This window comes from Coffea arabica, chromosome 3e (assembly GCF_036785885.1).
Source record: "Coffea arabica cultivar ET-39 chromosome 3e, Coffea Arabica ET-39 HiFi, whole genome shotgun sequence".
Classification (NCBI taxonomy): Eukaryota; Viridiplantae; Streptophyta; class Magnoliopsida; order Gentianales; family Rubiaceae; genus Coffea; species Coffea arabica.
In genome coordinates this window covers 24,134,649-24,278,827 of record NC_092315.1, presented here as the reverse complement: position 1 = coordinate 24,278,827, position 144,179 = coordinate 24,134,649, and the positions used below count along the sequence as shown (strand labels likewise).

General features: G+C 39.2%; 1 protein-coding gene across 1 annotated transcript in view; it reads right to left on the bottom strand.

Annotated features, from left to right (window-relative positions):
- Nucleotides 1–135,460: 135,460 nt before the first annotated feature.
- Nucleotides 135,461–144,179, bottom strand: part of LOC140038452 (uncharacterized) — a 15,523-nt gene continuing 6,804 nt past the window's right edge. Inside the window, exons 2-5 of the mRNA XM_072083812.1 lie at nt 140,015–140,461; nt 139,193–139,533; nt 137,594–139,039; nt 135,461–137,455 (exon numbers count right to left, since the gene is read on the bottom strand). Coding sequence (XP_071939913.1) covers nt 135,461–137,455; nt 137,594–139,039; nt 139,193–139,533; nt 140,015–140,461 — 4,229 coding nt within the window. The remainder of the gene's footprint in view (nt 137,456–137,593; nt 139,040–139,192; nt 139,534–140,014; nt 140,462–144,179) is intronic.

The window sequence follows — 144,179 nt, the reverse complement described above, 5'->3', positions numbered from 1 at the left end:
CCGGCAAGGGCCTGGACGATTAGATAACGAACCACGGTAGTCTGTTCGGGGATTTTGGGTATTGAGACCCTTGATTCCGGGTATACTCGAGTATTACCATTTATGTTCGAATACGGTGAGCGGGCCCGGTAAAGGGGTGTTTGGTGGACGGAATTCGGTGCGAAGTGAGGTCTACGGACGCGTTGGTTCTATATACGTTGACGGAGAGTCAACCGGTTTGGATCAAGTATTGCGCTGGAAATTTGGCTCCTGAGAGCCACCTGTATCCTTCTGATTTGAATCATTAGTTACTTTACTTTACATCTGGCATGTGTATCTGATTTGTTAAATGTGAAATGCCATGATTTTCTGATATATGTTTGGTACCTCATTGAGCGCAAGCTCACCCCTTTCTGTTCCTTTTTGTTTTCCTTACAGGAAAATAAATACTTTTGGACTGGATTTGACAAATGGTTGTCGAATTGAGCTAGTTAGACATATCTTTTGTATAGCTCATTGAGTTAAACCCTAAATATACTTTTGGGTCCGTTTCTCTTTTGGATTTGGCAAACCGTACATGTATCCACTTTTGAATCACTTTGGTATGCCCTTTGGGTTGTATATGCTAACTTTTGAGATGTAAATATTTGCTTGACGTTTGGTTGGATTTTGCCATGTCGGTTCCTATTCATGGCCGACTCCGATTTCGTTTTGTTTTATTCTGGGATTTTGACTTGTCTATGCGCGTTGTACGGTCCGGAACGTATTCGATCGCTCTAATCTGAACCGTTAGTCTTGGCGAGAGCTGGGCAGGCGGTCCACCGAACCCTTTGGTTCGCCTTAGGGTGAGGTGGGGCTGTCACAGTTGGTATCAGAGCCTGCTTCGCGTGGTCTCTGCGCGGAGTGAGCTTGGACTAAGTGGTGGATAGGTATGAAGGATTAAATGCTCGTTTGAGCCTAAGCTCTGAATTGTGAATGTTATAGGCTTTAAATTTTCTTGTGGTATGTGAGGACCATAGATAGGTACGTCTGGTAGGAATTTCGATTTTTGATGATTTACTCTTGGGACTGGCCAGCTCGAGAGGTGAATTGTCTTATTTCGGATTCTTGTGCCTGAGTACTCCAGAGTTGAGGCGGTGTTCGTAGGTGAGAGTTGCATTTTGGGAACATGAATAAGCTTTGTTTGACTGGAATGAGTACAAGAGGTTATTGGATATCTAGTTTGCATAGTAAGTGACGTGAGGGATCGGACGGGGTTATTTTAATTGGGTCTGGGACTATATCGCCTTTACTCTTGATTTGCTTTGATACCGCTATGACATAACAGTGGTTTGAGTATGGTGCATAGGATTATCTGTCTAATTTGGCATGTATTGGTGTATTTGATTAACCGTTTTCTTGATACATGGTGTGTTATATGTGTATATGTCATTGGTGTAATTGGTGTGCTAGAATCTAATTACTTTTGTCACTTTACTGTATTTATGCGTTGAATTACCTTGGGGAAAGGGGAAAAAAAAAGGGGAGGAAAAAAAAAAATCTATATATGAGGAAGAGGTAGTCGTGGACGTGGTCATGGCCGTGGAACTAAGCGCGGCCAAGAATCAAGAGAAGAAAAGGGAAACAATAGCTGGACAAGGACCGAGAGTGCCACTTGTACTTAGGAATGTATTATGACCCATTGTTTTGCCCGACAGGCTAGCATCCGAGTTCCAGCACTTCCGTAAGATGACACATTGGGTTGATCCGTATCCGGAAATTTCGGTTCTCCGAGATGAAATAGAGGTTCAAAGGAGGCTGACCGAGTACTGGGAAGGGCGATAGAAGCAAGAATATTCAGAGAAACTTGAGCTCTTACACCAAAACATGGAGTTAAAGAGGAAATACGAAGAGATTTCCAAGGAGACCGTAGCAATGGCACAAGGTAATACTTCTAGGGGGACTCCAGAGGAAGCTCAAAGGACGGGAATTGCAAGGCCACAACTGAAGATCTTTCATGCAAAGAAAAAGGGTAAAGCTGGTAGATCAATTGCTAAGAAGGGCCGTGGAGCGGGTTGTGTGACAATTTGTGGTTATTGTAGAAAATCCAATCATATTGAAGTGGATTGTTGGAAAAAGGGAAGGAGATGTCTGCGCTGTGGGAGCGCCGAGCATCGAATTGCTCATTGCACGATTAAAGCGCGTGAAAAGAAAGGAACCCATCAACCAATCAAGACCGACCCTGGACCGTCAAGTGGAGAAGGGACTGGAATAAAGAACCTCGTTTCTTCTGACTCTGAAGACGGAGAAGGTACATGCCAATGGTTACTTTAAATTTTGAAGAGAAAATTTCGAGGGCGAAATTTGTTTAAGGGGGAGAGAGTGTGAGAACCCGTAAATTGCATTTTCTAGGTTTTCGCATTTTTCATGACTTGTTTTCTGTACTTTCTGTATCCGGAACATTTTTATGAGTAAATATAGTTTTTAGATGATTTTTCTAGTATCGAATAGATTTTGAGAAATTAAGAGCGTATACCGGACGTGGGACCCACTAGTGCGAGAAGTTCGGAAAAATTCGGCCAATTAGGCTAAGTTTCGGATACTGGTTGAAATTTATCGGGTGTTAAGAGATAAGTGGAGGTTGCGATGTGATTGATGTGAGAGGGACTTAAAGGATAGAGATGTTTTAAAGGAAGTGACAAGTGTCACCTTAAGAGTGGTTGTAACTTATGACAACTATTCACCTTTTTGACTTATTTGACCAATTGATTAAATATCTCAAAAATTACCACAAAAATCACCATTTCTTACCTCCATTGTGGCCGGCCACCTTGAGCAAGGAAGAAAGAAAAACTCTTCAAAGTTTGGCATCCATCTAGTGCAAATCATCCAAAGCAATCACTTAGACTTGTTTCTACTCCATAAAATCTCTTCTTTAGGTGTTAGTAAGTGGTTTGGTGAAGTGTTTTGGGAAGCTAAGGTGACAAACAACTCTTCCTCTCTTGTTTACTAGGTGAGTGGTGATTGAACTTTCTCCTTCACTTAATGAAGCTTAATTAGTGCCTAGTGGTAGTTAAAGTGATGAATTTTGTGGTTTACTTCTTGGTTTTGGATGAATTGATGAAGTTTTCAATTTATTGATGAATTTTCTGGTTTAATATGAATGTGATGTTGTGGCTATCCTTGATGATGGGAACTGATGTTTAATGACTCTAGGAGGTGGAAAAAATGGAAGATTGCAATTAATTTCTGTTTTGGAAGAAATCTGGAAAATTAGGGTTCTTGGTTCTTCATTCTGTCCGAAATTTTTGGTCCTAGATAGAGGCCGAATTGGCCTTACCTCAAAACATGAAAGTTGTAGGGAATGACATTTTAGAGGAGCCTACAAAATTTCAGGTCAATCGGAGTAGTGTAGAGTGAGAAAAGTCGAAATTACTATTGCTGTTCTGGTTTACCCGAAATTGGGATTTGCGACTGTAATTGGTTGTTTTGGCTGGAATTGCTTCTGAATTGGTTGTTGAGGCCTTCTGATGAAATTTATCCCTGTTTCTTAGCTTTCAACTGGTTTTGGAATTTCTGGATTTGGACTTGTAGAGCCTGAGTTATGATGTTTCCGCTAGAATGCGTTTTGGTGAATCTGTTTTACGTTGTTGATGAAGTATCTTGCATTTTTGACCTGTTTGCACTCAAAATGGGGTTGAGTGACCTTCTGTGATGTTGTAACCCTGTCGTTTAGCTTCGAAATGGTGGGTCTTTCACCCTCATCCGATAATCGTAGTGCATTTGGTGCTATTACCGCAAAGTAAAGTCAAAACCTGTTTTTTTCAGGGCCAAAGTTAATTGCATGTCCGAAATTTCTGGTTTTCTTTAATGTTTGTATATGTTTATGGAACCCTATTGGGGTCATACTTGGCATTGGTTTATGACTCGTTATCGAGTCTCCTTGTACTTGTTTGCATGTTTTAGGGCTTGCTTTCATTCCGGTCATTTCCTAGCTAACTTTTGTACTTGTACTACTTTGAGCCTCGTGAACGGCTTTTGGGAAATGAGATGACTTTTGTGTGAGATGTTGGGACTGATTTGAGGAAATAATGAAGCCTTAATGGCTGGAAAAGTAAGAAATTTAGGGGAAGTGCTGCCCGATTTTCTAGGCCGTTTGGTTCTTTTAAGTTGAATTTGCCTTTTGGTAGAAATGAAAGGGCTTTTGGGTTGTTGAACCTAGGTCTTCATGTTATCTTTTTATTCCCAAAAATCATGTTTTGTACCCTTGCATTTGTAATTATTTGGCGAGGCATACGACTAGTAGTCGAGCCTCATGTGCATTTTGTTTACTCGATTATGGATGTGAAACCTTCAATTGGTTTATTTTGATTATTTTAGGGTTTCTTGGCGATTAAGGCCAATCTGAAGTAAAAACTTTTGAAGTTGAATCGGTGAGTGTATCACTCCCCTCCATTGCTGTTTAACTTGATTTCTGCTCTGCAATCTGTTTATTTGTTCGAGACGAGGGTGTACTTTATCACACTCGTTCTCTTGTCTGTTCATATGCCAATTTACTATACAAAATTTGAATCTGTTATCTGTGTCTGCATCTGTTCGGATTTCTATGACCTATGAGCTCAATCCTGTGGCTAAGTTATTCGAGTCGGGCCGGCAAGGGCCTGGACGATTAGATAACGAACCACGGTAGTCTGTTCGGGGATTTTGGGTATTGAGACCCTTGATTCCGGGTATACTCGAGTATTACCATTTATGTTCGAATACGGTGAGCGGGCCCGGTAAAGGGGTGTTTGGTGGACGGAATTCGGTGCGAAGTGAGGTCTACGGACGCGTTGGTTCTATATACGTTGACGGAGAGTCAACCGGTTTGGATCAAGTATTGCGCTGGAAATTTGGCTCCTGAGAGCCACCTGTATCCTTCTGATTTGAATCATTAGTTACTTTACTTTACATCTGGCATGTGTATCTGATTTGTTAAATGTGAAATGCCATGATTTTCTGATATATGTTTGGTACCTCATTGAGCGCAAGCTCACCCCTTTCTGTTCCTTTTTGTTTTCCTTACAGGAAAATAAATACTTTTGGACTGGATTTGACAAATGGTTGTCGAATTGAGCTAGTTAGACATATCTTTTGTATAGCTCATTGAGTTAAACCCTAAATATACTTTTGGGTCCGTTTCTCTTTTGGATTTGGCAAACCGTACATGTATCCACTTTTGAATCACTTTGGTATGCCCTTTGGGTTGTATATGCTAACTTTTGAGATGTAAATATTTGCTTGACGTTTGGTTGGATTTTGCCATGTCGGTTCCTATTCATGGCCGACTCCGATTTCGTTTTGTTTTATTCTGGGATTTTGACTTGTCTATGCGCGTTGTACGGTCCGGAACGTATTCGATCGCTCTAATCTGAACCGTTAGTCTTGGCGAGAGCTGGGCAGGCGGTCCACCGAACCCTTTGGTTCGCCTTAGGGTGAGGTGGGGCTGTCACAGTTGGTATCAGAGCCTGCTTCGCGTGGTCTCTGCGCGGAGTGAGCTTGGACTAAGTGGTGGATAGGTATGAAGGATTAAATGCTCGTTTGAGCCTAAGCTCTGAATTGTGAATGTTATAGGCTTTAAATTTTCTTGTGGTATGTGAGGACCATAGATAGGTACGTCTGGTAGGAATTTCGATTTTTGATGATTTACTCTTGGGACTGGCCAGCTCGAGAGGTGAATTGTCTTATTTCGGATTCTTGTGCCTGAGTACTCCAGAGTTGAGGCGGTGTTCGTAGGTGAGAGTTGCATTTTGGGAACATGAATAAGCTTTGTTTGACTGGAATGAGTACAAGAGGTTATTGGATATCTAGTTTGCATAGTAAGTGACGTGAGGGATCGGACGGGGTTATTTTAATTGGGTCTGGGACTATATCGCCTTTACTCTTGATTTGCTTTGATACCGCTATGACATAACAGTGGTTTGAGTATGGTGCATAGGATTATCTGTCTAATTTGGCATGTATTGGTGTATTTGATTAACCGTTTTCTTGATACATGGTGTGTTATATGTGTATATGTCATTGGTGTAATTGGTGTGCTAGAATCTAATTACTTTTGTCACTTTACTGTATTTATGCGTTGAATTACCTTGGGGAAAGGGGAAAAAAAAAGGGGAGGAAAAAAAAAAATCTATATATGAGGAAGAGGTAGTCGTGGACGTGGTCATGGCCGTGGAACTAAGCGCGGCCAAGAATCAAGAGAAGAAAAGGGAAACAATAGCTGGACAAGGACCGAGAGTGCCACTTGTACTTAGGAATGTATTATGACCCATTGTTTTGCCCGACAGGCTAGCATCCGAGTTCCAGCACTTCCGTAAGATGACACATTGGGTTGATCCGTATCCGGAAATTTCGGTTCTCCGAGATGAAATAGAGGTTCAAAGGAGGCTGACCGAGTACTGGGAAGGGCGATAGAAGCAAGAATATTCAGAGAAACTTGAGCTCTTACACCAAAACATGGAGTTAAAGAGGAAATACGAAGAGATTTCCAAGGAGACCGTAGCAATGGCACAAGGTAATACTTCTAGGGGGACTCCAGAGGAAGCTCAAAGGACGGGAATTGCAAGGCCACAACTGAAGATCTTTCATGCAAAGAAAAAGGGTAAAGCTGGTAGATCAATTGCTAAGAAGGGCCGTGGAGCGGGTTGTGTGACAATTTGTGGTTATTGTAGAAAATCCAATCATATTGAAGTGGATTGTTGGAAAAAGGGAAGGAGATGTCTGCGCTGTGGGAGCGCCGAGCATCGAATTGCTCATTGCACGATTAAAGCGCGTGAAAAGAAAGGAACCCATCAACCAATCAAGACCGACCCTGGACCGTCAAGTGGAGAAGGGACTGGAATAAAGAACCTCGTTTCTTCTGACTCTGAAGACGGAGAAGGTACATGCCAATGGTTACTTTAAATTTTGAAGAGAAAATTTCGAGGGCGAAATTTGTTTAAGGGGGAGAGAGTGTGAGAACCCGTAAATTGCATTTTCTAGGTTTTCGCATTTTTCATGACTTGTTTTCTGTACTTTCTGTATCCGGAACATTTTTATGAGTAAATATAGTTTTTAGATGATTTTTCTAGTATCGAATAGATTTTGAGAAATTAAGAGCGTATACCGGACGTGGGACCCACTAGTGCGAGAAGTTCGGAAAAATTCGGCCAATTAGGCTAAGTTTCGGATACTGGTTGAAATTTATCGGGTGTTAAGAGATAAGTGGAGGTTGCGATGTGATTGATGTGAGAGGGACTTAAAGGATAGAGATGTTTTAAAGGAAGTGACAAGTGTCACCTTAAGAGTGGTTGTAACTTATGACAACTATTCACCTTTTTGACTTATTTGACCAATTGATTAAATATCTCAAAAATTACCACAAAAATCACCATTTCTTACCTCCATTGTGGCCGGCCACCTTGAGCAAGGAAGAAAGAAAAACTCTTCAAAGTTTGGCATCCATCTAGTGCAAATCATCCAAAGCAATCACTTAGACTTGTTTCTACTCCATAAAATCTCTTCTTTAGGTGTTAGTAAGTGGTTTGGTGAAGTGTTTTGGGAAGCTAAGGTGACAAACAACTCTTCCTCTCTTGTTTACTAGGTGAGTGGTGATTGAACTTTCTCCTTCACTTAATGAAGCTTAATTAGTGCCTAGTGGTAGTTAAAGTGATGAATTTTGTGGTTTACTTCTTGGTTTTGGATGAATTGATGAAGTTTTCAATTTATTGATGAATTTTCTGGTTTAATATGAATGTGATGTTGTGGCTATCCTTGATGATGGGAACTGATGTTTAATGACTCTAGGAGGTGGAAAAAATGGAAGATTGCAATTAATTTCTGTTTTGGAAGAAATCTTGAAAATTAGGGTTCTTGGTTCTTCATTCTGTCCGAAATTTTTGGTCCTAGATAGAGGCCGAATTGGCCTTACCTCAAAACATGAAAGTTGTAGGGAATGACATTTTAGAGGAGCCTACAAAATTTCAGGTCAATCGGAGTAGTGTAGAGTGAGAAAAGTCGAAATTACTATTGCTGTTCTGGTTTACCCGAAATTGGGATTTGCGACTGTAATTGGTTGTTTTGGCTGGAATTGCTTCTGAATTGGTTGTTGAGGCCTTCTGATGAAATTTATCCCTGTTTCTTAGCTTTCAACTGGTTTTGGAATTTCTGGATTTGGACTTGTAGAGCCTGAGTTATGATGTTTCCGCTAGAATGCGTTTTGGTGAATCTGTTTTACGTTGTTGATGAAGTATCATGCATTTTTGACCTGTTTGCACTCAAAATGGGGTTGAGTGACCTTCTGTGATGTTGTAACCCTGTCGTTTAGCTTCGAAATGGTGGGTCTTTCACCCTCATCCGATAATCGTAGTGCATTTGGTGCTATTACCGCAAAGTAAAGTCAAAACCTGTTTTTTTCAGGGCCAAAGTTAATTGCATGTCCGAAATTTCTGGTTTTCTTTAATGTTTGTATATGTTTATGGAACCCTATTGGGGTCATACTTGGCATTGGTTTATGACTCGTTATCGAGTCTCCTTGTACTTGTTTGCATGTTTTAGGGCTTGCTTTCATTCCGGTCATTTCCTAGCTAACTTTTGTACTTGTACTACTTTGAGCCTCGTGAACGGCTTTTGGGAAATGAGATGACTTTTGTGTGAGATGTTGGGACTGATTTGAGGAAATAATGAAGCCTTAATGGCTGGAAAAGTAAGAAATTTAGGGGAAGTGCTGCCCGATTTTCTAGGCCGTTTGGTTCTTTTAAGTTGAATTTGCCTTTTGGTAGAAATGAAAGGGCTTTTGGGTTGTTGAACCTAGGTCTTCATGTTATCTTTTTATTCCCAAAAATCATGTTTTGTACCCTTGCATTTGTAATTATTTGGCGAGGCATACGACTAGTAGTCGAGCCTCATGTGCATTTTGTTTACTCGATTATGGATGTGAAACCTTCAATTGGTTTATTTTGATTATTTTAGGGTTTCTTGGCGATTAAGGCCAATCTGAAGTAAAAACTTTTGAAGTTGAATCGGTGAGTGTATCACTCCCCTCCATTGCTGTTTAACTTGATTTCTGCTCTGCAATCTGTTTATTTGTTCGAGACGAGGGTGTACTTTATCACACTCGTTCTCTTGTCTGTTCATATGCCAATTTACTATACAAAATTTGAATCTGTTATCTGTGTCTGCATCTGTTCGGATTTCTATGACCTATGAGCTCAATCCTGTGGCTAAGTTATTCGAGTCGGGCCGGCAAGGGCCTGGACGATTAGATAACGAACCACGGTAGTCTGTTCGGGGATTTTGGGTATTGAGACCCTTGATTCCGGGTATACTCGAGTATTACCATTTATGTTCGAATACGGTGAGCGGGCCCGGTAAAGGGGTGTTTGGTGGACGGAATTCGGTGCGAAGTGAGGTCTACGGACGCGTTGGTTCTATATACGTTGACGGAGAGTCAACCGGTTTGGATCAAGTATTGCGCTGGAAATTTGGCTCCTGAGAGCCACCTGTATCCTTCTGATTTGAATCATTAGTTACTTTACTTTACATCTGGCATGTGTATCTGATTTGTTAAATGTGAAATGCCATGATTTTCTGATATATGTTTGGTACCTCATTGAGCGCAAGCTCACCCCTTTCTGTTCCTTTTTGTTTTCCTTACAGGAAAATAAATACTTTTGGACTGGATTTGACAAATGGTTGTCGAATTGAGCTAGTTAGACATATCTTTTGTATAGCTCATTGAGTTAAACCCTAAATATACTTTTGGGTCCGTTTCTCTTTTGGATTTGGCAAACCGTACATGTATCCACTTTTGAATCACTTTGGTATGCCCTTTGGGTTGTATATGCTAACTTTTGAGATGTAAATATTTGCTTGACGTTTGGTTGGATTTTGCCATGTCGGTTCCTATTCATGGCCGACTCCGATTTCGTTTTGTTTTATTCTGGGATTTTGACTTGTCTATGCGCGTTGTACGGTCCGGAACGTATTCGATCGCTCTAATCTGAACCGTTAGTCTTGGCGAGAGCTGGGCAGGCGGTCCACCGAACCCTTTGGTTCGCCTTAGGGTGAGGTGGGGCTGTCACAGTTGGTATCAGAGCCTGCTTCGCGTGGTCTCTGCGCGGAGTGAGCTTGGACTAAGTGGTGGATAGGTATGAAGGATTAAATGCTCGTTTGAGCCTAAGCTCTGAATTGTGAATGTTATAGGCTTTAAATTTTCTTGTGGTATGTGAGGACCATAGATAGGTACGTCTGGTAGGAATTTCGATTTTTGATGATTTACTCTTGGGACTGGCCAGCTCGAGAGGTGAATTGTCTTATTTCGGATTCTTGTGCCTGAGTACTCCAGAGTTGAGGCGGTGTTCGTAGGTGAGAGTTGCATTTTGGGAACATGAATAGGCTTTGTTTGACTGGAATGAGTACAAGAGGTTATTGGATATCTAGTTTGCATAGTAAGTGACGTGAGGGATCGGACGGGGTTATTTTAATTGGGTCTGGGACTATATCGCCTTTACTCTTGATTTGCTTTGATACCGCTATGACATAACAGTGGTTTGAGTATGGTGCATAGGATTATCTGTCTAATTTGGCATGTATTGGTGTATTTGATTAACCGTTTTCTTGATACATGGTGTGTTATATGTGTATATGTCATTGGTGTAATTGGTGTGCTAGAATCTAATTACTTTTGTCACTTTACTGTATTTATGCGTTGAATTACCTTGGGGAAAGGGGAAAAAAAAAGGGGAGGAAAAAAAAATATCTATATATGAGGAAGCGGTAGTCGTGGACGTGGTCATGGCCGTGGAACTAAGCGCGGCCAAGAATCAAGAGAAGAAAAGGGAAACAATAGCTGGACAAGGACCGAGAGTGCCACTTGTACTTAGGAATGTATTATGACCCATTGTTTTGCCCGACAGGCTAGCATCCGAGTTCCAGCACTTCCGTAAGATGACACATTGGGTTGATCCGTATCCGGAAATTTCGGTTCTCCGAGATGAAATAGAGGTTCAAAGGAGGCTGACCGAGTACTGGGAAGGGCGATGGAAGCAAGAATATTCAGATAAACTTGAGCTCTTACACCAAAACATGGAGTTAAAGAGGAAATACGAAGAGATTTCCAAGGAGACCGTAGCAATGGCACAAGGTAATACTTCTAGGGGGACTCCAGAGGAAGCTCAAAGGACGGGAATTGCAAGGCCACAACTGAAGATCTTTCATGCAAAGAAAAAGGGTAAAGCTGGTAGATCAATTGCTAAGAAGGGCCGTGGAGCGGGTTGTGTGACAATTTGTGGTTATTGTAGAAAATCCAATCATATTGAAGTGGATTGTTGGAAAAAGGGAAGGAGATGTCTGCGCTGTGGGAGCGCCGAGCATCGAATTGCTCATTGCACGATTAAAGCGCGTGAAAAGAAAGGAACCCATCAACCAATCAAGACCGACCCTGGACCGTCAAGTGGAGAAGGGACTGGAATAAAGAACCTCGTTTCTTCTGACTCTGAAGACGGAGAAGGTACATGCCAATGGTTACTTTAAATTTTGAAGAGAAAATTTCGAGGGCGAAATTTCTTTAAGGGGGAGAGAGTGTGAGAACCCGTAAATTGCATTTTCTAGGTTTTCGCATTTTTCATGACTTGTTTTCTGTACTTTCTGTATCCGGAACATTTTTATGAGTAAATATAGTTTTTAGATGATTTTTCTAGTATCGAATAGATTTTGAGAAATTAAGAGCGTATACCGGACGTGGGACCCACTAGTGTGAGAAGTTCGGAAAAATTCGGCCAATTAGGTTAAGTTTCGGATACTGGTTGAAATTTATCGGGTGTTAAGAGATAAGTGGAGGTTGCGATGTGATTGATGTGAGAGGGACTTAAAGGATAGAGATGTTTTAAAGGAAGTGACAAGTGTCACCTTAAGAGTGGTTGTAACTTATGACAACTATTCACCTTTTTGACTTATTTGACCAATTGATTAAATATCTCAAAAATTACCACAAAAATCACCATTTCTTACCTCCATTGTGGCCGGCCACCTTGAGCAAGGAAGAAAGAAAAACTCTTCAAAGTTTGGCATCCATCTAGTGCAAATCATCCAAAGCAATCACTTAGACTTGTTTCTACTCCATAAAATCTCTTCTTTAGGTGTTAGTAAGTGGTTTGGTGAAGTGTTTTGGGAAGCTAAGGTGACAAACAACTCTTCCTCTCTTGTTTACTAGGTGAGTGGTGATTGAACTTTCTCCTTCACTTAATGAAGCTTAATTAGTGCCTAGTGGTAGTTAAAGTGATGAATTTTGTGGTTTACTTCTTGGTTTTGGATGAATTGATGAAGTTTTCAATTTATTGATGAATTTTCTGGTTTAATATGAATGTGATGTTGTGGCTATCCTTGATGATGGGAACTGATGTTTAATGACTCTAGGAGGTGGAAAAAATGGAAGATTGCAATTAATTTCTGTTTTGGAAGAAATCTGGAAAATTAGGGTTCTTGGTTCTTCATTCTGTCCGAAATTTTTGGTCCTAGATAGAGGCCGAATTGGCCTTACCTAAAAACATGAAAGTTGTAGGGAATGACATTTTAGAGGAGCCTACAAAATTTCAGGTCAATCGGAGTAGTGTAGAGTGAGAAAAGTCGAAATTACTATTGCTGTTCTGGTTTACCCGAAATTGGGATTTGCGACTGTAATTGGTTGTTTTGGCTGGAATTGCTTCTGAATTGGTTGTTGAGGCCTTCTGATGAAATTTATCCCTGTTTCTTAGCTTTCAACTGGTTTTGGAATTTCTGGATTTGGACTTGTAGAGCCTGAGTTATGATGTTTCCGCTAGAATGCGTTTTGGTGAATCTGTTTTACGTTGTTGATGAAGTATCTTGCATTTTTGACCTGTTTGCACTCAAAATGGGGTTGAGTGACCTTCTGTGATGTTGTAACCCTGTCGTTTAGCTTCGAAATGGTGGGTCTTTCACCCTCATCCGATAATCGTAGTGCATTTGGTGCTATTACCGCAAAGTAAAGTCAAAACCTGTTTTTTTCAGGGCCAAAGTTAATTGCATGTCCGAAATTTCTGGTTTTCTTTAATGTTTGTATATGTTTATGGAACCCTATTGGGGTCATACTTGGCATTGGTTTATGACTCGTTATCGAGTCTCCTTGTACTTGTTTGCATGTTTTAGGGCTTGCTTTCATTCCGGTCATTTCCTAGCTAACTTTTGTACTTGTACTACTTTGAGCCTCGTGAACGGCTTTTGGGAAATGAGATGACTTTTGTGTGAGATGTTGGGACTGATTTGAGGAAATAATGAAGCCTTAATGGCTGGAAAAGTAAGAAATTTAGGGGAAGTGCTGCCCGATTTTCTAGGCCGTTTGGTTCTTTTAAGTTAAATTTGCCTTTTGGTAGAAATGAAAGGGCTTTTGGGTTGTTGAACCTAGGTCTTCATGTTATCTTTTTATTCCCAAAAATCATGTTTTGTACCCTTGCATTTGTAATTATTTGGCGAGGCATACGACTAGTAGTCGAGCCTCATGTGCATTTTGTTTACTCGATTATGGATGTGAAACCTTCAATTGGTTTATTTTGATTATTTTAGGGTTTCTTGGCGATTAAGGCCAATCTGAAGTAAAAACTTTTGAAGTTGAATCGGTGAGTGTATCACCCCCCTCCATTGCTGTTTAACTTGATTTCTGCTCTGCAATCTGTTTATTTGTTCGAGACGAGGGTGTACTTTATCACACTCGTTCTCTTGTCTGTTCATATGCCAATTTACTGTACAAAATTTGAATCTGTTATCTGTGTCTGCATCTGTTCGGATTTCTATGACCTATGAGCTCAATCCTGTGGCTAAGTTATTCGAGTCGGGCCAGCAAGGGCCTGGACGATTAGATAACGAACCACGGTAGTCTGTTCGGGGATTTTGGGTATTGAGACCCTTGATTCCGGGTATACTCGAGTATTACCATTTATGTTCGAATACGGTGAGCGGGCCCGGTAAAGGGGTGTTTGGTGGACGGAATTCGGTGCGAAGTGAGGTCTACGGACGCGTTGGTTCTATATACGTTGACGGAGAGTCAACCGGTTTGGATCAAGTATTGCGCTGGAAATTTGGCTCCTGAGAGCCACCTGTATCCTTCTGATTTGAATCATTAGTTACTTTACTTTACATCTGGCATGTGTATCTGATTTGTTAAATGTGAAATGCCATGATTTTCTGCTATATGTTTGGTACCTCATTGAGCGCAAGCTCACCCCTTTCTGTTCCTTTTTGTTTTCCTTACAGGAAAATAAATACTTTTGGACTGGATTTGACAAATGGTTGCCGAATTGAGCTAGTTAGACATATCTTTTGTATAGCTCATTGAGTTAAACCCTAAATATACTTTTGGGTTCGTTTCTCTTTTGGATTTGGCAAACCGTACATGTATCCACTTTTGAATCACTTTGGTATGCCCTTTGGGTTGTATATGCTAACTTTTGAGATGTAAATATTTGCTTGACGTTTGGTTGGGTTTTGCCATGTCGGTTCCTATTCATGGCCGACTCCGATTTCGTTTTGTTTTATTCTGGGATTTTGACTTGTCTATGCGCGTTGTACGGTCCGGAACGTATTCGATCGCTCTAATCTGAACCGTTAGTCCTGGCGAGAGCTGGGCAGGCGGTCCACCGAACCCTTTGGTTCGCCTTAGGGTGAGGTGGGGCTGTCACATTTTCTCTTTCATTTTCTTTCTTTTTTTTGATTTTTCGGCCTTCTGCCATTCTTTTGAACTTTCACAAAATTTGCCCCAGTTATGTTTTGAACTGAGGTCCTCTTTTCTTCTTTTGTTTTTGATTTTGTTGCCTTTCACTTTTTCACTTCTTGAAATTTTCCTTTTCAACTCAACCTTGCCCCAGTGTGGGGTTTGCGGTTCTCAGGGGTTTCCAAATGAAGTATTTTATTCTGAAGGCTCAAAAAGGGATAACTAGGGATAGAATGCTTGATCGGAAAAGAAGAGGGCCTGACTTTTATTCCGTTCCTTACAATAACTCTGAAAGGAAACTTTCATTAATGGAAAATTTCTGGCATGTATCTGAATTAACTGACTGAGGAAGCCCCTTGTTCATCCATATTTTGTGAAACATAGGCGGTCCGTGCGGACAAATCTCTTCCTTTTCTTCTCTTTTTTTCAAAATTGGAACCCAAGTGGAATCAAATTTCCGCAATTTGCGGTTCCCTCCTTATTCTAGCATTTTTGCTTTTCCCCTTTTTGGAAAATTCTCCAATCTCCCTCCCCAATGTGGGGTACGATCGTAAGTGCTTTGAAAAGAACCACCAATTTTAGCTCAAATGAGGATGCAAGGGATGATCAGTGTTTAGGTTGTAGAAACGATGGCCAAAGCATCATTCTTACACCTCATGACAACCAAAGTAACGAAATGGTTATTGAAAATCCATTCCCCTTTTTGATATTTGAAAATTTTCCAATATAGGGTAGTGATCATTAGGGCTCTTATTTGAAACGAAATTATTCTTTCAAAGGCTCAAATGGGAGGGCAAATGATAAAATGTGTATAGGTAGATAAACGAATGCTCAAAGTATCATTCCAAATTTTCAAAACAAACAAGAATAATGCACATTTTTGCTTTCACTTAGATGTGAATTGAATATAATTAGACACAGTGGACATTTCTCAAGCAAAGATTGCCCCAACTTGCAATTCATCAATCAATGTGACTGATTTTATTTTGGGGTTAAGTGAAGGAGAAAAGGTATCTCATGGGCCTTTTGAGCGACCTCTTTCAATTTTGAGCACTCTTATTGCATAGCTCGGATCACCAATCTGGTGTATACATTTGTGAGTTTTCAGGCAAGAGGTTGAAAAATCTCAATTTGAGCTTATTTCTTAAAATTCACCATGAAATCTCTTAATGAGCTCAATAAAGAATGAAATGTACACAAATAATTGCCTGAACAAAAGCTTCATTATTGCCAATGTTTGAAAAATTTTTAAAAGCAATACACATGAGAAAAATTCTAAAGAACTCCTTTACACGTGTATACACAATTTTCTCTCTTAATAGCCCCTTTTTCTTTGAGCAATGAAATCCCTTAGATGTTTTGCACGAGCGCTTTCAAATGAATTTTCGAATTCACATTGTAGGGCCTGCCCAAGAACCAAGTAATACTTGTAATTTTCAAACTTTATTAGATCAAAATTATCATCAGATATAGAAAAATGTTTTCGCCTTATTGAAATATTCTTATGAATGCAGGGGGAAGGGGGAAAACAAAAGGAAAATGCCCAGAGTCAGTAAGTAAGAATAAAAAATCGGTATGCATGTCCTATGGGGGAACCCTTTTTATGCCAAAGGTAGGCCTAGCATGAAAATACGATCCTCTAGGGTAGGCACTATACCATACCTGATGAATCCGATCAATTGATTGAGTGAAAAATGATTTGAAAAATTTGGCCAATTTGGAATGAGAAGAAACATTCGTCCTAAAAAATGAGGACAATACATGATATGTGAAAGAGAGTTTACTCTTAAAAGGATTGCAATGCCTCGACTAATTTATTAAGTGAATCTTAGACTTAAACCCTAAAAAGGAATAAGCGGATCAAGAGGATAGGATGAAAATGATGATTTATTCAAAATCGACCGAATTGCCCTAAAAATAGGTAAATTGGTCAAATGAATTGAAATTGATGGTTTATTCAAAATTGACCGAATTGTTCTAAAGATGAATGAATTGACCAAATAGATTGGATGAATTTGATGGATAATTCGATCAAATGAATTGAATGGAAATGATGGTTTATTGGTAGTTTCAAAGAATTTATTGCGATGCATTAGTCTATGAGCCTTCTAATATCAAATTTTGGCCTCAATTTATTTATCATCTTAATGGTGAGGAAATATTGGTGAATTTGTTCCAATTAATGTCCTTTACGCCATGGATTTTTACCAATTTGATTAAATGGCCAAGAAGTGATTATTAGACGCTCATATTCCAAAGATCGTTCTATGAAAATGATCGGATCCTACCTTACTTTGTGCACTACCCCTTTGGATGGTACAAAATGTAGACATGCAAGTCTCCTTGGATTAAGTATCCGAGGCACAAGGTAGCTTATTCCTAACACGGGATCCCTAAATGGCATTCCCTTTCTAGGGTTTATGCATGATGCCATTTATTAAAACGATGTAAATATGTGACAAATATGGCCTAAAGGACATAAATAATGCATCGGGGGAAAAGGTCTAAAATAAAATGTACTTATTGAAAATTAAGTGTAATGACTGAAATTTAAACATGTGAGTTATCTAGTGGGTAAGTCACTAAAAGAGTGCCAAAGAGGCCTCTTATTGCTAAGGCACATGAATGCAGGCCAAGAAAACAAAGAAATGGTTAGTGGAATTGATAGTACACATAACATATTGGGAGCAATTAAGAAAAGAGATACAATAAAAGCAAATAAAAGGGGTGGAACCCCTGCCCTTGTGCCTAATGTGCTTAAAAAAGGGTGAGGCTGACTCTAACCTAGGCAAACTCTAACATGGATGCATGAGGCTGGGGTTTACTAATGCAACTAGACTCGATAAGGTTTAAAAAAAGGTCCCCAAGCCTTCAGACCTAAGGGAATGGGTCATCAATCCCAAGACCCTCGGTCGGTGGCTCGAGCGGTCCCCTAGGTACTGCTATGGGCGCAGAGCACACCATCCACATACCTAGAGAAACCATTCCTAGTCCTACAAGGCGGTGTGGGAAAGAGCCTACAAAAAAATAAAATAAAATGGGATAACAATAAATAAACATGCACGTATGAAGTGTTCCCTATTTTGAGGGAAGGGGTTGAGAACCAACGCGAGGCTCTAAAGGTGACACACACCCCCCCAAATGCAATGCAAAGCGCGGAATCAAGTACAACATACATCCAAACAACCAATCATACATACGTGAGTGAGGGAATAGTTTGATACGCGCGCGAGGCAAAAAAGTCCTAAAATGGAAAATGCAACCCTAATATCCAAATGCTATACATAAAAAGGGTAGAAAAAGGAAAAGAATAGCCAAATCAAATGCTTGGACCCACTTAGGAAGTCCCCAGTGGAGTCGCCAACTGCCGTGCCCCACTTTTTGATGTAGTGAAAGTAGTGTGTGGAATATGTATGTGAACGTGTGTGAAAATGAAAATAAAAGGCCGTGGGACTTGAAAATGCGACGATTTGGCCAAACAAAGTTCAAAAAGGGTTTTTTAATGGAAAAGGGAGTCGCCACTTGGTATAGAGTTAAGGTGTACCACGTCACCCAAAAAGTGATTTTTGGAAAGAAAAGTAAACAAACCCTTTTTAAAGAACTTTTAGGTCTACGTAACCAAAGAAAGGGATCGGGGGTCACATTTGATAAGGGAGAAGGCAAAGGCAAAGCCTAAGGCGCTCCCTTACCCTAGCAAAAGCTAGTTGCGTGACTTAGCCCTTCTTTTCCTAATTTCTTCTACCCAAAGTATGTTTTGCATGTTGGACATGACTAATGGATGCTAAAAAGATGCAATCCTAAATCTAAAATGTCTCTTATGAAGCTTTTTGGTCCCAACCACATGAGTTGTGGTGGCCAATAAGGAAAAGTCCTCATAGAGGTCACGGGCAATGCAAATGAAGACTCAAGTATGCGTGTAAGTGTGCAAATGTAAGAAAAGTGCAAGTGTGCAAATGTAAGAAAAGTGCAAGTGTGCAAATGTGAGAAAAGTGCATGTGTGCCAATTGAGAAAAGTGCATGTATGCCAATTGAGAAAAGTGCATGTGTGCCAATTGAGAAAATAAAGGTGTTTGTATGCTAGTGGATGAAAATATAATAGTAGATACATATAAGTGCAATTGGGTGCAATTTGTGAGGTAGAAAATAAATGATAAAAGAAGAAAAATGTACAAACATGGCATGTGGATTGAGAAAAATATGAGTTGTGGAAAAAAGGTGGATAAAAGAGTGAGGAAGTGATATGATAAGAATGAGAGTGCATGAACCTAGAGGAATGCATCAAGTCGGGTACGGGAATGACTCCTAATTTCACGACTTTAATTTTCCCTTTGATTAGAAGGAAGAACTAGCGTGCTAAGGCTATTTTGTAGCCACACTCGCTCATTTCCCTTATCGAAAGGGGACTCTCAAGCAAATGTATCCTATAACTAGCATGAGGATGCAAAAACCTAAAATGAAGGGGAAAGGATTGGAGGAGCATGCCAAATGTTAGAAAACTAAGAAAAACGCATGAAATGTAGTGAAACATGCAAGTATGAACTAGCGAGGGAAATCCCTAAGGGTCTAGCGTTGGACTAGCCCATATCTATGAATTCCGACTAGCGTTGGACTAGTGGAAAATGGGACAATGAGCCACAACTAGCGTTGGACTAGTGTGGTGACGTGCATTCATCCATTACATTCATCTATGACTATAGAAAGCAAGTAGACATGTCAATCACCTATAAACACGTAGCACATAACACTTAGCATGCTCGACTAAATGCAAGAGCCTAATAAAGCAAATTAACACGTAGCAACAAAAGCAAGCAATCAATCTAATGGACCTATTACATTTGCTAACTAAAACAAAAGAGGAAGGGGAAAAATGGACCAAAATGCTCTTCAAGCCCTATCTATTACAAGCCAAGAGGTGTACACATACCCCATAAAGAATAACTTAACAAAAGCAAAAGTAAATGACATAAATGAAAGGAATTAAGGAAAGGCAAAGAAAGCAAAGTAGGCATGCAATTTTCACTTAGCACGTTGGATCACATAGGAGAGACAAAAAAAGGATAAAAGAAGTTATACCTCCCCGTTTGTGATGTTAGTAAAGTGAACAAGACTCAACTTGGGCTAGAGTCACCAAAGAAAGAGATAACTTGGGCTAAAACCATCAAAACAAAGGATTAATGCACCAATTTAACAGTAAAAATGTAAATAAGACAATTTGAATCCACCAAAGCATCGAATCCTTCCTCAAGGGCAACTTAAATGAAGCCAAATAATGCACGAAAACCAAGGAAATGGAATAACCCATCCAATTCCCAAATATAGCATCTACTAGGGATCCAAAAGCAAACATTACTCAATCATTCGAGTCCAATCGAAACATTTAAGAATTTTAGAAGTTCAAAAGCCAAGAACGGGTCAGGTAATCACAAATAATCACATAAATGTTAAAGCATTTAAACAACTTAAACATCCATGTTCGCAAAGCTGGGCCTAATTGAAAGGAAAAAGGAAGATTGAAGGGTCAATTTGATGGATTTTTCAATTTCTTGGGCCATAGTAAAACAAAGGGAGACTGGGGGCCAAAGTGCAATTTTCAGAGAATTATTTCATGCAAATTCATGCAAGCTACGTGGCCAAACATTCTGCAACAAAAGACACAAACAAAACTGCTGCACTATAACGGGTTTCTCAGATGCAATCCCAACGTAGCTAGAATATCAGCCAAACAATCAAAACCGCAACACTAAACCAAAGACAACCACAACCCAACAGGTCCACAACTAAAAATGAAATCATGCAAGTTCTGGCAACACAAAGAAAATTCGGAACTTTCTTGTTCTCTGCTGCACTTTTCATTCAACAATTTTTGCAACTCCAAGAAACTTTCGGCCAGCCAGATTCATGCCAAGCCTTGACTTCCAACATGGCTACAACTTGATAACAATGAGATTCTTGGAAGACTTTCATGCAAGTTTTATGCAACAAAAGAAAACAAGAAAGTTTCTGCAACTAGAGCTCACAGGTTTCTGCAATCGAAAAAACATCACTGCAACCCCATTTTCGTGCGCAAAACAACAATCTTAAACATGAATTTGATCAGAACTTTTCCGACCAAACATCCCAAAACTTAATCTAAGCAATAAGGCTCACGATTTCAGCATCCAAACAAACCAAAACATAAAAGGGAATTTGCACAAAAATGCTAGAAAATGGCTCGGTCACTCCTGGTTTGTCCATTTTTCAGCAGGCATCGAATCATGACTCAAGTGTTTTTGAAGACTCAAACGTGCAAACTTCACACAAAATCAATCACTGCCCCTTTCCACACCAAGTCAACTATCAAATTAGGATGGCCAAAGTTTGGTGAGTGGTCACGGAGAAGAAAACAGCAAAACAGACGCAGCAGCCTACCGTGTTTCATTACCAACCCAAACATTAAGTTTTGAATCAAACGATCACAAGACACTCCCCCAATCATCAACCAAGCCAAATATCACATTTTTATTGCAGGATTAGGAAAAAAAATCTGACTTGACGACTGTCAGGGATATAAGAAATAACAGCAAAAGAAAGACGTAAAATGCAGCACGCGTTTTCTCTGCAACTTTGCCATTTATTAACAACCCCTGGAAGATTGCAAAGACTGTAAACATAACTTCGGACCCAACCACCACTAAACAATAAGCGAAACTCAGACGAACAAGATTTCAAATCATTCTAGAAGCTTCGGTAACCCAAAGATCAAATTTTTATTGACATTGCAGCAACGAAGTAGAGCATTCCAGCTCTATTGCAGCAAGTTTTGGCTCCCGGTAAGGGTTCCAACATATTCAACTAAGAAAGACCCAAGACAAGTTCTAACTTATACAAACATAAAGTGCAAGAATTTAGGGCAAAGGAGAGAGGGAAGATTTAACAGGGCTCATGAACATGAAATGCAGCAAGTAATGGAACAGATTCTCCTAATCCCGGACGAAGTTCAACAGCAATGCAAAGTGATTATGAACATTCTACTTCTCTGACCACTAACTCAAAACTTCAAGACAACATTTTAAAACCCAAGGATGACAACAAAACTCACAACCTACGGCCCCTACCTGAAAAACAGAAAAAGTTGAAGGCTTTTTGGTTCACAAGCTCTCATTCACATGAATTCAAACATAACTAGGGTAGCCGAAAGACTTAGCCTTTTTCCACAGACAAAGCCACAGATTCATAGTGAACATTAAACAAAAGGGAAGGGAAAGAAAATAGACGATAAAATAGTACACATCCCATAGACAAAGATGCTCAATACATGCTTCAACAGACTTGAGCATCTGCGCGTGAGGATATGCTGAAGTTTAAAGGACAAGACTAACTTACAGGGCTCGTGCTCTCTCTCTCGGTGGAGATCTATGGCTGATGATGGCGTGATGAAGTGATCAAGCTCCTCGCGTGAGAGTCAGCAGCTCCTTTTTTCCTTCGTCTTTTTTCTAAAGCTTCCTGCTTCAGTTCCTCTTCTCCCGCACTTCCTTCTTCCCATTTTAGTCCACCCTCTTTTTTTGTTTCCTCCCCAAACTCACAGCCCAAGTCCCTTTTTCTCAGCTCCACCCTTTTCTCCAACCTAGCCGTCACGCCTTATGCTCTCCCTCAAATTTTTCCGTAGCTTTTCTGGTTCCAAAGCTTTCTCTACGTTTTCCTCCCGCCGCCCACTCAAAACCCTCCTCTTTCTCTGCTGTTTCTTTTCTTTTATATGGGGAATCATACCCCTAAACCCTCACCTCAAAGGTGAGGATGAAAGGTTGATTCCCATATAAAATTCCAGCCATTCGATCCAGCCAAAACCTCCCATGACAAAGGACCATTTTATGCCGCTGCATGTGCGGCCTTTCCTTTTTTTTTTAATAATAATTTAACACAATATAAATAACTAATTAAGAAAAATAACTAATGAAGAAAGATTGAATAAAAATGAGCGGAACTAGGCATAAAAAGATAAAAATGAAATGCTAATTTTTCTTTCTTTTTTCCTTTTTTTTTCTTTTTTTTTTCTTAAATAGCCCAAAACCCGCAATCGGGTTTCCCCCTTTTTTCCATTTTTCATATTTTCCCCAAGAAAACATTGAATTTAAATCAAAACAACTAAAGCATAATTTTTGAATGCTTTTCCTTTTTTTCCGAGAAATTCTATGCTAAAACTTAATAATAAAATAAAAAAATAAAAAACTAAAAACTAAAAAGTGAATAAACCTAGCATGACAAATAAAAACAAAGGTAAATGAAATTACATTGAAAATTTGGTGTCTACACAAGATATATCGGACCTTTCGAAATCTTGAAGCGAATCGGGTATGTTGCATATCAATTGAAATTGCCTGCAAGCATGGCCAAGGTTCACGATGTATTTCATGTCTCCATGCTTAGGAAATATCACCCCGACCCGAGCCATGTGCTGCAATTGGAGGGAATCGAAGTAGATGAGACGTTAACCTATGAAGAAGGGCCAGTTCAGATTTTGGAAAGAGAAGTGAAGGAACTGAGAAATAAGAAAATTCCTCCGGTGAAGATTCTATGGAGAAATCACGGACTAGAGGAAGCAACTTGGGAATTAGAAGAGGAAATGCAGAAAAAGTACCCTGATTTATTTCTCTAGAGAGTGTGAATTTTGAGGACAAAATTCATTGTAAGGAGGGGAGGATGCGAGAACCCTGAAAATATATATACAAATATCATTGCATATTTTATTTGTACTTCTAATTCTTTAAACAATTTTAGCATTTAATCTAATTGTTTTTAAATAAGTGCGTAAAAATAATTTTTATGTCCAAAATAAAAGAATTGTGCTAAACTATTAAATCCTTGGCTTTATTATATTAAATTAATATTTCGAAGGTAAATTATTTCGTTTATTTAAACAACTAATTTCTCCGAATTCCGTTGGCTAAACTTTAATCGTTAATAATGTTCAAGGTTAATAGAAACCTTAGTATTAAGATGCAATCAACAAATTATAGATAAACATGACACAAGTATACTGAACATACTTAAGACATAAATTTCGATAACTGAAGCCTTGCAAAATTAGTGTATTATTAGGAGCTTAATTTGGATTCGGGATAAATTTTGGAGTTAACTGAGAACTAAGGAACTTAAGTGGATATTAGGAGGAGATGTGAAAGAATAAAATGCCCTCCATACAATCTCAAAATGACCATGCAACCCCAAAACCAATTTTTGGACAACATTATAACCAACCTCTCCATTTGGCCAATGCAAAATTTCTCCACTTCAACACTCAATCAATCACACACTTCACCTCCCTCAACCGAGCACCATCTTCTCTCCAGTACCTCACTTCAGCTTCGCACCACCATTTCACCACCCCACCTCACCTCGTGAGTACAGAGGAAAGAAAAGAAAGGGAGCCGCGTGAGAGCTGCAACATTTCAGCTCTGTCCGAGAAGGAGAAGCGAGAGGGAGAAAGGAAGAGAGGACTGTGCGTGAGTTTCATTCTGCACCCTTCACCTTCACCTCCACCAGTTGTGACCAGTCTCAACCGCCATCAGCTGCGATCATCTATCCACTTCAACACCCCAGCTGCAACATCAACCAGAACCAAACCTGCGCGCGAACCGAGAGAAAATTTTGCAGCTTTCTTGTGCGTGAGCTAAGTTACAAGCTGAGGTACATCTTGGATTTAGATTGCTTAATTACGATTAGGAGATGATGTTAAGGAGCTTGCATGTTGATCTTAACCGTTCGGATAATGATTTAGGAAAGAAAACCTGATGTGCGCAAAAAGAAATGGTTAGGCCGAGAGCTGATTAAGAAATGCAGGACTTAATTTGCTTTATTGTGATAATCTGAACCTGCCATTGTGATTAGCTAACTAAAACTTGGATGATTAAACTGGTTATGGCCGTGCATGTTGAGCTTATGCATTCGGATGATGAAATTGAAACAAGAGAAAGTCTGATTTTGGGAAGAAATGGAATGTGCCGTGAGATGATCCAGAAATGTAGCTTCTAACTTGTTAAATTCCGATAATCTGAGCCTATAGTTGTGATTAACTAGTTAATAACTATGTGTTTAAGCTTTGCATGCAGTAAATCACCTCGGCTAAAGAAAAAAAAAACAGAAAACTGCTACATGCATGATCAACCGAGGCCAGCTGAAACCATTTCTGGAATTTGGATGACTTTTGTTGTTGATCGAATTTAATTTCTGAACTAGATATGTTAATCAACGAGTTAAGCGCTTGTATGTTGGATTTGACCACTTAAAAACTCTGTTTTAGCCGAGGAAAAGTTGGATTAAGAACATCTAAGTGCTGGAAAATTTTCAGTTTAGTCAAGAGAGGAAGAAAGGAATTTTCCCAAATTTCTTTTGGCGAATTTTAGTTCTAAAAATGCTGTTTTGAGCTGTAAAATATTTCAGGCTTATTGACCCCACTCAAGAACATATTAAGAGGGCCGTGCATGTGAAGTTTGGGGTGACAATTTGATTTTATCATGGCTACAAGGATGAGATGAATTTATCGGCATTGGAAGGAATAATTTTAGAATATAATTATTGAGAAATGTCTAAATCTGCATTTGGTTAAGTGTAATGAGATTCTGGTTGAGATCTTGGACAAAATATGATTGCAAATCTTGCCTTACGTTCATATACCTGTTAGTGATTCTAAACGTTCGAAATTCTGACTCTATTGCAATAATAAATAATTGTTGGATGCTAAGGGCTAATGATTGATGAAGCCCTTGGCCATTTGAGTGATTTTCACAAGTGTTAAAGCTTTGATAATAGCTGCTGGTTATTACTGTGGTGACCCCACTTTCCCCTAAGGCGAACCAAAGGGTTGGCGGGCCATCTGCCCAGCTCTCGCCAGGACTCACGCAAGCATTCTAACTCAAAACCTTCCGACGATTAACCTAAGCTATTACAATAATGATTCTTCCGAAACAAATCAATTTCTATCACCACATTAACTTCAGAGATAACAGCATATAACTTAGCCAATCGACGGTTCTTAAATACTTCCAGCGACGCTCGCAATAGATAGGGACATACTATACTAATACAAACATACAAATTGAGTATTAGAATTAGAGATTACACTTTTCCAGCTTCAAGTGGCAATCTAAAATGAAAAGTACAATGCTTAGCTTAGAATCCGTTACAAACCGAAAATTACAATCAAATTGTTCAAGTACAACCATAAGAAATATAAGCTGCTCAAATACTTTCAAACTTCCCATCCTGTAAGGAAAACAAATAAACATGGGGTGAGCTAAAGCTCAGTGGTGCCCCAAAACATGCAGTCACGTAATTCAAACAGCGAGTAATAACTTAAACAAGTTAAACAATTAAGAAAGCGTATAACAGCACAAGGTAGGATACAGGGGCTCTCAGGAGCCATTTTCCTCGCTTGAGCACCGTTTATCGTAGTTGACCCTCCGTCAACTTTCACTACTTATAGTCCATGTAGATCCACTCATTTTAATCCTATCCCGTCACCATTCATACCCCTGTCCCGAGCCCGAACGTCGACTAAGGACGCAGTATACTCGAGATATACTCGTAGATAATTGGTCGAGGGATTCACCCAACGACATTTTTGTAGTTAGATTCAAGTGCCGAGGGATTCACCCAACGACGTAACTACTTTTAGATTCAAGGATTATTGTAGTTAGATTCAAGTGCCGAGGGATTCACCCAACGACGTAACTACTTTTAGATTCAAGGATTTACAAGAAAAATGATTCACGCAAGTCACCACTCGAACGGCTAGTGCGATAAAGTACACACTGCTCACTTCGATGGATCAAAAACTCATTTTGCAATTTATCACATATCGAGTCAAGAAGGCACTTAATCCAAGTAGGAAAAGAACAGGCAGGGACACTCACCAAGAGTGAAGTTCAGATATCAGGTTGGGAATCGAATTCCGCGTCCTCGCGATATCCTAAAAACCAAATTTTGAAACTATAAGTTTCTATTCAGTTTTTAAACTTATTCGTATAAGAATTTATTCAATATAATACTAGTTTACTTTCTCAAGAGATTTCAAAAAAAAAAATCTATTTAGATTGAAGCTTGACAAGAGTAGTAGAAATGTTCCTTATTTTTCCTTAGAAGAGGGTAACTAGTATTACTTACTAGAAACAAGTCGTCAAACTTCTCAAAATCATAGTTAGAAAGTTACTTTGAACATTTCCCTAAAGTTACGGCTTTTGCAAAAATTATCCTTAAAAACTATTTTTCCTAGAATAGGGTTTCTTGCCGAGCAAGTCTCCCAAGCTTTTCACTAGGATTAGTAGAACTAGTATTTTAAAAATTTTCCTATAGTTAACTATACAAGTGCAAGGCTTATAGGAAGGAAAAGAATTGAAATAAGACTTAGAGTTTCCAAAGGTTATAGAACTTATTTACTGTAGCTATCGGGCTGGTTTGAGCTGAAGGAAATTATTGAATTGGAAAGTTTTAGGCAAAACGCTAGATATAGAGTTTTATAATATAATACCAGTTGGAAAATATTTTTGGTTAATTTTGAACGCAGCTACTCGAGTTCGCAAGGTCTATACAATTTCCCCCCGCTCCGATTCCATTTCGAGATCATAATATGGATCGGCAAAAATCACATAGCAAATTACTAGAGCTTCGTCAATCATTAGCCCTAACTTTCAACAATTGCATTCCTGAATAAAATAAAATGGTCAACCAAGGCTTCATCAATCATTAGCACTTGGTTTCAGCAAACCCAACATAAGCAAATAAAATAAAAGTGGAGTCCCAAGACATTCCAGCAATTAACTTCCATCATCCAATAATACTTTATAAAATTATTTCAATGGCTAAGGGCTTCGTCAATCATTAGCCCTTAGCACCCAACCAGTAATTCTTGTGGCAACCAAGCTGACATTTCAAATGTTTAAATCTACTAACAGTTATTTAAAACCAAAGACCACATTTGCAGCAGCCTCCTACTCAAGTATTTGATCCAAAGCCAAGAAATTCCATCCATAATATCACATTGTCACCCCAAAATTCAAATGCATGACCATCTCAAGGTATTATAAAGCGAATTCAGTAGTAATACAATTTTTCCACAGCTCCAAAATATATAAAGAAATCCATACGTACTTCTTTATCAACCATGACTAAGGCTGGAAAATTTCCCGTTTATATCCATAGCTACACTTCACTATTTCCAAATCGAATTCCCAAGATTTCAAATGATTCATTGCCAAACAGTTTTTCACAGACTACGTGTGCATTTTGTCATGCATTTTGGGTTTCTAGCACTCCAAGGAAAACATTCTAAGGTCAAGTTGAAGATTCTGGTTCACAATCAAATTCGAGCAACAAGATTAAACATCCCAAAAAAAAATTCAAGAATCTGTCTAGCAAGCCACGGATGAATCATGCATGAAGGAATTTTCTGTTTTCACTTTATTTACTCAGGTGAAGCAGGCTAGTAAACTCTCACTTCCTCATGAAATTACTTAGCTAAACAATGCACAATTTCCGTTCAGTAGTTGAAGTTAAACCACTGTCATAAACTTCAAAATTTCCAGGTTCAAGTTAACGGCAATTCACAAAGAAATTCCAGCAATAACAAGGGTTCCAAAACAGAATTTTCTTTGGTTAAAAACAGAATTTTTGGTACTCTATTAGGACTTGAAAACACGTAGCTAGCTAGTAGAGGTTTCCAAATCAAATCCAGGTTCATACTACAATTGTACTCATCTAATCACAAATCCAGAATTTGTATCAACTAAGCTCGGATGATAGTTCATGAAATAATTTTTCTGTTTTCATTTTTATTTTCCTGGTTAGCCAAGCTACAAGACCTTATGCAAACTTCAATTAACATGTTGTTAACTAGTTAATCATATATATCAACTCATAAAATCCCCATAATACAGATTGAGAACTAAATATCTAATTCAAGGTCTCGGGAATCTTCAGGTCATACGAATCCCAATTCACTAAACCAGAATTTTTCCAAGTTCCTAGATTCATTGTCCAATCGTGTAACTCAACATGCAGGCCCTTAAGCATTTTATCTTCACTTGAATAATTAGGATTATAACCACAGCTTGACATAATTAAGCAAATTAAGCAATTCATTTCTTCATCAATCTCGACAATGGATTTTCATCAAACCAGAATTTCTTAAGGTTCCTTAATTCATCAATCACCTTCATAGAATTAACATGCCGGGTCCTAGACATCATAAACATTAGGTTCCACTCGGCTAGTTACACTTGAGTGCTCAGGTTATCACAAGAAAACCGAATTTCAGTTGCATTTCCAATCCATTCTCTCGGCAAAATCATTCTCGACAAAAACAGAATTTTCTAAGTTTCTAATACAACATCCGAACACATAGATTGACATGCATGGTCTTAAACATCATGTCTAGAGTTAAGTAATCGCATATAAAAGCTCAGATTACTTCAATTAATCACAGAATCATCTCACGGCAGTCCGCATAATCAAGAATTCCAGCAGCTTTGATTCTAATTGTTCCGGATTTTCCTTGGATTATCCGTGGAGTTAGATGCTCAAATTCAACATGCAGTAGCTTAGCCACTGATTAACATTTTTAGTTTAGAAATCGATTTCAATAACAACATCTTTCAGCCAAAATTTTCAGAATTTAATCGATCATCCCCGGTGGCCTTAATGTGGCCAGATTTTAAGTCCGTAAGAATTTTCTAACTTATCCATGCTCACTGTCAAATGCAAAGCTTAATCAACCTCTTAACCAGTTTAAATGGAGCTCAGAAATCACCTCACAGCAAGCTAAGTTCTCGGACAGAAAGTTTGAAAAGTTTCCCTTCCTCTCGGCTCTCACGCACGAAGCAGATTTTGGTTGCAGCTGGTGGATGTTACAGTCGTGAAGTGGAGTGAAATGGAGGTGCAGAATGGGTGGAGCTTGCTCACGGTTTCTCTCTGCCTTCACTCTAGCTTCAATGTTTGCGGACAGAACCAGAAATGGAACCGCACTCTCAGCTTCCTTCCTCACTCTCGGTCGATGATAACAATGTAATGGGGAAGTGTTATCTGATGTAGGAAGTGCGCAGAGGTTATGGAATGGAATTGTGAAGTGGTGCTGCGGTTTTGGGGATGGTTGAGTGTCGGCAGAGATGGTGTGCTGCAGTGGTGAAGGTGCCGGTTGGTCAGCTAGGGTGGTGGTGTGTTGAAATGGAGAAGAATGCGGTTGGCCGGCTGGGTGGTGGATGATCATGCTGTCCGAGGAGCTGTTTGGCTGAGCAGGGAATGGTTATGGCCGTGGGAAATTGTGTGACATTGTGAGGGTAGTTTAGTCTTTTCACTTCTCCTCCTATTATCCACTTAATTCCTTGGTTCTAACTTAGCTCCAAAAATTGTCCCCAAATGTGGTTTGAAAGTCTAATTATACACTGGTGTACTTAAACCCTTTATATCGAATATTTATCGATTGCACGTTAGTATTAAGGTTCCTAATAACGCTTAACAATCATGCTTGATTGATTAAACTATTAAAATCAAGTTTGACCAAAATATATAAATCTAACATTTCATGTTAATACGGAAAAGAATAAAAATTTAATCTAGCTCTAAATGTCTTAACTTAGTCTAGCAAAACCAAGAAATTTCATAACTTAGAAAAATTATATTAATTTTCACATAAACGTGTTTTTTTGTACTTAATTGCAAACAAGTAAAAGTAATGCTAAAAATTATTAATGAATAAAAGAAGTGCAAACGACATATGAAATGTTATTTATATATGCATTTTCAGGGTTCTCACATCCTCCCCTCCTTACAAAGAATTTTGTCCTCAAAATTCAAGCTTACTAGGGGAATAAATCAGGGTACTTGTTCTGCATCCCTTCTTCTAATTCCCAAGTTGCTTCCTCGAGTCCATGATTTTTCCATAAAATCTTCACCAGAGGAATTTTCTTATTTCTCAGCTCCTTCATTTCTCTTTCCAAAATCCTGACCGGTCCTTCTTCATACGCTAACGTCTCATCCACTTCAATTCCATCCAGTGGCAGCACGTGACTTGGATCGGAATAATATTTCCTAAGCATGGAAACGTGAAATACATCGTGAATCTTGGCCATGCTTGCAGGCAACTTCAATTGATACGCTACTAACCCCACTCTCTTCAAAATTTCGAAAGGTCCGATATACCTTGGCTTCAGCTTTTTACCTTTCTTAGACACTACTCCGCCCTTCAAGGGTTTAATTCTGAGAAAAACCTGGTCTCCAACTTCAAATTCTAAATCTTTCCTCCTTGTGTCGGCGTAGCTCTTTTGTCTACTCTGAGCAACTTGAAGCCTTTCTCTAATTAGTTTTACTTTCTCCTGGGCTTCTTCAATCCAAGGTATAGCTGTAGGGACTACGATTTTCTTTTCTCCAACTTCATCCCAATGAATCGGAGATCGGCACCTTCTTCCATACAAAGCCTCATAAGGTGCCATCTGAATCGAAGCCTGATAGCTGTTATTGTATGCAAATTCCACCAAGGTCATATATTGGCTCCACTTACCTCCAAAATCCAGTATACACGACCTCAGTAAATCCTCCAAAGTTTGAATTGTCCTTTCCGATTGCCCGTCGGTTTGGGGATGATACGCAGTGCTAAATTTCAGCTTGGTCCCCAAAGAGTCCTGAAATTTCTGCCAAAAACGCGAGACAAATCTTGGGTCTCGATCAGACACGATACTCACTGGAATACCATGTAACCTTAGGATCTCTTCTGTGTACAACTTGACCAATTTTTCCAATGAAAAACTCATGCTTACAGGTAAAAAGTGTGCAGACTTAGTGAGTCGATCGACTATTACCCAAATTGCATCAAAACCTTTTTGACTTTTAGGTAAGCCCGTTAAAAAATCCATTGTTATGTGTTTCCATTTCCATTCAGGGATTTCTAACGGTTGCAATAATCCAGAGGATTTTTGATGTTCAGCTTTTACTTGTTGGCAGATCAAGCATTTTTGCACAAACGCGGCCACGTCCTTTTTCAAACCTTCCCACCAGTATAATCCCTTTACATCGTGATACATCTTAGTCACCCCTGGGTGTATAGTATACTTTGACCGATGTGATTCTTCTAGAATTCCTTGTCTTATCTCATCATCTGCCGGAACCACAATTCGATCTCGAGACCTCAATACCCCCTCAGGCCCTAATTTGAAGTCTTGGGTTTCCCCTTTTTGTACTTTCTCCAAATTCTTCCGAATCATAGGGTCCGTTTGCTGGGTCTCCTTAATACGCTCTAGTAACGGTGACTTCAATGATAAGTTCCCAAATAAAACCTTCAATTTCTCCAAGCGAGGGTTCCAACCACTTATTTCCTCTAACATATCCCACTCTTTTACCATTAACCCTGCTACTTGGGCCTTCCTACTTAGAGCGTCAGCCACCACATTGGCTTTTCCTGGATGGTAATTAATCGAGCAATCATAATCTTCCAGGAATTCTACCCATCGCCTTTGTCTCAAATTCAGCTCATTTTGGGAGAACAAGTACTTGAGACTCTTATGATCCGTAAAAACCTCAAAAGTAACGCCGTACAAGTAGTGTCTCCATTTCTTCAAGGCGAAAATTACTGCAGCTAGTTCTAGGTCGTGAGTTGGGTAGTTTTGCTCGTGGGGTTTCAATCTCCTAGACGCATAGGCAACTACCTTACCCATTTGCATTAAAACACATCCCAGACCTTCTCTGGAAGCATCAGAATGTACAGCGTAACCTTCACCTCCATCAGGTAAAACCAAAACAGGAGCGGATGTTAACCGCTTCTTTAGTTCCTGGAAACTTGACTCGCACTTCGGAGTCCAGACAAACTTAGCTCCTTTCTTGGTTAGCTCAGTCATAGGTCCTGCAATTTTCGAGAAATCCTGAATAAATCGCCTGTAATAACCTGCTAAGCCCAAGAAACTTCTAACTTCAGTTGGAGTTTCTGGTTGTTTCCAACTCATAACGGCCTCAACTTTTGCCGGATCCACGGCAATTCCATCTTCAGAAACTCGGTGTCCTAGAAAAGATATTTCAGTCAACCAAAACTCACACTTGCTGAATTTGGCATACAGCTTATGTTCTCTTAGTATCTGCAAAACCACCTCTAAGTGCTTAGCATGCTCCTCTCGAGTCTTAGAGTAAATCAAGATATCATCTATGAAAACCACTACAAACTGATCCAGATACTTCTTAAAAATTCTCTGCATTAGGTCCATGAAAGCAGCTGGTGCGTTGGTTAATCCAAAAGGCATGACTGCAAACTCAAAATGTCCGTATCTTGTACTAAAAGCAGTCTTAGGTATATCTTCCTTCCTGATCTTCAACTGATAGTACCCTTGCCTTAAATCCAGCTTAGAGAAGACCACTGACCCTTGCAGTTGGTCGAACAGACTATCAATCAACGATAGAGGGTATTTATTCTTAATTGTAGCCTCATTTAACCCTCGGTAATCGATACACAACCTCAAGCTTCCATCTTTTTTCTTCACGAATAGAACGGGTGCTCCCCAAGGTGAGTCACTCTCCTTCACAAAACCTTTCTCCAACAGATCCTGTAATTGGATTTTTAATTCTTTTAGTTCGGCAGGAGCCATTCGATAGAAATTGGAGCCGTTCCAGGCATCAAGTCAATCTTAAATTCCACTTCTCTTTCCGGCGGTAGAGTCCTTAGCTCTTCGGGAAAAACATCCGGAAATTTCCGTACCACTGGTACATCTTCCAGCTTCACTTGGTCACTGGGAGCGTTTATCAAGAAAGCTAGGAAACCTTGAGCTCCTTTAGACAACATTTTCCTGGCTCGAATTCCTGAGATCATAGCAGATGATGCTAACCTACCTTTGACATCTAACCTCAGGGTTGCTTCACCAGGTATACAAAATTCCACCACTTTCGCTCGGCAGTCAAGTTTAGCATGATGATAGCCTAGAAAATCCATTCCTATTATAACATCATAACCTTTTATGTCCAGACTGATCAAATCCACTAGCATTTTACGCTCTCCAATCCAGAATTCACAATTCTTATAAACCAGACTAGTGATTACATTCTTATTACCCATGGGTGTTCTAACTTCAAGATCGAAGGGTAATTTAACAGGTTGCACATCTATTCCAGACATAAAGGATGGTTTAACGAATGAATGGGTTGCACCAGGGTCAATTAACACTTTAGCTAATCGGTGAAAAATCGGGAGTGTACCTTCCACCACTTCCGAGGCATTAGGTACAGGTTGGTCACCTATAGCATACACTCTGGCAGGAACTGTCGGCCGGCTCCCTCCAGAAGTGTTTGGTCTAGCATTCGAAGTAGTCCCTTCCTGCATTTTTGGACACCCAGAAATTTGGTGCTCGCTACTTCCGCATTTCAGGCACTTTCCTTGCCTCTTCCAGCAGCTATCCATGGTATGGCCAGGTTTCTTATAGTATACACAAGTCATTTGGGGAATTATGGCTCGGCCTCCTTGCGAGGTATTCCTAGGTTGTCCTCTTCCAACCGGTCCCCCTCTAATTCCATTGTTTCTTCCCCCTGCATTCCTTGCCCCGATTCCCCTTGCTAGTGCACCTCGCGGTGCTCCGGGACTAGTCACTCCGCCAGTTCCTCGGCCCACTTTAGCCGGTGGAGTATTTCTATACGTCGGCTCTCGACTACTGCTGGGGGTAAATCTTTCCTTAGCCTGAAAAGATTTCACCTGAGCTCTAGCTACTTCAACTCTCTGAGCTCTTTCGACAGCATCTGCGAAAGTATCTATCCTCACAGCGGCTAAACTTTCCTGTAGTTCTACATTCAAACCCTGTACAAACCTCCGAACACGCCTCTGCCCGGTGGCTATCAACTCACGTGCAAAGCGAGATAGCTTTGTGAACTGGATTTCATATTCGGCGACACTCATCGCCCCTTGCTTGCATCGAATGAAATCGTCCTCTCTCTTCTCTTGAATGAGAGGTGGAAGGAATTTGGCATTGAACTCCCTTGTGAAGTTCATCCAAGTTCGTGGTGTATGGTTAGTCTCCCAATGAACCCTCATTAGGTTCCACCAGGAGCGAGCAGCTCCCTCAAACTGGAAGGTGGCAAAAGTCACCTTTCGCTCCTCCGTATAGTTTAGGGCGGCGAAGATCTCAGTGATCCTCTCCCACCAGCCTTCGGCCACTTCCGGCTCGGGTCCTCCGTAGAATTTGGGGGGTCCAAACTTCAGGAACCTTTCCAGTGCCCGATCGTCGGAATCAACTGGACCTCCCTGATGGCGCCCTGGTCCAGCAGCTTGGTGTTCAGTCAAGCGCTCTAGGACGTCAGTGATACGGTTAATAGCGGTGGCTACTCCGTCTCCGGTCCCGCCCTCTTGGCCTTGGTCTGGGTTGACCTCGGGCTCTCTATCTCTACCCGCTTCCGGGTGTTGTCTAGTGGGTCTCCCGCGGCCCCTTCCTATCACTTGGCGATCCATAGTCTAAGTTATGCCTATTATGGGAGGATCAAACGATTAGGCGAAGTGTTATTTGTTTAGGCTTATTAATGTTTCCTTAGTAAATAAAATCGATATGGAATGGAAGGAAAAGTAAGTAAAACACTTAACATATATTTCCAAGTGAAAGTCATACAAATAATAGGTTGGGACATTCCCAAAAGGTAAGGCACATAACTAGCAAAAATACATACAAATAATCCCTTAAACAAAAATTAGGGATATGGTGCCTCAGAAATAAGTCATCCACCTAGACAAAACTTGATGACCTAGCTAATGTCCCCCTATTCTAACCCTACATATCCAATATGGTCGAATTGATCCAAGCCTAACCCTCAGCAGGGCTATCGGGAGCTATGTCCTCCTCCGGATCCTCCTCCGGGTCCTCCTCTGGATCCTCCTCCGGGTCCTCCTGCTCAACACTCTGAAGGATACTCGTGGCCTCATCTATCATCATTGTGGCATCAGCCCTGATACCGACTCTCCTATCACGTATCCTCTCAGCCAATCGAGTCACCCTCGCTCTCTGACGCGCTATCTCCACGCGAGCGGCCTCCAGCCTAGCATGCTCCGTTGCTACCCTCTGCTCTAACTCTGCTATGCGGTCGAACTGAGTGTCCACCATGATACTCAGCTCTTCTACATCCTGAGACAAAGTGAAGTTAGCGTCCCTCAGCTGGCGACGCTCATCATCCAGGGATAGTACTAGCTCATTGGGGTAGGCATAAGTGGCCCTACACTGACACCGAGTGTGACGCCCCGAGGCAGAAGAAAAGGGAAAAATTTCTAGTGAATAGTGTTTTGTGGAGAATCCGGCCAGAAGCCGTGCAAATTCCTTATATTTTTCTTAAAAATTTCCTTTTCTTTGACAAATACCAATTTATAATGGCCCTACTATTCAATCATTCCACAATAAGTGCCAATGAACCTAGAAAGTAAGGTTTTACTTTTGGTTTCAAGATTGGAGCAAAACTAGGGTTTTCGCGATTTTTGCCGAATGAATTTTCGATACGGAGCAAGGATCAAATTTGGTAATTAAAAATGACTTTTAAGTGAGAAATAATATGTGATTAGAAGCAATGATACAAGGTTAGTGAATAGGAAGTAAAAACCCTAGTACGTGTGTTTTTAAGAAAAATAGCGCGAACCGGCGGGTCCCGCGCACTACCGATTGAACGCACCACTTGACCACCATTTTCTTACCATACAAGCTTATTGATATTTGAGCAAAATATCCTCTTAATTGTCAGCTGCTTTGACCGAAAATAGAGGTTAAAAATAACAAGGAAAGGAAAGAGAAAAATGAAAGGTGGTGGTGGCGACACTTGTCGCCACCCTAGAGTTTCTTGGCCAAGTGATCAACTAGCCTTCTTAAACGAATTTTCTGCACTTTCCTCTTCATTTTTCCAGCAGCTGGTCGACCAAGAGAGAGAGAGAAAGTGAGAGCAAGAAACAATTCCTTCTTCTTGATTCTAACCAACCAAGTGACAAATTAAATTTCCAAACCGATTAAAGTGCTAAGTGCGAGTTGGGAAGCTTGAGGAACTAAGAAATTTCAAAGGGGGTGAAGTATCACTCTTTCAAGCCTGGTTTTTGAGGGCTTGGACTTGAGCATGGCAATGAGATATGATGGATAGTTCCTGCGCTGTAGTTGGGATCGAAGTAAAGGAAGAACTTGTATTTGGATCTCTGTATGGCTGGATGGCGTACATCTTGTATAGTTTAGATTTGGTTTTGGTTTATGTACCTTTGGGCCTGTATAATTATTTGAAATTGAATCGGATGTATATCTACATTCTACGCTTAGAACTAGTTTCCGCTTCGCTTATGATATGTAATTTTGGAGAATTGGATGTACTATTCGAGTTGTACCTTGTAATTTACTTGAGGAATGTAGTAAGTAAGTGAGTCCCGGCGAGAGCTGGGCAGGCGGTCCGCCGAACCCTCTGGTTCGCCTTAGGGGGAGGTGGGGTCGTTACACCGAGGATGCCTATCAGCTGGGGTATAACGTATATGGGTTCCTCCACCTCGTGGTCTATAAGAGATGGACTAAGAGGCTCTATGTGTCCATTTGACGCCCCGTTACCATTAGCGTGTCCATTACCATTCTCCATACCTGCAAAAGAATTAAAACTTAGAGGTTAGAACTCAAATAGCTAATTAGATCAGCATCACTTAAAATATATCTAATGGTCTCAATTCTTACTTCTAAAAAGATCGGGGTTTCTAACTCGTATAGTATATCTCTCAAATAAATTTTCTAACCTAGGCTCTGATACCACCTGTGGCGACCCCACTTCCCCCTAAGGCGAACCAAAGGGTTGGCGGGCCGTCTGCCCAGCTCTCGCCAGGACTCACGCAAGCATTCTAACTCAAAACCTTCCGACGATTAACCTAAGCTATTACAATAATGATTCTTCCGAAACAAATCAATTTCTATCACCACATTAACTTCAGAGATAACAGCATATAACTTAGCCAATCGACGATTCTTAAATACTTCCAGCGACGCTCGCAATAGATAGGGACATACTATACTAATACAAACATACAAATTGAGTATTAGAATTAGAGATTACACTTTTCCAGCTTCAAGTGGCAATCTAAAATGAAAAGTACAATGCTTAGCTTAGAATCCGTTACAAACCGAAAATTACAATCAAATTGTTCAAGTACAACCATAAGAAATATAAGCTGCTCAAATACTTTCAAACTTCCCATCCTGTAAGGAAAACAAATAAACATGGGGTGAGCTAAAGCTCAGTGGTGCCCCAAAACATGCAGTCACGTAATTCAAACAGCGAGTAATAACTTAAACAAGTTAAACAATTAAGAAAGCGTATAACAGCACAAGGTAGGATACAGGGGCTCTCAGGAGCCATTTTCCTCGCTTGAGCACCGTTTATCGTAGTTGACCCTCCGTCAACTTTCACTACTTATAGTCCATGTAGATCCACTCATTTTAATCCTATCCCGTCACCATTCATACCCCTGTCCCGGGCCCGAACGTCGACTAAGGACGCAGTATACTCGAGATATACTCGTAGATAATTGGTCGAGGGATTCACCCAACGACATTTTTGTAGTTAGATTCAAGTGCCGAGGGATTCACCCAACGACGTAACTACTTTTAGATTCAAGGATTTACAAGAAAAATGATTCACGCAAGTCACTACTCGAACGGCTAGTGCGATAAAGTACACACTGCTCACTTCGATGGATCAAAAACTCATTTTGCAATTTATCACATATCGAGTCAAGAAGGCACTTAATCCAAGTAGGAAAAGAACAGGCAGGGACACTCACCAAGAGTGAAGTTCAGATATCAGGTTGGGAATCGAATTCCGCGTCCTCGCGATATCCTAAAAACCAAATTTTGAAACTATAAGTTTCTATTCAGTTTTTAAACTTATTCGTATAAGAATTTATTCAATATAATACTAGTTTACTTTCTCAAGAGATTTCAAAAAAAAAATCTATTTAGATTGAAGCTTGACAAGAGTAGTAGAAATGTTCCTTATTTTTCCTTAGAAGAGGGTAACTAGTATTACTTACTAGAAACAAGTCGTCAAACTTCTCAAAACCATAGTTAGAAAGTTACTTTGAACATTTCCCTAAAGTTACGGCTTTTGTAAAAATTATCCTTAAAAACTATTTTTCCTAGAATAGGGTTTCTTGCCGAGCAAGTCTCCCAAGCTTTTCACTAGGATTAGTAGAACTAGTATTTTAAAACTTTTCCTATAGTTAACTAAACAAGTGCAAGGCTTATAGGAAGGAAAAGAATTGAAATACGACTTAGAGTTTCCAAAGGTTATAGAACTTATTTACTGTAGCTATCGGGCTGGTTTGAGCTGAAGGAAATTATTGAATTGGAAAGTTTTAGGCAAAACGCTAGATATAGAGTTTTATAATATAATACTAGTTGGAAAATATTTTTGGTTAATTTTGAACGCAGCTACTCGAGTTCGCAAGGTCTATACAATTTCCCCCCGCTCCGATTCCATTTCTAGATCATAATATGGATCAAAATATGGCAAAAATCACATAGCAAATTACTAGGGCTTCGTCAATCATTAGCCCTAGCTTTCAACAATTGCATTCCTGAATAAAATAAAATGGTCAACCAAGGCTTCATCAATCATTAGCACTTGGTTTCAGCAAACCCAACATAAGCAAATAAAATAAAAGTGGAGTCCCAAGACATTCCAGCAATTAACTTCCATCATCCAGTAATACTTTATAAAATTATTTCAATGGCTAAGGGCTTCGTCAATCATTAGCCCTTAGCACCCAACCAGTAATTCTTGTGGCAACCAAGCTAACATTTCAAATGTTTAAATCTACTAACAGTTATTTAAAACCAAAGACCACATTTGCAGCAGCCTCCTACTCAAGTATTTGATCCAAAGCCAAGAAATTCCATCCATAATATCACATTGTCACCCCAAAATTCAAATGCATGACCATCTCAAGGTATTATAAAGCGAATTCAGTAGTAATACAATTTTTCCACAGCTCCAAAATATATAAAGAAATCCATACGTACTTCTTTATCAACCATGACTAAGGCTGGAAAATTTCCCGTTTATATCCATAGCTACACTTCACTATTTCCAAATCGAATTCCCAAGATTTCAAATGATTCATTGCCAAACAGTTTTTCACAGACTACGTGTGCATTTTGTCATGCATTTTGGGTTTCTAGCACTCCAAGGAAAACATTCTAAGGTCAAGCTGAAGATTCTGGTTCACAATCAAATTCGAGCAACAAGATTAAACATCCCAAAAAAAAAATTCAAGAATCTGTCTAGCAAGCCACGGATGAATCATGCATGAAGGAATTTTCTGTTTTCACTTTATTTACTCAGGTGAAGCAGGCTAGTAAACTCTCACTTCCTCATGCAATTACTTAGCTAAACAATGCACAATTTCCGTTCAGTAGTTGAAGTTAAACCACTGTCATAAACTTCAAAATTTCCAGGTTCAAGTTAACGGCAATTCACAAAGAAATTCCAGCAATAACAAGGGTTCCAAAACAGAATTTTCTTTGGTTAAAAACAGGATTTTTGGTACTCTATTTGGACTTGAAAACACGTAGCTAGCTAGTAGAGGTTTCCAAATCAAATCCAGGTTCATACTACAATTGTACTCATCTAATCACAAATCCAGAATTTGTATCAACTAAGCTCGGATGATAGTTCATGAAATAATTTTTCTGTTTTCATTTTTATTTTCCTGGTTAGCCAAGCTACAAGACCTTATGCAAACTTCAATTAACATGTTGTTAACTAGTTAATCATATATATCAACTCATAAAATCCCCATAATACAGATTGAGAACTAAATATCTAATTCAAGGTCTCGGGAATCTTCAGGTCATACGAATCCCAATTCACTAAACCAGAATTTTTCCAAGTTCCTAGATTCATTGTCCAATCGTGTAACTCAACATGCAGGCCCTTAAGCATTTTATCTTCACTTGAATAATTAGGATTATAACCACAGCTTGACATAATTAAGCAAATTAAGCAATTCATTTCTTCATCAATCTCGACAGTGGATTTTCATCAAACCAGAATTTCTTAAGGTTCCTTAATTCATCAATCACCTTCATAGAATTAACATGCCGGGTCCTAGACATCATAAACATTAGGTTCCACTCGGCTAGTTACACTTGAGTGCTCAGGTTATCACAAGAAAACCGAATTTCAGTTGCATTTCCAATCCATTCTCTCGGCAAAATCATTCTCGACAAAAACAGAATTTTCTATGTGACGACCCCACTTCTCCCAAGGGCGAACCCAAGGGTATCGGCGGGCCGCCTGCCTAGCTCGCGCCAGGACTCAAAACTTAAAGCTAATAAAACTCTTCTAAGCCACAAGAACACGATTCATAATATATACAACCACCAAAAGTCTATTTACATCTTCAAAAGCATCAAGCCAAACCGCTCTAATATACTATAACAATAACCAGCAAAAGGTAGACCCTAAGAAGGGTCCTTATACAAACCACCAAAACAAAAACAAACATCCTAACTGTTCAACTATTACAAGCCAATCTACTTATACTAGTATACGAGCCAAAATTCCCCGCGTCGGCCCCTGCTAAGGAAAACAAAAGGAAAGGGGTAAGCTAAATGCTTAGTAAGTAAACAGGGGCGAAAGCATAAATTCACGTAGCAACAATTACACAATAAGAGTAAAGCAAAAGCAGAAAAGAACAACATCATATAATAAGGATACGGGTGGCTCCAAAGCCAATTCATGTGCCATGTATGATCTCCTGCCGACACTCCGTCGACCGCAAATAATAGTCCGTAGAACTTCACTTATACACCCACCGACACCTTATCACCCTCACTGGCCAGTCACCTCACAAACTTGCTCGGGCGAACGAAATCACAAACTTGAGCTTGAGTCACAAGCTCGGGTCACAAACTTGGTCACCTTCTCGGTGAACCGGATTCACAAAATTGATTCATAACATGAACCTACAAACTTGGTGACCTCAGACTAAGTTGGACTGACTTCGACCAAGCCCTAACCGGCTCGAATAGTCCAAACAGGTCCTAGATCGGGCCCACGAACTCACAAACTTTGCAAACTTCACAAACTTTACTCGAAAGTCACCCCGAGCCACAAAGCTCAAGGGTTTTGGCTCCAAAAGGTTCATATACATATGCCAAGTACAATTACACATTCAAATTAGGGTTTAGGTCGAGTGCGATAAAGTACACCCTCGCCTAAGTACCCTTTTCACATATCTCAAACACATAGCAAAGAAAACACACCAAACTGGCCTGAATACTTACTCAGAAACTGAAATAGCAAAAGTACGAAGTCGGATCGAAATGAACAGCTAGTAGTAGGCCCCACCTGTTCCGCCCAGCTCACCACCGTCTGAAATAGAAGATTGTGTCACATCATATCGTAAACGGCTACTATCGTGCCTCAAACAAACAAAACGGCAAAAATGGCGCGCGCGCACATACATATGACGGACGGAAACGGAAACGGCCGTTAGCGGAAACGGCAGATTTGACACTCGTTTCTATTGTAATTATAAGTTGAGTTGAGCTACGAATATCGGATTAAGGCATATGAGACACCATATCGAAGCTTAAAGGATGAACAACAATTGTTATGAAGACATCCAGAACTGAAACTGGAGGCTTCAGCCCCAAATGAACCAAACCCAATCACATACGAAATCTGGCCAATGCACAAATGGTCAGTTTTGAGTGCAAACTGTTTTCTATGCTACACATGGGCAAAAGAGCTGAAAATTGGCAGTTAGATAGTTCATTCCAAATGGAACAACTTTCATGAAGGTCGGCAATCCAAATTCGGAACGGAAGTTGGTCATCAGGACCAAAACAGATCTGACCAGAAAATGGTCATTTTCATGGGCAGGCCTTATTTGCTCGGCTATATCTCAGGTTCTATAAATCCGATTCATGAAATTCCAAGGGCGTTAGAAATCTATGATATAGAGCTATAATTTTTGTGTTTTGGTCGGAAGCCCAAACAGCTTGTAACCTAGTCAAACGTGAAGCCAAAGTTCCAGTCGTAAACTGTCCGGATATAAGAACAGAACAGAATTTGACGGTCAAAACAGGTCTGAGTATTTCGTTTATAACTCAGGTTATACCACTCTGTTAATCCTGAAAATTTACAGGGATATCCAGGACTTAAGGGGCTACAACAATGTAGAAGGCCTCTCAATCCAAATCCTAGCACAACTAAGTCAAAAATGCAGAAAACCAACCCAGAACCGTAATTGCAGGTTCCCAAATCACACAAAACTGTAATCAGTCCAATTCAGTCTATACAGGTCCAAAAGCATTGATTCCAAAGGAATATGAAAGCTAAGACATCAAGCTACATTTCATCAGAAGACACCAACAACAAAATCCAAACCAATTCCAGTCAAAACAGACAATTACTATCGCAGTTCGGACATTCTGTTCACCAAAAACAGCAACAGTAAAAACGGCATAACTCACTCTATACTACTCCAAATGCCCTGAAATTTTGCAGGAACTTCAAAATCATCAATACCTACAACTTTCATGTTTTTAGTAAAGTCCAATTCGGCCTCTATCTATGACCTAAAATTTCGGACAGAATGTTCAACCAAGAACCCTAATTTTCCAGAAATTCTTCCAAATCCAAAATTGATTGCAATTATCAACTATTCACACCTACTAGTGTCATTATAGGCCATTTCCAATCATCATAAACAACCACATCATCATAATCCAATTAAACCAGAAAAATCATCAATAAAATAAAAACTTCACCAAATCACTTCAAACCAAGATAAAAACCAGAAATTTCAGCACTTTAATCACTAATAAGCATAACCTAAGCTTCATAAGGTATAGGAGGGTAGTCAAGCACCACTTACCAAGAAAACAAGAGAGAGGAAGTTGTGGAACACCTTAGCTCTTCCAAAAACTTCACCAAACCAACCACTAACACCAACTAGAGAGATTTTATGGAGTAGAAATAGATGGAAGCAAGTATTTTTGGGTGATTTGAGCTAGTTGGGACTTGAAAATTGAAGAAGTTTTCTTCCTTTCTTAGCACAAGAGGGCCGGCCACCAAGGAGAAGCAATGGTGAATTTTTGAGCAATTTTTAAGATATTTACCTTTTGGTCAAAAAAAGTCAAAAATTGGAATAGTAAATCTTAACTTGGAACCACTAAGAAGGTGACACTTGTCACCTCTTAAATGCAATCTTATCTTTTCTTTTCTCTCTCACATCAATCAAATCACCTCCTCTACTTATCTCCTAACACCCGATAAATTTTTCACAGTATCCGAAATTTAATCTTATTGGCCGAATTTTTCCGAACTTTTCGCACTAGTGGGTCCCACGTCCGAAATCCGTTCTTATTTTCTCAAAATCTAACCGATACTAGAAAATCATCTAAAAACTATACTTACTCATAAAAATTATCTGGGGAGCTTTTCTAATAAGAAAATGTGGAAAAGCGGCGATAAATAATCTCCACTGAAACTTTCTAATATTGCAACACTAGAGGTTTGCTAATCATTCAAACTTACTAACCTATGTCAAGGCACACACTAGAATACCGAATATAAATTATAGCTTGAACCTTATAATCATAATACGTAAACTAGGATTTTCCAACTTAACCGAATTAGGGTTTCCTTCCTAGCCATAAAACCCTATTTTTCCAAACCAAATATCAAAAAACCCTAATATCGACTTACGATCGGACTGGGGCCTCACATTCTAAGTTTCTAATACAACATCCGAACACATAGATTGACATGCATGGTCTTAAACATCATGTCTAGAGTTAAGTAATCGCATATAAAAGCTCAGATTACTTCAGTTAATCACAGAATCATCTCACGGCAGTCCGCATAATCAAGAATTCCAGCAGCTTTGATTCTAATTGTTCCGGATTTTCCTTGGATTATCTGTGGAGTTAGATGCTCAAATTCAACATGCAGTAGCTTAGCCACTGATTAACATTTTTAGTTTAGAAATCGATTTCAATAACATCTTTCAGCCAAAATTTCCAGAATTTAATCGATCATCCCCGGTGGCCTTAATGTGGCCAGATTTTAAGTCCGTAAGAATTTTCTAACTTATCCATGCTCACTGTCAAATGCAAAGCTTAATCAACCTCTTAACCAGTTTAAATGGAGCTCAGAAATCACCTCACAGCAAGCTAAGTTCTCGGACAGAAAGTTTGAAAAGTTTCCCTTCCTCTCGGCTCTCACGCACGAAGCAGATTTTGGTTGCAGCTGGTGGATGTTACAGTCGTGAAGTGGAGTGAAATGGAGGTGCAGAATGGGTGGAGCTTGCTCACGGTTTCTCTCTGCCTTCACTCTAGCTTCAATGTTTGCGGACAGAACCAGAAATGGAACCGCACTCTCAGCTTCCTTCCTCACTCTCGGTCGATGATAACAATGTAATGGGGAAGTGTTATCTGATGTAGGAAGTGCGCAGAGGTTATGGAATGGAATTGTGAAGTGGTGCTGCGGTTTTGGGGATGGTTGAGTGTCGGCAGAGATGGTGTGCTGCAGTGGTGAAGGTGCCAGTTGGTCAGCTAGGGTGGTGGTGTGTTGAAATGGAGAAGAATGCGGTTGGCCGGCTGGGTGGTGGATGATCATGCTGTCCGAGGAGCTGTTTGGCTGAGCAGGGAATGGTTATGGCCGTGGGAAATTGTGTGACATTGTGAGGGTAGTTTAGTCTTTTCACTTCTCCTCCTATTATCCACTTAATTCCTTGGTTCTAACTTAGCTCCAAAAATTGTCCCCAAATGTGGTTTGAAAGTCTAATTATACACTGGTGTACTTAAACCCTTTATATCGAATATTTATCGATTGCACGTTAGTATTAAGGTTCCTAATAACGCTTAACAATCATGCTTGATTGATTAAACTATTAAAATCAAGTTTGACCAAAATATATAAATCTAACATTTCATGTTAATACGGAAAAGAATAAAAATTTAATCTAGCTCTAAATGTCTTAACTTAGTCTAGCAAAACCAAGAAATTTCATAACTTAGAAAAATTATATTAATTTTCACATAAACATGTTTTTTTGTACTTAATTGCAAACAAGTAAAAGTAATGCTAAAAATTATTAATGAATAAAAGAAGTGCAAACGACATATGAAATGTTATTTATATATGCATTTTCAGGGTTCTCACAATTACATCTATTTGGATTAAATCGTGATTTGATATAAGCGTGCCAAAACCAAGAGCTAATGATTGACGAAGCCTTGGTTATTTGTTTTACTTTTGATCAAAAATGAATATGTTGAAACCTAGGGCTAACGATTGACAAAGCCCTAGTGATTTGCTATTCGAAATGTGATTTTGGCCATGACGGCAAATCCGAGTTATAATGCGCTTGTGAATTGGAATCGAGAAATGCGTTTCGACCCTGTGATCTTGAGTAACTTTTGATCAAGCTAATTAAAGATATTTTGGCCCTGGTATTGAACGATAAAATTTAGTATTGAGTATGTTCGCCTTAAACACTGCCAACTCGACATTTTCCCCTTTAGCTTAAACTAGCCTTAATATTTATAGAAAATGATTTTTCTAGTTTTTAAAACCCTAAATCTTGTCTTATTTCCTTTTCTTTCTTTAAGATTTGTCCTTGGCTAGTTACCTATAGGAAAAGTTTCAAAATGCGAGTTTTACTAACTTTAACTAAAAGCGTAGAAAACTTGTTCGGCAAGAAACCTTCTTTCACGTAAAATAGTTCTAGTAACATTTTTACAAGAAAAAGTAACTTTAAGGAAACTTTACAAAGTATTTTTCTAGTTCTAATATTAAATGGTTGTCGACTTATTTCAAGAAAATAAATTAGTTATACATACGAGTAATTTTCCTACGTAACCCTAGAAATGGTATAGCCAACTTATAGTTTCAAAATTTGAAATTTTAGGGTTTAGCGAGGACGCGGATTTCGATTCCCAACTTGATCTGTAACTTCACCCTTGGTGAGTGTCCCTGCTTGTTCTGTGCTTACTTGATTAAAGCGCTTTCGTGATATCATATGTAATAATGGCAAAATGATTTCTGATCCATCGAAGTGAGCGGTGTGTACTTTATCGCACCAGCCTTTCGAGTGGTGACTTGTGTGAAATGTTTTCGTGATTATCTCAATGTTGTAACGTCGTTGGGTGAATCCCTCGACTAGTGAATCAGTGTTGTAACGTCGTTGGGTGAATCCCTCGACTAGTGAATCAGTGAGGTATACTCGAGTATTACCGAACTACAATTGCGGCGTGCGGGCCCGGTATGGGGTTGATTGGTGGACGGAGATCGGTGAAAATGGTGTACGGGCCCGGGACAGGGGTATGATTGGAGGGAAGGATTAAGAGGAAGAATGAACAGATCTACATGGACTGTAGGTAGTGAGAGTTGACGGGGGTCAACTACGATAAATTTTGGCCAAGCACGGAAATGGCTCCTAAGAGCCCTTGTGCTGTTATCTGCTTTCTTAATTGTTGAACTTAAATACTCGTTACTTGCCTTATGTGATTGAATGTTTTGGGGCACCACTGAGTTTTAGTTCACCCCACGGTCATTTGTTTTCCTTGACAGGTCCTGGCTCTTGAGCAAGACTTGAAATCTGATTTCACTTTTAAGCATGTAGTTTGAGTTAAACATTGTGTCTTCTATTTTGGATTGCCTCTTGAAGCTGGAAAAGTGTAAAACCTGGATTTGTTGTTTGGCTTGTACTAATGTATTTGGATTGTATGCTTTTGTTGCCTGGTTTGTAAGGCGTGAGGCATTTAAGAATCGACGATTGGCTATCTTATAAATGTTGTTATCTTTGAAGTTAATGAGGATTTAGTTATCAGTCTATCTGGAAGGAAACGGTGTTGTAATAGCTTAGTTTATTCTTCGGAAGGATTTGGGCTAGATCGCTTGCATGAGTCCTGACGAGAGTTAGGCAGACGGCCCGCCAACCCTCTGGTTCGCCTTAGGGGGAATGGGGTCGCCACAAAAATGCCCTCCATACAATCTCAAAATGACCATGCAACCCCAAAACCAATTTTCGGACAACATTATAACCAATCTCTCCATTCAGTCAATGCAAAATTTATCCACTTCAACACTCAATCAATCACACACTTCACCTCCCTCAACCGAGCACCATCTTCTCTCCAGTACCTCACTTCAGCTTCGCACCACCATTTCACCACCCCACCTCACCTCGTGAGTACAGAGGAAAGAAAAGAAAGGGAGCCGCGTGAGAGCTGCAACATTTCAGCTCTGTCCGAGAAGGAGAAGCGAGAGGGAGAAAGGAAGAGAGGACTGTGTGTGAGTTTCATTCTGCACCCTTCACCTTCACCTCCACCAGTTGTGACCTGTCTCAACCGCCATCAGCTGCGATCATCTATCCACTTCAACACCCCAGCTGCAACATCAACCAGAACCAAACCTGCGCGCGAGCCGAGAGAAAATTTTGCAGCTTTCTTGTGCGTGAGCTAAGTTACAAGCCGAGGTACATCTTGGATTGAGATTGCTTAATTACGATTAGGAGATGATGTTAAGGAGCTTGCATGTTGATCTTAACCGTTCGGATGATGATTTAGGAAAGAAAACCTGATGTGCGCAAAAAGAAATGGTTAGGCCGAGAGCTGATTAAGAAATGCAGGACTTAATTTGCTTTATTGTGATAATCTGAACCTGCCATTGTGATTAGCTAACTAAAACTTGGATGATTAAGCTGGTTATGGCCGTGCATGTTGAGCTTATGCATTCGGATGATGAAATTGAAACAAGAGAAAGTCTGATTTTGGGAAGAAATGGAATGTGCCGTGAGATGATCCAGAAATGTAGCTTCTAACTTGTTAAATTCCGATAATCTGAGCCTATAGTTGTGATTAACTAGTTAATAACTATGTGTTTAAGCTTTGCATGCAGTTAATCACCTCGGCTAAAGAAAAAAAAAAAAAGAAAACTGCTACATGCATGATCAACCGAGGCCAGCTGAAACCATTTCTGGAATTTGGATGACTTTTGTTGTTGATCGAATTTAATTTCTGAACTAGATATGTTAAACAACGAGTTAAGCGCTTGTATGTTGGATTTGACCTCTTAAAAACTCTGTTTTAGCCGAGGAAAAGTTGGATTAAGAACATCTAAGTGCTGGAAATTTTCAGTTTAGTCAAGAGAGGAAGAAAGGAATTTTCCCAAATTTCTTTTGGCGAATTTTAGTTCTAAAAATGATGTTTTGAGCTGTAAAATATTTCAGGCTTATTGACTGTCACGCCCCATTTTTTACAAGAAAAATAAATAAATAATAAATAATTGGTTTGAAAAGTGAATTTTGGATTGGTTTTTTATTTGAAAAAGGATTTTTGATTTAAAAGAAAAATGAAGAAAAATATGGGTCTCAATGGGACTTGAAAATGCGACGATTTGACCCAAAATATAGTTTAAAAAGGGTTTTTGAAATAAAAATCGGAGTCGCCACTTGGTATAGAGTTAAGGTGTACCAAGTCACCTAAAATGAGTTTTCAAAGGAAAAAATAGAAAAAATCCCTTTTAAACGACTCCTAGTCTACGAAAATCAAAGGAAAGGTTCGAGAGTCACATTTGACGAAGGGGAAGGCAAGGATAGAAATCCAAGGCACCCCTTCGACCTAGCCAAGGCTAGTTGCGCGATTTAGTCAAAGATTTTCTTGTTTTAACCAAAGAATTTATCACATTTGGATGTACTATATGAATGCAAACCCTAGACCTAGGGGGCATCGGGGGGCAAAATTTCTCTTCAAAGCTCGAATGGTACCAATCACATTAGTTGTGATGCCCAATAATGACTCCTTGGAGAGGCCACGAATAATGCAAATGACGTAAAAATGAGTGGAATGAATGCAGGCAATGTGAAAATGTGAGTTTGTGTGAAGTGAAAAAGTAATAAAAAACAATAGTGTGTAAGTGGAAGTGTGCAAATGGATGTACAAGGTAAGGTGAGTAAAGTGATAGTATGAAGTGCGTGTGTGCACGTGATAGTATATAAAGTGTAAGTGGCAGAGTGAAAACGTGCAAAATTAAAGTCGTGTGAAGTGAAAATGTGGAAAAAGGGATAGAATATAAAGTAAAAGTGCATGTGATAGTGGATAAATGAAATGCATGAACCCTAGAGGAATGCAAGCAAGACGGGTACGGGGGACTAATGTTTGTGACTTAATTTTTCCTTTAATAGAGGGAATACGAGCGTGCTAAGGCTAGAAAAGCCAAACTCGTCCATATCCCATATCCAAGGGGTTTTCCCTATTCTAATCAAGCAAATGCACTACCCTAATCCTAAATCTAAAAATGAAATGCAAGTCTAATGTTATGTAACATACAAAGGGGCATATATAGATAGGGGAATGAGGGAATAGGGAATATAAATAGAACATCATACAAAATGATAAAAGGCCCTAAAAAGTGAAAATATGCATGAAATGATGCAATCATGATCTAACGCGCGAGGGGCTCCTAAGGGCTAGCGTTGGACTAGCCCACATCTACGCTTCTCTCACAAGCATTGGACTTGCAAGAGTTCGAGGGGACAACCATGACTAGCATTGGACTAGCCACGGTTACGTGCATTTGCATCCATCATACACATATATAAATAATGTGCATAATTAAAGCAAGTAGACATGTGAGCACGTAATTCACATAACACATAAACATGCATATCTAGATGCCAAAACCTAAGAAAGCGATTAAACACATAGCACCCAAGCATGCAAAACACATAAGACAATTAAGGCCCTAACTATTACATTTTTAGGGGGTGGAAGGCCTACTACAATCTAAAAGGGGAAACGGAATAATAAAAACAATAATCTAGCTATTACAATTTTGGCATTCGAGTGCCTCCCAAATGATAAAATTAAACTAAAATTAAAGCCAAAACTAAGCAACTAAAGAAATAAATAAAGTGAAAATGAAATAAAAACTTAAAGTCATGCAATCGCACACATAAGACGCATATACGCACGTAGGGTCAAATAAAGTCAAAAATAAAGGATAGAGTGTACCTCCCTCGCAATGGTAAGCAAATGAAGGGAAAATAGCTTCAAAATAATAAAAGGGTCAAGGTACCACTTTAATTGAGAAAAATTAAAAGAAATGCGCAAATACAAATCTCACTTGATCATAAAGCCCCTAAAGTCATGACTTAAGTGCAATTTAAACAAAGCATAGTAGCCAATTGAAGCAAACAAGCATTGAAGTTGTAAAATTAAAACTACCAAGGACCAAATTGAGGAGATTATTCAATTGGTTGGGTCATAGTAGAACAAGGGGAGATTTGGGGGGTCAAAGCGCAATTGTTTTGGAACATTTCCATGCATGCACACGAGAGCTGCTAGCCATTCGAAGTTTTCATTGCTTCTGCAATTTTTCTCTGTTGCAAAACTGGCAGCTTCAACTCACGCAGCATACACACCAAAACATTCATAGTTTCGGATTGAAGCATGCAACTTCATCATTGATCATTTAGGCACAAAGCTTAATTATTAAACAGATGACTAAAACCAGTTTTTTTTTTGTGGGTTGCTGCGGCAAAAGAACAGCAGAAACACAGCTTTTCCTAATGGTATGAAGTTGCAGAAATCCTTTGTTATTCACTCAAACATATCTGTGTGAGGCAGCCCAAGCAAAGTCTGTCAAATCGACAAACCGGAAACAAATGCAAAGCCTTTAACTTATGCTTATCATTCCTACCTCAGAGTGTTTCCCAACGGATTCGAAAGTGCAACCATATAAAAAAATGCAGCAGAGGAATATGAGGAGTAAGCTTGAATCGATCCTGACTAAAAAAACAAACCTTGCGCAACTTTTTTTCTGCAATTCCAGCAAGCAAATGAAACACTTAGATACCCCAAAAGATTTACTCAAAACAAACGAGCATAAAATGCAGCAACCACGAAGATAGCATTCTGCAACTGAAACCATTTAGCAGCCCACGTAGCTCAGGAAAATTTGAGACAGAGCTTTAACATGCAAACAAAGAAAACCATGAAAACTGGCAAGTTTGAACTCATTCATGGGTTCATTTCTGCAATGTTTCAGCTTCTATATGCGCAGGAAGACAGCTATGAACATGAACTCAAATGGAAATGCAAGCCTACCAAATACTTCCACAGGACTCAATCCAACACAAATCATGCAATAAGAACTTTCAGCAAGCTAAAATCCATTTTCCAGCAACTATTTTTTGCAACTTCCAACAATGGGATTCAGGACATATGCAGCCAACAAAAATCAAACGAATGGCAATCTCTCGAACCAAAACAACATCCTATGCATCCTATCATCAAGACCCAGCCTTAAACTATGCAATTCCTAGAATTCTCCAACCCAGATTGCGCACAAAGATGAGCAAAGCAACAGCCGTGAACTCTCCCAAACCCATCAGCTAAAACCTATAGAAAAAACCCCAAACTTCCGTCCCCAAAACCAGACCAAACCTAAGGATTTCTCAGCCCCAACAGAAGTAAAACTTAGCCTTCTTCGAATAACAAAACCCAGACATGAAACCAGAGTGTGTCGAATGAAGTGCAACAACAAAGAATAAATTTTGGCCTGTGAAATGCAAGTGCACGCAGGAAAACATCAGACTGTCTCTCATCTTTCGACCACATTCGCAGATTCTGAGTTTCATAGTTTTCATGTCAAGGGACTCAAACAAACACCGAACTTTACTCCAGCAATCCAGACGCAATAGTTCAACATCCAAGCATGAATAAGAACCCAGAATCTCTGGTTACACAGACTAGATGTCATACGGAATAGAAAGAGTTGAAGACTACCTATTCACTGCCTTTGGGCTTGAAACTTCAGCCTGGATTCGATGAAGGTATCAACGGCCAAGCCTGAACCTGGGTTTTCAGCCTTGGATCTCCTTTTCCGCTTGCTCTTTCTCAGATCTCTCGGTTCTTCCTTCTGATTATTCTTCCTTGCTGTTTTTCCTTTGGTTCCCTCCTAGCTCAGTTTTCTTTCTTCCAGTCGCTACTCCAATCACTCTACTCTCTTCTGGTTCCTCACTTTCTCCTAGACCCCCGATAGTTCCTTTCTCCAGTCTCCCGTCACTCTTGCCCAAAACCCTAAGCTTCCTAGGTCTTCTTTTCTCCTCGTCAAGCCTCTCTCTCAGTTTCTCTAACTATCCCCGCCGCTACTTCCTCTCAAACTCTCCCTCTGCCGTCACCCCTTTTCTCTCTGACCTCTGTTTTTCAATCCCCCACAGCCGCCAACTCTGCTCAGCTCTTTTTTTTGGTCCCTTAACCCAGCCATTTCTTCTTGCTTTTATATAGGAGCCCTACCCTCTAAACCCTCACCTCAAAGGTGAGGATGAAGGGTTGGCTGTCACCATGATTCCCAGCCATCCGATCCATTGAGAGCCAAGAATGCCGCAGCTGTGATAGTGTTTTCATGCCGCATGCATGTGCGGCTCTTTTCTCTTTTTTTTTTTTTTTTTTTTCAGAACCTCTTAAACAGCCCAAAACCCGCTCTCCGGTTTCCTTTTTTTTAAAAAAAAAATAAATAAATAACAAATGGTAATTTAACAGTAATAAATCCTATTTTGTGAATAATTTTCTTTCTTCTTCTTCTTTCTTTTTTTTCATTCATTTTTTATTTAAGGCCAACTAAATGAGCAACAAATAACATAAGAGAAACGAGAATAAAATAACAATAATAATAATTAATAATCTAAAATGCTATAAAATGCTAGAAAATGCCCCAAAAACATGAAATTGACCAATAAAATAGATAATGCAATAATTAAAAAAAATTATTCAAAAATTTGGTGTCTACAGTTTGCCCCTCTTTGTCTGAGTTTTGGAAAAACTTGAGACAAAGAAGTAGACACCAAATACTTACCTGTGTTGTTTGGCCGCAAAATGATTCCAATGAACAGGAATTTAAAACGGGACTGACTCGAACAAACTTTTAAATCATGGGACTGACCCGAACAAAATTTAAATCATGGGACTGACCCGAATAAAATTTAAAATCATGGGACTGGCCCGAACAAAATTTAAAATCATGGGACTGGCCCGAACAAAATTTAAATCATGGGACTGACCCGAATAAAATTTAAAATCACGGGACTGACCCGAACAAAATTTAAATCATGAGACTAACCCGAACAAAATTTAAATCATGGGACTGACCCGAACCAATTTTAAATCATGGGACTGACCCGAATAAAATTTAAAATCATGGGACTGGCCCGAACAAAATTTAAAATCATGGGACTGACCCGAATAAAATTTAAAATCATGGGACTGACCCGAATAAAATCTAGAATCATGGGACTGACCCGAATAAAATCTAAAATCATGGGACTGACCCGAATAAAATTTAAAATCATGGGACTGACCCGAACAAAATTTAAATCATGGGACTGACACGAATAAAATCTAGAATCATGACATTCTAATATACTTACCTGAAAAGGATCTCAAAGTTTTGCCCCAATAGAGGTTAAGTCTTTGCATCTGCGCCTATAGTTGATTCCACATTGCCATGTTGTTGCACATTTTGAGCAAATTTGCTCGTGACATTTTCGATCCATCTTTGTTCACTGGAGAATCCTTTCCGATACTTGCCCCAGTGCGAAGTGTGACTGTTTTCACGCACGAAATTTTTCCTGCAAAAGAGAAAGGACAAAGAAAAGTGCCACCATCATTTGAGTCGTTTGTCCTTGAGAATCGTGTAAACATGAGTCTTTTGATGCCTTCACCAACTTTTGCTGCGGCATCTGACTTAGTTGGATTTGTCGCTTCTGAACGTCTCTGCTTTCCCCAGACTGACCGGGTATGCATTTTGGTTTATTGTGAAACCTGCATAACTAACTCTGCTGAACCTTAACCCTTTTTAAGAAATGACTGAACCCAAGTATGTTTCGAATAAACCACGGGGATTGTTATTCACCAAAATTCAATGACCCAAAAATGATGTATGCAAGGTAACTTCATATGTCATGCAGGAATGAATGTGAAAAAGAATGCAAAACACAATCAACTGTGCTCAATCCTATAAAATGCCATGAATACAAGCAATTGAGGAAAAATGAGTTTCATAAGAATGTATTTGCAAAAGAATATTTTTTTACAAAGTGAGACAATTTTTTGGCCAACGGATGTCATATTCGAATCCCTGCATATCTTTGTTCCGGAATTCGACATTGGTAGACGTGTTACGAAGAGAAATCCAAAATGAACCAAACCACCAATTGTTCCTCCTCGTGCTCGTTCATTGCAGAAAACTACCTTGGTGCCCTTTCGGGTTTTCACCAAGGTTGCCCCCACCCTTTTTTGTTTTGTTTTGTTTTTCCTTTTCTTTTCTTCTTTTTCTCCTTTTCTTTTGAGGTGCCCTTTCGGGTTTTCACCTAAGGAAGCAATGGAAGAGCTCGACCATAATCGACTCAGGAATGTAAGTTGAAGATTGCTGGCATCAGTAAAATGCGCTTCCCTTAAGTGAAGGCATTATGGACATCACTTGCCAGTTGATTAGCAAACTTCCCAATAGAAATACAGCAAGTGACGAAAGTCAGGACTTTGGGCTTTTGTAACGAGGCCAGGTGGGGTGTTTTCAAGAAAAGTTGAGGCTTGAAAGCAAATTTTGATGAGAGAGGTGTGAAATAACCTGAGATTGCATCATTTTGAAATTATTTCCAATTTTGAACGAAACTGAGGAAAATTTGCCCCAGTTTGATTGGATTTCTCTCTTTGCATTTTTCATTGCATTTCCTCACTTTTGCATTTTCCTTTTAAGACTAAATTTGCCCCAGTGTGGGGTTTTCTGCCTTCTCTTTTTCTTTTGCCTTTTGATCATCTCATCTCAAAATAAATTTGCCCCAGTGTGGGGGTTTTCTTTCTTCTTTTCCCTCTTGATCATCTTTTCTCAAAATAAATTTGCCCCAGTGTGGGGTTTGCAATTCTCAGGGGCTGCCAAACGAAAATTGTTGTTCTGATAGCTCAAAGGGGATGACGAGGGATGAAATGTTTTGATTGGAAAGGAAGATGGCCTGACTTTTGTTTCGCCCCTTGCATGATTTCCAAAAGAAATTTGCATAATCAAAAATAAAAACTTCTTACACATGTCTGAGTTGATAGGTTGAGGGAATGTTTGTCCATCCATCTAGAACAAATGTTCCGCCAGGCAACACCTTTTGAACGACCAATGAGCCTTGCCAGTTTGAAGCGAATTCGTCTTTGGTTTCATCTTTCATTGGCAAAACTCGTTTTAACTCTTTGTCCCCTTCTCCAAAGGATCGGTGGCGGACATAGGCCATGCGTTGTGGTAACATTGGCCATGACACATGGCATTCTGCTGCTTTTCATCAATTAGAATCAATCGTCGGTGACGCTGCTTTAACCAATCAACTTCGAACTTGGCAGAGAAGGGATTTTCTCAATGAAGGGATTTTTCAATGAAGGCTTTCTCAATGAAAGGATTCTTAATGAAGAGATTTTCTTAATGAAGGGATTTCTCAATGAAGGGGTTCTCAATGAAGGGATTTTTCAATGAAGGCTTTCTCAATGAAGGGATTTTCAATGAAGGCTTTCTCAATGAAGGGATTTTCAATGAAGGGATTTTTCAAATGAAGGCTTTCTCAATGAAGGGATTTTCAATGAAGGGATTTTTCAATGCGCGGCTTCATCGGATTCCAGAACAGTTGTGAGAACCCGTATTGCTCTAATATTTTCCTAGGGTTTTTCCCCCCTTAAATTTCATGTTTTCTGCATTTTCTGGCCTAGGAATATTTTCTTGGTGGATTTTATGAGCAGTTATAGTTTTTAGATGATTTTTCTAGTATTGGAGGAGTTTTTAGAAAATTAAGAATATATATTGGACGTGGGACCCACTAGTGCGAAAAGTTCGGAAAAATTCGGCCAATAAGGTTAAGTTTCAGATACTGTGAAAAATTTATCGGGTGTTAAGAGATAAGTAGTGTGTGTGAAGTGATTGATGTGAGAGAGAAAAGAAAGATAAGAATGCATTTAATGAGGTGACAAGTGTCACCTTCTCATTGGGTGGACTTTAAGAATTACTATTCACATTTTTGACTTTTGACCAAAATTAGTTAATATCTCCAAAAATTCACAAAATTCACCATTTTTCTTCCTTGTGTAGGCCGGCCCTCTCTCTCTCAAAGAAGAAGGAAACTTCCCAACTTTCAAGCTTCCATTTCACTCAATCTTCCACAAACAAGAGTTTAGGTTTGATTTCATTCCATAAAAACCTTTCTTCTAGTGATAGTAAGTGTATTAGTGAAGTTTGTTTGAAGCTCTAAGGTGGTCAACATCTCTCTTTCTCTTGTTACTTGGTAAGTGATGCTTGAACCCCCCTACTACACCTAATGATGGTTATATTATGCTTAGAAGTGGCTTGAGTGTTGGATTATATGATTTCTTTCTTGGTTTGGCTTGAGTTGTTGAAGTTTTTAATTTTATGATGAATTTTCTGGTTTAATATGAAATGGATGTTGTAGCCATCTTTGATGATTGGCAATGGACTCTAATGACTCTAGTAGGTGTGAATTGTTGATAAATGCAATCAATTTTGGATTTGAATGGAATTGTGAAAAGTTAGGGTTCATGAACCCCTAATCTGTCCGAAATTTTAGGTCATAGCTAGAGGCCGAATTGGACTTTGCTCAAAACATGAAAGTTGTAGGTATTGATGATTTTAGTGTGCCTGCAAAATTTCAGGGCAATTGGACTAGTGTAGAGTGAGTTATGCCGTTTTTACTGTTGCTGTTTTTGGTGCACAGAATGTCCGAACTGCGATAGTAATTGCCTGTTTTGACTGGAATTGGTTTGGATTTTGAAGTTGGTGTCTTCTGAGTAAATGTAGCTGGATGTCTTAGCTAACTTATGCCTTTGGAATTTCGGAATTTGGACCTGTGTAGGCTGAGATTGACGTATTACAGTTTTGTGTGTTTTGCAAACCTGTTTTGGTAATTCTGGTTTGGTATTTGGCACTTTTGACCTAGTTGTGCTAGGATTTGGACTGAGAGGCCTTCTACATTGTTGTAGCTCTGTTTCTTGGCTTCGAAATGGTGGGTCTTACACCCCCATCCGACATTTGTAGTGAGAGTTGTGCCATTACCGCATTATGAGGTCAAATCCGGTTTTCTTATCAAGGCTTAGGTTAAAGCCCTTTCTTAATTTCTGGTTTGCTTTCATGCTTGTATATGTTTATAAAACCCTATTGGGGTTGTGAATTGGTGTTGTTTATGGCTCGGTATGGTTTCTTGTTTTATGATATTGTGAGCCTATGGAACGGCTCTTGACATGAAATGCTTATATGTGTGTTGTTGGGTTGTGATTGAAGAAAAATAATGAAGCCTTATGGCTGGAAAATTTGGTAAACACAAAGGGCATGCTGCCCGAATTTTTACTCGAGATTTAGAAAACTATATTCTCGACTTGAGTAAAGGTTAAGTATTTAACACTTGAATTTCCATGCATGAAACCCTATTGGGCGATAATTGGTTTGACTTTATGACTCGTTATCGAGTCTTATGGTATTTGTTTACATGTTCTAGGGCGTGACGATAGCTCACGACGTCTTGGTGATCGTGGTGCATGAAATACCACTTTCTTGCTTAGTGAGTATACTACTCACTTACTTGTTATAATGTGGCTTTGTGCTATGTGTATTGATGCCTTGAAGGCTTAATTGGTTATTGGAAATGATTGAGGTGATGGTGTACCTGACCGCCCTCACCCCTTGTGATTCCATGCATGGCTAGTGCTTGCATTACTGAATTACTGCACTTGATATATGAAATACTGAATTCCATTCATGGAAACTGATTTGGTATCATTTGGGCGAATGCCCAATGGCTTTACTGTATCACTGAGCTCAACCCCGTTTGGTAGTCAATTGGATCGAGCCGGCGAGGGCTTGGTCGTGAAAATTGTCATGCCACGGGGACTGTACTGTGGAATCTTGTGGTAATGAGACCTTTGGTTCCGGTATACTCGAGTATTACCAAAATGACTGAATGGAGTGCGGGCCCGGTTGGGGTATGATAGTTGGACGGTTGGATGTAAGTGATGTCTACGGATGGTTACTTTTCATTGACGGAGGGTCAATGAGATTGGATCAAGATTGCAAGCGTGGAAATGGGCTCTTGAGAGCCGACCGTATCCTTTTCCGTTTTGTTTTACTGCTTATTTGTGCACTTTAAATGAAAGTTCATCCTTATGTGACTTTGGTTGCTTATGTAGTAGTATACCACTGGGCTTTAGCTCATTCCGTGTTATTTGTTTTCCTTACAGGGATATAATTACTTTTGAGAATGGATTGGATAGTCACTTGCCAAGTTGAGCTTGTAAATGTCTTTTGTATAGCTCTTGAAATGAAGCCTTAATGTGTAACGGGTTCATTTCCTTTTGATAGGCAAACTGAATATGTACTTCCTTAATGAATGTCTGTGGCATGCCACTATGGTTGTAAATGTTGGATTTCAATGTGTATATGTTAAATTGATGTTTGGATTCTTCTATCCAGGCCACTATTCAGTTTTCCATTTTTTTATTTTGCTATTTTGATACTTGTGGCTTGTCCGAGCGCACTTTTGTTTTCCCGAAACGTATTCGAACGCGTGTAACTGTACCGTAGTCCTGGCGAGAGCTGGGCAGGCAGTCCGCTAACCCCTTTGGTTCGCCTTAGGGGAAGGTGGGGCTGTCACAACAGTGATATTCAAAGGGTCAAATAATTTCATCTTTGGCCATCTTAAAAGAATTAAAAAAATCAGAACAATAATCAAATAAATAAATAAAACAAATTGTGCATTTCTTGAAACTCCAAATTAAAGTGGAAACCAACCAAGAACTCAATTGCAAAAGATGCTTTCATTAAGCTATTCACATATGCAAGAAACAGTTTTCATGAACTTTAGTAAACGACAACCCCTAGATTTACCGAAATTCCCTTCGAGAGGGAAGATACTCGGCCATCGAAATTGTGCAAAGTTTCTTCAGGATTTTCAAATTTCGTCATTGGAGGTGGATGCCTTAAAGGTGTCCTTGTGTTTGGGAAAAGGGTTTGTACTTACACTTGGTCCTTGTTCACCCTTTTCCCTTAGCACTATCTCCCCAGCCTCGATCATATCTTGGACTTTGTGCTTAAGTGCTTTACAATCGGTGGTTGGGTGGCCAGGTGCTCCCGAGTGATAGACACAAATAGCCTGTGGATCATATCCAGCAGGCATGCCATAAGGGTAGGTTGGAGGGGGAATCACACCTATTTTACCGGCAGCCTTTAATTGCTCATACAACTGGTCCAAAGGCCTGCCTAGATTGGTGAATGTTCGGGTACGGTTTTGGCTGTAGGTTTCGGTGGGTTGAGGATAGTTATATGTGGGTCTATTTGGTGGAGGAAATTGTTGATTGTAGGGAGGTCGGGATCGAATTTGTTGAAAGTTAGGTCGAGATATTTGGAAAGGGGCTATAGGCGAGTTGGTGTAATTAGGGCGAGGTCGAGGATGAGTGATATTGGTGTGGTAAATAGGACGAGGGTTTGAATAGTAAGAGTAAGGTTTTGAGTAGGTAGGGTATTGTCGAGATTTGGGTCTTGGGATAGGGCTTTGATCCCAGACGAAAGCGATTTCCCCCTCTTTCTTTTGGAGTTGTTGCTTCTTCCCACTATTACTTTGGCCTTGCAAAGCTTCCACTTGAGTTTTCAGGGCAGACACATTAACAATCTTTCCAGCTTTCACAAAATCATCATATTCTTCAAGCTTATTGACAATAGCAGCAAATGAGCATCCAGTCATGCGAAAGATTTCCTCAAAGTACGGGGGATCATGTGCCTTAATAAAGGTGCGAATGATTTCATCTTCAGTCATTGGCGGCTCAACCTTTGCAGCTATTTTTCTCCATCTTTTAGCATAGGTTTTATGATCTTCAGATGGCTTCCTCTTTGTCCCCTCTAGCGTGGTTCGCGTCGGTGCCAGCTCGCAGTTATACTCGTACTGCCTTACAAAAGCATTGGACAAGTCAATCTAGGTTTTTACTTCCTCGGGTTTTAAGTTGAAATACCAATCGAGTGCATCCCCCTCCAGACTTTCTGGGAACAGCCTTAGAGGTAGATTCTCGTCATCTATGGGCCTTCCCAATTTGTTAGCAAACAGGCGGAGGTGCGTTTTGGGATTGCCAGTTCCATCGTACTTGCTAAACTTTGGGGTCTTGAACCCTACAGGCAATTGCACATTTGGGAAGAGACAAAGTTCATCATAGTCCAGCACTCCTTGCTTGTTTAACCCTTGACTTTTCCTCATAAATTCATCAAAACGGTCAAGGCGCTTGAGCAGCTTCATATCAACGGGAGTAGAAGATTCCCCTATTTCTGGCTTAGCTTGGACAATATGGTCTGGCAGGAATGGCTCAGCAGCAGTGGGATAAAAGGTATGTGGCTCAGGTGGTATATTTGAAATAGCTTGGGGTTGTGGGCCTTGCATGTGAGTAGGAAAAAATGAAGGATTAGGAGGGTAAGTGTATGGCAAATTTATGGTGGGATAGGTGAAAGTTCCTTCGGGTGGAATAGGGAAGGATGGAGTAACGGTGGCTTGAGTTGAAGGGATGACAAATGGCTCTGGCTCAGGCTGCCTGACGGGTACGGGCTCGGGTTGAACTTCGTTGCTAATTAGCTCGTCAATCAATTTCCTTTGGGCCGCCATCTCGGTAGCCATCTCACCAAACTTAGTAAGCATTTCAGTCAGCTGAACTCCTAAACTCGCAGTCTCGGGTTGAGCGGTAGTAGCAGACCTATCCGATTGTTCCGGTTGTGAACTCATGTTTACACGACTCCTCTGGGCTTGACTACGGGATCGCGTTATGATGGGGTTTCGACGAGAAGCTATGTTTAAATATTACTTGAGAATTTTGAAAGGAATTGCCTTTATATTTAGCCCTCGCTTAGCTATTGCAATAAAGAAAAGGAAAAAGAAAAAGGCAAGAGTTAGTAGATATCCCGAAAATTCGGATGCATGTCCTATGGGGGAACCCTTTTTGTGCCCAGGGTAGGCCTAGCATGAAAATGCAATCCTCTATGGTAGGCACTATACCATACCTGAGGGATCCGATCAACTTATTGACATTTGATTAGAAAGTAATTTGGAAATTTTGGACCAATTGAACAGCGGGAGATCTCTAACAAAATGAGGACAAATCAGAATGAATGATTGGTTTTGGTTGGCACAAGAATTTATACAAATTAATTTAACTTTGAAGAGTTTGTTCTTGAAGAAATTTGAACTTCCTAACACAGATCAAAACCCTAATTCGTCCAAATCAAATGAATGCAATGAGTGATTTTCTTAAAACCACTAGGTTTCTCAATTTGAAATTTGACATTAAAACCCTAATTAGTCGACTGGATTGGATGAAATTGATGATTTATTCAAAAATCGACCGGATCACCTTAAAAAGGGTAAAATGGTCAAATGCATTGAATGAAATTTGATTATTTGTTCAAAATTGAATGGATAACCCTAAAATGAATTAAATTAATCAAATGAATTGAATGAGATTAGTGATCTATTCAAAATCGACTAGATTACCCTAAAAATGAACAATTTGATAAAATGGACTGGATGGAATTGATGAATAAAATAGTCCAATGGATTTAATTCCATTGATCATTTATTGACACAATGAAATTGATAAATAATTTGATCAAATGAATTGAATGGAATTGATGGTTGATTCAAAAATCGATGGAATTATCTCCCCTTTGGTAGTTTCAAAAATGCATTGTGATGCATTAGCCTATAAGCCCCCTACAATCAGGATTTGGCCGCAATAAGTTCACCATCTCAAAAATGAGAAATTATTTGCGAATTTCTTCAAATTAATGTCCTTTAAGCAAGGGATTTTTACCAACTATGTTAAAAAATGGCCAAAGAATGATTGTTAGATGCTCATATTCTAATGTACCAAAGATTGCCCCAGGGTCATGGAAAGGATCGAACCCTACCTTACCTTGTGCACTACCCCTTTGGATGGTACGAAAATATAAACGTGCAAGTCTCCTTGGATTAAATATCCGAGACACAAGGTGGCTTATTCCTAACAGAGGATCCCCTAAATGGCATTCCCTTCTAGGGTTTATGCATGATGCCATTTATTAAAGCGCGTAAATATGCAGTACACAAATGAAACATGACCTAAAGGGACCCCCTTTCGTATGCCGGGGTGAGCCTAAAATAAAATGTATTCATGTTACGCATGTGAAGTATTGAATTTAAACATGTCACATCAAATGGGGTAGGCTCCTAGAGAGTGCCATGCCAGAACTCTTTATTTCCTAGGGCTAATGAATGCAATGGGGACAAAACCAAGAAAAGTTAGTTCAGCCAGATAAATACACATAACACATTGTAGCAACGAGATAAAGCAATAAAATCAATACAAAGCAATAAAAGGGAAAAAGGGGTTGGATCCCTCCTCTCGTGAATGGTGTCCCTAATAAGGCAAGGCAGACTCTATCCTAGGCAAGCTATCATGGATGCATGAGGTATTGGCTCACTAATGCATCTAGACTCGATAGGTTTTAGGTCCCCGAGCCTTCAGACTTGGAAACCAAAGGTCATCAATCCCAAGGTTCTTTGTCGGTGGCTCGAGCGATTCCCCAGACATTGCTACGCACACGTCGTGTCACGGCCACATGTCTGAGTGAATCTATCAAAAATCCTCAACCTTCGACTAAAGGCTAAAGGCTATCAACCTAAAGCTTAAAGCGGAAGATTGAGTGACCCCTCGGATCGTGCTACGCACACGTCGTGTCGCGATCACACGTCCAAGTGAGTCGCCTAAAATCCTAATAGGGTGGAGTGGCGTGACAAGCCACTAAAAGAAAAATAAATGAGGGGTAAATAATTAAAGCGTATGCACGTATGCTAGTGCTCGTTTGGAGGAGAGGGATCAAGAACCAACGCGAGGCTCTAGGGTATGTCCCCCACCCAAATGCAATGCAAAGCACAAAATCACATACATAAACCATTCATCCATCAAAACAATCGTACGCCAAATGGGTGAGTGAGTGAGTTGATACGCACGAAATGCAAAAAATCCTAATAAAAGGAAAAAATGCAATCCTAAACATGCAAATGTAATAGATAAGAAGGTTAAAAGAAGAAAATAATCGACTAAATCCAATGCTCGGACTCTCTAAGTCCCCAGTGGAGTCGCCAGCTATCGCGCCCCATTTTTTACAAGAAAAATAAATAAATAATAAATAATTGGTTTGAAAAGTGAATTTTGGATTGGTTTTTTATTTGAAAAAGGATTTTTGATTTAAAAGAAAAATGAAGAAAAATATGGGTCTCAATGGGACTTGAAAATGCGACGATTTGACCCAAAATATAGTTTAAAAAGGGTTTTTGAAATAAAAATCGGAGTCGCCACTTGGTATAGAGTTAAGGTGTACCAAATCACCTAAAATGAGTTTTCAAAGGAAAAAGTAGAAAAAACCCCTTTTAAACGACTCCTAGTCTACGAAAATCAAAGGAAAGGTTCGGGAGTCACATTTGACGAAGGGGAAGGCAAGGATAGAAATCCAAGGCACCCCTTCGACCTAGCCAAGGCTAGTTGCGCGATTTAGTCAAAGATTTTCTTGTTTTAACCAAAGAATTTATCACATTTGGATGTACTATATGAATGCAAACCCTAGACCTAGGGGGCATCGGGGGGCAAAATTTCTCTTCAAAGCTCGAATGGTACCAATCACATTAGTTGTGATGCCCAATAATGACTCCTTGGAGAGGCCACGAATAATGCAAATGACGTAAAAATGAGTGGAATAAATGCAGGCAATGTGAAAATGTGAGTTTGTGTGAAGTGAAAAAGTAATAAAAAACAATAGTGTGTAAGTGGAAGTGTGCAAATGGATGTACAAGGTAAGGTGAGTAAAGTGATAGTATGAAGTGCGTGTGTGCACGTGATAGTATATAAAGTGTAAGTGGCAGAGTGAAAACGTGCAAAATTAAAGTCGTGTGAAGTGAAAATGTGGAAAAAGGGATAGAATATAAAGTAAAAGTGCATGTGATAGTGGATAAATGAAATGCATGAACCCTAGAGGAATGCAAGCAAGACGGGTACGGGGGACTAATGTTCGTGACTTAATTTTTCCTTTAATAGAGGGAATACGAGCGTGCTAAGGCTAGAAAAGCCAAACTCGTCCATATCCCATATCCAAGGGGTTTTCCCTAATCTAATCAAGCAAATGCACTACCCTAATCCTAAATCTAAAAATGAAATGCAAGTCTAATGTTATGTAACATACAAAGGGGCATATATAGATAGGGGAATGAGGGAATAGGGAATATAAATAGAACATCATACAAAATGATAAAAGGCCCTAAAAAGTGAAAATATGCATGAAATGATGCAATCATGATCTAACGCGCGAGGGGCTCCTAAGGGCTAGCGTTGGACTAGCCCACATCTACGATTCTCTCACAAGCATTGGACTTGCAAGAGTTCGAGGGGACAACCATGACTAGCATTGGACTAGCCACGGTTACGTGCATTTGCATCCATCAAACACATATATAAATAATGTGTATAATTAAAGCAAGTAGACATGTGAGCACGTAATTCACATAACACATAAGCATGCATATCTAGATGCCAAAACCTAAGAAAGCGATTAAACACATAGCACCCAAGCATGCAAAACACATAAGACAATTAAGGCCCTAACTATTACATTTTTAAGGGGTGGAAGGCCTACTACAATCTAAAAGGGGAAACTGAATAATAAAAACAATAACCTAGCTATTACAATTTTGGCATTCGAGTGCCTCCCAAATGATAAAATTAAACTAAAATTAAAGCCAAAACTAAGCAACTAAAGAAATAAATAAAGTGAAAATGAAATAAACACTTAAAGTCATGCAATCGCACACATAAGACGCATATACGCACGTAGGGTCAAATAAAGTAAAAAATAAAGGATAGAGTGTACCTCCCTCGCAATGGTAAGCAAATGAAGGGAAAATAGCTTCAAAATAATAAAAGTGTCAAGGTACCACTTTAATTGAGAAAAATTAAAAGAAATGCGCAAATACAAAGCTCACTTGATCATAAAGCCCCTAAAGTCATGACTTAAGTGCAATTGAAACAAAGCATAGTAGCCAATTGAAGCAAACAAGCAATGAAGTTGTAAAATTAAAACTACCAAGGACCAAATTGAGGAGATTATTCAATTGGTTGGGTCATAGTAGAACAAGGGGAGATTTGGGGGGTCAAAGCGCAATTGTTTTGGAACATTTCCATGCATGCGCACGAGAGCTGCTAGCCATTCGAAGTTTTCATTGCTTCTGCAATTTTTCTCTATTGCAAAACTGGCAGCTTCAACTCACGCAGCATACACACCAAAACATTCATAGTTTCGGATTGAAGCATGCAACTTCATCATTGATCATTTAGGCACAAAGCTTAATTATTAAACAGATGACTAAAACTAGTTTTTTTTTTTATGGGTTGCTGCGGCAAAAGAACAGCAGAAACACAGCTTTTCCTAATGGTATGAAGTTGCAGAAATCCTTTGTTATTCACTCAAACATATCTGTGTGAGGTAGCCCAAGCAAAGTCTGTCAAATCGACGAACCGGAAACAAATGCAAAGCCTTTAACGTATGCTTATCATTCATACCTCAGAGTGTTTCCCAACGGATTCGAAAGTGCAACCATATAAAAAAATGCAGCAGAGGAATATGAGGAGTAAGCTTGAATCGATCCTGACTAAAAAAACAAACCTTGCGCAACTTTTTCTCTACAATTCCAGCAAGCAAATGAAACACTTAGATACCCCAAAAGATTTACTCAAAACAAACGAGCATAAAATGCAGCAACCACGAAGACAGCATTCTGCAACTGAAACCATTTAGCAGCCCACGTAGCTCAGGAAAATTTGAGACAGAGCTTTAACAAGCAAACAAAGAAAACCATGAAAACTGGCAAGTTTGAACTCATTCATGGGTTCATTTCTGCAAAGTTTCAGCTTCTATATGCGCAGGAAGACAGCTATGAACATGAACTCAAATGGAAATGCAAGCCTACCAAATACTTCCACAGGACTCAATCCAACACAAATCATGCAATAAGAACTTTCGGCAAGCTAAAATCCATTTTCCAGCAACTATTTTTTGCAACTTCCAACAATGGGATTCAGGACATATGCAGCCAACAAAAATCAAACGAATGGCAATTGTAGACACCAAATTTTCAGTGTAATTTCATTTATTTTTTATTGTTTGTCATGCTAGGTTTATTCACTTTTAGTTTTTAGTTTTTAGTTTTTTATTTTATTATTTTTAAGCTTTAGCATAGAATTTCTTGGGAAAAAGGAAAAGCATTCAAAAATTATGTTTTAGTTGTTTTGATTTAAAATTCAATGTTTTCTTGGAAAAATGAAAAAATGAAAAAAATAAAGAAAAAAGCAAGGAAAAATGAAAAATTGCAACTTTGCTGTTTATTATTTCTAGTTTGTTTATTTTTATCCAATGTTAATTAAATTGTTGTTTTTTTTACTTAATTTTATTATCAAGTTTGTTAACTTTTTAAAAAAAAATATATATTTTACATGCAAGCTGCGGAAACGCAGCTTGCAAGGACAATCGCGCATGCCCATCGGATGGCCTGGGGTTGGAGAGAAATCTCCTCTTCCATCCTCACCCTTGAGGTGAGGGTTTGTCTGGTATAAATACAAGAAAAAACGGCAGCCGCAACAGAGGGAGAGGATCGGGGGAGATAGAAAAACATCAAAGGGAAAAGAAAGAGGAGAGAAATCTGGGCTAAAGTCTGAGAGAGAGAGGAGAAAAGAAACAACGGCTGAGAGGGCTTTTGGGGGTAACAACTGAGAGAAACCAGAGGGAGTGACGGCTGAAAAATTGAGGGCTTAGAGAGTGTTGGCGGTGGGAAAACAAGGAGAAAGAAAACCAGCAAAAAGAAACAGAAAAATCCAAGAGAAGAACCAGAGTTGTCTTCCTTGCGGTCACCATTTGTTGCCGTCTAACTTCGCTGAACAAACCGCTCCCGAAGCTGTCTCTTTTGTTGTTCATCGGCGTTTAGGTACGTTGGGGTTGCTTACTCTCCCCAGAATTCGTTTAGTTGCCTTTCCGAGAGTTTGTTCTTATGATGTACTGTGCTTGTTGGTTGTTCGATTGACATGTTATGGTACGAATTCGTTGCAAGTTTCTTTCTTTATGTCTCTGTAGCGTTTCTTATCTTCTATTGTATGTTGTAGCTGTGGGTATTAAGTGGTTGCACTGAGATAATCTTAATAACATTGGGTAGCGATAACATCTGGGTTTTCTGGGTTTTGGGTAATGGATCAGTAGTTTTTGTGGGAGCTATTGCATAAATATGTTTAGCTGAGTGAAAACGTAGAAAGTTTTCAGCTTTACAAGCTTTATTCTGTCTTTTTCTTGGGCATGATTAGATATAGGGATGGGTCCTGTTTCAATTTAATTCTCAGGCAAAAACATGGGATTCTTTTTCTATCTTGACACATTAGTAGAAAGTTTGGATTGGGTTCATGATTCACGGCTAATTGTTCTGTTTTGCTTAACCTGTGTGACATTTGCTGAGTTTGAACTCAGAAAGACAGCGGAGCTTCACGGGTTAGCCGTTGTTTGTTGTTGTCCATGCTACTTTAGTTTTGGTTGTACAGGTTGCATGTTTTTTGTTAGTTTGGAGATTGTTTTGTGTAGCCTGTGAATTTGATAAAGCAAACCCAGGAGTTACAGAAGAACAGAATTGTTGCCTGAGATTTCCTTGCTTGAATGTCGAGTTTCTGTGGTTTTGATGTTTGAGATCATAGCTTTGTTGTTTGGTTGAGAAGCTAGTTGATCTGTTTTTTTCATTTTGGTCCAAACTATAGATGTTTTGGTTTGAGTGTCACGCGAGTTGAAGCTGCAAATTTCGCAGCAGCACAAAAAGCTTCCGCATTCTTTTACTGTTTTCTTTCCTGCAACTGCTCATATAAGTTTCGGCCATCAGTTTTTGCTAGTTGGGTTTGCATGTTTGGGGTGTTGGAGTACTGGTTGAAAGGAATTGGATAAGGGGGTGTTGGGTGTGTATGTTTAGGGGCTGAAATGTTTGAAACATGTTCAAATGCTTGCTGGAAAAGAACAAACCAGGCTTGCCGATCATGTTGCATAAAATTTCCCAGCATTAACATGATCTCCTTTCTATGTTTTGGTTTGTTTGGATGTTGAAATTGTGGGTTATGTTGCTTAGCTTAAGTTTTTGGATGTTTGGTTGAAAGGTTTGATCAAACTTGTGTTGAAGTTGACAAGTAGTGCGGAAAGGAAGTTGCTGCATGGTTTATTAATCATCTTAGATTGTAAAAAAAAAAAAAAAAATTCTTGCTGCATTCTGTTTTTGCTGTTTTCTTTATCTCTGGCAGCTATCATTCCAGATCTTCTGCTTTGATTTTGCAAGAAAGGTGGAATGGTTGGTTTGATTGATAATTGGAGAGTTTGTATCTTGTGGTTGATGTTCATTGGTAATGTTTCAGTTGGCATTGAAACACAATGGGTTGCAGAGAAATGGAAATCAGAAATGATGAAAATTGTTTCTACGTAACATGCATGGAAGTGTTCTCCAAATTTTGCACTTTAACCCCTTAATTTGGGTTTAGTGCTACTATGGTCCAATTAGTTGAATAATTTAATCAAATTTTGTCATTCTAGAATCTTAATTGCTCTTGGTATGCTTTGATATGATTTTGGGTAAAACGTTTAGTGAGTTTTAGCATGAATTTTGAGGTTCAATAAGTTTTGATAGATTTTTAGCTTGGATTTGTGTTCTAATCACGTTTTGGATAATTTTGATGTTTAACTTGAACAAATAGATTTCCATTCATCTTTGATGAAGTTATAGCATTTGATTTTAATAGGTCTCATCCTAAGCCATCAAGTTTAGTATTTTATTTTAGACCCTTTCAATTTTTTTAAATTATTTTAATTATTTTAATTATGTCCCTGTTGCTTTAGTTTCTTGTATATGGTTGGTCTGTCTATGTAAACACTTTAGTTGACTCCACTTAGTGTTTAACTTTCATTTTTCATATTTAATTTTTATTCCATAATTAAAGTGGTACCTTGACCTTTTTATTCTTTTGGAGGGTAAATTAGTAATTTCGCCTCATTAGGGACACCATTTCAAGGGAGGTACACGCTAACCCTTTATTTGCACTTTATTTGACCCTATGTGATCCAACGTGCTAAGTGAGAATTGCATGTCTACTTTGCTTTCCTTGCTTTTCCTTAATTCCTTTCATTTATTTCATTTACTTTTGCCATTTTTATTAAGTCGTTCTTTTATTTATTTATGGGGTATGTGTACACCTCTTGGCTTGTAATAGATAGGGCTTGGAGAGCATTTTGTCCATTTTCCCCTTCCCCTTTTGATTTAGTTAGTAAATGTAATAGGTTCATTAGCTTGATTGCTTGCTTTTGTTGCTACGTGTTAATTTGCTTTATTAGGCTCTTGCATCTAGTCGAGCATGCTAAGTGTTATGTGCTATGTGTTTATATGTGATTGGCATGTCTACTTGCTTTTTATAGTCATAGATAAATATGATGGATGAATGCACGTCACCACACTAGTCCAATGCTAGTTGTGGCTCATTGTCCCGTTTTCCACTAGTCCAACGCTAGTAGGAATTCATAGATAGGGGCTAGTCCAATGCTAGACCCTTAGGGATCTCCCTCGCTAGTACATACTTGCATGTCTCACTACATTTCATGCATATTTCTTAGTCTTCTAGCATTTGGCATGCCCCTCCAACCCTTTCCCCTTCATTTTAGGCTTTTGTATCTTCATGCTAGTTGTAGGGTACATTTGCTTAAGGGTCCCCTTTCGATAAGGGAAACGAGCGAGTGTGGCTACAAAATAGCCTTAGCATGCTAGTTCTTCCTTCTAATCAAAGGGAAAATTAAAGTCGTGAAATTAGGAGTCATTCCCGTACCCGACTTGATGCATTCCTCTAGGTTCATGCACTCTCATTCTTATCATATCACTTTCTCACTCTTTTATCCACCCTTTTTTACAACTCATATTTTTCTCAATCCACGTGCCATGTTTGTATATTTTTCTTCTTTTATCATTTATTTTCTACCTCACAAATTGCACCCAATTGCACTTATATGTATCTACTATTATATTTTCATCCACTAGCACACAAACACCTTTATTTTCTCACATTTGCACACATGCACTTTTCTCACATTTGCACACTTGCACTTTTCTTACATTTGCACACTTGCACTTTTCTTACATTTGCACATTTGCACGTTTCTTACATTTGCACACTTGCATTTTTCTTACATTTGCACACTTGCACGTTTCTTACATTTTCACACTTGCACTCATATTTGAGTCTTCATTTGCATCATTCGCGACCTCTATGAGGACTTTCCTTATTGGCCACCACAACTCATGTGGTTGGGACCAAAAAGCCTCGTAAGAGACATTTTTAGATTAGGATTGCATTTCTTTTTCATACCCATTAGTCATATCCAACATGCAACGCATACTTTGGGTAGAAAAATTAGGAAAAGAAGGGCTAAGTCACGCAACTAGCTTTGGCTAGGGTAAGGGAGTGCCTTAGGCTTTACCTTTGCCTTCTCCCTTATCAAATGTGACCCCCGATCCCTTTCTTTGGTTACGTAGACCTAAAAGTTCTTAAAAAGGGGTTTGTTTACTTTGCTTTTCAAAAAATTCATTTTTGGGTGACTTGGTACACCCTAACTCTATACCAAGTAGCGACTCCATTTTCCATGCAAGAAACCCTTTTTGAACTCTGTTTGGCCAAATCGTCGCATTTTCAAGTCCCACGGCCTTTTATTTTCATTTTCACGCACGTTCACACACTACATTCACACATTTCAAAAAGTGGGGGGCGACAGCAATCTCTCGAACCAAAACAACATCCTATGCATCCTATCATCAAGACCCAGCCTTAAACTATGCAATTCCTAGAATTCTCCAACCCAGATTGCGCACAAAGACGAGCAAAGCAACAGCCGTGAACTCTCCCAAACCCATCAGCTAAAACCTATAGAAAAAACCCCAAACTTCTGTCCCCAAAACCAGACCAAACCTAAGGATTTCTCAGCCCCAACAGAAGTAAAACTTAGCCTTCTTCGAATAACAAAACCCAGACATGAAACCAGAGTGTGTCGAATGAAGTGCAACAACAAAGAATAAATTTTGGCCTGTGAAATGCAAGTGCACGCAGGAAAACATCAGACTGTCTCTCATCTTTCGACCACATTCGCAGATTCTGAGTTTCATAGTTTTCATGTCGAGGGACTCAAACAAACACCGAACTTTACTCCAGCAATCAAGACGCAATAGTTCAACATCCAAGCATGAATAAGAACCCAGAATCTCTGGTTACACAGACTAGATGTCATACGGAATAGAAAGAGTTGAAGACTACCTGTTCACTGCCTTTGGGCTTGAAACTTCAGCCTGGGTCCGATGAAGGTATCAACGGCCAAGCCTGAACCTGGGTTTTCAGCCTTGGATCTCCTTTTCCGCTTGCTCTTTCTCAGATCTCTCGGTTCTTCCTTCTGATTATTCTTCCTTGCTGTTTTTCCTTTGGTTCCCTCCTAGCTCAGTTTTCTTTCTTCCAGTCGCTACTCCAATCACTCTACTCTCTTCAAGTTCCTTACTTTCTCTTAGACCCCCGATAGTTCCTTTCTCCAGTCTCCCGTCACTCTTGCCCAAAACCCTAAGCTTCCTAGGTCTTCTTTTCTCCTCGTCAGGCCTCTCTCTCGGTTTCTCTAACTATCCCCGCCGCTACTTCCTCTCAAACTCTCCCTCTACCGTCACCCCTTTTCTCTCTGACCTCTGTTTTTCAATCCCCCACAGCCGCCAACTCTGCTCAGCTCTTTTTTTTGGTCCCTTAACCCAGCCATTTCTTCTTGCTTTTATATGGGAGCCCTACCCTCTAAACCCTCACCTCAAAGGTGAGGATGAAGGGTTGGCTGTCACCATGATTCCCAGCCATCCGATCCATTGAGAGCCAAGAATGCCGCAGCTGTGAAAGTGTTTTCATGCCTCATGCATGTGCGGCTGTTTTCCCTTTTTTTTTTTTCAGATCCTCTTAAACAGCCCAAAACCCGCTCTCGGGTTTCCTTTTTTTTTTAAAAAATAAATAAATAAATAACAAATAGTAATTTAACAGTAATAAATCCTATTTTGTGAATAATTTTCTTTCTTCTTCTTCTTTCTTTTTTTTCATTCATTTTTTATTTAAGGCCAACTAAATGAGCAACAAATAACATAAGAGAAACGAGAATAAAATAACAATAATAATAATTAATAATCTAAAATGCTAGAAAATGCCCCAAAAACATGAAATTGACCAATAAAATAGATAATGCAATAATAAAAAAAATTATTCAAAAATTTGGTGTCTACATTGACCCCACTCAAGAACATATTAAGAGGGCCGTGCATATGAAGTTTGGGGTGACAATTTGATTTTATCATGGCTACAAGGATGAGATGAATTTATCGGCATTGGAAGGAATAATTTTAGAATATAATTATTGAGAAATGTCTAAATCTGCATTTGGTTAAGTGTAATGAGATTCTGGTTGAGATCTTGGACAAAATATGATTGCAAATCTTGCCTTACGTTCATATACCTGTTAGTGATTCTAAACGTTCGAAATTCTGGCTCTATTGCAATAATAAATAATTGTTGGATGCTAAGGGCTAATGATTGATGAAGCCCTTGGCCATTTGAGTGATTTTCACAAGTGTTAAAGCTTTGATAATAGCTGCTAGTTATTACATCAATTTGGATTAAATCGTGATTTGATATAAGCGTGCCAAAACCAAGAGCTAATGATTGACGAAGCCTTGGTTATTTGTTTTACTTTTGATCAAAAATGAATCTGTTGAAACCAAGGGCTAACGATTGACGAAGCCCTAGTGATTTGCTATTCGAAATGTGATTTTGGCCATGACGGCAAATCTGAGTTATAATGCGCTTGTGAATTGGAATCGAGAAATGCGTTTCGACCCTGTAATCTTGAGTAACTTTTGATCAAGCTAATTAAAGATATTTTGGCCCTAGTATTGAACGATAAAATTTAGTATTGAGTATGTTCGCCTTAAACACTGCCAACTCGACATTTTCCCCTTTAGCTTAAACTAGCCTTAATATTTATAGAAAATGATTTTTCTAGTTTTTAAAACCCTAAATCTTGTCTTATTTCCTTTTCTTTCTTTAAGATTTGTCCTTGGCTAGTTACCTATAGGAAAAGTTTCAAAATGCGAGTTTTACTAACTTTAACTAAAAGCGTAGAAAACTTGTTCGGCAAGAAACCTTCTTTCACGTAAAATAGTTCTAGTAACATTTTTACAAGAAAAAGTAACTTTAAGGAAACTTTACAAAGTATTTTTCTAGTTCTAATATTAAATGGTTGTCGACTTATTTCAAGAAAATAAATTAGTTATACATACGAGTAATTTTCCTACGTAACCCTACAAATGGTATAGCCAACTTATAGTTTCAAAATTTGAAATTTTAGGGTTTAGCGAGGACGCGGATTTCGATTCCCAGCTTGATCTGTAACTTCACCCTTGGTGAGTGTCCCTGCTTGTTCTGTGCTTACTTGATTAAAGCGCTTTCGTGATATCATATGTAATAATGGCAAAATGATTTCTGATCCATCGAAGTGAGCGGTGTGTACTTTATCGCACCAGCCTTTCGAGTGGTGACTTGTGTGAAATGTTTTCGTGATTATCTCAGTGTTGTAACGTCGTCGGGTGAATCTCTCGACTAGTGAATCAGTGTTATAACGTCGTTGGGTGAATCCCTCGACTAGTGAATCAGTGAGGTATACTCGAGTATTACCGAACTACAATTGCGGTGTGCGGGCCCGGTAGGGGGTTGATTGGTGGACGGAGATCGGTGAAAATAGTGTGCGGGCCCGGGACAGGGGTATGATTGGAGGGAAGGATTAAGAGGAAGAATGAACAGATCTACATGGACTGTAGGTAGTGAGAGTTGACGGGGGTCAACTACGATAAATTTTGGCCAAGCACGGAAATGGCTCCTGAGAGCCCTGTATCCTACCTTGTGCTGTTATCCGCTTTCTTAATTGTTGAACTTAAATACTCGTTACTTGCCTTATGTGATTGCATGTTTTGGGGCACCACTGAGCTTTAGCTCACCCCACGGTCATTTGTTTTCCTTGACAGGTCCTGGCTCTTGAGCAAGACTTGAAATCTGATTTCACTTTTAAGCATGTAGTTTGAATTAAACATTGTATCTTCTATTTTGGATTGCCTCTTGAAGTTGGAAAAGTGTAAAACCTGGATTTGTTGTTTGGCTTGTACTAATGTATTTGGATTGTATGCTTTTGTTGCCGGGTTTGTAACGCGTGAGGCATTTAAGAATCGACGATTGGCTATCTTATAAATGTTGTTATCTTTGAAGTTAATGAGGATTTAGTTATCAGTCTATCTGGAAGGAAACGGTGTTGTAATAGCTTAGTTTATTCTTCGGAAGGATTTGGGCTAGATCGCTTGCGTGAGTCCTGACGAGAGCTAGGCAGACGGCCCGCCAACCCTCTGGTTCGCCTTAGAGGGAATGGGGTCGCCACAAAAATGCCCTCCATACAATCTCAAAATGACCATGCAACCCCAAAACCAATTTTCGGACAACATTATAACCAACCTCTCCATTCGGCCAATGCAAAATTTATCCACTTCAACACTCAATCAATCACACACTTCACCTCCCTCAACCGAGCACCATCTTCTCTCCAGTACCTCACTTCAGCTTCGCACCACCATTTCACCACCCCACCTCACCTCGTGAGTACAGCGGAAAGAAAAGAAAGGGAGCCGCGTGAGAGCTGCAACATTTCAGCTCTGTCTGAGAAGGAGAAGCGAGAGGTGTAGACACCAAATTTTTAGTGTATTTTTATTTACTATTATTTTTATTTTTCATGTTAGTTTTTATTTACTTTTAGTCTTTTATTTTGTTTTAAGTCATTTTAGCATAGAATTTTTCAAAAAAAAAAAGAAAGAGAGAAAGAAAAGAAGAAAAATTATTAGCATTTTTGTTTTTATCTTTTATTCATAGTTTTGTTCATTTTATCTGAATTTATTTAGTTCATTGTTATCAAAAAAAAAAAAAGGGAAACCCGAGAGTGGGTTTTGGGCTGTTTAAGAGGCTTTGAAAAAAAAAAAAAAGAAAAGGAGCCGCACATGCAGCGGCATAAAATGGTCACTTGCGGGGGAGTTTTGGCTGGATCAAAGGGCTGGAAATTTCGGTGGGACTCAACCCTTCATCCTCACCTTTGAGGTGAGGGTTTAGGGGATAGAGTTCCCCATATAAAAGGAAAGAAAAACAGAGAGCATCAGGAGGAAGCGGCAGATAAGGGGGCATCGAGTGGCGGCTGGGGTTTTGGAGAACAAAAAAAGACGCAGCTTTGAGAAAGGAGGGTTGGAGGGCGGCTGGTTGAGTAAGGAACCGAGAGAGAGCGAGTGAAAGAAACGGAAAGAGGGGAGGTCAAGAGTAGGATCGAAGCTGACAGCTAGAGAAACAAGAAGGGAGGACGGCTGGAATTGATAGTCATGACAGTTTTGAGAGGAACCGAAAACAGAAAAGAAAAGGGTCGGCGAGCTAGGTTTAGAAAGAGAGAAAACTATCGGGCAAGGAAACAGAGAGCTAAGATAGGATTCCAGTGGCTGCGGAGGAACAAAGCAACTCCAGAGAAGGAGGAAAGCAAGAAACCGAGGGAAGTCTTGTCAACGGGAAACTAAGGAGAAAACCGGCAAGGAAAGCTACCGGAGCTGAGGTAGAGACCGAAGCTTTCATTCTCTGTCCATCGCTCACCCGAATCCAATTTCAAAACTTCAGGTCTCTTCTTAAAACTGGTTTCTTAGCTTCTTCGTTTTCCTTCGTGACCGAGTTGGGTTCCTGCGTTTTGTTTTTTCTGTTTTGTTATTTGGGTCGCTGTTGATGTTGCAATCGCGGGGTTGCTGTTGTCTCTATGGCTTTAATCTTGCCTATGGAGTGTGTACCACTAGGTTTTGTTAAGAAATGAGTCTGAACTCTTGGGTTTTATGGGTTTTGCTGATCTACTGGGTTTGTTATATCGGATAAAAGCTGCAGAAAGTAGTCAAAGTTTGCATCTTTTGTTTTTGGATTTTCTGGGGGAAGGAGGGCAGTAATTAAAACTATGATTTTAGTGTTTGACTCAAAGTAAGTCGGGTTGAAGATTTGGGTCATTTGGGTGAGGTATCTACAAGTTTCATTGGGACGAATAAACGTTTTATAAACATGCTGAAATTGTAGAAAGGAAGCTGAGCAAGTCTGTTGCGTTTGTTTTTTCTAGTTTCTTTCCTTATGCATCTTTGCTGCATTTTGTGTGCTTTCAAATCTGTTGGGATGTATCCTAAGGTAATGGCATCAGTGGTTGAAGAATCATTACACTTGGTAGGTTGGATTTAAGTTGATTGTATGAACATGCTTCATGAGTAAATTGCAGCAGGCTGTCTTTTCTGTTGTAGTACTTTTCCTCGCAACATTTGCCATGAAAATTTCAAAAAAAAGATTGTCTTTTGCTGCTTGTTGGGATGCTGAAGTGATGTGTCTTGATTAGCTTCAAACTATGTCTTTACTCTGAAAAATCTTCGAACCAAGCTGCATATTTAGGTTCGAAATCTGAGAAGGAAACGAAAATGCAGCAAGTTTCATTTCTGTTGTAGAAGCTGTTTCGTAGTTGTCATCTGCATGAAGTGCTTCCATGAGTTGCATTTTGCAGAGGTGTTTAGCCACGTTTGTTGACTGAAGTTGGATCAAAGTTTGTATGGATCATTGCTTGCCGAGATTTTGTTGAGAATTGTGGAAGCTGTTGAATGAAGATTGCATGAGAATCATTTGGTTGACGAATGTTTTGCTTAATGCAGAGAATGTTTTCGTTACATTTGCATGAGCTGCATGAAAAACTTTCGGAAAAATTACATTCTAACCCCTTAAGTCTCCTCTTGTTTCACCATGGCCCCAATAATTTAAAAACCAATCAAATTGCCCCCTTGAACTTTCTTTTTCCTTTCAATTGGATCCTAATCTCTTGAATATGGGCTGTTTAAGCATTTGAATGCATTTAATGATTCAATTTCGTATTAACGTGATTATTTGAGATGCCTTGACCTCTTCTTTTATTTTGGAGGATAAATAAGTGACTTCATTCCATTTAGGGCTCCAACTCAATGGAGGTACACTCTATCCCCTGTTTCCACTTTATTTGACCCATGTGCATTATGTGACTTATGTGCTTAATTACATGCCTTTTGAATGTTTTCGTTTTATTTATCCACTTTATTTGTTTTAGTTTTGTATAGTTATTTTCAATTTCGATCATTTGAAAGGCACTTGAATGCCAAAGTTGTAATAGCTAGGTTATTATTTTATTTTGTTTCCCCTTTTTTAGATTGTAGTAGGCTTCCCCCCTAAAATGTAATAGTTAGGGCCTTAATTGCCTTGTGTGATTTGCATGCTTACGTGCTACGTGTTACTTGCTTTCTTAGGGTCTTGCATCTAGATACCATGCTTATGTGTTATGTGCAATATGTGATTTATGTGTTTATTTGCTTTATTAGCCTTTACATGATTTATTTGGTTTATAATGAATGTGTGACGTCACCGTGGCTAGTCCAACGCTGGTCATGGTCTTTCCCCTCGAGCTCTCGCAAGTCCAATGCTTGTGAGAGAATTTTAGAAAAGGGCTAGTCCAATGCTAGACCCAATAGGCCGTCCCCTTTCGTTAGTACATACTTGCATGTTTCACTACATTTCATACATTTTTTCTTAGTTTTCTAGCATTTAGCATGATCCTCCAATCGTTTCCCTTTCATTTTAGGTTTTTGCATCTTCATGTTAGTTATAGGGTACATTTGCTTGAGAGTCCCCTTTCGGTAAGGGAAACGAGCGAGTGTGGCTACAAAATATCCTTAGCACGCTAGTTCTTCCTTCTAATCAAAGGGAAAATCAAAATCGTGAAGTTAGGAGTCATTCCCGTACCCGACTTGATGCACTCCTCTAGGTTCATGCACTTCCATTTCACCATATCACTTTTTCATCTTTTTTGTCTACATTTTCTCACTACATATATTTTTCTCACTCCACATGCCATGTTCACACACATCTCTTCTTTCCCTATCACTTATTTATTTTCTACCTCACAAATTGCACCCAATTGTACTTAGATGCATTTACTACTATTATACCATATTTTCATCCACTTGCACACAAACACCTTTATTTTCTCAATTGGCACACATGCACTTTTCTTACATTTGCACACATGCACTTTTCTTTCATTTGCACACTTGCACTTACATTTGTATTTTTATTGTATTTTATTTTTGCATTCCTCTTACATTTTCACACTTGCATTCATATTTGGGTCCTCATTTACATTACCCGTGACCTCTATGAGAGTTTTCCTTATTGGCCATCACAACTCATGTGATTGGGACCAAAAAGTCTCATAAGAGACATTTTAGATTTAGGATTGCATTTTTTTTCATATCCATTAGTCATATCCAACATGCAACACATACTTTGGGTAGAAGAAATTAGGAAAAGAGGGGCTAAGTCACGCAACTAGTTTTGGCTAGGGTAAGGGAGTGCCTTAGGCTTTGCCTTTGCCTTCTCCCTTATCAAATGTGACCCCCGATCCCTCTCTTTGGTTACGTAGATCTAAAAATTCTTTAAAAAGGGTTTGTTTACTTTTCTTTCCAAAAAATCACTTTTTGGGTGACTTGGTACACCCTAATTCTATACCAAGTGGTGACTCCATTTTTCATTCAAAAACCCTTTTTAAACTATATGTTTGGCCAAACCGTCACATTTCACAATCCCACGGCCTTTTGTCTTCATTTTCACACATGTTCACATACATATCTCACACACTACTTTCACACCTCGAAAAGTGGGGCGCGACAGTTGGCGACTCCACTGGGGATTTCCTAAGTGGGTCCAAGCATTTGATTTAGCTATTCTTTTCCTTTTTTCTACCCTTTTTACGCATAGCATTTGGATATTAGGGTTGCATTTTCCATTTTAGGACTTTTTGCCTCGCGCACGTATCAAACTATTCCCTCACTCACGTATGTATGATTGGTTGTTTGGATGTATGTTGTACTTGTTTTATCTCGCGCTTTGCATTGCATTTGGGGGGGGTGTGTGTCACCTTTAGAGCCTCGCGTTGGTTCTCAACCCCTTCCCTCAAAATAGGGAACACTTCATACGTGCATGTTTATTTACTGTTATCCCATTTTATTTTATTTTTCGTGGGCTCTTTCCCACACCGCCTTGTAGGACTAGGAATGGTTTCTCTAGGTATATGGATGGTGTGCTCTGCGCCCATAGCAGTACCTAGGGGATCGCTCGAGCCACCGACCGAGGGTCTTGGGATTGATGACCCATTCCCTTAGATCTGAATGCTTGGGAACCTTTTTAAACCTTATCGAGTCTAGTTGCATTAGTGAACCCCAGCCTCATGCATCCATGTTAGAGTTTTCCTAGGTTAGAGTCAGCCTCACCTTTTTTTAAGCACATTAGGCACGAGGGAAGGGGTTCCACCCCTTTTACTTGCTTTTATTGTATCTCTTTTCTTAATTGCTCCCAATATGTTATGTGTACTATCAATTGCACTAACCATTTCTTTGTTTTCTTGGCCTGCATTCATGTGCCTTAGCAATAAGAGGCCTCTTTGGCACTCTTTTAGTGACTTACCCACTAGATAACTTACATGTTTAAATTTCAGTCATTACACTTAATTTTCAATAAGTACATTTCATTTTAGACCTTTTCCCCCGATGCATTATTTATGTCCTTTAGGCCATATTTGTCACATATTTTTATCGCTTTAATAAACTGGCATCATGCATAAACCCTAGAAGGGAATGCCATTTAGGGGATCCCGTGTTAGGAATAAGCCACCTTGTGTCTCGGATACTTAATCCAAGGAGACTTGCACGTTTACATTTTGTACCATCCAAAGGGGTAGTGCACAAGGTAAGGTAGGATCCGGTCATTTTCATAGAGCGATCTTTGGAATATGAGCGTCTAATAATCACTTCTTTGCCACTTTATCAAAATTGGTAAAAATCCCTGGCGTAAAGGACATTAATTGGAACAAATTCACCAATACTTCCTCGCTATTGAGACGATAAATTGAGGCCAAATCTTGATTGTAGGAGGCTCATAGGCTAATGCATCGCAATGTATTTTCGAAACTACCAAAGGGGGAGATAATTCCATCGATTTTTGAGTAAACCATCATTTCCATTCATTTGATCAACTTATCCATCAAATTCATCCAATCCATTTGGTCAATTCATTCATTTTTAGAACAATTCGGTCAATTTTCAATAAACAGTCAATGTCAATTCATTTGACCAGTTTACCCTTTTTAGGGTGATCTAGTCAATTTTGAATAAATCATCCAATCCATTTGACCAGTTTACCTATTTTTAGGACAATTCGGTCGATTTTGAATAAATCATCATTTCACTCGATCTGTTTGATCAATTGATTTCATTCAATTCATTTGATTCATTTTTAGGGTTATCCATTCATTTTTGAATAAATAATCAAATTTCATTCAATGCATTTGACCATTTTACTCTTTTTAGGTAATCTAGTCAATTTTGAATAATTTATCAATTTCATCCTATCCTCTTGATCCGCTTATTCCTTTTAGGATTTAAGTCTAAAATTCACTGAATACATTAGTCGAGGCATTGCAATCCTTTCAAGAGTAAGCTCTCTTTCACATATCATGTATTGTCCTCATTTTTTAGGACGAATGTTTCTTCTCACTCCAAATTGGCCAAATTTTTCAAATCATTTTCCACCCAATCAGTTGATCGGATTCATCAGGTATGGTATAGTGCCTACCCTAGAGGATTGCATTTTCATGCTAGGCCTACCCTTGGCATAAAAGGGCTCCCCCATAGGACATGCATACCGATTTTATAGTCTTGATTACTAACTCAGGGTATTTTTCTTTTGTTTTTCCCCTCCCCCTGCATTCATGAAAATGTTTCAATAAGGCGAAAACAGTTTTCTATATCTGATGATAATTGTGATCTAATAAAGTTTGAAAATTACAAGTATTACCTGATTCTTGGGCAGACCTTGCAATGAAAACATGAAAGATCCATCTGAAAGCTCTAGGCTAATGTCTCTGAGAGACTTTATAATGGTTTTTCAAAGGAAAATTCTGTTCCAAAAGAAATGGAGACAAAAGTGTATATATGTGGAGCTTTTTAGAAGTTTTTCTCTTCTCATTTGTATTATAATTGAACGAGAATTTTTGTTTTAAACTTTTTCAACAATAAAGTTTTGGACAATTATTGTTTTGTATATATTCATGTACATTTCATTGTATATTTTTGCTCATTGGAGATTTCATGATGAATTTTAAGAAATAAGACTAAATTGGGATTTTTTCAACCTCCAGCATGAAAATTCGCAAGTGTATGCTTTCTAAAATCCTTGTGTGCACTAGATTGGTGATCCGAGCTATACAATAAGAGTGCTCAAAATTAAAAAGAGGTCACTCAAAAGACCCCATGAGATACCTTTTCTCCTTCACTTAACCCCAAAATAAAATCAGTCACAGTGATTGATAAATTGCAAATTGGGGCGATCTTTGCTTGAAAATGTCCACTGTGTCTAATTATATTCAATTCACATCTAAGTGAAAGTAAAAATGTGCATTATTCTTGTTTGTTTTGAAAATTTGGAATGATACTTCAAGCATTCGTTTCTCTACCGATACAGATTTTATCATTTGCTCTCCCATTTGAGCTTTAAAAGAATAATTTCGTTTCAAATAAGGGCCTTAATGATCACTACCCTACATTGGGAAGACTTTCAAAAGGGAATGGATTCTCAACGACCAATTCGTTTACTTGGTTGTCATGAAGTGTAAGAATGATACTTTGGCCATCGTTTCTACAACCTAAACACTATTTATCCCTTGCATCCTCATTTGAGCTAAAATTGGTGGTTTTTTTCAAAAGTACTTACGATCGTACCCCACATTGGGGAGGGAGATTGGAGAATTTTTCAAAAAGGGGAAAAGCAAAAATGCTAGAATAAGGAGGGAACCGCAAATTGAGAAAATTTGACTCCACTTGGGTTCCAATTTTTTTTTTAAAAAAAAAAAGAAGAAAAGGAAGAGATTTGTCCGCACGGACCGCCTATGTTTCACAGATATGGATGAACAAGGGTCTTCCTCAGTCAGTTAATTCAGATACATGCTAGAAATTTCGCATTAATGAAAGTTTCCTTTCAGAGTTTTTGTAAGGAACGAAATAAAAGTCAGACCCTCTTCTTTTCCAATCAAACATTCTATCCCTAGTTATCCCTTTTGAGACTTCAGAATAAAATACTTCATTTGGCAACCCCTGAGAATCGCAAACCCCACACTGGGGCAAGTTTGAGTTGAAAAGGAAAAAGTTTCAAGAAGTGAAAAAGTGATAATGCAACAAAATCAAAAGACAAAAGAAGAAAAGAGAACTTCAGTTCAAAAATAAACTGGGGCAAATTTTGTGAAAGTTCAAAAGAATGGCAGAAGGCCGAAAAATCAAAAGAAGAAAGAAAATGAAAGAGAAAAGGCCTTAATTGAGCATAAACTGTGGCAAATTCTGATTTAGCCCTAAAAATAGGGTTGGCGCAATAATGCGATCTCAGATTCTTCAAATCGCTTTTGAAATCCGCTTTCAAGTCTTAACTTTTCTAAGCACCCCACCTGACCCCATTACAAAAGCCGAAAGTTCTGACTTCTGTTCTTTGCAATGGCTCTGTCAAGAAAATTTCTGATGCCAGAAAATTTTAGCTGTATTTCTGAATTGCTTGGGTATGGGGTTGACACTGCTCTTCATGTGAAACCCTGCGAGGGCACTTATGAAAAAAAGGAAAAGAAAAAAGAAAAAACGAGCGAAATGAATGCAAAAGAAAAATGCAAAAAGATTTGATGCTGAAAGACCATGTTGAGTGATAATAAGAAGTCAAACAAAGTCCAAGATCTTGGAGTTCAAAATAGGGGCAATTTTGAAAAAATGCGATCTTCGGTGCAATGTCCTTGAGAATCTTATTTCTTTAACTATCGTTTTCAAGCCACATTACAAGCTCATGAAGTCCATCGTTGACTTATTCCTTCATGACAACCCAAAATGAGGATTATGCTCATAAGAAAATCCATCAAATCATTTGTGATCATAAGGGTATAACCAGTTTTCGCATGTTTAGCTATCGTTTTTACCCCTCTGTTGCAAGCATACAAAAACCTATGTGTTGACTAAGTTTTCTTAAGAAATAGGGGTGACAAACTATTTGCTTTCATTAAGATGTGAAATTGAATGGATTAGATGCAATTTGGGCACAAAAATAAGACAAATCTTGACCTCCCATTTCCTGTAACCACCTCAAATTCAAAAATAGCACTCACTTAATTGGTCCTGAAAGATGAGCTAACGAGAAGTGGTGACCCATTACTCTAAGCACAGATGCTAAAAGTGAGGAATAAATCTTCTGTAATTTGGTGTTATTCTGAGAGATTCATCATGAAATTTCTGCATGAGTTCAAACTCAACGTTCAAATTTCTTCACGTTGTATATATGATTACTTTCTAAGTTTTGGAAAGTGCGATTTCTCTTTGTTCAAATAAATGGAGGCATCCAAATCAATTTTTGCAATCAAATGGGCCCACACTGGGGCAAAATTTTTATTTGCAAGATTTCGCAAAATAAGCCCACACTGGGGTAAATATTTTTATAGTCCATTTGAGGATTTCATCAAAGAGTCAAGCAAGACTTTCAAATCAATCACACTGCTCTTTACATGAGTAGTAGTTGCAATATTTTAAAATAAAGTGCATGTTGTACTTTGGCATGCCCCTGTGCAGGTATCCATGGCTGAAATCGACGAAGAAGCGTAAGTCAGAATCTTACGAATCAAGGCCTCAAGGAGGAGCAACCATGCCGTAATGCAAATCAATTGATCGGTTGCACAATAATTGGTGGAAACTGGGGCAAATTATTTTTTGAAAAGATTCTCAAAAAATCAAACTTGAATTTAATTTCTTGTTCCTTGACAAATTTCAATTTGATCTCAGCGCCCGCCGTGCACCCTTCCATTCCCCATTCTTGACAACCACATTGAATTCACTGACTTCAACCATCGTTAGCATTGAGTCTATCTCACTAACGTGTGCGTTTTTATTTTACCACCGTTAGCATCGAGTCTATCTCACTAACGTGTGCGTTTTCATTCCACCACCGTTAGCATCGAGTCTATCTCACTAATGTGTGCGTTTTTATTTTACCACCGTTAGCATCGAGTCTATCTCACTAACGTGTGTATTTTTGTTCAAGCACCGTTAGCATCGAGTTTATCTCACTAGCGTGTGTGTTTCTTTTCTTCTACCACTGTTAGCATTGAGTTTATCTCACTAAAGTGTGTGTTTTATTCTATCTCAGGCAGGCTCGGGTTCAATCCCACTGACCGATCACCATGGCAGGCGCGGGTTTAATCCCGCTGACCAATTCATCACACTGGGGCAAATCTTTGGATAATTTTTCGAGCAAGTCTTATACAGTCTCTTCATACATATCAGCATTTCTTTTATCGCCACTAGCCGTGGGTAAGTCCCACTAGTGAGCACTTTCTTTTACATCGCCACTAGCCGTGGGTTAGTCCCACTAGTGAGCATTTCATTTACATCGCCACTAGCCGTGGGTCAGTCCCACTAGTGAGCATTTCATTTTGCATCGCCACTAGCCGTGGGTTAGTCCCACTTGTGAGCATTTCATTTACATCGCCACTAGCCGTGGGTCAGTCCCACTAGTGAGCATTTCTTTTGCATCGCCACTAGCCGTGGGTTAGTCCCACTAGTGAGCACTTTCTTTTACATCGCCACTAGCCGTGAATTAGTCCCACTAGTGAGCATTTAATTTTGCATCGACACTAGCCGTGGGTTAGTCCCACTAGTGAGCATTTCATTTACATCGCCACTAGCCGTGGGTCAGTCCCACTAGCGAGCATTTCATTTTGCATCGCCACTAGCCGTGGGTTAGTCCCACTAGTGAGCATTTCATTTACATCGCCACTAGCCGTGGGTCAATCCCACTAGTAAGCATTTCATTTTGCATTGCCACTAGCCATGGGTCAGTCCCACTAGTGAGCATTTCTTTTGCATCGCCACTAGCCGTGGGTTAGTCCCACTAGTGAGCATTTCTTTTGCATCGTCACTAGCCGTGGGTCAGTCCCACTAGTGAGCATTTCATTTTGCATCGCCACTAGCCGTTGGGTCAGTCCCACTAGTGAGCATTTCATTTACATCGCCACTAGCCGTGGGTCAGTCCCACTAGTGAGCATTTCATTTTGCATCGCCACTAGCCGTTGGGTCAGTCCCACTAGTGAGCATTTCATTTACATCGCCACTAGCCGTGGGTCAGTCCCACTAGTGAGCATTTCATTTTGTACCGCCACTAGCCGTTGGGTCAGTCCCACTAGTGCGCATTTCATTTTCACTGCCACTAGCCGTTGGGTTAGTCCCACTAGTACGCATTTCTTTTGTGTCGCCACTAGCCGTGGGTCAGTCCCACTAGTGAGCATTTCATTTTCACTGCCGCTAGCCGTTGGGTTAGTCCCACTAGTGCGTATTTCTTTTATTCCGCCACTAGCCGTTGGGTCAGTCCCACTAGTGTGCATTTTCATTGCCGCTAAACATGGGTCAGTCCCACTAGCGTGCATTTCATTTGCATTGCCACTAAACATGGGTCAGTCCCACTAGTGTGCATTTCATGTTTCATTGCCACTGAACATGGGTCAGTCCCACCAGTGAGCATTTCATTTTCATTGCCGCTAAACATGGGTCAGTCCCACTAGCGTGCATTTCATCTTTATTGCCACTAAACATGGGTCAGTCCCACTAGTGTGCATACCATGATTTTAAATTTTGTTCGGGTCAGTCCCATAATGATTTTATTCGGGTCAGTCCCATGATTTTAGATTTTATTCGGGTCAGTCCCATGATTTTAAATTTTATTCGGGTCAGTCCCATGGTTTTAAATTTTATTTGGGCCAGTCCCATGATTTTAAATTTTTGTTCGGGCCAGTCCCATGATTTTAAATTTTATTCGGGTCAGTCCCATGGTTTTAAATTTTATTCGGGCCAGTCCCATGATTTTTAATTTTTATTCGGGCCAGTCCCATGATTTTTAATTTTTGTTCGGGTCAGTCCCATGATTTTAAATTTTATTCGAGTCAGTCCCATGATTTTCAATTTTGTTCGGGTCAGTCCCATGATTTTAAAGTTTTGTTAAAGAGGTCAGTCCTCATTTCTAAAGCGTCAGCTGTTCGAGTCGTTCACAGCCGAATAACACAGGTAAGTATTTGGTGTCTACTTCTTTGTCTCAAGTTTTTTCAAAACTCAGACAAAGAGGGGCAAACTGTAGACACCAAATTTTTAGTATATTTTTATTTACTATTATTTTTATTTTTCATGTTAGTTTTTATTTACTTTTAGTCTTTTATTTTGTTTTAAGTCATTTTAGCATAGAATTTTTCGAAAAAAAAAAGAAAGAGAGAAAGAAAAGAAGAAAAATTATTAGCATTTTTGTTTTTATCTTTTATTCATAGTTTTGTTCATTTTATCTGAATTTATTTAGTTCATTGTTATCAAAAAAAAAAAAAAAAAAGGGGAAACCCGAGAGCGGGTTTTGGGCTGTGTAAGAGGCTTTGAAAAAAAAAAGAGAGAAAAGGAGCCGCACATGCAGCGGCATAAAATGGTCACTTGCGGGGGAGTTTTGGCTGGATCAAAGGGCTGGAAATTTCGGTGGGACTCAACCCTTCATCCTCACCTTTGAGGTGAGGGTTTAGGGGATAGAGTTCCCCATATAAAAGGAAAGAAAAACAGAGAGCATCAGGAGGAAGCGGCAGATAAGGGGGCATCGAGTGGCGGCTGGGGTTTTGGAGAACAAAAAAAGACGCAGCTTTGAGAAAGGAGGGTTGGAGGGCGGCTGGTTGAGTAAGGAACCGAGAGAGAGCGAGTGAAAGAAACGGAAAGAGGGGAGGTCAAGAGTAGGATCGAAGCTGACAGCTAGAGAAACAAGAAGGGAGGACGGCTGGAATTGATAGTCATGACAGTTTTGAGAGGAACCGAAAACAAAAAAGAAAAGGGTCGGCGAGCTAGGTTTAGAAAGAGAGAAAACTATCGGGCAAGGAAACAGAGAGCTAAGATAGGATTCCAGTGGCGGCGGAGGAACAAAGCAACTCCAGAGAAGGAGGAAAGCAAGAAACCGAGGGAAGTCTTGTCAACGGGAAACTAAGGAGAAAACCGGCAAGGAAAGCTACCGGAGCTGAGGTAGAGACCGAAGCTTTCATTCTCTCTCCATCGCTCACCCGAATCCAAATTCAAAACTTCAGGTCTCTTCTTAAAACTGGTTTCTTAGCTTCTTCGTTTTCCTTCGTGACTGAGTTGGGTTCCTGCGTTTTGTTTTTTCTGTTTTGTTATTTGGGTCGCTGTTGATGTTGCAATCGCGGGGTTGCTGTTGTCTCTATGGCTTTAATCTTGCCTATGGAGTGTGTACCACTAGGTTTTGTTAAGAAATGAGTCTGAACTCTTGGGTTTTATGGGTTTTGCTGATCTACTGGGTTTGTTATATCGGATAAAAGCTGCAGAAAGTAGTCAAAGTTTGCATCTTTTGTTTTCGGATTTTCTGGGGGAAGGAGGGCAGTAATTAAAACTATGATTTTAGTGTTTGACTCAAAGTAAGTCGGGTTGAAGATTTGGGTCATTTGGGTGAGGTATCTACAAGTTTCATTGGGACGAATAAACGTTTTATAAACATGCTGAAATTGTAGAAAGGAAGCTGAGCAAGTCTGTTGCGTTTGTTTTTTCTAGTTTCTTTCCTTATGCATCTTTGCTGCATTTTGTGTGCTTTCAAATTTGTTGGGATGTATCCTAAGGTAATGGCGTCAGTGGTTGGAGAATCATTACACTTGGTAGGTTGGATTTAAGTTGATTGTATGAACATGCTTCATGAGTAAATTGCAGCAGGTTGTCTTTTCTGTTGTAGTAGTTTTCCTCGCAACATTTGCCATGAAAATTTCAGAAAAAAGATTGTCTTTTGCTGCTTGTTGGGATGCTGAAGTGATGTGTCTTGATTAGCTTCAAACTATGTCTTTAGTCTGAAAAATCTTCGAGCCAAGCTGCATATTTAGGTCCGAAATCTGAGAAGGAAACGAAAATGCAGCAAGTTTCATTTCTGCTGTAGAAGCTATTTCGTAGTTGTCATCTGCATGAAGTGCTTCCATGAGTTGCATTTTGCAGAGGTGTTTAGCCACGTTTGTTGACTGAACTTGGATCAAAGTTTATATGGATCATTGCTTGCCGAGATTTTGTTGAGAATTGTGGAAGCTGTTGAATGAAGATTGCATGAGAATCATTTGATTGACGAATGTTTTGCTTAATGCAGAGAATGTTTTCGTTACATTTGCATGAGTTGCATGAAAAACTTCAAGAAAAATTACATTCTAACCCCTTAAGTCTCCTCTTGTTTCACCATGGCCCCAATAATTTAAAAACCAATCAAATTGCCTCCTTGAACTTTCTTTTTCCTTTCAATTGGATCCTAATCTCGTGAATATGGGCTGTTTAAGCATTTGAATGCATTTAATGATTCAATTTCGTATTAACGTGATTATTTGAGATGCCTTGACCTCTTCTTTTATTTTGGAGGATAAATAAGTGACTTCATTCCATTTAGGGCTCCAACTCAATGGAGGTACACTCTATCCCCTGTTTCCACTTTATTTGACCCATGTGCATTATGTGACTTATGTGCTTAATTGCATGCCTTTTGAATGTTTTCGTTTTATTTATCCACTTTATTTGTTTTAGTTTTGTATAGTTATTTTCAATTTCGATCATTTGAAAGGCACTTGAATGCCAAAGTTGTAATAGCTAGGTTATTATTTTATTTTGTTTCCCCTTTTTTAGATTGTAGTAGGCTTCCCCCCTAAAATGTAATAGTTAGGGCCTTAATTGCCTTGTGTGATTTGCATGCTTACGTGCTACGTGTTACTTGCTTTCTTAGGGTCTTGCATCTAGATACCATGCTTATGTGTTATGTGCAATATGTGATTTATGTGTTTATTTGCTTTATTAGCCTTTACATGATTTATTTGGTTTATAATGAATGTGTGACGTCACCGTGGCTAGTCCAACGCTGGTCATGGTCTTTCCCCTCGAGCTCTCGCAAGTCCAATGCTTGTGAGAGAATTTTAGAAAAGGGCTAGTCCAATGCTAGACCCAATAGGCCGTCCCCTTTCGTTAGTACATACTTGCATGTTTCACTACATTTCATACATTTTTTCTTAGTTTTCTAGCATTTGGCATGATCCTCCAATCCTTTACCTTTCATTTTAGGTTTTTGCATCTTCATGTTAGTTATAGGGTACATTTGCTTGAGAGTCCCCTTTCGGTAAGGGAAACGAGCGAGTGTGGCTACAAAATAGCCTTAGCACGCTAGTTCTTCCTTCTAATCAAAGGCAAAATCAAAATCGTGAAGTTAGGAGTCATTCCCGTACCCGACTTGATGCACTCCTCTAGGTTCATGCACTTCCATTTCACCATATCACTTTTTCATCTTTTTTGTCTACATTTTCTCACTACTTATATTTTTCTCACTCCACATGCCATGTTCACACACATCTCTTCTTTCCCTATCACTTATTTATTTTCTACCTCACAAATTGCACCCAATTGTACTTAGATGCATTTACTACTATTATACCATATTTTCATCCACTTGCACACAAACACCTTTATTTTCTCAATTGGCACACATGCACTTTTCTTACATTTGCACACATGCACTTTTCTTTCATTTGCACACTTGCACTTACATTTGTATTTTTATTGTATTTTATTTTTGCATTCCTCTTACATTTTCACACTTGCATTCATATTTGGGTCCTCATTTGCATTACCCGTGACCTCTATGAGAGTTTTCCTTATTGGCCATCACAACTCATGTGATTGGGACCAAAAAGCCTCATAAGAGACATTTTAGATTTAGGATTGCATTTTTTTTCATATCCATTAGTCATATCCAACATGCAACACATACTTTGGGTAGAAGAAATTAGGAAAAGAGGGGCTAAGTCACGCAACTAGCTTTGGCTAGAATAAGGGAGTGCCTTAGGCTTTGCCTTTGCCTTCTCCCTTATCAAATGTGACCCCCGATCCCTCTCTTTGGTTACGTAGACCTAAAAATTCTTTAAAAAGGGTTTGTTTACTTTTCTTTCCAAAAAATCACTTTTTGGGTGACTTGGTACACCCTAACTCTATACCAAAGACTCCTGAAAATGGTACGCAGTACTAAATTTCAACTTGGTCCCCAAAGACTCCTGAAATTTCTGCCAAAAATGCAAGACAAACCTTGGGTCTCGATCAGACACAATACTTATAGGGATACCATGTAATCTTAGAATCTCTTCTGTATAACTTGACCAGTTTTTCCAAAGAAAAGCTCATGTTTACGGGTAGGAAATGTGCAGACTTAGTGAGTCGGTCAACTATTACCCAAATTGCATCAAATCCTTTTTGACTTCTAGGCAATCCCGTTACAAAATCCATTGTTATATGTTCCCATTTCCATTCAGGGATTTCTAACGGTTGCAATAAACCAGAGGGCTTCTGGTGCTCAGCTTTGACTTGTTAGCAGATCAAGCATCTCTGTACAAACTCGGCCACGTTCTTTTTCAAACCTTCCCACCAGTATAACCCCTTCACATCATGATACATCTTAGTCACACCTGGGTGTATAGTATATTTCGACCGATGTGATTCTTCTAAAATTTCTTTTCTTAACTCTTCATCTGCCGGAACCACAATTCGATCTCGGAACCTCAATACACCTTCAGACCCTAATTTAAAATCTAGGGTTTCCCCTTTTTGCACTTTCTCCAAATTCTTCTGAATTATAGGGTCCGTTTTCTGGGCCTCCTTAATACGCTCTATTAATGGTGATTTTAACGATAAGTTCCCAAGTAATATCTTCAGTTTCTCCAAGCGAGGGTTCCAACCGCTTATTTCTTCTAGCATGTCCCACTCTTTAACCATTAACCCTGCTACATGGGCCCTTCTACTTAGAGCGTCAGCTACCACATTAGCTTTTCCTGGGTGGTAGTTAATTGAACAGTCATAATCTTCCAGAAATTCTACCCATCGCCTTTGTCTCAAATTTAGTTCCTTCTAGGAGAACAAATACTTGAGACTCTTATGGTCCGTATAAACCTCAAAAGTCACGCCATACAAGTAATGTCTCCATTTCTTTAAGGCGAAAATCACTGCTGCTAACTCTAAGTCATGAGTTGGGTAGTTTTGTTCGTGAGGCTTCAGTCTCCTGGATGCGTAGGCAATCACTTTACCATTTTGCATTAAAACACACCCTAGACCTTCTCCAGAAGCATCGGAGTACACGGCATAACCTTCGCCTCCGTCAGGCAACACCAAAACAGGAGCGGATGTTAAACGCATCTTTAATTCCTGAAAACTTGACTCGCACTTCGGAGTCCAAATGAACCTATTCCCTTTCTTGGTTAGCACGGTCATGGGTCCAGCAATCTTCGAAAAATCCTTGATAAATCGCCTATAATAACCTGCTAATCCCAAGAAACTTCTAATTTCAGTTGGAGTTTCTGGCTGCTTCCAATTCATAACGGCCTCAACTTTTGCCGGATCCACGGCAATTCCATCTTTGGAAACCTTGTGCCCTAGAAAAGATATTTCATCCATGTGAGGACTCACAAATTTCTTGTATTTTTCTCAAAAATACCCTTTTATTTGAAAATTAGTATTTATCAAAGGCCACTACCCAAATATTTCACATTAAGTGTAGATAAACCTAGAAAATAGGGTTTTACGCTTCGGTTTCAAGTTTGGAGCGAAATTAGGATTTTCGCGATTTTTCCGCCGGATGAATTTTCGGTACAGAGTAAGAATTAATTTGGGGATTAAAAGTGACTTTTAAGTGAGAAATAATATGTGACTAGTGGCAATGATATAAGGTTAGTGAATGGGAAGTAAAAACCCTAGTACGTGAGTTTTTAAGAAAAACGGCGCGAACCGGCGGGTCCCGCGCACTACCGATTGAACGCACTGCTTGACCACCATTTTTGTAACGCCCCGAGGCAGTAGAAAGGGAAAAATTTCTGGTGAATAGTATTTTGTGGGGAATCCGGCCCACATAAATCTGGAAGAAATTCGGTCCGCATAAAGAGCCAGCTCTTTAAGGCTTTCCGATAAGGCCCAATAAGTACTAAAATACCCTTTTATTTGAAAATTATTATTTATCAAAGCCCACTACCCAATTATTTCACACAAGTGTAAATAAACCTAGAAAATAGGGTTTTACACTTCGGTTTCAAGTTTGGAGCAAAGTTAGGGTTTTCGCGATTTTTTCGCCGGATGAATTTTCGGTACAGAGTAAGGATTAATTTTGGGGATTAAAAGTGATTTTTAAGTGAGAAATAATATGTTACTAGTAGCAATGATATAAAGTTAGTGAAAAGAAATTAAAAACACTAGTACGTGTGTTTTTAAGAGAAACGGCGCGAACCGGCGGGTCCCGCGCACTACCCATTGAACCACCACTTTCTTGCCATACAAGTTTATTACTAATGGAGCAAAATATCTCCTCTCTCATGATGACCTTTTGACCGAAATTTGTGGACTAAAATAGCAAGGAAGAAAGAGAAATTGTTGTGGTTGTAATTAACCCAAGTGTTGGCAAAACTTGTGGCTTAGATTAATCCTAGTCTTCTTGCCTTTTAAATCACCATAGAGCAGCCTTTCTTCTTCATTTTTCCTTGAGCTTGGCCGAGACAAGAGAGAGAGAAAGGGAGAGCAAGAGAAAACAATTTCCTTCTTGATTTGCTTCAACCAAGTGAGAAAATCCAATTCTAAACCGATTAAAGGGTAGCTTGTGAGTTGGGAAGCTTGAGGAACCAAGAAATACCAAAGGGGGTGAAGGATCACTCTACCAAGCCTTGCTTTTGAGGTACCAACATCTGAACATGATCTTGGTTGCTTTGAATTTTGCTTTAAGATGTGTTTTTAGCTTAAGTTTTGGCTTGATTTCATGATTATGCAAGTGGGTGTGATGAATTTGGAAGTTTTCCCCTTTTATATGATGAACTAGGGCTTGAGGAATTTCTGCCCAATTTGTTGTAAGATGCTTATATGTTGCAATTGAGGTTTTATAAGGTGTTGTGGTAGTGATTTGACCAAGAAATTAAGGAAAGTTGCACTAGAAACTCAAAATTCCAGAATCTGGAAAATTTTCCCAACATTCTGTCCGAATTTGTATCTGTGTGTTAAAGGTCGATTTGGCCTTAGGTCAAAGAATAAAGGTTGTATAGAATGGCATTTTATAGGTGCCTACAAAATTTCAGCTCAATCGGAGCAACGTAGGACGTGAAAAGTCCAAAATACCCTTACTGTTCTAAGTATTTCCCAGCAGTCCGTTTCAGCAGTTACGTCCAGTTTATCGCGTTTTTTGACCAGGATCCATTCTGATTTAGCTCTGGGCCAAAACATGAAAGTTGTAGTGTTCTGAATTAGCTTTAAAATGCCTCTAAGAACACCTGATTCGGACTTGTGTACATTGAGTTATGTCCATTACAGTGTAATGCGGTTAAGTAGCCGACGAATTGGATTTTGGTTTAGTAATTTGAGAATTTGACCAAGATACATTAGAAACTGGACTAAGTGATCTTCATGAACATTGTATCCCTGTGTCTTAGTTTCGAAACGGCATAGGTTACGCCTCAATCTCATAAGCGTAGCCTCGGATATGTTTTCCGTATTCATACGTCGAATCTGTCTTTTGCTAAATTGAATTTCTGCACTTGTTATTATTGTGATTCTTATTCTTATGATGTTGTGAGCCTATGGAACGGCTTTTGACTTGAATTGCTAATATGTGTGATGTTGGGCTTTGGTTGAGGAAAAATAATGAAGCCTAAATGGCTGGAAAATTAGGTAAACACAAAGGGCATGCTGCCCGAATTTTTACTCGAGAACTAGAAAACTATATTTGCAACTTGAGTGAAGGTTAAGTGATTACCACTTGAACTAGCGAGAACTTTTGCTACTTTGTTATCGATGGTATACATTAAAAACCTAAACGAACTTGTACTCTTGAGGAAAAGATATAATGGCCAATGTAAACTTGTATTTCCTTGTACTTTCAACTCAAGTATTGTTTCCAAGTATATATGCTACAAAAACCTTATGATTTGAAAAGCGAGCAAGTGTTTCACGAATGCCTTTCAAATGAATTTCAATTGGTTGATTCTTATGAACGGAACGTTTAAGTTTCAAATCTTACTCGTGTTTCAAAGTTCTCAAATTGGATTTCTATCGCAGATCTGGACTCCAAACCTGGAGTATAATTGAACGTGACTACTTGAAGCACTATAGTTTGAGTGAGTGATCCCTCGACTGTCCCCAAAGTTACTTTTGAACTAATTCTTGCATTTATTACTCCATTGCATATCATATGGGGTTCGGGTGTGTGCCATGACATAATTGGCTCCAATGAGTTCCTGGAAAGTCTTGTGCTTAGAACCAATGTCTCCACTATTGTTTACACATTCTTTGGAGCCCGATGGCTCCTTACTTCTGTTTCACGGTTACTTGATCTAAACGAGCATTGGATATTTAAGCACAAGAATTTCACTGGCTCACATGAGCAATAAATGAACATTTGATTACTGCATCATGACATCATATCAATGCTTTATTGTGAAATATACTTGGCTGTTAATTTTACTGGTCACTCGCTGAGCTTCTAGCTCACCCCCTATTATCTTCTTCTCCCCACAGGGATCGAAGTAAAGGAAGAACTTGTTTTTGGATCTTTGTGTGGCTGGATGGCGTACATCTTGTATAGTTTAGTTTTGGTTTTGGTTTATGTACTTTTGGGCTGTATAAATATTTGGAATTGAATCGGATGTAAATCTATATTTTACGCTTAGAACTAGTTTCCGCTTCGCTTATGATATGTAATTTTGGAGAATCGGATGTATTATTTGAGTTGTACCTTGTAATTTACTTGAGGAATGTAGTAAGTGGGTGAGTCCCGGCGAGAGCTGGGCAGGCGGCCCGCTAAACCCTTTGGTTCGCCTTAGGGGGAGGTGGGGTCGTTACAATTTTTCCTTACCAAACAAATTTATTGAACTTGAGCAAAATATCTTCTCTCTTGGCAACAAGCTTGACCGAATGTGAGGCTAGGAAATAACAAGAGAAAGAGAAAAGAAAGAAAGGTGGTGGTGGCGACACTTGTCGCCACCTTAAGGCTTCTTGACCCAAGACAATTAGCATCCATTTAAGCACCAAAATTCAGCATTTTACCCCTTATTTCTGCTGCTGCTGGCCGAGAGAGAGAAGAAGAAAAACCCAAAGGAAAACATTCCATTTCATCTTCAAATCCAACAACTTAGTGAGAAAACAAACAAAGTAAACCGATTAAACTTGGTCTTGAGTGATTAGCTAGTGGCTTGTGGTGTGATTTTTTGAGGAGAAAGCTTGGGCTACTTGTAGTAACCTCTAGTCAAGGTAAGAGAGCTTATCTCTCCAAGTTTTGCTTTCAATTTTGTTCAATTAAGCTTGGCAACTTGATCTTGTGGTGAGATTATGGATGATTATCATGTTTTAGTAGTTTTCCCCTTTTTATTTCATGAACTAGGGTTTGGGGAAATTCTGCCCAATTTGTTGTATGATGCTTATATGTTGCAATTGAGGTGTTATAAGATGTTGTGGTAGGGATTAGACCAAGAAATTAAGGAAAGTTGCACTAGAAACTCAAAATTCCAGAATCTGGAAAATTTCCCCAACTTTCTGTCCTAATTTATATCTGTATGTTAGAAGTCGATTTGGCCTTAGGTCAAAGAATAAAAGTTGTAGAGAATGGAATTTTATAGGTGCCTACAAAATTTCAGCTCAATCGAAGCAACGTAGGATGTGAAAAGTCCAAAATACCCTTACTGTTTTAAGTATTTCCTAAGCAGTCCGTGTGATCAGTTAAGTCCAGTTTATTCCGTTTTTTGACTAGGATCCATTCTGATTTAGTGTTTTTCCAAAACATGAAAGTTGTATCATTCTGAATTAGCTTTCAAATTCCTCTAAGAACACCTGATTCGGACTTGTGTACTCTGAGTTATGTCCATAACAGTGTTCTGCGTTTAAACAGCCGACGAATTGGTTTCTGGTTTAGTAATTCGAGAATTTGACCAAGTTACATTAGAAACTGGACTAAGTGACCTTCATGAACATTGTAGCCCTGAGTCTTAGCTTCGAAACGGCATAGGTTACGTCTTAATCCGATAAGCTTAGCCTCAGATAAGTTATTTCCGCTTTCATACGTCAAATCTGTCTTTTGCTAAATTGAATTTCTGCACTTGTTATTACTGTATTTCTTATTCTTATGATATTGTGAGCCTATGGAACGGCTCTTGACTTGAATTTCTTATGTGTGATGTTGGGTTGTGGTTGAGGAAAAATAATGAAGCCAAAATGGCTGGAAAATTAGGTAAACACAAAGGGCGTGCTGCCCAAATTTTCGCCCGATGGCTAGGTTTCTATTTGAACTTGTATACTTTTGTTTGGCCAATACCATGACCGGTTTTCCATTTTAAAACATGATTTTTCATCCTTGGGTTCAAACAACCCTCTTCTTACTTGAAAGTCATCTTTACACGTTTTACTCTTAATTAGTCGGGTTTCTTTGTTTCCCTTAAATGTTTTGCTCGATAAACTATAATATGTTCTCTTGTTCAACCTTAGGTTTCATTGGTGATTAAGGGTAATATCCGGAAGGATATTTTGCACGATATTTTGCATTTCTAGGTGAGTGTTCCTTATTTGATTCTATGGCTTGTTGTTATCATTTGCTAATGTGTTAAGTGCTTTTAATGATTTCCAAAACGAGCTTCCTAGGCGAGTGTGTACTTTATTGCACTCGACCTAAATAACTGTGCAATTTTCAAGGATTTAATGATTGAAATGTTACTTGCGCATGAATGTAAGCCTTTTGGGCTGAACTGGCCATTGCCCCTTGTTACCGGTCGTCTCGAGCCAGAAGCGGACTCGGTCGGGCGATTAGGGACTTGGGTGAACGTTCGGTATACTCGAGTATTACCCTGTACGTTGGTGGAGACTGGCCAACGGCCAGGACGGGGGTGAATGAATGAATGAATGAATGAATGATCGAACGAGGGTTATTGATAAACGAAAAATGCAGTTTCAAATGATTGGAGGAATAAGGGGAAATGTCAGGAGAACGAATGAACGAAATAACGAATTGCTCCTTGTGAGCCGTATCCTTTTAATGAATGTGTTACTACCGCTTCCATTGTAAATGTTTCTTGAATTATTGATACTCCATGTTTAATGTATTGGATTGATTATCTGATTATGTGTTCGGAACCTCACTGGGCTTTTAGCTCATCCCTTTAGTTTTGTTTTCCTTACAGGGGAAGGCGAGCGAGGACGTGAGCTTGAGATAGACTAGCCAATCTAGTTTTGTTTCTTTTGTTTCTTTTGTAGTGGTTCTCGCCTAGTGCTTGGCACGGGCTGGACGTATGAAGGATTGAGAACCCTTGTATATTTGATGTTTATATTCTCTTTTGGGTTGGCAATGTATATAAGTTCCGCTTTAAGTTTGAATCAATGCCCTATTTATTCTTGTGATTTATTTCAATTTTTAATTGAGGACTGTAGCGAACGACTGAGTCCCGGCGAGAGCTGGGCAGGCGGCCCGCCGAACCCTCTGGTACGCCTTAGGGGGAGGTGGGGTCGTTACAATCCAGCCAAAACTCGCACTTGCTGAATTTGGCATACAACTTATGCTCCCTTAATATCTGCAAAACTATCTCCAAGTGCTTAACATGTTCCTCTCGAGTCTTAGAGTATATCAAGATATCATCGATGAAAACCACTACAAACTGATCCAGATACTTCTTAAAGACTCTCTGCATTAAATCCATGAATGCCGCTGGTGCATTAGTTAAACCAAAAGGCATGACTGCGAACTCAAAATGTCCATATCTCGTACTAAAAGCAGTCTTGGGTATATCCTCCTTCTTAATCTTCAACTGGTAATACCCTTGCCTCAAATCCAGCTTAGAGAAAACTACTGACTCTTGCAGTTGGTCGAACAAACTATCTATCAACGGTAGAGGGTATTTATTCTTAATTGTAATCTCATTTAACCCTCGGTAATCGATACATAACCTCAAACTTCCGTCCTTTTTCTTAACAAATAGAATGGGTGCTCCCCACGGTGAATCACTTTCCTTCACAAAACCTTTCTCCAAGAGATCTTGCAGTTGAATTTTCAACTCCTTTAGCTCGGCAGGAGCCATTCGGTACGGAGTTTTAGAAATTGGAGCCGTTCCAGGCACCAAGTCAATCTTAAATTCCACTTCTCTTTCCGGCGGTAGAGTCTTTAGCTCTTCGAGAAAAACATCCGGAAATTCTTGTACCACTAGTACATCTTCTAACTTCACTTGATCACTGGGAGCATTAATCAAGAAGGCTAAGAAACCTTGAGCTCCTTTTGACAACATTTTCCTCGCCCGTATCCCTGAGATCATAGCAGATGATGCTAACCTACTCTTAACATCTAACCGCAGGGTTGCTTCTCCAGGTATACAAAATTCTACCACTTTCGCTCGGCAATCAAGCTTAGCATGATACTGGCCTAGGAAATCCATTCCTATGATAACATCGTACCCTTTTATGTCCAAACTGATTAGATCCACTAGCATTTTACGCTTTCCAATCCAGAATTCACAATTCTTATAGGCTAATCTAGCAATTATCTTCTTATTACCCATTGGTATCCTAACCTCAAGATCGAAGGGTAATCTAACAGGTTTCACATCTATTCCAGACATAAAAGATGGATTTACGAATGAATGAGTTGCACCAGGGTCAATTAACGCTTTAGCTAATCGATGAAAAATGGGGAGAGTACCTTCCACGACTTCCGAGGAATCAGGTATAGGTTGGTCATCTATAGCATACACCCTGGCAGGAACTGTCGGCCGGCTCCCTCCAGAAGTGTTGGGTCTAGCGTTCGGAGTAGTCCCTTCCTGCACTTTTGGACATCCAGAAATTTGGTGCTCGCTACTCCCGCATCTCAAACACTTCCCTTGTTTCTTCCAGCAACCATCAATAGTATGGCCAGGTTTCTTACAATATACACAAGTCACTTGGGGAATTATTGCTCGGCCTCCTTGCGAGTTATTCCTAGGTTGTCCCCTTCCATTCGGTCCCACTCTAGTTCCATTATTTCGTCCCCCTACATTCCTTGCCTCGGTTCCTCTTGCTAGTGCACCTCGCGGTGCTCCGGGACTAGTCACTCCGCCTGTTCCTCGGCCCACTTTATCCGGTGGAGCATTTCCATACGTCGGCTCCCGGCTACTGCTAGGAGCAAATCTTTTCTTGGCCTGAAAAGATTTCACTTGAGCTCTAGCTACTTCAACTCTCTGGGCTCTCTCGATGGCATCTGCAAAAGTATCTATCCTCACGGCAGCTAAACTTTCCTGTATTTCTACATTCAGTCCCTGCACAAACCTTCTGACACGCCTTTGCTCCGTGGTTACCAATTCGGGAGCAAATCGGGATAGTTTTGTGAACTGAACTTCATATTCGGCGACACTCATCGCCCCTTGCTTACATTTTATGAAGTCATCCTCTTTCTTTTCTTGGATGAGAGGTGGAAGAAATTTGGCATTGAACTCCCTTGTGAAGTTTGCCCAAGTCCTGGGAGTATGATTCCTGTCCCAGTTAATCCTAACCAGATTCCACCAGGAGCGAGCAGCTCCCTCAAACTGGGATGTGGCGAAAGTCACCTGTCGCTCTTCTGTGTAGTGTAAAGCTGCGAAGATGTCGGAGATTCTCTCCCACCATCCCTCAGCTATCTCAGGTTCGGGTCCTCCGTAGAACTTAGGAGGTCCAAACTTCAGAAACCTCTCCAGTGCCCGATCGTCGGAATCAGCTGGGCCTCCTGGATGATGCACTGGTCCAGCGGCTTGGTGTTCAGTCAAGCGCTCTAGGACGTCAGTGATACGGTTAATAGCGGTGGCCACTCCGTCTCCGGCCCCGCCCTCTTGCCCTTGGTCTTGATTGACCTCGGGTTCCCTCTCACCACCCGCTTCCGGGTGTTGTCTAGTGGGTCTCCCACGTCTCTTTCCTACTACTTGGCGATCCATTGCCTAATTATGCCTATTACCGAAGGGTAAGACAATTAGGCAAAAATTTTATTTATATTTCATTATTAATATTCTTTATGTGATTAAAATCAACATGAAAATGGAGGAAGAGGAAATGAAACACTTATCATATATTTCCGCAGAACAGTCATACAATTAACAAGTTGGGACATTTCCAAAAGTAAGGCACATAAGTTAGCAAAAATACATACAGATAATCCCTTAAACAAAAATTTAGGGATATGGTGCCTCGGAAGTAAGTCATTCACCTAGACAAAATTTGATGACTTAACTAATGTCCCTTTTCTGATCCTACATATCTAATACTATCAAGTCAACCTAACCTAACCCTCAGCAGGGCTATCAGGAGCGACGTCCTCCGCCGGATCCTCCTCCGGGTCCTCCGCCGGGTCCTCCTCTGGATCCTCCTTCGGATCCTCCTCTGGATCCTCCTCCGGATCCTCCTCTGCGCCTGCCTGCTCGTTACCTTGAAGGTAACTAGTGGCCTCATCCACTAGCATAGCGGCATCAGCCCTGATGCCAGCACTCCTATCACGGATCCCCTCAGCTAGTCGGGTCACCCTAGACCCCTGTCGCTCTATCTCCAAACGAGCAGCCTCCAGCATATTATACTCAGCAGTTAGCCTAATCTCCAAATCGGCTATGCGGTCGAACTGGGTATCCACCATGATACTCAGCTCCTCCACATCCTGGGTCAAGGTGTGGTTAGCGTCCCACAAGTGGCGGAGCTCATCATCAAGGGATAACACCAAGGTGTTGGGATAAGCGTACATGGCTCTACACTGGCATCTAGGGTGCCTCTCAGCAGGTGAGTATCAAACTCGGTCTCCTCCACCTCGAGGCCTATAGGAAATGGATCTCAGCGGCTCTACATGTCCATTAGCCGCGCTACTACCATTAACATGTCCATTACTATTCTCCATACCTGCAAAATAATCAATACTTAAAGGTTAGAACTTAAATAGCTAACTGAATCAGATATCACTTAAGGTATATCTAATGGTCTCAATTCTTATTCCTAGAGAGGATTAGGGTTTCTAACATATCTAATATATCTTTCAAATAACTTTTCTAACCTAGGCTCTGATACCACCTGTGACGACCCCACTTCCCCCTAAGGCGAACCAAAGGGTTGGCGGGCCGTCTGTCCAGCTCTCGCCAGGACTCACGCAAACATTCTAGCCCAAATCCTTCCGAAGAATAATCTGATCTATTACAAAACAATTTTCTCGAAGAAGACCGTCTCTAAAACCACATTTAACTTCAAAGATAACAGTGATTTAAAATAGCCAATCGAGGCTCTTAAACGTCCCACGGACTACATACCAAGGTATAAAGTTGTACCAATCCAGACAGATAATTACATACATCACTAATACAAACTTACAAGCCAAACACTCGAATTTAGGGTTTACACATTTTCCAGCTTCAAGTGGCAATCCAAAATGAAAGTACATAAGCTCAATTAACGCATTACAGCCCACAAAAATAAGTCTTAGTAATCAAATACATTCCAAAAGGAAAACATGAGTAAAATTCAAAGCTTTCAACTTCCAGAGCCTGTTAAGGAAAACAATAAACGTGGGGTGAGCTAAAACTCAGTGGTGCCCCAAAACATGCAATCACGTAATATCAAACAGCGATAAGTAAATTAGCAAATTTAAACAGTTAGGAAAGCGTATAACAGCACAAGGTAGGATACATGGGCTCTCAGGAGCCATTTTCCTCGCTTGATCACCATTTATCGTAGTTGACCCTCCGTCAACTCTCACTACTTATAATCCATGTAGAGTTTCTCATTTTGTTACCTAACCCGTCACCATTCATTCCCCTGTCCCGGGCCCGCTCACCGACTAAGGACGCAGTATACTCGAGATATACCCGTAGATAATTGGAAGCAGTATACTTGCGTATACCCTTAGATAATTGGGAGCAGTATACTTTAGTATACCCTCAGGAAATTGGTCGAGGGATTCACCCAGCGACATTTTCGTAGTTGGATTCAGAAGTCGAGGGATTCACCCAACGACGCAACTACATTTGGATTCAAGGATTCATGAGAAAAATGATTCACGCAAGTCACCACTCGAACGGCTAGTGTGATAAAGTACACACTGCTCACTTCGATGGATCAAAAACTAGTTTTGCAAATTATCACTTATCGAGTCTAGAAAGCACTTAAATCAGGTAGGAAAAGAACAAGCAGGGACACTCACCAAGAGTGAAGTTCAGATGTCAAGTTGGGAATCGAATTCTGCGTCCTCGCAATATCCTAGAATACCAAATTTTGAAACTATAAGTTTTCTATTCAATTTTTAAACTTATTCGTATAGGAAATTATCTAATATATTACTAGTTTACTTCCTCAAAGTAATTTCAAAAATCTACTTAGGTTGAGACTTGACAAAAGTAGAGAAAATGTTTCTTATAGTTTTCCTTGAGATATTTTTCCTTATAGAAGGGTAACTAGTATTATTTTCTTGAAATAAGTCGACAATCCATTAGGGATTAAAACTGGTAAAAGAAATAAAATATTCCGTATAGTTTCCTTATATTACTTTTCTTTCTAAAGATGTAGCTAGAGCTGTTTTACTGGAATAAGTTTGCTTACCGAACAAGTATTCTACGCCTTTTGTTTAAAACTATTGAATTCTCGCGTTTTTAACGAGTTTCTCAAAACAACTAGTCAGGGCAGCTTTTAAGGAATGAAAAGAAAAGTAAGCTAGTACCTAGGATTTTAAAACAAATGAAATCATTTTCTAAGAAAAGTACTAAAGCTAATTTAAGCTTAAGAAGGAATCGTCGAGTCGGCAAAGTTTAGAAAATCCTTACGCAAGAGTTTCTACTTAAAAGTACGATACTAAGTTTTATCGTTTAATGCCAAGCACAAGCTATGTTTAAGTAATTTCCCCTGAAGCATTCTCGAATTCACAGGGTCGAAATGAATTTCACAATTTCGATTCCACTTCGAAATCACATTGTAACTCAGGTTTGCCAACACATCAAAATCACATTTCAATAGAAAGTCACTAGGGCTTCGTCAATCATTAGCCCTAGGTTTCAATAGATTCATTTCTGATCAAGAATAAAATAAATGACCAAGGCTTCATCAATCATTAGCACTTGGTTTTGGCAAGCTCATATTACGTCTCAACTAAATCAAAATGAATGTAAGGCCTCCAAGAAATTCCAGCAATTAAAGTTCATCGTCCTTTAATATTTATAAAACCATTCAAATGGCCAAGGGCTTCATCAGTCATTAGTCCTTGACAACATCAATCACTTCCAACCACAATTCAATCAAGAATTTAAACCACAAGTAAGCTAAATGTTCGATCCAAATCAAAATTCAGTTTCACAAAGGAACAGGACATTCATACCAGACAGTCTACTTGGAGGAGACACGGACAGCAGTACACATGGAGGAAAAATATGAAATTTCTACAGAACAAAGGCCTATGATTCTGGTTTCAAATGCCACTGACGGCACCTTAAACGGATTTTCCTACACCAAGATATATGCATTTTACTGAGACTGGTCAGGGACATCCGAAAATCTGAAATTTCATTTTTTTTCACTTATGAAAAACTCCTTTTTCTCTTTTAACACCATAATATTTTTATCCAAACCATCCATACATCTCTTATAGAACTCCAAACAACATATTCCGGCATTTCCATCCATCATGTTTCAAGGAAAAATTTAAAAACCAAGTTGAGATTCCAACTCAACCTTCGACTACCACAAAAGAAATTCCAGCATTTATATACCAACATTTTTTGGTTCCATCTTCCAATTTATCAAATATTTCATTGCTAAACAACTTACACAACTTAAAACTTACAACTCTTATGCATTTCCAAACCATTATATCCCAAGGGAAAAATAAAATAATTTCCAGAAACCAATTAAACTTTCCAAAGACAAACCAAAATTCCTGGTTCAACCTTGCGGCTTCAAAAATTTTCCAGCAACTAATATACTTTAGATCAAATTTTCCCTCGGTTTAAACATGGTGTTAGGTACTCAAATTCAGCATGTAAACACTTAGCTAGCTATTAAAGATTTTCACTTCAAAACCGGATTCACACAGCAACTATAATCACCCAGCAAAAATCCAGATATTTGTCCATCAGCCACGGATGAACATGCACGAAGAAACGTTCTGTTTTCATTTTATTTCCTGGGTTAAAACATGCTATTAAACTCTCAACTTCCTCATGCAATTACTTAGCTAGAAAATAAACATTTCCAGTTCAGAAACCGAGTTTAAACAACAGCCATTAACATCAAAATTTCCAAAAATTATTCCAGCTTGGCTCGGATGAACTTGCGTGTGGCAGGTTGCACTTTGCTTTTATTTTTCTGGTATAAACTAACTAATTAACTACATGAAGAGCCTAATTAACTTGTTATTAACTATCAAATTTTGGGTTATAAGCTCAAACAACAAAATTAAACCAAATCAGGCTGCAATTAATCAAGCTAAACTCTCGGCAGTCTCAACCTTAGACACATCAATTTTCTTCTTTTCTTAATACCCTCATCCGAATGCCTAACATCACATGCATGTTACTAGATGACTTAATCTTCCTGTTTGTGATTAGTTAAACACTTAATTAAGCTCAGATTGTCGCAGGGAATCAGAGATGAAGCTACAATTCCAAGCCAGCTCCTCGGCAGAACCATTTAGCCAAAACAGAAATTTTTCCTAATGACTGATTTCATGAACTGACTGCACAAATCAACATGCATGGTCTTAATCTTCAAGTTTTCACTCAGCTAATGACACTTAGGTGTTCAGATTGCCACGGAAAAACAAAAATGGAGCTGCATTATCACCACAGTTTCTCGGCAGCAACATTTCATCAAAATAGAAATTTTCTAATGGCTTGATTCCAACAACCGACTGCACAATCCATACATGCAAGCTCTGATATAGCTTCCTCTACTAGTAATCAACTTAATTAGTCCAGAAATTACCTCAGATGCAAGCTAAGCTCACACACGAAAATCCAGAATTTTCTTTCCTTCCTCTCGGCTTCAAGTGCAGGTCGGTTGGTCCTGGTTCCTGAGTTGCGGCTTGAGTGGGGTTGTGGTGAGGTTGAGTTCGGTTGGTTGGAGTTGGAAATGGCCACAGCTAGGAGAGGAAAGGGTGCGATGGTGTGACGGCCCCACCTCTCCCTAGGGCGTACCAGAGGGTTCGGCGGGCCGCCTGCCCAGCTCTCGCCGGGACTCAATCGCTCACTAAGTCCTCAAATAAATTACCATATAAATCCCGATTATAACTCAAATATACATCACATGGTCCACAAATATACATCCAAGTCTCCAATAATTAAATGTCACAATTGCAGCGGAAACAATTCCCAACTATACATAAAATGATTCCAAATCCAAACTGTACAAAATATAGGCCATCCATTCACGTGAATAAGCACAACAAGTCCTGCCTTCGCCTTGAGCCCTGTGGAGGGGAATAAAATATTTTTGGGGTGAGCTAGAAGCTCAACGAGTAACCAGCAAAATCATTAAGCAAATATATTTCACAATGTTGCATTTCAATGATTTCGATGATGTCATGATTCAGAGATCAAATGTCCATTTAGTGCTCTCGTGAGCCGGTGAAATCATAGCACTTGAACACCCAACGCTCAAATATTTCATTTAACATTAACTCACGAACTCACGAAAGTGGGAGCAACATCAGTGCTCCAGATAACCATGAACATGAACCATAAACAAGGTGGAGACGTTGGTGTCCAGCACAAGACTTTCCCAGAACTCATTGAAGCCAAATCATGTTATGAATTCACATGCAAGCACGCATGATATGCAATCGAATAATTAATGCAAGAAACATTTCACAAGTACTTTGGAAATAGTTTAGGGTCACTCACCTCAATGGCTCAGAAATCATCCATCACATAACATTGCCTTGCTCAAATCCAAGTCTTAGATCACAAACTCAATGCAATCAAGTCCTTTAAAAGTTCGGACAGCACTTCCCCTGAATTTGCTAACTTTTCCAGCCATCACGGCTTCATTATTTCCTCATTCCAACCCAAAGGTACACACACAACAACAAGTTCATCCAATAGCCATTCAGCAAGCTCCAAGTAGTACAAGTACAAGTCAAGCTAGGGAAAAGTTCGAAAATGAAAGTTAAGCTCAAAACCAGAAAAACAGTTTTGACGTCATTTTGCGGTAATGGCACCAATGGCACTACGATGGTCGGATGAAGGTGCAAGACCCACCGCTTCGAAGCTAAGAGATAGGGCTACAATATTACAGAAGGTCACTCAACCCAGTTTCGAGTGTAACTAGGTCAAAAATGAAAGATACTATACCAGAATCACAAAAACAGATTCACAGAACGCATTCTAGCGGAAACATCATAAATCAGGCTATCCAAGTCCAAATCCAGAAATTCCAAAACCAGCTGAAAGCTAAGAAACAGGGTTACATTTCATTAGAAGACCTCAACAACCAATTCGGAAGCATTCTCAACCAAAATAACCCATTACAGACGCACTTCTCAATTTCGGGTAAAACCAGAACAGCAATAGTAATTTCGACTTATCTCACTCTACGCTACTCCGATTGACCTGAACTTTTGTAGGCACCTTTAAAATATCATTCCCTACAACTTTCATGTTTTAATCCAAGGCCAATTCAGCCTCTATATATGAGATAAAAATTCGGACAGAATGAAGAACATTGAAACCTAGTTTTCCACTTTTCCTTCCAAAACAGAAATTGATTGTAATTAATCACTTTTTCCACCTCCTAGAGTCATTAAACATCATTTCCAATCATCATACATGACCCCATAATCATATCCATATGAAAACAGAAAAATCCCCAAAAATTATAAAACTCACCAATGCAACCAAAATCAAGATATAATCCATAAAAGTGCATCTTATACCACCACCAATCATGAATTGAACATCAATTAAGGGAGGAGAGTGGTTCTTCACAACTCACCTTAGCCATACAAGAGATAGAGCAACAAATCACCTTAGCTTTCCAAACAACTCCACAAAACACCTCAAGACCACTTAGCAAAGAGATTTTATGGAATGATTTGGAGTTTTATTGGTTGGATTTGAAGATTGAGCAAGAAATAGAAGGAAGAAATTGAGAGCTTTTCTTTCTTTCTTGAGCAAGAACATTCGGCCAAGAAGCTTGCAAAATGAAGCTTATTTTGATCAATTTTTTGTATTTATTTGGTAAAGGTAAAGGTAAAGTCAAATGGTCAAGTCCAAGATTAAATCACAAGGTGACACTTGTCACCTTTTGGTTCAAAACTTATCTTTTTGTCTCTCCAATACAAATATCTTAACACCTTGTAAAATAATATCACTTAATACAAAAATCCAACAAGTTGTCAAAAATATATTGCATTTACCGCACTTGCGGGTCCCACGTTCAAAATACGCTCTTAATTTCTCAAAAACTAACCGATACTAGAAAAATCATTTTAAAACTATCTTTGCTCATAAACTTTATTTGGGGAATTTTTCTAATAAAGAAAATGTAGAAAAGGTGGGCGATTAAATAAAATAAACCCTAGAAAATTAGAAAATTTCGGGTTCTCACACTTATACTTTTCGGGGCGTCACAGATGGTCTCCTGGTATCTTCCCTCAGCTTACGGTCAGAACAGAAAGAAAGAAATGGCAGCTTGCGTTCCCTCCTCCCTTGCTCTCGGATGCAGCTCACAAGGTAACTCTCTCTCCTTTACTCTTGGTCCAAGGCAGAGGAAGAGCTGAGATGCGGTTGTGGAGAGGAAGTGTAGTGGCTGCGGTGGAATTGTGCAGAGGAAATGGAATTGGTGAAGAGGCGGTATCTCGGTATTAAGAAGGAAAGGAAATGGTTTTTGCGGTTTGTGATATGAATTGGAGAGAATGGTATAAGGTGCCGTTGTTTTTGGAGCAGAGATTGTGTGTAAGAATCGGTTGCGTATAGAATTGGTGATAATGTAATTGGTCGATAGTTGCGGTGATTGAAATTGCTGTCAGAGGGTTTGTTTGGTTTGCATGGAAATGTAAGGGCATTTTAGTCTTTTTCACTTTGCTCCCTAACCTCAACTTAATTTCTCAATTCAACTTAATTCTAAAAATTATCCCCAAGTGTGATTTGAACGCCTAATTAGACACTAGTATACTTAAACCATTTTTATCGAATATTTAACGATTACACTTTAATATTAAAGTTCCTAACATTATTTAGCGATTAAATTAATTATCCGAATATCCAATTATTTATTCTCAAGAAATAGAGTTAGTTTAACTCGAAATTTATCGAAATTTTCACGCCTTAAGTATGTTTAGGATATTAGTATCATGTTTATCTAAAATTCATTGGTTTTCATCTTAACGCGGAAATTCCTATTAACATTTAACATTAGCAACTAATTGGAATTAATCATTGGAATTTAAATAATTTGTTTTAAGATAGTAAGGTTATCGACTCAAGTGTCACTAATTTAGCATAATGAAATTTAAGTATTCTAATATTTTATGTTAAGGCGAAAAATTTAATCTAACTCTAAAGATATTAATTTAGTCTAGCAAAACCAAGAAATTTTCATAAATTAGAAAAATTATATTATTTTTCACGTAAACCTATTTTTACGTACTTAATTGCAAACAAGTAAAAGCAATGCTAGAAATTATTAAGGAATAAAAGAAATGCAAATGAAATATGCACTGGCTTATATATATTTTCAGGGTTCTCACAGTAAACACCGCATGTTATGTGATGAATAGAATCCTCTTGAGACCTATTTTGAATAAAACATCTTATGAACTGATTTTTGATAAGAAACCTACGGTTGGATATTTCAAAGTTTTTGGTTGTAAATGTTTTATTTTGAATTTAAAGGAACATCTTGGTAAGTTTGACAAAAAATCTGATGAAGGAATATTTTTTGGGTACTGTGAGAACAAAAGAGGATATAGAATCTTTAATAGAAGAACTCTTGTGATAGAAGAAGCTATACACACAACATTTGATGAAACTAATGATGATAATTCCAAAAGTTCGAGTGAGGATGATGATGTAGGTGTTCGTGAAGGAATGAAAAAGCTAACAATTGGAGATGGAGGAACCTCCAAACCAGAAGCAAAGGAAATGGAGGATGAAGCTCATGAAGATCAAGAAAAGGAAGATGAAGACAAGAATGATGATTCATTCAAAGACCTTCCCAAAGCTTGGAAATTTAGCCAAAATCATCCAAGAGAGCTTATAATTGGTGATCCATCCGAGAAGGTAAAGACTCGTTCCTCATCTAAGAAATTGATAGACAATTTTGCTTTAGTCTCTCTTTTTGAACCTAAAAATATCAATGATGCCTTAAAGGATGAAAACTGGATTTTGGCAATGCAAGAGGAACTTAATCAATTTGAGAGAAATAAGGTGTGGACACTTGTTGATAGACCTCAAAATCAACCTATCATTGGCACGAAGTGGATATTTAGAAATAAGTTGGATGATAAAGGTGTAGTTGTACGAAATAAAGCTAGATTAGTTGCTAAAGGATATGCACAAGAAGAAGGAATTGATTTTGATGAAACATTTGCTCCCGTAGCTAGATTAGAATCGATTAGAATGCTTCTTTCTTTTGCTTGCTTCAAAGGTTTCAAATTGTTTCAAATGGATGTTAAAAGTGCCTTCCTAAATGGTTTTATTGATCAAGAAATATATGTGGATCATCCCCCTGATTTTGAAAATACAAAATTTTCAAGTCATGTGTTTAAACTCTCAAAAGCATTATATGGACTAAAACAAACTCCAAGAGCTTGGTATGAAAGATTGAGTGGTTTCTTGATTGAAAATGGTTTCAAAAGAGGTATTGTGGACACCACACTTTTTACTAAGCAAGTGTTAAATGATCTTCTTATTGTGTAAATATATGTAGATGATATTATTTTTGGTACTACTAATGAATATCTATGCAAGGATTTTTCCACCATTATGCAAAGTGAATTTGAAATGAGTATGATGGGAGAATTAAATTTCTTCCTTGGACTTCAAATACATCAAGCACTAGAGGAAATTTTTATAAATCAAGCAAAATATACCAAGGAATTGCTAAAAAGATTTGGCATGGAGGACTCAAAGCAAGTTGGAACTCCAATGTGCACTTCTACAAAACTTGACAAAGATGAAGAAGGTAAACATGTGGCTGAAAAGTACTATAGAGGTATGATTGGAAGCCTACTCTATTTAACCGCAAGTAGACCCGATATTATGTTTGTTGTTTGCTTGTGTGCTAGATTTCAATCTTGTCCAAAAGAATCACATTTGAACGCCGTTAAAAGGATTTTTAGGTATTTGAAAGGTACATTAGACTATGGTCTTTGGTATGCTAGATCTTGTGAATTTGCTCTATAAGGATATTCGGATGCAGATTTTGGTGGTTGTCGTGTGGACAGAAAAAGTACTAGTGGAACTTGTCACTTTCTTGGCAATTGCTTAGTTTCTTGGTTTAGCAAAAAACAAAATGCAATCTCTTTGTCTACAACCGAAGCGGAATATATTGCCGCTAGTGCATGTTGTGCTCAACTTTTATGGATGAAGCATACCTTGAATGATTTTGGATTGTTATATGACTGCATGCCTATCTTCTGTGATAATACTAGTGCTATCAATTTGACCAAAAATCCAATTCAGCATTCTAGGACAAAACATATAGATATAAAGCACCACTTTATTCGCGATCTTGTTCAAAAAGGTGAAGTTTGTGTGAATTATGTTTGTTCCAAAGATCAAATTGCTGATATTTTTACAAAAGCTTTGCCATTGGATCAATTCATTCATCTAAGATCAAAATTAGGGATAATCGAAAAATCATCTTGAAATTTTTCTGTTCAAAGCTTTCGGACGTCCGATAATGTTCTTCAGCTATTTTCCCAGAAAGCACCTATTCGGACAAAACTGTCGGACGCACGACTTCGTTCGGCCGTCCGACAGTACAACGGTACACTTTTTAAAGTAACTTCTCTCCTCATTTGCTTCAGACTCTTTTTCTTCTCTTCTCACTCGGACGAAAACTGTCTCCCCTTTCACTCCTAATTCATGCTCTTCTGAAACACTTATTCCAAAATTGATTCAACCAAAAACTTTTTCGGATCATTGCGAGTTCATTTTCCTGATCTTTTCACCAAATCTAATCACATTTCGACAGTTTCCAAATTTTCCTCAAAACCCTATTTTCTCATAACCATTCTGTTCAATCATCTTCAAGGCTAGTTTACCCCAAAATTCTTGTGTGATTCCCTCCCATACTACTGTGTGCATCATTAGCATCATACATCTCACGCATTTCACACAATGGTGAAACTAAGAGGAGGAAAAGTGTCTGCCGGACGCAAACACACACTCAGGGATGAAGATGCTGATTCTCCTAGGGCCAAAAGATCCTCGAAACGTGTCAAAAAGGGGGCAGTAAAGGCTCAAACTTCACAGCCTTCCACTCAGCCTGAATCCGGACAGGGGACTACATCTCAACCGCCCTCCCAATCAACCACAGTCTCCCCATTCTTTGATGATGCTGCCAAAGAAAAACACTCCTGGATATCCCAAAAAGGTTTCATTCCTCAACGTACCATAAGTCCCTCTGAATTTTGCAAGATAGGTTTAGAATCCATTCTGCGTCTATTTGAATTTCAGAAATGGTCACATATCATTTCCATGCCTAACGTTTATTACCCTGAAATGCTATATCAATTCTTTGCCAATCTTAGGAAAGACACTGACCACACTGAAATTATGTCCAGGATAAATGGGGTAGATTTAGTGTTTGATCCTGAGATTGTGAATGCTGTTTTAAACACTGCTATTGAACCAGGTTGCAAAAGTAAAATTGCCAATTTCTTTTCTTATGAAGAGCATCCCACTGCTGATAATCACTTTGATAGTGCTAAGATGTTGTCTTATTTTCAAAAGAAGTTTTCTGCCCCTGCTGATGCAAAACTAAATGACCTTGCTCCTGTGAATCTCATTGCTTTCTCAATCATTTCAAATTTGCTTGTGCCTACCGATGGTCATAGGACAGATGCCAATAAAATGGAGCTGTATCTTTTTTATTGTTTTCGAGAAAAAATTCGCATTGACTTTGGCTTTGTCATGTGCAAGTTTTTACTTCGCTTTACCACTGATTCTCGTAGAAAACTGTCTTATGAAAAATTTCTTCAGAAAATTTTTGAGTTTTACAAAGTACCCATCCTTGGTGTTTGTCCCAAAGAAACGTTTTCTTCTGCCTTTACTAAGGCTTATTTTGAGCGCAAGAATCTTGTCTTTAGGGATAATATATGGGCTTATAAGGGGGCCATGTCTAATGAACCTAGATCTAAGGCTGCACATGATCCCCTTCACACTTCATTTTCTGTTGCACTGACTTCTATTCATCCTAGGAAGACTGCCACTAAGGCATCTTCTTCTTCAAATTCTGAAGTGGTTGAGCTCCTTCGAGATCTTAAACAACATGTTCTACTTCTTGAACATGGTCTCATGCTCACCATGTCATCTGAGCAACAAGCAGACTTCCTGGATAAAAAGAATCTTCTCTTCCCCCCACACCTGTGGTTGAGGAAGTTCCTCATGGCAAAGAGCCACGCTCTAATGATCCAAGTTCATCTGCTCCTACTCGCTCTATGAGTCCTGCTCCCATCGACCTCACCTCTACTCCCGTGGCACCTCATGATCCTTCCACATCTGACAAAGGCAAGAAACCAGTTAGTAAAGATGCTGAAGATGATGAAGACACTGAGGAGGATGATCTCTCTCAATATCTGCTTACTCGAAGGACGCCTGGATCCACTTAGTTTACCATTTAGGATCACTAGCCCTATTAGGATCATTTGCATTCTGTTTGACTGTTTTCTATTTGCTGGATGTTAGATGGTTGCCTCGGATTTTTTTGTTGTTGTTTTGTTTCTTTGATTCTGGTGCTTGTAATGTTCAAAACTGGATATGTGGATGTAATGGTTGTGATATTTTGCTAAGAATGTTTAGTTCTTTTTCATGATACTGGTTCTTGTAATGTCTCTTTACCCTTTGACTTTTGTGATGACAAAAAGGGGGAGAGATATAAAGATATGAATATGGATATGTTGGTAAAATTGGCTGGACAATTGGTGTCGGTTGCTGGATGATTGAATAAATTTGTGAAGTAGCCAAGTGAGGGGGAGTTTTTTTTCTTTCAATTTTGGTTGCTTAACTGTTTTTGAATGATTGAATAAATCTGTGAAGTAGCCAAGTGAGGGGGAGTTTTTCATTTTTTGTTCTACGATTGATTGAGAAAGGGGGAGCTTATTTGTAATCATCAAATTTCATTTCAAACCATTGTTTTGTCATCATCAAAAAGGGGGAGAATGTTATTCTTGATTTTGATGATCACAAAACACTTTGAAATGTTTATCTAATTCTCTTCAAATATAAGTGTTTTACTTTTTAGAGAATCAGGTACAAAGGTATCAAGGAAAGAAAATCAACCAAAAGAAGAAGCAAAAACAGGGCACTAATGCCGGACGTCCGTAAGGAATATATCGGACGTCCGAAAGGATGAAGAACATCAAAAAGGAAACTCTGTCGGACACTCGTGAGGAAGTATCGGATGTCCGGAAAGATCGGACGCACTCCTCGGACGTACATCGATCGTGTCGGACGTCCTAAAAATTTCGCAGAGCTTTGATAACTCTCTGACGACGTTCGGACGCAGAAACTGTCGGACGATAAAATCCCATCGGACGTCCGAACAACAACTTGGCTGATTTTCGGACGATGGGATCGGACGATGACTAAGCTGTCGGACGTCCGACAGCCCCAACGGCTAGCTGACTCTTCATCTGCCTTCTATCCGTTGGAAGCATTAATGAAGCCCATTTTTGGTTCCCTTTACATACAAACGATTCTAAATCAGAGAAGGACTTTTGCACACTTTGTTTACAAGATCTCAAGAGATATTTTGGCTAGAAAATAGTCTCCTAAGCAAGATTTGTTCTCCAAGTAGTGTGAAGTTCTTATAAGCACTTCTCTTGTGTTTGAAATTTTCAATAGTGTAGCTTTCTTGAGGGTTATCTGAGTGATAGTAAAACTACCTAGTTTGACTAAGTGAGGCTTGGGGCAAGGAGGAAGTGATCCCTCCATTGTACATTGAGTTGATTATTTTTCATCAAAGAGAAGGTTCTCATCTTTGTGATTGGTCTTCAAGTTTGAAGAAAAGCTTGGTAGACAATCGGTTTGATACTCTATCCTATTCCTTTTTGTTTAATAAAATTCTCATTGCCTATATACATTCTTATTTCTGATCAACATTGCTCTCTTCTTTAAATTTACTTGGCTGATCACTACTTGAAAAGAAGGTAAATTTTTTATTAAAGAAAAAGTGCATAAACTCAATAAAGTATTTTTAATCAACCTAATTCACCCCTTCTTAGGTTGTCTTTGGGCCTTACAACGATTTTATAAAGTTTTGTCAAGGAACTCTTAGTGTGGCTGAGTGTGAAACACGCTTCACGAAATTATCTACATATGCTCCAGAATTGGTGGCTATTGAACGGAAGAGAATAAGACGGTTCATCCAAGGATTAAATTTAGAGATCCAAGACGCCCTTGCCGCAGCTCAGGTTGACACATTTAATGACGCTCTCGAGAAGGCGCAAAGGGTAGAGAGCACAAAATCTCAACTGAGAGCCTTTCAAGTGAAGAAAAGAGATGCATCCGATAATAGACCCAGAGAAATTGAACCACCACCCAAAGTTAGAAAAGGAGTGGATGGAGTAGGACTATTACTTCCTGCACCACTCATGATAAAGGAACCAAAAGGGACTACGTCACGAAGAGCTCCAGTAAGACAAATGCAGTCAAAGAGGACCTCACAAGCAAGTCAGGTCACAGTGTCTCGTCCGACCTATGGATATTGTGGAAGGACGAATCATATTGAAGAAATTTGCTGGCTAAAGGGACAAAAATGTATGGGATGTGGGAGCACCAACCATAAAGTCCACGACTGTCCAAGGAGATATCCCCGAGGAATTACTACTCAACAATGAAATGGAACTATCTCTCGACAAATCAATGGAGGAGAAAACCGACTAGTGGCATCCGTGAGAACGCATGAAATGATCACAAAACAAGGTTCAAGATTATCTGAGATTACAGAAGGTATGAATTTCGAGGATGAAATTCTTTTAAGGAGGGGAGGTTGTGAGGACCCGAATTTATCTCACTTATAATTCTATTTTTATGGCTTAATTAATTATTTGCTCACCCGTTTTCTTCGAATATTATTTTCTAACCTCTTTAGACCTAATTACATGGATCTATAGATTTGTTATATTTTTAAAGTGTCTCATTTCAAAAATTAATTTTTGAAAGCCCGTTAAGTGAAAATAGTGCACGTGCGTTTGGAACGATAACCGATTTGAGGATACACTGAACTTGAAAAATTGGAGATACGTGCATTAGTCTTAAAATATGTATTTTTATGATTAAGTGCTCAAGTGATAGTTAATTGTACCATCGTTATAAGAATTTCTTAGAAATTTCGCTTTATCACATTTAATTTGAAAATAAGCGTTTTCACACGCACGATTTAATTGAGAGACTTTAGACCATTATTTTGGGACAATTAAGAGTGAATAACAATAGTATGTATACAAGTGCATTAGAGGTTTAGTGCACCAGTGAAACAAACCAGAGAGGAAACGAGCACGAAACGCGCGCGTTCGCGCTATTGAAAGGTTGACTTTTGGAACCAATTTTGGCCACAAATTTCAAAGCTTCCCACGGAAGCTTATCATCAGCCACCATTCTTCTTTTCCTTCTCAAACCAGCCGTGCAACACCAAGAGAAGGAGACCAAAGTTCCTTCTTCATTTTACCTCTCAAACTTGCACCAAATCACTTGAAATTTCTACCACAAACTCACAACAACTTGGAGATTCACCTAGGCAAGGAGAGGAGCTTCATTTCCACGGTTTTCTTGAGCATCTAAGGGGCCGAAATTTCTGTCTAGTTCATCAAGGGAGGCGCTCAAGGGGACCTTCAAGAGGAACTCGAAACGGACGCCTAGACACTTGTTTGAGTAGTTACTCTCTTGTTGCAATAGGTGAGTGTTCCATATAGGAATACGTAATTTGCATAAGTCTATGACATGGTCATTCTATGGTCATCACGTGTTAAGCGTTAAGTGCTACATGTTAAGTATTTATCACATTTACGCATATGTAAGTAAGATATACTTGAATTACTTGCTATGAAATGCTTGAAGAGCATATTTATGTGACTACTTGAATTACTCGACATGAAATACTTGAAATACGTATACTTGAATTACTCGACATGGAATATGTGAATTGCATATTTACGTGAAGTGTTTAAATGATCAATTATGCTATGGTTGCATAAGTCAGTTGGAGTGAATCTCCTCGACTCTTAAGTGATAAATATGGGAAATGGTCAATAGCGGCCTATTAAAATGACAAATGTCTACCGATTACCAATTACCGATTACCGTTTATCGTTTACCGTTAATCATAAATACTTACCGGTTACTGATTTATTTGATTACTCCTGTTTACAGATTTACTTGGCTACTTGATTATTTGATTACCATGAATTCCGTGTTCATATGAAATTATGGCATATTCCTTACGGGTTTGGATGTTAAGTGTTACCTATAATTACTCATATGGAATTGTCCATCATTTTAGGGTAAATGTGTACTTTATCTCACTCGACCTACCCAAAATGATAGATTTTTACCGTTCATCGGTTTACGTGATTACGTGTGCATGTTGTAAGCTCTAAGATGAACTTGGGCCCTGCCCTTGGTTACTGACCTACTCGAGCCAGGACTGGGCTCGGTCGGGTAGGTTGGAACCCTGGGCCACCGTTTCGGTATACTCGAGTATTACCACTGGAGGGATAAGGTGATGGCCAGACAAACAGAGGGGTTCCGGAAGTCATAAGGTGCAGATGACCGAAATGGTTCCACTGGAACACCGTATCCTTCAATGTGTGTTTAATTTTGCATAGTGATAACCATTTTATGCAAATGTGCCAACGTGCAAATCTTGAGTCATACCTGTGATATGTTCAAAGTACTCGTATAATGATATTTGTCTCATGTTCATGTACCAACGTGGAACCCCGAACCATACATGTGGTATGCTCCCTTTACTTGATTTATTAGAACTGCTAGAGTGTTTTGGAACCTTACTGGGCTGTGTAGCTCATACCACATCGTGGATTTCTTTTACAGGGTCCGAGACCAAGAGTGCCCGAGAATAGTACTAGATTGTTTTCTTTTGAAGACCTTAAGTTGTATTATAACGGATGGTTGTAGTACATATTCTTTTGGATTGTATTAAGCTTGAAAGCTGATTAATTGTAAGTGTGAGATATTTTGGAGTACTTTAATTATGTATTGAAGTCATTTGAAATATTTTGAGTTTTTGAATTGTGGATTGTAGTGAGTCCTGGCGAGAGCTGGCAGGCGTCCCGCGGATACCCTTTGATTCGCCTTAGGGAGAAGTGGGGGCGTCACATATTTTAGTGTTGATTTTGCTGAAATAAAAGCAAGAAAATTAAGGTAATAAAGTAGTGTTTAAGTGGTGTACTCAATCGGTAGCAAACGGTGCACGTCGATTCAAACCTATTTTCCTTAACTCTCTCGTACCTGCGTTTTAACTTATGATTCACTAACTTATTATTAACACTTCCAATCACACACTTTTTCTTATCTAATACTCACTCTTATCCACCAAATTTAGTACACACACCTCACAAAGTGATCACACGGCCAAAGTGCACAAAAACCCTAATTTACTCTAACTATAAACGTAAAGGTAAACTCTCGATTCTAGTATATATTTCACCTATTGAGAGAGTAAATTGGTAGTAAAAGGAATTTATAAATTAACTTATTCAAAATAAGAGAATTATAAGAAAAATATAGGTGAATTTTCAAGTCCTCACAATAATAAAACTTCCTAACTTGACCGAGTGTAGCTTGGGGCAAGGAGGAAGTGATCCTTCCTTTGTACACAAAGATTGGTTGTATTTCATCAATTTGAAGAAACTTGTTCTAAAGTGATATTCAAGCTCAAGAGAAGCTTGGAAGTCAAATTGGTTTGCTATTCTTCCCTTATTATTTACTATCTTGTGAACCTAAATTGCTTATCTCTTCTACTCTCAAGCAATCTTGCTCTCTTACTAATTGTTTCATTGAACGGTCACCTAAAAAAGAGGGTAAATTTTATATTGAACAAAAAAGTGTCTTATAACCTGATTAGATTTTAAATATCCTAATTCATCCCCCTCTTAGGTTGTCTTCGATCCTTACATCATATGCTAAGTTTCTAAAGGAGATTATGACACGAAAGAGGAGATTGGATGATCAGGAAACGATAGCATTAACAGAGGAGTGCAGTGCCATTTGTGAGAACCCAAAATTTTCACATATTCTTAGCATTTTTGTTTAATTTCACTAGCCCTCTTAAAATGAAAACATTTTTACTATCTATTTCTACGGAGGGTTTTCATGGCCACATACGGAGGGTTTTCATGGCATATATATGGACGTGTGATTGTGTATATCAAGTGTAATTGTGTGAGATTATATATATCTATATATTTATGTGTTGGAAGTACGGATGAGCGTGGCATTTAAACTAGGAAAAGAAGAAAACTTTTGGTGGAAAGGGTTAGAACCGAATCCGGCCAGTTATTGGCCGGATTGCTGGCCGGATTGTTGTTGGTTTTGAAAAAAACTTAATTTCTCTTCTGCCCTAAATCCGGCCTAGAATCCGGCCGAAAATAGATTCCGACCGGACTGTGACGTGTCACAGGCAGCCATCAACTTTGACCGGCTATTTCTTTCATTCTTATTCTGCTTTTTGGCCAAAATATCTTCATTTCTTCACCTTGCTTGACCGAGCTTCATAGAGAGAAAAGGGAGAAAGTTTCTCATTTTCCTAACTTCAATCTTTGCTCAAATCTTGAGATTTCACCGTTCATTTTGCAAATTGCTCCGATTAACTTCATATCTAAGGTGATTGCTAGCTGTTGATGGAGTGGTTTTTCAAAGGAAGGCTTTAAGTTACTACCTTTCTTGAGCTCTTAAGGTGAGTGTTAAGAAATTCCCTTTTTGTTCTAATAATGGTAAATTAGTGATTTATAGTAGCTTCATATGTGGTTTTGTGGAAGATTTGTGGTTGAAAGTAGAGTTTTGCTAAACTTTAGATTTATTGGTGACTTTTCTGATTTCCTATGATAATCATGGGTTGGCCATGGATTGATGGATTGAGATGGTGTAGAAATGGAGCTTGTATACGTTGGATATGATTGTTTGCGGAAAATTTCTGGGTTGTACAGAAATTCCGATTTTAGGGTTTAATTTGGGGCTTTCTTATGGTTGGTTCTTAAGCTCCTAATTGGCCTTGATTGAAGGGTATTGTGGTCCTAATTGGATGTATTTTATTGCTTACGAACAGTATGTGTAATTGTGGTTAATTGCTATGAGAATGGGTATTTGATTGTAGGGTGAAAGTGAAGAATTTAGGGGGGGGGGAATGCTGCCCGTTTATTTTCTTGTCATATGAGTGAGTTAAAGTGGATTTGGAAATGTGATTTTGTGTCAAGTTGGACGTACTTCATTGAAAACTACGTCAGTTCTCTCGAAGGGTGTTCGAGGAGCTACATTTCTATTCGAACTTATATATTTTCGCTTGGCGAATATCGTGACCGTTTTACCATTTTAACACATGATACCTCTTCAGTTTGAAACTTCAAATGTTTACTTCTTACCAAAATAAAGAGGTATGAATTAGGGTTTTCTCGGCCACGAGAGAACTACTTTCAAGTGAGGTTTTTTAAGTGTGAAATTAAGGTATTTTGTCCTCCTTTTCACATGATTTTCATCAATACATTTATTATACAATATCTACTTGAATATATGTTGATTTTGAGCCACACAAACGATTCAAAAAATATTTCTTTAACCTATCTAGCTGGATTCTAATTTGTCTTCAGTCCAAGTGTTTTCCGTTGGAATTTTCTATAACTCTTTTTAGTTTAGTTTTGTGTTTGATTTGAGAAACCCTTAATTATTCCCATCCTCAGGTCCAAATGCCCTCTTTTCACTTTTAAAGTCATCTTTATACGTTCTTCGCGTCGTTAGTCGGATTTCTTTGATTTCACCTAATTGTTTTTACTAGATGAATTGTAATATTCTCTTCCCTTAATCTTAGGTTTCATCGGTGATTGAGGGTATTATCCGGAGGGATATTTTGGACGTTATTTTGCGTAAATAGGTGAGTGTTCCTTGTTTGTTATGTTTCTCTTGACTATGTGGCTTGTTATGGATGTTTGATAACATGTTAAATGCCTTCAATGATTGCTTAAACGAGTTTTCCAGGCGAGTGTGTACTTTATCGCAATCGACCTAAATGAATGTGAAATTGACAATGATTCAATGATTATATGTGCATGAATGTAAGTCTTTTGGCTGAACTGGGCCCTGCTCTTCGTTACTGATCGACTCGAGCCAGAAGCGGACTCCGTCGGGCAATTTGGTGACCCTGGGTGAATGTTTGGTATACTCGAGTATTATCTTGTTGTCGGGTGGAGTCCGGCCAACGTCCGGAAGGGGGTGAAATGAAATGAATGAACGAGTGGTAATATAAATGAAGGGTTTTACTTACAAAAATGCATTTTCAAATGATTGGAGGAATAAGGAAATAAAAGGAGAATGAATGAATGAATGGCTCCATGTGAACGCGTATCCTTTTAATGAATGTGTTATTACTACTTTATATTGTAAATGTTTCTTGAGTTATTGGTTATCTATGGTTAATGCATTGAACTTCTTGTTTGCTTATGTGTTCGGAGCCTCATTGAGCTTTTAGCTCATCCCTTTAGTTTTGTTTTCCTTAGCAGGGGAAGGCGAGCAAGGACGAGAGCTCTATATACACTAGCCTAGTATAGTTATTTGAATCTTGTAATAGGTCTCGCCCTAACGCTTGGCAAGGGTTAGATGTATGAAGAATGTAGACACCAAATTTTTAAATAATTTTTATTCTATTTTATTTTTTATTTTTAGTGATAATTCTTATCTATTTTTATTTGTTAATTTCATGTTTTTGGTTTTAGACTTTGTATAGCATTTTAGATTATTATTATCTATTATTTTATTTTAGTTTTATTTTTATTTTGTATTCGTTTTTGCCCTTTTAGTTGTTTATCTTTATTTTTAAGACTTTTAGCATAAAATTTGTCAAAAGAGAAAATTATTCAAAAAAAAAAACAAGCAAAAAGTGAAAACAAATGTCATGCGCGCTTGCCCTTTTTCTTCTTATAAGCAGCCGAAGCAAAGCTCAGATATCAGAAAAAAAAAACGAGCGCAATTCCATTTCTTTTCCCATTGTTTTGTCCATCATTTTTCTTTACCATCGGATTACTTTAACTCCATTCCAGTTGGCTATCATCAACACCATTGATGTGAGGGTTTAGAGAGTCGGGTTCTGATATAAAAGAAAAGGCAGCCAAGGTTTTGTAGGGGAACCGGGGGGCATGACGGCGGAAAAAGAAAAACAGAAAGGAGGAGGACGGCTAGAATCTGGGTTGGCGGCTGGGAGAATGAAAAAACCTACGGGCAAGGGAAGGAAAAGCTAAGCTAGAAAGGGACGGCTGAGGGGATTCAGGTGACGGCTAGAATCAGGGTAGGCGGCTAGGTTATAGGAAAAGAGAGCTGGAGAGAAAAAAAGCTCACGGGGGGATTCCAGGAAGAAGGGCGGCTAGGGAAAGGAATTGAGGTGGAGAAGAACAAAAAGAAGAAAGTTTCGGTAGGGTTAGAAAGGGGAGGAACCACTGTGAGATAGAAAGAGAGGGAGACCGAGAGAACCAGAAAACTGAGAGGAAAAGGCATCGGGAAAAAGAAAAAGGAAGACCAAAGGAAAAGGAGCTGCTGGAATTTCCTCATCCGGCTGACTATCCTCCACAGATTTGCATCAGCTTCTAGTTACTCTTTAGTGGAAGATAAGGACATCGCAAAGCTGATTGCAGCTGATAAAGGAAAGCTAGCTTCAGTACTTGCTGGCGGTGGTGTTGGTGTTGCAGTTGCTGTCGTTGTTCCAGTAGGAGGCGCTGCCGCTGCACCTGTTGCTGAGGATCCAGGTTGAAAGGCAGTGGAATAGGTAATTTCGTTCCATTTGATTACCATTGCAAGGGAGGTACACTCTATCCCTTATCTCCACTTTATTTGACCCTATGTGTCTATGTGACTTATGTGCTTAATTGCATGCCTTTTGAATGTTTTCCTTTTATTTATTCATTTATTTATCCACTTTATTTGTTTTAGTTTTGTATAGTTATTTTCAATTTCGATCATTTGAAAGGCACTTGAATGCCAAAGTTGTAATAACTAGGTTATTTTATTTTATTTATTTTATTCCGTTTCCCCTCTTAGATTGTAGTAGGCTTCCCCCCGAATGTAATAGTTAGGGTTTTATTTGCTTTGTTTGCCTTATGTGTGTTTTGCATGTCTATGTGCTATGTGTTACCGCTTTCTTAGGGTCTTGCATCTAGATATCATGCTTATGTGTTATGTGCTATATGTGATTTATGTGTTTACATGCTTTTATTAGATCTTACATGATTTATTTGATTGTAACAAATGCATGTCATCACCACACTAGTCCAACGCTAGTTGTGGCCCCCTTTCCCGAATCCACACTAGTCCAATGCTAGTTGTGGCTCTTTGGTCCAATTTTTCACTAGTCCAACACTAGTGAGAATTTGTAGACATGGGCTAGTCCAACGCTAGACCCTTAGGAGCCCTTCGCGCGTTAGATCATGATTGTGTGATAAAATCACTCCATCTCATGCATATTTTTCACTTTCTAGGGCCTCTTTCACCATGTTGCATGACACTTTCCTTATATATGTATACCCCTTCCCCCATATTTTCCCTTATATGTATGTTACTTGCCCCTTTTTGTATGAAACATGATATTAGATTTGCATTTCATCTAAGCATTAAAATTAGGTTAGATCATTTGCTTGATTAGATAGGTACACCCTTTGAGTATGGGATATGGACGAGTTTGGCTTTTCTAGCCTTAGCACGCTCGTATTCCCTCTATTAAAGGGAAAATTGAGTTACGAACATTAGTTCCCCGTACCCGACATGATGCATTCCCTTAGGTCACGTATATTTGTATTTATATAATTGTCTTGTTCCTTTTCCTTTTTTTTAGAGTCTCATATTTTTGTATTATTCGTGACATCTTCGAAGAATCTTTATTGGACGTCACAATTAATGTGATTGGTACCAATTAACTTCGAAGGGATATTTTGACCCCCCGATGCCCTCCTAGGATTAGGGTTTGCATTCATATAGTACATCCAAATGTGATAAATTCTTTGGTTAAAACAAGAAAATCTTTGACTAAATCACGCAACTAGCCTTGGCTAGGTCGAAGGGGTGCCTTGGATTTTTATCGTTGCCTTCCCCTTCGTCAAATGTGACTCCCGAACCTTTCCTTTGATTTTCGTAGACTAGGAGTCGTTTAAAAGGGGTTTTTTTCTACTTTTTCCTTTGAAAACTCATTTTTGGTGATTTGGTACATCTTAACTCAATACCAAGTGGGGACTCCGATTTTTATTTCAAAACCCCTTTTAAACTTATTTTGGGTCAAAATCGTCGCATTTCAAAGTCCCATTTAGGCCCATTTCACTTTCTTTACTCATTTTCTTTTAAATCAAAAATTCATTTTTTCAAATCAAATTGAAATTCACTTTTTAAACCATTTATATATTTTTAAAAAATGGGGCGCGATAAAGAATAGAGAATCTTTGTATATTTGAGTTTGTACTTTCTTTTGAGATAGATGTGTATATAAGTTTTGCATTAAGTTGAGGATTGTTATTATATTTGTTTTTGTGGTTTTCGTCCGGTTTTGCTTGAGGTATGACTGAACCCTGGCGAGAGCTGGGCAGGCGGTCCGCCGAAGTCTTTGGTTCGCGTTAGGGGAAGGTGGGACTGTCACAGTTGGTATTAGAGCTACTGCTTCGAGTGGTCTCTGCGCAGAGTGAGCTTGGGCCAAGTGGTGAATAAGTGTGAAGGACTAAATGCTCTTTTGAGCATAAGCTATGAATAGTGAATTGTTATAGGCCTTAAGTCGTTATCATGGTCTTTGAGGACAACAAATAGGTACATCTGGTAGGAATTTCGATTGTAGATAGTTTACTCTTGGGACTGGCCAGCTCGAAATGTGGATTATCTTATTTCGGATTCTCGTGCCCGAGTACTCCAGAATTGAGGTGATACTAAGTACTTGAGACTTGCATTTTTAGGAACATGAACAGGTTTTGTTTGGCAAGAATAAGTACAAGAGGTCAACGGACGTTTAGTTTGGATAGAAAGTGGTGTGAGAGACCGAACGGGGTTATTTTAACTGAGACTGGGACGATATCACCTTTTTCTTTTGATTTGCCTTGTATTGTTACTACATGAATTTTGTTTGTGATATGTTAATACCTACGTGTGTAATCATGACTGCTTTTGATTATCTGTCTAACTTGATATGTCTCTTTGTATATTGGGTGTGTTAGATCTTGTTATTTTAGTCAATTTCCTTCGTTTATTTATTAAACTGCCTTTTGGAAAGAAAAGAGAAGAGAGAGGAAAAAAAATGGTATGGAGAGGAGACGTAGTCGTGGTCGTGGAACTAAGCGAGCCTAAGAACCAAGAGAAGAAAGGGAAACATCAGCCGAGTAAGAACATGGACCGAGGATCGAAGCTGGAGATCAAATGGCAACAGCGATACAACAAATGACAAATATCTTGGCATGACTGGTAGATCAACAAGGCCAAATGCCAGTGAATCAACCCCAAAACCCTGAGATAGGCGAGGATAAGGCTCTTGAGAGGTTTCAAAAATTTGTACCTCCAAAATTCGTTGGAGGGCCTGATCCGGACATAGCTGAACAGTGGTTAGAGTCCATGATTAATATTTTCACAGCTTTAAACTATACTGAGCAAAGACAAGTGAACTTTGCGGTGTTCCAATTTAAAGGACCGGCCCGAGCGTGGTGGAATGTTATTAAAGCAAAGTGGGAAAGAGAATAGACTGCATGGACATGGGCGAATTTCATAAGAGAATTTAACGAGAAGTACCTTCCACCTTTAGTCTAAGAAAGGAGAGAGGAGGAGTTTATTGGGCTACGACAGGGAACTCAAAGTGTGGCCGAATATGAAACAAAATTTACGAAACTATCCAAGTTTGCGTCTGAATTGATAGCCACGGAACGACGAAGAGTAAGACGGTTCATACAGTGATTGAATTTGGAAATCCAGGAGGCATTAGCGGCAGTGCAAATTAATACTTTTACGGAGGCTCTTGAGAAAGTTCAAAGAATTGAGAATGCAAAGGCACAAGTAAAAGCCTCCCAAACCCGGAAAAGGGGTGCATCTGATAGTGTATTGGAGGAATTTAGTGAAATGATAGCACCTTCTAAAGTGCAAAAAGGAAACCTTTTACCCCGCCTACCATGGACATTAGGGGCGTTAGATGAAAGGTCTACAAAAGGAAGTCAAATCAGACATGGGAGATTTCTCAAGAAAGTCAAAAGGTGGCTTCTAACTTGGTCTGCGGATACTGTGAAAAGGCAAATAATTGTAGACACCAAATTTTTACTCTTTTATTTATTTATTTACTATTTTTGTTTTAATTTATCTCAAAATTTTATCTTAGACATTTTTTAGCATTTTGGACATCAAATCTTTAATTTAGTTTTATTTGTTAATTTTATTCATTTTTGCTTATTTGTCTATTAATTTTATTTTAAATTTTTTCGAAAAAAAGAGAATTGCTTAAAAAATATTCTTTAAATTTTTAGATTCAATTTATGAAGGTTTGTTGTTTATTTATTTTGTTAAAAAAGAAAAAAAAAAAGAAGAGAGCTCATGCACCATGCTGCACTGGATCCAAGCTCCTTCTCAATATTCCATTTCAAGGCAGAAGCACGAAACGGAAAAGAACAGAAATTTGCAGCGGTTTCTTTGATCCCAATCTTATCCAAAAAAATGCCATCCAATGGCTCAGATCTTTGGTAATAATCTACCCTTCATCCTCACCTTTGAGGTGAGGGTTTTAGGGACTTAGGGATTCCTATAAAAGGAGTAGCCGCAGCCAAGAAGCAGAGGGGAGCTAAGGGTGAGGTACAGCGGCTGGGGTTTGGAAATAGAGGTGACGGGCTAAGAGGAAAGAGGAGGTTTTGAGAAAAGGAGAGAACTAGAGAGAGGGATAGGATAGCTAGAGAGGTGATGGCTGGTTGAGTGAAGAAATTAGAAAAGAAACCAGAGAGGGGAGTTTAGGGGCGGCTAGGGTTTGGAGGGGAGTAAGGTAGCCACGGGTAAAAGAAAAGAGAAGAAAAGATAGAGGAGGAGCTAATGGCTGAGAAGTTGAGGAAGAATTTGAGTAGCAAGGAAGGGAGAAAGGGTTTTGGTTCATCGGAGCAAGAAGAAAGGATCTGAGAGAAACGAAAGAGAGAGAGAAAGGAAGATCTGGGCAGAACAGGAGAGGGGAAAGAACGAAATCTTCTCAGATCAGGCTGATTTTTGGCTCTATTGAGCTACGATTTTCTCTATCAAATCGATCTCTTTATGGGTTGTTTGAGCAATCTGGAACATCTACAACGTGAGGGGAGTTATTTTCATTCAGAAATCTTGAAGAAAAAACCCCGAGAAGATAGTCAAATTAGGAGCCAAAGTGACGACTTCATCAACGACGAAGTTCTGCGGCGACGTTCTCAATCTCATTTCTGGAATCCGCATTCATTTTTCGGACATATTTCACGTTGGTTTTCTTCACCAACTCTTGCAGGTAATTATAGCCTTGCTTCTTGTCGCTTTAACACAAATATTTGATGAAGATTTGAGTTCGTCAGATCAGTTTCTTGTTCCTTCCTCGTGAATACGATTGTATTTCATCCATTTGTGGCTCATGATGCCCTGCAGATTTTGTCTGATTGACTCAAATGCATTTAAAAGGCTTTAGGGTAGTTTGATGTTCAATGATTAGATGGGTTGACTAGGAAAAATCATGACTTTCGTAGATCCCAACTTCAGTCTACCGCAAGTTTCATTTTTTTTCCTTTCTTTGCTGCAATTGTGTATTGTTCTCGCTTTCTTGGGCCTGGATCATTTCGGTTGGGGCACTTTGGGGGGGATGTAACTATGTTTGATCAGTGATAGATGGAGGTTTGGAGATGTGTGTGAGTTTGGTGAATAAATGGAGAGTTCAATGCAATGTTTTCAGCATTTAACGTACGCGAGTTTGAAGCTGCGAAATTCGTAGCAAAGCAAAAAGCTGTTGCATTCTTTTGTGCTGTTTTATTCTCCATGGATGCTCATTGAGTTTTTACATTTAAGTTGCATGGTTAATCTGGTGTTGAAGAGGAATTGGATAAGTGGTGTTGAGTTTGCATGTTTAGGGTCTGAAATATTGGAATTATGATCGAATACTTGCTGGAAAATGAACAAATCAGGTTGCCGAATGCTTGCTGGAAATTTCTCCAGCATTTGTGTGATTTTCCTTCTATGTTTTGGTTTGTTGTGATGTTGAAATTGTGTGTCGCGTTGCTTAGATTAAGTTTTTGAGTGTTTGGTTGGAAAAGTTTGATCAAAGATTGTTTGGGACATGAGTTTTGTAAACGAAAATGCAGCAGATTTCTCCTTCGGTGGCAGAAGCTCATTTGTTTGCATGAAACTTGCATGAATTTCTTCTAAGAATTGCTTTGTTAAGGGGTGTTTGTACATGTGTTAATTTAGTTCAAAGTTTTGTTTACCCAAGGGTGTATGGATAAAGCTTGCGGATGAATCTGTTTAGCTGCTAAAGGACTTTCGGTTGCAGAAGCTTGTTTCATGGCTCTTGCATGGAACTTGCATGCAAAATGGTTTTCAAAAATTGCACTTTAATCCCCTAAGCTTCCTTTTATCTTACTATGGCTCAATTATGTTCTAATTTCTTGCAATTAGGTCCTAAAGTAATTGCAATTTCAATCATTATTTGACCCTTTCGTTGCTTTTGGACCCTTGAAGTTCCTAAAAATGTTTTATTTGGGCTTGAGTGCTTGGTTAATATTTGCAATTAGGTCCTTGGTAGTTTTTCTATTTTAGAAATTTGATCAATAATTTACTTTTTTGGAAATTATGTATTATTTGATTTCATTCAAGTTGCAATTGGGAGGGATTTGGTGATTTTGTTTATATTTTACTACTTAATTGGTGCCTTGACCCTTTTATTGCTTTGAAGCTAATATTTCCTTCATCTCATTACCATTGCAAGGGAGGTAACCTCTATCTCCTTGATTTTATTTCTCCTACGTGCTCTTACGTGTTTTGTGTGAATATGCATGCTTTAATTCGCTTTTTCATTTTATTAATGTTTAATTGCCTGTTTTGCTTTCTTTTTATTTCGCCTTCTTTAATTGACAAGTCATTTGAGGCCATTTGAACCCCAATTTGTAATAGCTAGGTTTTGGCGCCTCTCTTGAAGACATGTCTTAGCTAGTCAATATAATAGTTAGGATTTACTTTTCTAAGTCTTTCCCCCGTTAGATTGTAGTAGGCCCCCTCAAATGTAATAGCTAGGGTTTTATTCACTTTCTTTTCGCTTGTGTGTTTTGCATGCTTACGTCCTATGTGTTATCGCTTTCTTAGGGCCTTGCATCTAGATATCATTGTGGCGACCCCACTTCCCCCTAAGGCGAACCAAAGGGTTGGCGGGCCGTCTGCCCAGCTCTCGCCAGGACTTACGCAAGCAAACTAACCTAAAATCTTCCGACGATTAACTTAAACTATTACAATAAGGATTCTTCCGAAATAAGTCGATTTATAAACCACATTAACTTCAGAGATAACAGTATAAAACTTAGCCAATCGACAGTTCTTAAACACTTCCAGCGACGCTCGCAAAAGCTAAGGATATACTATACTAATACAAACGTACAAGTTGAGTATTAGAAATAGAGATTACACTTTTCCAGCTTCAAGTGGCAATCCAAAATGAAAGGGAATACAATGCTTAACTTAGAAGTCTTTAAAAACCGAGAATCAAATTCAAACCGTTCAAGTACAATGCTTAGATTAAAATCCGCTACAAACCGTAAATTACAATCAAATTGTTCAAGTTCAACCATAAGAAATACAAACTGCGCAAATACTTTCAATCTTCCCATCCTGTAAAGAAAACAAATAAACATGGAATGAGCTAAAGCTCAGTGGTGCCCAAAACATGCAGTCACGCAAATCAAGCAACGAGTAATAACATAAACAAGTTTAACAAATAAGAAAGCGTTTAACAGCACAAGGTAGGATACAGGGGCTCTCAGGAGCCATTTTCCTCGCTTGATCACCATTTATCGTAGTTGACCCTCCGTCAACTCTCACTACCTAAATTCCACGTAGACCACCTTATTTTGATACCTAACCCGTCACCAATCATACCCCGATTCCGGGCCCGCTCGCCGACTAAGGACGTAGTATACTCGAGATATACTCGTCATGGTAGTTGGTACAGGGGTCGTGGGATTCACCCAACGACTCAACTACGCTTGGATTTATGGTAGTTAGATACATGCGTCGAGGGATTCACCCAACGACGTAACTACTTTTAGATTCATGGTAGTTAGATACATGCGTCGAGGGATTCACCCAACAACGTAACTACGTATTGAATCAAGGATTCAGGAGGAAAAATGTTTTTGCACAAGTCACCACTCGAACGGCTAGTGTGATAAAGTACACACAGCTCACTTCGATGGATCAAAAACTCATTTTACACTTTATCACGTATCAAGTCAAGAAAGCACTTAATTCAAGTAGGAAATGAACAGGCAGGGACACTCACCAAGAGTGGAGTTCAGATATCGGGTTGGGAATCGAATTCCGCGTCCTCGAGAAATCCTAGAAACCAAATTTTGAAACTATAAGTTTCTATTTAGTTATTAAACTTATTCGTGTAAGAATTTATTTAGTTTAATACTAGTTTACTTTCTCGAGATATTTCAAAAGCTATTTAGATTGGAGCTTGACAAAAGTAGTAAAAGTGTTTCTTATTATATTCATCCTTAGAGAAGGTAACTGGTATTATTTACTAGAAACAAGTCGACAAACTTCTCAAAATCATAGTTAGGAGGTTACTTTGAATATTTCCCTAAAGTTACGGCTTTTGTAAAAATTATCATTAAAACTATTTCCCTTGGAATAGGGTTTCTTGCCGAGCCAGTCTCCCAAGTTTTTCGCTAAAGTGGGTAAAGCTCGTATTTTGAAACTTTCCTGTGGTTAACAATCTAGAGCAAAGCTTAAGAAAAGAAGAGGATTAAAATAAGACTTAGAGTTTCCAAAAGCTATAAAACTTATTTACTAGAGCTATCAAGGCTAGTTTGAGCGGAAGGAAATTATTGAATTGGAAAGTTTTAGGCAAAACGCTAGATATAAAGTTTTATAATATAATACTAGCTAGAAAATATTTATGGTTAATTTTGAACGCAGCTACTCGAGTTCGCAAGGTCGATAAAATTTTCCCCGCTCCAAATCCGTTTCGAAATCATAATATGAATCAAAGTATGGCAGAAATCACATAGCAAACTTACTAGGGCTTCGTCAATCATTAGCCCTAGTTTTCAACAATTGCATTTCTGAATAAAATAAAATAGTCAACCAAGGCTTCATCAATCATTAGCACTTGGTTTCAGCAAACCCATCACAAGCAAATAAAATAAAAGTGGAGTCCCAAGACATTCCAGCAAGTAACTTCCATCATCTAATAATACTTAATAAAAATCATTTCAATGGCTAAGGGCTCCGTCAATCATTAGCCCTTAGCACCCAACCAGTAATTCCTGTGACAACCAAGCTAATATTTCAAGTATTTAAATCTACTAACAGTTATTTAAAACCAAAGACCACACTTGCAGCAGCCTCCTACTCAAGTATTTGGTCCAAAGCCAAGAAATTCCATTCATGATATCACATTGTCACCCCAAAATTCAAATGCATGACCATCTCAGGGTATTATAAAGCAAATTCAAAAGTAGTACAATTTTTCCACAGCCCCAAAGTATATAAAGAAATCAATACGTAACTCTTTATCCCACAAGACCAAGGCTGGAAAATTTTCCAGCTTATCTCCATGACCTCACTTCGCTAATTCCAAATCGAATTCCCAAGATATCCAATGATTCATTGCCAAACAGTTTTCACCGGCTACGTGTACATTTTATCATGCATTTCAGGTTCCTAACACCCCAAGGAGACAAATTCTAAAGTCAAGCTGAAGATTCTGGTTCATAATCAAATTCGAGCAATAGAGTTAAACATCCCAAAATTTTCAAAAATCTGTTTAGTAAACCACGGATGCATCATGCATGAAGGAAATTTTCTGTTTTCACTTTGTTTGCTCGGGTGAAGTAGGCTATTAAACTCTCACTTTCTCATGCCATTGCTTAGCCAAATCATGCACAATTACCGTTCAGCAGTTGAAGTTAAACCACCGTTAAAACTTCAAAATTTCCAGGTTCAAGTTCATGGTAATACACAAGGAACTTCTAGTAATAGCAATGGTCCCAAAACAGGATTTTTCTTTGGTTAAAGCAGGATTTTTGGTACTCTATTAGCACTGGAAAACAGGTAGCTAGCTAGTAAAGGTTTCCAAATCAAATCCAGGTTCATGCTATAACTGTATTCATCAAACACAAATCCAGGATTTATATCAACTAAGCTCGGATGATAGTTCATGAAATAATTTTTCTGTTTTCATTTTTATTTTCCTGGTTAGTCAAGCTACAAAACCTTATGCAAACTTCAATTAACATGTTGTTAACTAGTTAATCATATACATTAACTCGTAAAAGCCCCATAATCACAGATTGAGAATTAAAAGTCCAATTCCAGGTCTCGGAAATTTCAGGTCATACGAATTCCCAATTCACTTAAACCAGAATTTTTTCCAAGTTCCCGATTTCATTATCCACTCGTGCAACTCAACATGCAGGCCCTTAGGCATTTTATCTACACTTGAAAACTCAGGGTTATAACCACAGCTTATCACGATTGAGTAAGTTAAACAAATCATTTCCAAATTATTCTCGGCAGAATCATTCTCCTCAAAACAGAATTTATTTCTTCCTAAATTCATTATCCGAGGATCTAACATGGACATGCAAAGTGGTAAACAGTTTCATTAGCTAGTAATTAGTTCATTAATTCCCAACACAAGCTCGGTTTATGACAGTTTAGCAGATTAAAGTTGCATTATCAAATTCAGCCCACGAACATTCTGTTTTCCTTAAACCAGAAATTTCCCAAATTTTATTTCATCATCTATTCGCACCCAGTCAACATGAAAATCGATAAATAACTTCATCCCCTATTAGATAATCATAACTACAAGTTCCAGAGCAACAAACTGGAGCCAAGTGAAGCTGCATTGTCCAAATCAATCCTCGGCAGTCTGCATAATCAAAACAATTCCAGTAGTTTGGATTCTAGTTTTACTTTGGATTATCCGTGGAGTTGGATGCTCAAGTTCAACATGCAATAGCTTAGCCTCTGCTTAACATTTTTAGTTTAGAAATCGATTCCAATAACAACATCTTTCAGCCAGGATTTTCCAGAACTTAGTCGATCATCCACGGTAGTTTAAAGGTGACCAGATTTTAAGTCCATTAAAATTTTTCTAGCTAATCCCTGCTCACTCGACCACTGCAAAGCTTAATCAACCTTATAACCAATTTAAATGGAGCTCAGAAATCACCTCACAGCTACTAAATTCTCGGACAGAAAATTTGAAAAGTTCCTTCCTCTCGGCTCTCACTCACGAAGCAGAATCTGGTTGCAGCTGGTGGTTGTTGGTCGAAGATGATGATGGTCAGCAACTCCTACGAATTCCACTAGCTTTCCCCTTTCTTTCTTCTGGCTCACGAACAGCAATGGAAGATGTTGCAGCTCGGCTTCTCACTCACTCTCGGTCGATACTCACGAGGTAAGTCTCTCCCTCACTCTTGTGTCGTTGATCAAAGACAGAATGGGGTTGTGAAGGGTGGTGGTGCTGCGGTATTTAGGTGAGGAGGTTGAGTGTTTAGCAGAGCTTGTGTACGGCAGTGGTGAAGGTTGTGGTTGGCCGGCTTGGGTGGCTTGTGATCATGGTGTCCGGGGAGCTGTTTGGCTTTGCAGAAAATGGTCATGGCCGTGGGTGATGTTGTGAAGCTGTGAGGGTATTGTAGACTTTTCACTACTTCTCCAATTAGCCACTTAAGTCCTTGGTCCTAGCTTAGCTCCAAAAATTGTCCCCAAAAGTGATTTGAACGCCTAATTGAATCGCTAATCATGCAATACTTTGGTTGTCGAAATTTTATGTTCTAAATATGGTTAGAGTATTTGTATTATTTTGATCTAGAATTTATTGATTACAAATTAATATTAAGCTTCCTTTAACGCTTAACATTCTTGTTTGATTAATTAAACTATTAAAATCAAGTTTGACCAATATATATAAATCTAACATTTTATGTTAATACGAAAAATTTAATCTAGCTCTAAAAATCTTAACTTAGTTTAGCGAAACCAAGGAATTCATAACTTAGAAAAATTATATAAATTTCCACATAAACGTGTTTTACGTACTTAATTGCAAACAAGTAAAAGTAGTACTAGGAATTATTAAAGAATAAAAGAAGTGTAAAAGACATACGAAATATTATTTATATATGCATTTTTAGGGTTCTGACATCCTCCCCTCCTTACAAAGAATTTTGTCCTCAAAATTCACACATTCTGGATAAATAAATCAGGATACTTTTTCTGCATTTCTTTTTCTAACTCCCAAGTTGCTTCTTCGAGTCCATGATTTTTCCACAAAATCTTCACCAGAGGAATTTTCTTATTTCTCAGCTCCTTCATTTCTCTTTCCAAGATCCTGACCGGTCCTTCTTCATATGATAACGTCTCATCCACTTCAATTCCTTCCAGTGGCAGTACGTGACTTGGATCGGAATAGTATTTCCTAAGCATGGAAACGTGAAATACATCGTGAATCTTAGCCATGCTTGCAGGCAACTTCAATTGATACGCTACTAACCCGACTTTCTTCAAAATTTCGAAAGGTCCGATATACCTTGGCTTCAGCTTCTTACCTTTCTTAGACACTACCCCGCCCTTCAAGGGTTTAATTCTGAGAAAAACCTTGTCACCTACTTCAAATTCCAAATCCTTCCTCCTTGTGTCGGCGTAGCTCTTTTGTCTACTCTGAGCAACTTGAAGCCTTTCTCTGATCAATTTTACTTTTTCCTAGGCTTCTTCTATCTACGGTATAGCTGTAGGGTCTACGATTTTCTTTTCTCCAACTTCATCCCAATGAATCGGAGATCGACACCTTCTTCCATACAAAGCCTCATAAGGTGCCATCTGAATTGAAGCCTGAAAGCTATTATTATAAGCAAATTCCACTAAGGTCATATATTGGCTCCACTTACCTCCAAAATCCAGTATACACGACCTCAGTAGATCCTCCAGAGTTTGAATTGTCCTTTCCGACTGCCCATCGGTTTGGGGATGGTACGCAGTGCTGAACTTCAACTTGGTCCCCAAAGAATCCTGAAATTTCTGCCAAAAATGCGAGACAAACCTTGGGTCTCGATCAGACACGATACTCACTGGAATACCATGTAACCTTAGGATCTCTTCTGTGTACAACTTGACCAATTTTTCCAATGAGAAACTCATGCTTACAGGTAAGAAGTGTGCAGACTTGGTGAGTCGATCAACTATTACCCAAATTGCATCAAAACCTTTTTGACTTTTAGGTAAGCCCGTTACAAAATCCATTGTTATGTGTTCCCATTTCCATTCAGGGATTTCTAACGGCTGCAATAAACCAGAGGGTTTTTGGTGTTCTGCTTTCACTTGTTGGCAGATCAAGCATTTTTGTACAAATGCGGCCACGTCCATTTTCAAACCTTCCCACCAGTATAATCCCTTCACATCATGGTACATCTTGGTCACACCTGGGTGTATGGTATACTTTGATCGATGTGATTCTTCCAAAATTTCTTTTCTTATCTCTTCATCTGACGGAACCACAATTCGATCTTGAAACCTCAATACCCCTTCAGGCCCTAATTTGAAGTCTAATGTTTCCCCTTTTTGTACTTTCTCAAAATTCTTCCGAATCATAGGGTCCGTTTTCTGGGCCTCCTTAATACGCTCTAGTAACGGTGACTTCAATGATAAGTTCCCAAATAAAACTTTCAATTTCTCCAAGCGAGGGTTCCAACCACTTATTTCTTCTAACATATCCCACTCTTTTACCATTAACCCTGCTACTTGGGCCTTTCTACTTAGAGCGTCAGCCACCACGTTGGCTTTTCCTGGGTGGTAATTAATCGAGCAATCATAATCTTCCAGAAATTCTACCCATCGCCTTTGTCTCAAATTCAGCTCCTTTTGGGAGAACAAGTACTTGAGGCTCTTATGATCCGTAAAAACCTCAAAAGTCACGCCGTACAAGTAGTGTCTCCATTTCTTCAAGGCAAAAATTACTGCGGCTAGTTCTAGGTCATGAGTTGGGTAGTTTTGCTCGTGGGGTTTCAATTTCCTAGACGCATAGGCAACTACCTTACCCATTTGCATTAAAACGCATCCCAGACCTTCTCTGGAAGCATCAGAATATACCGCATAACCTTCACCGCCATCAGGTAAAACCAAAACGGGAGCAGATGTTAACCGCTTCTTTAGCTCCTGAAAACTTGACTCGCACTTCGGAGTCCAGACAAACTTAGCCCCTTTCTTGGTTAGCTCAGTCATAGGTCCTGCAATTTTCGAGAAATCCTGGATAAATCGCCTATAATAACCTGCCAAACCCAAGAAACTTCTAACTTCAGTTGGAGTTTCTGGTTGCTTCCAATTCATAACGGCTTCAACTTTTGCCGAGTCCACGGCAATACCATCCTCAGAAACTCTGTGCCCTAGAAAAGATATTTCAGTCAACCAAAACTCACACTTGCTGAATTTGGCATAAAGCTTATGTTCTCTTAATATCTGCAAAACCTCCTCTAAGTGCTTAGCATGCTCCTCTCGGGACTTAGAGTAAATCAGGATATCATCTATGAAAACCACTACAAACTGGTCCAGGTACTTCTTAAAAATTCTCTGCATCAAGTCCATGAAAGCAGCTGGTGCATTGGTCAATCCAAAAGGCATGACTGCAAACTCAAAATGTCCGTATCTTGTACTAAAAGCAGTCTTGGGTATATCTTCCTTCTTGATTCTCAACTGATAGTACCCTTGCCTTAAATCCAGCTTAGAGAAAACCACTGACCCTTGCAGTTGGTCGAACAAGCTATCGATTAACGGTAGAGGGTATTTATTCTTAATTGTAGCCTCATTTAACCCTCGGTAATCGATACACAACCTCAAGCTTCCATCTTTTTTCTTTACAAATAGAACGGGTGCTCCCCAAGGTGAGTCACTCTCCTTCACAAAACCTTTCTCCAACAGATCTTGTAATTGAATTTTCAATTCTTTTAGCTCGGCAGGAGCCATTCGATACGGGGTCTTAGAAATTGGAGCCGTTCCAGGCACCAAGTCAATCTTAAATTCCACTTCCCTTTCTGGTGGTATTGCACTCAACTCTTCGGGAAAAACGTCCGAAAATTCCCGTAACACTGGTACATCCTCCAGCTTCATTTGATCATTGGGAGCGTTTATCAAGAAGGCTAAGAAACCTTGCGCTCCTTTAGACAACATTTTCCTTGCTCGAATTCCTGAGATCATAGCTGAAGATGCTAGCCTACCCTTGACATCTAACCTCAGGGTGGCTTCACCGGGTATACAGAATTCCACCACTTTCGCTCGACAATCAAGTTTAGCATGATAATGACCTAGAAAATCCATTCCTATTATAACGTCGTAACCTTTTATGTCTAGGCTAATCAGATCCACTAGCATTTTACGCTCTCCAATCCAGAACTCACAATTCTTATAAGCCAAGCTGGTGATTACGTTCTTATTACCCATGGGTGTCCTAACTTCAAGGTCGAAGGGTAATCTAACAGGTTGCACATCTATTCCAGACATAAAAGATGGACTAACAAAAGAATGGGTTGCCCCAGGGTCAATCAATACTTTAGCTAATCGGTGAAAAATCGGGAGTGTACCTTCCACTACCTCCGAGGAATCAGGTACAGGTTGGTCACCTATGGTATACACTCGGGCAGGAACTGTTGGCCGGCCTCCTCCAGAGGTATTTGGTCTAGCGTTTGGGGCAGTCCCGCCTTGCGTTTTGGGACATCCAGTAATTTGGTGCTCGCCACTGCCGCACCTCAAACACTTCCCTTGCCTCTTCCAACAACCATCTACATTATGGCCGGGTTTCTTACAGAATGCACAGTTCATTTGGGGAACTATTGTTCGACCTCCCTGCGAGGTATTCCTAGGTTGTCCCCTGCCAATCGGTCCTACTCTGGATCCGTTATTTCGTCCTCCCGTATTCCTGGCCCCATTTCCTCTCGCTTGGCCGCCTCGTGGCGCTCCAGGATTATTTACTCCAACGTTTCCTCGGCCCACTTTGGCCGGTGGAGCATTGCCATATGACGGCTCCCGGCTACTGCTAGGAGCAAATCTTTTCTTGGCCTGAAAAGATTTCACTTGAGCCCTAGCCACTTCCACTCTCTGGGCTTTCTCGACGGCATCTGCAAACGTGTCTATCCTCACGGCAGCTAAACCTTCCTGCACTTCTACGTTCAAACCCTGTACAAACCTTCTGACTCTCCTTTGCTCCGTGGCTACCAATTCAGGAGCAAATCGAGATAGCTTGGTAAACTGGACTTCATACTCGGCGACACTCATCGCCCCATGCTTACATTTTATGAAGTCATCCTCCCTCTTTTCTTGGATGAGCGGTGGAAGGAATTTGGCATTGAACTCCCTTGTGAAGTTTGCCCAATTCCTTGGAGTATGATTCCTGTCCCAGTTGGTCCTAACCAGATTCCACCAGGAGCGAGCAGCTCCCTCAAACTGGAATGCGGCAAAAGTTACCTGCCGCTCTTCCGTATAGTTTAAAGCTGCGAAGATGTCGGAGATTCTCTCCCACCATCCCTCAGCTATCTCAGGTTCGGGTTCTCCGTAGAACTTAGGAGGTCCAAACTTTAGAAACCTCTCCAGTGCCCGGTCGTCAGAATCGGCTGGGCCTCCTGGATGGCGCACTGGTCCAGTAGCTTGGTGTTCAGTCAAGCGCTCTAGGACGTCAGTGATACGGTTGATAGCGGTGGCCACTCCGTCTCCGGCCCCACCCTCTTGCCCTTGGTCTGGATTGACCTCGGGCTCTCTATCTCTACCCGCTTCCGGATGTTGTCTAGTGGGTCTCCCGCGGCCCCTTCCTACCACTTGGCGATCCATAGTCTAAGTTATGCCTATTATGGGAGGATCAAACGATTAGGCGAAGAATTATTTATTTAGGCTTATTAACATTTCCTTAGTAAATAAAATCGATACGGAATGGAAGAGAAGTAAGCAAAACACTTAACATATATTTCCGGATGAAAGTCATACAAATAATAGGTTGGGACATTCCCAAAAGTAAGGCACATAACTAGCAAAAATACATACAAATAATCCCTTAAACAAAAATTAGGGATATGTTGCCTCAAAATAGGTCATCCACCTAGACAAAACTTGATGACCTAGCTAATGTCCCCCTATTCCTACCCTACACGTCCAATATAGTCAAATCGATCCAAGCCTAACCCTCCGCAGGGCTATCAGGAGCTATGTCCTCCTCCGGATCCTCCTCCGGGTCCTCCTCTGGATCCTCCTCCGGATCCTCCTCTGGGTCCTCCTGCTCGACACTCTGAAGGATACTCGTGGCCTCATCTATCATCATCGCGGCATCAGCCCTGATACCGACGCTCCTATCACGTATCCTCTCAGCCAAACGAGTCACCCTCGCTCTCTGATGTGCTATCTCCACGCGAGCGGCCTCCACCCTAGCATGCTCCGCTGCTACCCTCTGCTCTAACTCCGCTATGCGGTCGAACTGAGTGTCCACCATGATACTTAGCTCCTCTACATCCTGAGACAGAGTGAAGTTAGCGTCCCTCAGATGGCGACACTCATCGTCCAGGGATAGTACTAGCTCATTGGGGTAGGCATAAGTGGCCCTACACTGACACCGAGGATGCCTATCAGCTGGGGTATAACGTATATGGGCTCCTCCACCTCGTGGTCTGTAAGAGATGGACCTAAGAGGCTCTATGTGTCCATTTGACGCCCCATTACCATTAGCGTGTCCGTTACCGTTCTCCATACCTGCAAAAGAATTGAAGCTTAGAGGTTAGAACTCAAATAGCTAATTAGATCAGCATCACTTAAATTATATCTAATGGTCTCAATTCTTACTTCTAAAAGTTCGGGGTTTCTAACTCGTATAGTATATCTCTCAAATAACTTTTCTATCCTAGGCTCTGATACCACCTGTGGCGACCCCACTTCCCCCTAAGGCGAACCAAAGGGTTGGCGGGCCGTCTGCCCATCTCTCGCCAGGACTCACGCAAGCAAACTAACCTAAAATCTTCCGACGATTAACTTAAACTATTACAATAAGGATTCTTCCGAAATAAGTCGATTTATAAACCACATTAACTTCAGAGATAACAGTATAAAACTTAGCCAATCGACAGTTCTTAAACACTTCCAGCGACGCTCGCAAAAGCTAAGGATATACTATACTAATACAAACGTACAAGTTGAGTATTAGAAATAGAGATTACACTTTTCCAGCTTCAAGTGGCAATCCAAAACGAAAGGGAATACAATGCTTAACTTAGAAGTCTTTACAAACCGAGAATCAAATTCAAACCGTTCAAGTACAATGCTTAGATTAAAATCCGCTACAAACCGTAAATTACAATCAAATTGTTCAAGTTCAACCATAAGAAATACAAACTGCGCAAATACTTTCAATCTTCCCATCCTGTAAGGAAAACAAATAAACATGGAATGAGCTAAAGCTCAGTGGTGCCCAAAACATGCAGTCACGCAAATCAAGCAACGAGTAATAACATAAACAAGTTTAACAAATAAGAAAGCGTTTAACAGCACAAGGTAGGATACAGGGGCTCTCAGGAGCCATTTTCCTCGCTTGATCACCATTTATCGTAGTTGACCCTCCGTCAACTCTCACTACCTAAATTCCACGTAGACCACCTTATTTTGATACCTAACCCGTCACCAATCATACCCCGATTCCGGGCCCGCTCGCCGACTAAGGACGTAGTATACTCGAGATATACTCGTCATGGTAGTTGGTACAGGGGTCGTGGGATTCACCCAACGACTCAACTACGCTTGGATTTATGGTAGTTAGATACATGCGTCGAGGGATTCACCCAACGACGTAACTACTTTTAGATTCATGGTAGTTAGATACATGCGTCGAGGGATTCACCCAACAACGTAACTACGTATTGAATCAAGGATTCAGGAGGAAAAATGTTTTTGCACAAGTCACCACTCGAACGGCTAGTGTGATAAAGTACACACAGCTCACTTCGATGGATCAAAAACTCATTTTACACTTTATCACGTATCAAGTCAAGAAAGCACTTAATTCAAGTAGGAAATGAACAGGCAGGGACACTCACCAAGAGTGGAGTTCAGATATCGGGTTGGGAATCGAATTCCGCGTCCTCGAGAAATCCTAGAAACCAAATTTTGAAACTATAAGTTTCTATTTAGTTATTAAACTTATTCGTGTAAGAATTTATTTAGTTTAATACTAGTTTACTTTCTCGAGATATTTCAAAAGCTATTTAGATTGGAGCTTGACAAAAGTAGTAAAAGTGTTTCTTATTATATTCATCCTTAGAGAAGGTAACTGGTATTATTTACTAGAAACAAGTCGACAAACTTCTCAAAATCATAGTTAGGAGGTTACTTTGAATATTTCCCTAAAGTTACGGCTTTTGCAAAAATTATCATTAAAACTATTTCCCTTGGAATAGGGTTTCTTGCCGAGCCAGTCTCCCAAGTTTTTCGCTAAAGTGGGTAAAGCTCGTATTTTGAAACTTTCCTGTGGTTAACAATCTAGAGCAAAGCTTAAGAAAAGAAGAGGATTAAAATAAGACTTAGAGTTTCCAAAAGCTATAAAACTTATTTACTAGAGCTATCAAGGCTAGTTTGAGCGGAAGGAAATTATTGAATTGGAAAGTTTTAGGCAAAACGCTAGATATAAAGTTTTATAATATAATACTAGCTAGAAAATATTTATGGTTAATTTTGAACGCAGCTACTCGAGTTCGCAAGGTCGATAAAATTTTCCCCGCTCCAAATCCGTTTCGAAATCATAATATGAATCAAAGTATGGCAGAAATCACATAGCAAACTTACTAGGGCTTCGTCAATCATTAGCCCTAGTTTTCAACAATTGCATTTCTGAATAAAATAAAATAGTCAACCAAGGCTTCATCAATCATTAGCACTTGGTTTCAGCAAACCCATCACAAGCAAATAAAATAAAAGTGGAGTCCCAAGACATTCCAGCAAGTAACTTCCATCATCTAATAATACTTAATAAAAATCATTTCAATGGCTAAGGGCTCCGTCAATCATTAGCCCTTAGCACCCAACCAGTAATTCCTGTGACAACCAAGCTAATATTTCAAGTATTTAAATCTACTAACAGTTATTTAAAACCAAAGACCACACTTGCAGCAGCCTCCTACTCAAGTATTTGGTCCAAAGCCAAGAAATTCCATTCATGATATCACATTGTCACCCCAAAATTCAAATGCATGACCATCTCAGGGTATTATAAAGCAAATTCAAAAGTAGTACAATTTTTCCACAGCCCCAAAGTATATAAAGAAATCAATACGTAACTCTTTATCCCACAAGACCAAGGCTGGAAAATTTTCCAGCTTATCTCCATGACCTCACTTCGCTAATTCCAAATCGAATTCCCAAGATATCCAATGATTCATTGCCAAACAGTTTTCACCGGCTACGTGTACATTTTATCATGCATTTCAGGTTCCTAACACCCCAAGGAGACAAATTCTAAAGTCAAGCTGAAGATTCTGGTTCATAATCAAATTCGAGCAATAGAGTTAAACATCCCAAAATTTTCAAAAATCTGTTTAGTAAACCACGGATGCATCATGCATGAAGGAAATTTTCTGTTTTCACTTTGTTTGCTCGGGTGAAGTAGGCTATTAAACTCTCACTTTCTCATGCCATTGCTTAGCCAAATCATGCACAATTACCGTTCAGCAGTTGAAGTTAAACCACCGTTAAAACTTCAAAATTTCCAGGTTCAAGTTCATGGTAATACACAAGGAACTTCTAGTAATAGCAATGGTCCCAAAACAGGATTTTTCTTTGGTTAAAGCAGGATTTTTGGTACTCTATTAGCACTGGAAAACATGTAGCTAGCTAGTAAAGGTTTCCAAATCAAATCCAGGTTCATGCTATAACTGTATTCATCAAACACAAATCCAGGATTTATATCAACTAAGCTCGGATGATAGTTCATGAAATAATTTTTCTGTTTTCATTTTTATTTTCCTGGTTAGTCAAGCTACAAAACCTTATGCAAACTTCAATTAACATGTTGTTAACTAGTTAATCATATACATTAACTCGTAAAAGCCCCATAATCACAGATTGAGAATTAAAAGTCCAATTCCAGGTCTCGGAAATTTCAGGTCATACGAATTCCCAATTCACTTAAACCAGAATTTTTTCCAAGTTCCCGATTTCATTATCCACTCGTGCAACTCAACATGCAGGCCCTTAGGCATTTTATCTACACTTGAAAACTCAGGGTTATAACCACAGCTTATCACGATTGAGTAAGTTAAACAAATCATTTCCAAATTATTCTCGGCAGAATCATTCTCCTCAAAACAGAATTTATTTCTTCCTAAATTCATTATCCGAGGATCTAACATGGACATGCAAAGTGGTAAACAGTTTCATTAGCTAGTAATTAGTTCATTAATTCCCAACACAAGCTCGGTTTATGACA